General features: G+C 43.2%; 3 protein-coding genes across 4 annotated transcripts in view; 1 reads left to right on the top strand and 2 right to left on the bottom strand.

Moving 5' to 3' along the window:
* The window catches only part of LOC148542122 (dynein axonemal heavy chain 5-like), a 356,598-nt gene extending 314,886 nt beyond the window's left edge, over positions 1–41,712 (bottom strand). Inside the window, exons 1-11 of the mRNA XM_088471686.1 lie at positions 41,577–41,712; positions 37,652–37,806; positions 36,947–37,192; positions 35,668–35,819; positions 35,362–35,535; positions 34,878–35,082; positions 31,813–32,021; positions 29,907–30,109; positions 25,110–25,234; positions 24,156–24,282; positions 10,456–10,556 (exon numbers count right to left, since the gene is read on the bottom strand). Coding sequence (XP_088327812.1) covers positions 10,456–10,556; positions 24,156–24,282; positions 25,110–25,234; positions 29,907–30,109; positions 31,813–32,021; positions 34,878–35,082; positions 35,362–35,535; positions 35,668–35,819; positions 36,947–37,192; positions 37,652–37,806; positions 41,577–41,712 — 1,833 coding nt within the window. The remainder of the gene's footprint in view (positions 1–10,455; positions 10,557–24,155; positions 24,283–25,109; positions 25,235–29,906; positions 30,110–31,812; positions 32,022–34,877; positions 35,083–35,361; positions 35,536–35,667; positions 35,820–36,946; positions 37,193–37,651; positions 37,807–41,576) is intronic.
* Positions 41,713–70,153: 28,441 nt separating this feature from the next.
* On the bottom strand, positions 70,154–106,354 carry SH3BGRL2 (SH3 domain binding glutamate rich protein like 2). 2 transcript variants are annotated; one of them, XM_088471663.1, is made up of 5 exons: positions 106,305–106,354; positions 90,550–90,703; positions 87,120–87,305; positions 72,928–73,008; positions 70,154–71,103 (listed from the first exon to the last, which is right to left on the bottom strand). In XM_088471663.1, the coding sequence occupies exons 2-5, from the start codon at positions 90,592–90,594 to the stop codon at positions 71,089–71,091; spliced, it is 327 nt and encodes a 108-aa protein (XP_088327789.1). In that variant the 5' UTR covers positions 90,595–90,703; positions 106,305–106,354; the 3' UTR covers positions 70,154–71,088. The 2 variants fall into 2 exon arrangements, with proteins under 2 accessions (XP_088327789.1, XP_088327799.1); XM_088471673.1 differs by lacking the exon at positions 106,305–106,354 and adding an exon at positions 105,889–106,047.
* Positions 105,899–131,111, top strand: LCA5 (lebercilin LCA5). Its single transcript, XM_088471649.1, has 8 exons — positions 105,899–106,165; positions 112,491–112,858; positions 115,780–116,303; positions 119,115–119,252; positions 119,854–119,950; positions 120,059–120,183; positions 121,160–121,313; positions 128,103–131,111. The coding sequence occupies exons 2-8, from the start codon at positions 112,510–112,512 to the stop codon at positions 128,873–128,875; spliced, it is 2,160 nt and encodes a 719-aa protein (XP_088327775.1). The 5' UTR covers positions 105,899–106,165; positions 112,491–112,509; the 3' UTR covers positions 128,876–131,111.
* Positions 131,112–144,179: the final 13,068 nt, after the last annotated feature.

The following is a 144,179-nucleotide window of genomic DNA, read 5'->3' as shown; positions in this document are numbered from 1 at the left end:
TGCTGATAATACTCAGATCTACCTTTCCACCCCTGACCTCTCCCCCTCAATCCTTACCCATATCTCCAGCTGTCTCTCTGCTATCTCTTCATGGATGTCCCAGCTCTTTCTTAAACTTAACATGTCTAAGATTGAGCTGATCATCTTTCCACCCTCTACCATTACCTCACTTCCCACAATTTCATTATCTATTGATGGCACAACTATCTCCTCTAGTGGCAAAGTGCGCTGTCTTGGAGTTATCCTAGACTCCTCCCTCTCCTTTAAACCACAAATTCAGCACCTCATGCAGTCCTGCCGTTTCCACCTAAAAAATATTTCCAGGGTTAGACCCTTCCTCACCCAGGATGCCACTAAAACCCTCATCCACTCACTGGTCATCTCCAGATTAGACTACTGTAACCTTCTCCTACCTCTCTCCACTACAAGCGGTTCTCAATGCTGCTACTCGGCTCATTTTCTTCTCCAGACATTCTACATCTGCTACCCCTCTCCTTCAAGCCCTACACTGGCCCCCCTTCCCCTTCAGATGCCAATTCAAGGTTCTTACACTTGCCTACAAAGCCCTCACCCAATCCTCTCCCACTTACATTTCTGACCTTCTCTCCCTTCACACTCCTGCCTGTCCACTTCGCTCAACTAATGCATGCCGCCTCTCTTGCCAACTGATTACTTCCTCCCACTCCCGCCTCCAAGATTTTGCCCGCGCTGCTCCCTGCCTTTGGAATTCTCTCCCTCTCCCTACCAGACTCTCCACCTCTCTACAAATCATCAAATGGGCTCTCAAGACCCACTACTTCATCAAGGCCTTCCAGCTCTCATCCTAACCCAGTTCATGCTCTTTCCTCCCTATCTTCCCATTCTGTGTCACGCCTGTCTTTCTGCCCCTTCCCTGTAGCCTGTAAGCTCTCACAAGCAGGGACCTCTTCCCTCATGTGCTTCTCCCTACTCTTTCTTATACTCCTTGCTCCTCATAAGGGCACCTAACACGTGACTGCTAACTCCCTGCTGCTTATTGTGAGTGTTTTAATCGCTATTGCAGCTATGTATATAAATCATGTCCTTGTCCTGCACTGTAATGTACTGTAAGTTACTCGTTTCTTGTTCACTTATTATTTTATGTACTCTGTAAGGCGCTGCGGAACACTTGTGGTGCCATATAAATAAAGGATAATAATAGTAATAACAGTAGGTTTGTGGGTTAATAAAATTGCATTTTCCTTTGTGGAAAATAGGAGCTCCCTAAATAACTATAGAAAGAATATGCAGACAACAGGGAAGAAAGGAAGTGGGCTGTGATCCGCGAAACATGTTGCTTTTGGACCCCGCACAGTCTATTAATTTAATTCTTGTTTTTTTGTTTTTGTTTTTTTAGTCTAGAAAAGAGCTGAATCCACAGAATTACACCGGGATCCATACTAAATACACACAAAACCAGCAAGATCCACACTAAATTTACACAACATACCCAGATCAATACTAAATTCACACAAACACACTTAGAGCTGTATTGAGGATGTGCGACTGGTGCCAGTGTCGTGATGGCAAACTTTGCCAGCTTACAGGAAGACGGTGTTGGCCCTGGCCCCATCTGCACCCTGCAACAGCACTGGATACACCGGGATGATGGATCCATACTAAATTCATGCAAAACCACCTGAAGTTACACTAATTGTACACAAATGCACCTGGGGCCTTATGCAGAGATGGATGGAATTGCAGAGCCACACACAAGCGGCTGTGCAATTATTTCCATCTAAAATGCTAATGCAGAAGGAGGTGTCTGTAGGAAACAGACACCTCCTTGCTGCATCTGCGATCCCAGTGCAGCAACCAAGGTTGCAGCCTGGGATCACCATAGCAACCATCAAGACCATCGGCAGCTAAAGCTCACTGCAGCCTGACCGGGTCCTGCCAGCTCGCAAGGCCAGGTAATATGTGTCCACCAACGCAGAACCTGGCCTCGTCCCTCCCAGAAAATGGGGGCGACATTTGGAACAGGAGTGCTTGACGATTAAGTGGGCAGTTGAGTCGCTAAAATATTATCTGAATGCCCGTGTGAACCGCTGGTTTTTGGCTTTACAGCCATTCAAATTTGAAGTACAGCATGGACCAACGCAGGGCCTAAACTAGTGTTTTTGTCACCCGGGGCAAGACAGTAATTTGGCGCCCCTCTCCCCCTGGTAATTCCCCTGCAGCAGTGCCCCCATAGTAATGCCCCTTCAGTAGTGCACCTATGGTAATGCCTGCTGAGGTAATGCCCTGTACTAGTGGCCATATGGTAATGTTCCCATAGTAATGTCCCTGTAGTGCCCCCATAGTAATGTCCCTGTAGTGCCCCCATAGTAATGTCCCTGTAGTGCCCAAATAGTAATGCCCCTGTAGTGCCCATTTAGTAATACCCCTGTAGTGCCCATTTAGTAATACCCCTGTAGTGCCCATTTAGTAATACCCCTGTAGTGCCCATTTAGTAATGCCCCTGTAGTGCCCCCTAGTAATGCCCCTGTAGAGCCTCCTGGTAATGCCCATGTAGTAACACCCCTAGCTATGACCCTGTAGTGCCCATTTAGTAATGCACCTGTAGTGCCCATGTACAGCCCCCTGGAAATTCCCCTGTAGAGCCCCCTGGAAATTCCCGTGTAGAGCCCCCTGGTAATGCCCCCATAGAGCCCCCTGATAATGCTCCCGTAGAGCCCCCTGATAATGCTCCCGTAGAGCCCCCTGATAATGCTCCCGTAGTGCCCCCTGATAATGCTCCCGTAGTGCCCTCTGATAATGCCCACATAGTGCCCCCTGATAATGCCCCCGTAGTGCCTCCTGGTAATGCTTCTGCAGACCCCCTGGTAATGCCACAGTAGTGCCGCTTACACACACACACACACACAAAAAAGAAATACTTACCTTAAACCCCGCTCCTGTGACCGCTGCCGTTAGGTCTGCCCGGCCGCTCCTCGGAACTATGGGAGAGAAGTCATTACGTCTCTCCCCTAGTGCCTGTGGGGAGAGCCGGAAGCTGGAGTTCAGGAGAGAACTCCAGCCTCTGGCTAGGGCGGCGCTGCAGAGAAGAGCCGGGCGCCCGCTGTAATAAAATCTCAGCGGGCGCCCGCCTTAGAGTCTCCCTGCGGCGCCGGGCTGGAGGTCACTGACGTCGGGTGCAGTGGCGCACCCGGTGCACGTGCACCTCCAGCCCCCCCCTAGTTGCGGCCCAGACCAATGAAACAGCACCTCAATGCTGATACCCTTTCCAGAAGGTCTGTGGGTCCTGAACCTTTGAGCAACCGTATGGTGAAGCAAGGGGAGGAAGAGGATTGTGTTCCCGGTCAGATGACGCAAATAGAGGTGGGAGAGGCAGAGAGCTCGCCTGAAAAAGTTTTAGCTGCATCAAGGTGGTTGAAGCTAAGGGGGAAATAGTCTGACAAGGGACAGCATGCTTTCACATGAGGTTAATGAGGAGCAGCAGGTTTGTGCAGAGATGGAGCAATAAACAGCATGGTAATGAGATCTAGTCCAGGTTTTCCTGGGATCAATTGTAAGCCACAAAGCAAGGCTAATTAGCAGGACCTGTTATCGGTCTTTAAAGTTGTGTCAGTGCAAATCCACAATGATCCGGGCGGTGAATTAGTCACCCAGGTTATAGGCCCGAAGGGTGAGTAGTGTTAGGGATCCTGGACCTGAGGGTCCACTAAAAGAACTGTGTTGTGGTAGGGAAGATTGTGTACCTGCTGTAACATCTTGCCTGTGAACACTGCACTGACCTGTATATCTGCCTGTGGTGAGAAAATAAACTTCTGTTGGATTTTACTCTGGTCTATGTGATATATATGACAGGCTTTATCCATGGCAATCAACCATTTGGGGTGCCCTTGGTATGTGACCACACCATATACATAAAAAATATCATACAAACTCAGCACTCACTTACTTTTCAAAAACTGTAGTTCTTCCTTTGAATACAGGGAATGTTAGCTCCAAAGTAGATATATTTTTTATTATATATATATATATATATATATCTATATACAGTATATATATATATATATATATATATATATATATATAGGGCTGTAACTAGGGCAGGGCAGGGGGCGCTGTTTGGGCCTTTCAGTGTTTCCTGTTTAATATCATTCTCACTTGTAGCTTCCTCTTCTTTTATCCCCAGCATCTCCTGGCCTCCCCTATCTCTTCCCTGGCCCTTTTTCAGGTGCGCTAACTTATGTCCCTTTTTAAAAAATGGGGGGGGCGCCAATGCTCTCTCTGGTACAGGGCACCAAAAAGTCTAGTTATGGCTATGTATGTATGTATATATATTAGGGATGTGCAGGCTCGGTTCTACTCGGTTCCGTTCGGTTCTTTTTACCGAATCTTATTGGCTATCCAAAACTCGTGACAGCTGAAACCCAATAAGATCCGGTAAAAAGAACCGAACGGAACCGAGTAGAACCGAGCCTGCACATCCCTAATATATATATATATATATATAGTGATAGGAACACTGGTAAAGTGGTCAGTGGTGGATACATTTGTCCTAGGTTTTTGACCTATGTGTTCTAAAAACTCCCAAGAGAAAAGTTTGCAGTGAAGCAGATTTGAGTGTCGGCTTTTTGAAAAGCCGGTTTGGGTCCTGGGGGTGTGGATGTGAGGAGAGGGAGGGCTCCATCCACAGGCCACTCCAGGTTTTGGCCTTCTTGGCCTGTGAGCAGGCTCATTAGGGTCTGCACCTGGAACTGGCTGATATAGGCTGTGTGTGATTGTAAGCTAGTGTCTCATACCTGGGAGAGCAAGCAGACTGGCTGGCTCAGAGACACTTGGTGAAAACTACCTGTAAGTCTTGTGCATACGCTTGTGTTGATGGTGGAGGCAGTAGGTCCCACTATTTCTTTTTTCTCTTGTCTAGTTAGCGCCCAGGCGGGCTAGTGTTTACTTTTATGTTTTGTTTTCCTTTAATGTTGAACAATAAAGACTGGTACCGACCAGCTAGTACGAGACCCCAGACTGGTGTACTATTTTTCCGGCTGCTGTGTGTGTGAAGAGGGAGTCCATCTACCCCAGGAGAGGGACCCCTAATCCGGTCGTGTTACAATTGGTGGAGAATGCGGGCAAGCACACACTGAAAAGTGCAGCAAGGAAAATCTGTCCTTTCAAATTTAAAGGGGCAGACACATGATTATTGAATCCCTGAAGGTGGCGTCTACCAATGCTCAGAGGCAAGGTTTAGCTTCCAACCAGCACATGGAGGTAAAATGGATGACGTTGTAAAAGCCCTGCTTCAGGCTATAGCAGCTCAGCAGGAGACTAATAAAGTACAGCAGGAAGCTACCAAGGTACAACTGATGGCCTTGGAGGCAGCCCAGAGGCACCAACAAGTCACCCTCGAGGAAACCCGCCAGGATATTAAGGAGGTGGTACAGCACCTGGTCGTCCACCCTGGAGATGCTACTACTGGTCCTCCCACCATCACTCACGCCATATGAGCCAGTCACTTCCTACAAAAGATGACTTTGGGCGATGATGTGGAGGCATATCTCACCACATTTGAGAGAACAGCCGAAAGGGAGAGTTGGCCCAAGGAGCAATGGGCAAGTCTGGTGGCACCTTTCCTGTCTGGGGAGAAACAAAAGGCCTATTACGATTTATGCCTGGCTGATGCTAAGGACTATATTGCGAAATTAAAACAGGAGATCCTAATTTGCTTGGGAGTCACCACCTTTGTTCGTGCCCAATGAGTCCACCGCTGGGAGTTTCAAATGGACAGACCTCCACGCTCACAGATGCACGACCTTGTCCGTCTATCCACCAAGTGGCTACAGCCTGAGACGCTGACAGGACCACAATTCATCGAACGAGTCATGATGGACCAGTATCTGCAATCCCTACCTACATCCTTGCACAAGTGGGTGAGCCATGCCGACCCTAAGTCCGCAGACCAGTTAGTCGAACTGGTGGAGAGGTACGTGGCGGCTGAGGAGCTGATGAGTCTGCCCCACCGAGCCCTGATGGCGCACCGACGAACTCCCATCAACAATGGTAGGACTGTTCCTGGGGAGATGGGTGCTGGGCAGTGGAATGTGCCTAAGACTGAGGGTGGGGAGCCTGAAGACAGGCCTGCCAGGCGAGGAAGGTTCCTACCCTGCAAAAGACTAGACATTAATGCGACTCAATGTTTCCGATGTGGTGGCTTCGGCCATATAGCAGCTAATTGTTCACTTACCTCTGAGCCCATGCAATGTGATACTGCTTCTGACAACTGCAGGGGGTCTTTCTTTGCACAGCCAGCCTGTACTGCTGACCGGCAGGCTGAGACAGATAAACACATGTGTGTACTTACTGTGGAAGGTAACCGAGTAGAGGCTCTGATAGACTCTGGTAGCCTAGTTACACTTTTGAGAACTGAGTTGGTGAACCCTTTAAAGCATAAGGGAAAAACTGTTGGTGTGACATGCATACATGGGGATACTCTGTATTATATTACTGCCGAAGTGAACATCGAGACGCCATGTGGTTCCGCTGTAGTCTCTATGGGTTTGGCACAGGGCTTAATGTATGATGTGATATTGGGAAGAGACTTTGCTCACTTCTGGAAGTTGTGGGAAAGCCGGTTTTGCACAGTGGTAAATCACCCTGCCTCGTCTGAAAGGGTGACTGATGTAGTGGCAGAGTCAGAGGTATTCCCATTTTCTAGTATGATTGGCGAACTAGAGAATGCAGAGCGTGATGGTGGCTCCCCAAGTGTTGTAGAGCACATTGATTGTCTGCCGGATTTAGAGGTCAGAAGAGAGGTCTTTGCCATAGAGCAGTTAAATGACTCTACTCTGGTGAAAGCCAGGGAGAATGTCAAGGTGGTCAATGGTAAACCTGTACATCCTGATAGTCCCTTGACGTATCCTCACATGGTAATATGTCAGGATCTGTTTATCAGATGACTAAGAAAGGGGAGGAGATTATGAAACAATTAATAGTCCCCAAATCTTACAGGAGAATGGTGTTAGATCTGGCCCGTGGTCATATAACGGCAGGCCACCTAGGGGTAGAGAAAACCACTGAGCGAATCATGGAGAGGTTTTTTTGGCCCGGTGCCCATAAAGACGTATCTGACTTTTGCGCCTCCTGCCCTGAATGTCAGTATCATGCTCCCAGACCACATTTCAAAAGTCCTCTATTCCCACTACCAATTATAGAGGTACCATTTGAAAGAATAGCTATGGACTTGGTGGGACCCTTGTTGAAGTCTGGCTGGGGACATCAATATATTCTGGTAATTCTGGACTACGCTACCAGATACCCGGAAGCGATACCGCTACGCAATACGTCAACCAAGACCATTGCTAGAGAGCTGGTCCGTTTTTAGCAGGTTGGGAATACCTAAGGAGATACTAACTGACCAGGGTACCCCGTTCATGTCAAAAGTTATGAAGGAATTGAGCCGCCTGTTTAAGATTAACCAGTTAAGGAGCTCGGTTTATCACCCCCAAACCGATGGTTTGGTCGAGAGGTTTAACAAGACCTTAAAACATATGTTAAGGAAAGTAGCCTATAAAGATGGTAAAGATTGGGATTATTTATTGCCTTATCTGCTGTTGACCATAAGAGAGGCTCCCCACTCCTCCACCGAGTTTTCACCTTTCGACTTGTTATATGGGAGACATCCAAGAGGGGAAGGGCAGTCCAGTCCTTATAAAACAGTGATTGAACATGTTTCCCAGATGCAAGAGAGAATTGCGGCTGTAGTGCCAATAGTTAAGGAGCACTTGGAACAGGCCCAACTAGCACAGCAGAGGGTATATAACCGCAATGCACGGTTAAGAAACTTTGCTCCTGGGGACAGAGTGTTGGTGTTGGTTCCCACAGTAGAAAGTAAACTGTTGGCTAAGTGGCAAGGGCCCTTTGAGATCTTAGAAAAAGTGGAACAGGTCAACTATAAAGTTTACCAGCCGGGGAAAAGAAAACCAGAACAGATATATCATGTGAACCTTATAAGGAGAGAGCAGCACTGTCAGCAGTCCAAGCCCCTCCAGTAAACCCAGGTCCCATGGTACCCGAATTGACAGTGGCAAAAACCCTGTCAGTCAGTCAACAGCAGGCGGTCAAGGAATTTTTGATCAGAAATGTTTTCTGACCTGCCAGGAAAAACCACGGTCATCAAACATGACATAGTCACTGACCTGGGGGTTAAAGTTAACCTAAAGCCCTATAGGTTGCCCGAAGCCCAAAGAGAGTCTGTGTCAAGGGAAATAAAAAAAAAAAATTTAGAACTGGGTGTAATTGAAGAATCACATAGTGAGTGGTCAAGTCCCATTGTGCTGATTCCAAAGCCCGATGGGAGTGTGCATTTTTGTAATGACTTCCGAAAGCTGAACAGTGTTTCAAAATTCGATGCCTACCCGATGCCAAGGGTGGATGAACTACTTGAAAGGCTGGGAACAGCAAGGTATTTAACCACTCTGGGCCTAGCCAAAGGGTATTGGCAAGTGCCATTAACCGAAAACGCCAAAGTAAAAACAGCTTTTTCTGCACCAGAAGGGTTGTTTCATTACAAGATGTTACCCTTTGGGCTACATGGGGCACCTGCTACCTTTAAAAAAATGATGGATAGGATTCTAAGACCCCATAGACGATATGCTGCGGCTTATCTGGATGATGTGGTCATACATAGTCCTGATTGGCAGTCTCACTTACCCAGAGTACAAGCAGTGTTAGACTCCATCTTTAAGGCAGGTTTGACAGCTAACCCGAAAAAGTGTTGTCTAGGGATGGAGGAAGTAAAATATCTGGGATACACCATTGGCAGGGCTTTGATAAAACCACAGCTCAATAAGATTGAGGCAATACAGAACTGGCCACAACCCCTCAATAAGAAGCAGGTGAGAGCCTTCTTAGGTATCACTGGATACTATAGGAGGTTCATACCCAGTTTTTCCACTATTGCGGTCCCACTTACTGACCTTACCAAGGGCAAACAAAAAATCATGGTGGAATGTGGTCCTAAAGCGGAGAAAGCTTTCCAAGAATTAAAAATAGCCTTATGTACCCAACCTGTTCTGGTGACCCCTGACTTTGGCAAAGAGTTTGTGGTACAAACTGATGCGTCCGGTGTAGGCATCGGAGCGGTCCTGTCCGAAAGCAAAGAGGGTGAGGAACACCCTATTTTTGACCTAAGCAGGAAATTGCATATAGATGAGAGAAACTATACCACAGTGGAGAAGGAAGCTTTGGCCATAAAATGGGCATTAGAAACTCTCAGGTACTATTTGGTGGGAAGAAAGTTCAAACTGATTACTGACCATGCCCCTCTGAAATGGATGTCAGAAAACAAGGACAGTAACGCAAGAATAACGAAATGGTTCCTGGCGTCTGCATTGGCCAGGAAGCCAGCTGGCCAATGCAGACGCGTTGTCACGCGTTCATTGCTTGGGGGCTTCAGTTGTTCTGCCCCACAGGTTGAAACAAAGGGGGGGGATATGTGATAGGAACACTGGTAAAGTGGTCAGTGGTAGGTACATTTGCCCTAGGTTTTTGACCTAAGTGTTCTAAAAACCCCCAAGAGAAAAGTCTGCAGTGAAGCAGATACGAGTGTCGGCTTTTTGAAAAGCCGGTTTCTGTCTTGGGGGTGTGGATGTGAGGAGAGGGAGGGCTCCATCCACAGGCCACTCCAGGTTTTGGCCTTCTTGGCCTGTGAGCAGGCTCATTAGGGTCTGCACCTGGAACTGGCTGATATAGGCTGTGTGTGATTGTAAGATAGTGTCTCATACCTGGGAGAGCAAGCAGACTGGCTGGCTCAGAGACACTTGGTGAAAACTACCTGTAAGTCTTGTGCATACGCTTGTGTTGATGGTGGAGGCAGTAGGCCCCACTATTTCTTTAGAGAGGGAACCTCTTGTCTAGTTAGCGCCCAGACGGGCTAGTGTTTACTTTTATGTTTTGTTTTAATTTTATGTTGAACAATAAAGACTGGTACCAACCAGCTAGTAAGAGACCCCAGACTGGTGTACTGTTTTTCCGGCTGCTGTGTGTGTGAAGAGGGAGTCCATTTACCCCAGGAGAGGGACCCCTAATCCGGTCATGTTACAATATATATATATATATATATATATATATATATATACTTCCAACACCAAAACATAAGTGCAAGTGTTACGAGTAAAGCACTGCCTCACATGAAATCTATAAGTGATTCTTGTATGCGAGAGGGCATGTGAAACAAAAGTTATCCACTGGAATCAATCCAAAATTTACTTTAAGGTTCCAAAACACATAGGGGTCTATAGAAACTTAACAAAAAAGCTGGAGTCAATAACTGGTGCCATAGGTCAAAAGTACATTGTGATGCATTCAACCACAATTTAGGATTAGTGATATCAGTGCTAGAGACAATTAGTACATAAGTACAACAATTGGTCAATATTTGAAGATAATTTCCCAATCATATTTGTTTTCCCATTAATAAGAATACATTCTTACCTGAACTTCATCCTCCTCAATAAGAGTCTTCAGTTTCCCTGGTGTACTTGTGATTGGTCTCAACATTTGAGATTGGTGAGCAGAGGGATCAGTCTGAGCATCTACAGACAGAAAAAGGTATGTAAGATTTCATGACTAGATACCATTAAGACACCATCACACCAAAATAAAAACACATGATTCAGTTACATAGGCTGCAATTGCAACAGCAGTTTATTAATACAATCAACTAAACAATATAAATACCTATTCATTTTAATATTGAATTATTCTGTATAAACTCAAGCTCAAACTGTTCTTAAGACTAACCACAAAGGTTGCTTACGCAACACTATTCAATAGTCATAAAACATTAACTCCATATGGGGTACACATCACAATTTGGAAATGAGTTTGAGCCCCAGGGAACATACTAGAACATGCCACTATAAATAGACACTAAAACTTTGTGAGCAAATCTAAGAACACTAGTTATGAGTTGTGACACCAAACTCATTAGAAATGGGTCGTAGGGTGGTAAATGCTGTCCTGAAGCCTACCTGCTATGTGATTAGTAAGCTCCATTCATTCCTTGATAGTGTAATGTGATCTCATAGCCCACCCATTCAACCACTAATTATATCTTATTCTCCCCTCCTTCTCTGGTCAAAGGACCCGTCCTCCAAACCTGTGTATCCTCCAAGCCTTCAGGGGCCTGGGGCACTTAAGACAGAAGGACCTGTACCCACTCCTGAGAGAGGGGCCCCCCTTAATTCAGTTCTGCCCTTCTATATATTCACATTGATTTCAGCATGATGTGCAGCTACAGTGCCACCCTGTTATCTGTCTTAGATCTCCATGCCAAAATATGTCTTAGGCCCTAATTCAGAGATGGATGCAATGCAGATGTTTATGCAGTTGCGTGATTATCAGTGATCTGCGCATGCATCTGAGTCGCACTTTGCTTGCATCAAGTTGCATTTTTTATTTGTCGTTTGCAGTGAGAATTTATTCGCAAAGTCATTGACAGGCAGGGACCATTTTTGGGTGGCAACGGGGGTGGCGAGACAAATGCAGGCCTGTTGCAACCGTTTTTTTGGCATGTCTCAGCCTACTACTGCGATTTCGTATGCAATAAAAATGGCACTAGCTTCTCAGTTCCTGCAGCCATTCTCTGTGACCATAGGGTTACTCAGAAGTCTGATAATGGACTAATCTGCATCCTCTGCTGTGTCTTTATACACAGTTGCTTGGATTTGCTAGTCTGCCGGTGGACGTCTCAAAACAAATCCAGGTTGCTGCGACATATACATATTTTCGGAGAGCATACAGCATTTGCGTCCATCTCTAAATTAGGCCCTTAGTACTCTATAAATGAACGTTTTGTCTAGAATATGATATATGCACGCTAACCCAATTCTAAAGCTTTACTATACGATTTATCAAATGGAGCCATAAAGAAATACAATTATATATTGTGTATTTCTATAACAGTGTGTACAGAAAGGCTCTCTCTACACTCTGCTATAGGACCCTTTGCCACAAAACAATTACATAAACAATTTTGAAGCACCACCCATGTTCTTTCCAGAAAAGGCTCTTGTCAGGTGAGTGCTAACATTTCATGGCACCTCCCACCTCGATCTGCACCACTCCCCTTCCATACTGCAGATTACTGTCATTAGAGGACAGAAGAACATGATGGACAGAAGAGGGAGGTGTAGGAGGAATCACCATACTAGGAATTTGCTCCAGAATTATATTTTTGTTCCTGTGCTTTGCTTCTTTCTCTGGTAGCATCTCTGTAATGTTAATGGCATTGTATACAACTAAAGAAAGGAGTCATTATAGTAGCTTACAAAGAAGTGAACATAGTTTCTGTTTTGATGGATAATAACATTTCTGCTGGGGTCACTACATTTATTTATAATGACTAGAGAGGGCAGCCATGGTTCTCCCTCCCCCTCTCATTCTCCTTCCATCCTTCCCATCTGACAGCCACTATATAAACCTGCTCAGTGCATTTTTACAGTGCCTGAGTATCAGTTGTGTTTTTATAAATGCTCCTGCTTCAGATCTATATTTTCCATAATAGTTTGCTTCTAGTATTGTTTCAACTCCGGTGTCCGGTCTCCTCGACAGCAGCACATCCTAACCCGCATTTTCATCTGTGGTGTTTCCAGGCAGGGTCCTCATGTCAGCTAAGTACTCTGGGCCTGATTCAGACCCGGTCGCAAGCACTGAGCGCTCGCAACCGGGTCGATGGTGGCCTACAGCGAATGCGCACGACGGAGCCGGTTCCATCGTGCGCATGCGTGAGACCCGGCTAGCGACGGCCAATCCGTCGCTCCGGGTCTCGCACCAAAGGGGGACGAGCTGTCGATGTTGAGTGACAGCTCGCCCCGTTTGGTGGGCGGGTCGGGGGGGGTGGCTGCCCAAACGGAGGTGTTCCCGAGGGAACGCTTGCCGTTTGGGGGCGGCCCCACTGACATCACGAGTGATGTCAGTGTAGAGCTTCCGGCTCTGTTAGAGCCGAAAGCTCTCTGGGGCTTGCGATGAACGAGACCCTACCACAAGGGTCTCGTTGCAAGCCCGATGGTCGTGATGATCTTGACCATCATGAGCATCATCATGGCCGCTCACTATAGCTGTGGGTGGTCACCCACAGCTCTGCGAGCAGCCAGGAGGCCGCTCCTGTATCAGAGCGAGCGCTCGCTTTTTGCGAGCGCCTCTGAATCAGGCCCTCTGTTCTTTCACGGGGGATCCCACTAAATTAGGCCTTGACCTGGGTCCTCACTGAGTAAAGTCCATAACTCTTGCAGAGATCCCTGGTGAAGTCCAGTAGGGGTCTTGTGGTCTGTACACACGTAGCGATCTGCCAGCGATATGATATCCTCACCCTCACTAGTATGCTGAATGATCAATATCGATCATCCAGCACACCACCAACTTGCCGACAACTATAGTGATCCGCGATCGCGGGGCCTTATATTAACTATATCACAAAAAGAAAGAAAAAAGTGGGCGCTACCAATGTATGTCACCAATTAAGCTAAAAAAAAGTATATACCACTTCTGCTGCCCCCACAAGTGGATCTGGAAATCCACTTACCGGTAATAGCAATCAAAATCAGAAATATAGAAAAGAAATGGGAGCGCTGACAGCGGCTGCTGGTTTAAAAAATTATTAGTAATTTTATTACATATAACACTATTAAAAACATCAAATAATGGAAATACAGATGAATATAATTAATTGGGCTTTAATGCCACATAATATAAAGCATGGAGCCGGCTCCACCATATAATATTAACTTGCTCGAAATCAAGCAAGTTAGCCGGCATGCTCGGCATATGGACAATATCGCTGGTCAACGGTAAGTTGGTAGGGACCATTTAAAAGAACGATTTGAAAGATAATGGTTATGGTAATGGTGAGCGGGTTCGGATTTCTGAAATCCGAACCCCCCCGAGCCCCCCCGATCCAAGGCCGATCCGAGTCAGGCTCGACTTTTCCCGCCTGACTCGGATCTGAAATCGAGGCAAAACGTCATCATCCCGCCTTCCGGGTCTCGCGGGTTTTGGATTCTATATAAGGAACCCGCATCGGCGCCATTTTCTCACTCGGCTGTGGACAGTGAAGAGGGAGGGTGGGAGTTAGGGCTGGCTGGGCTGTGTAGTGTAGTGTAGTGTAGTGTAGTGTTGTGTTGTGTTGTGTTGTGTTGTGTTGTGTTGTGTTGTGCTGTGCTGCGCTATGCTGCTGTTGTCCATAGGGGCTGTGTCCACTCCTCCAAAGTACATAGGGGCTGGCTGGACTGTGTTGTGCAGTCAGTTGTCCATAGGGGCTGTGTCCACTCCAAAGTCCTGTGCAGTGTCCCAGTCCTAAAGGGGTGCTGTAGTGTTGTCCAGGGGGTGCTCTGTCCATCAGGGGTGCTCCCCCCAAGTGCAAAAAAATATATATATTTTCTGTGTTTGTGAATTGTGTGCGCAGTAGCCGCACGTGCATCAACAAAGTAGTGCCAAGCGTGCGCCTGTGTCATAAGTAAAGGGCCGGCTGGCTTGACCGTTAAAGGGTGCTGTAACCCCCAAAGTGCATGCCAAACAAAATTTTAAAAAAATTCTGTGTTTGTGAATTGTGTGCACTGTGGCTGCACGTGCATCAACAAAGGAGCAGCGCCAAGCGTGCGCCTGTGTCCCATAAGTAAAGAGCCGGCTGGCTCATTTCTTAAAGGGTGGTGTAACCCACAAAGTGCACTAATCTCCAGAAAAAATAAAAAAATATTTTCTGTGTTTGTGTGCGCCTTAGCCACACGTATATATCAAATCAATATAACATAAATGGAGGACCAAACTTTCTCCGATAAAAATAAAATAGGGAAAGATCAAGAACCACTTCCTCCTAGTGCTGAAGCTGCTGCCACTAGTCATGACATAGACGATAACATGCCATTAACGTCGTCTGCCAAGGCCGATGCCCAATGTCATAGTAGAGGGCACATACAATCCCAAATGACAAAGTTCAGGAAAATGACCTTAAAAAAAAACATTTAAATCATCTGAAGAGAAACGTAAACTTTCCAATATGCCATTTATGACACGGAGTGGCAAGGAACGGCTAAGGTCTTTCCCTATGTTCATGACTAGTGGTTCAGCTTCACATGACGATGGAAGCCGTCCTCCTGCTAAAAAAATCAAATGACTTAAGCTGGCAAAAGCACAGCGAAGAACTGTGCGTTCTAAGAAGATATCACAAATCCCCAAGGAGAGTCCAAGTGTGGTGGCGGTTGCGATGCCTGACCTTCCCAGCACTGGATGGGAAGAGGTGGCTCTTTCCACCATTTGCACGCCCCCTGCAAGTGCTGAAAGGAGCACCCACAGTCCACTTGCTGATATGCAAATTGAAGATGTCACTGTTGAAGTACAACAGGATGAGGATACTGGTGTAGCTGGCGCTGAGGAGGAAGTTGGCGAGGAGGATTCTGATGGTGATGTGGTTTGTTGTCCGTGGGATTAAAAAGCCCATCACGGTCATGCCTGGGCAGAAGACCAAACATCCCACCTCTTTGGTCTGGCAATATTTCTATCCAAATCCGGACAACAACTGTCTTGCCATATGTACCATATGTAAAGGTGAAATAAGATGGGGTAGGGACGTTAACCACCTAGGAACATCCTCCCTTATACGGCACCTGCAGCGCATTCATAAAAAGTTACTGTCAAGTTCAGAAACTTTGGCTAAGACCGTAAGCAGTCCAGGGACACCTAAATCCTTTTGTCCTGTTGTATCCAAGCGCCTGCAAACCACACCGTCAACTCCCTCCTCGTCAATTTCCTCCTTAGTCAGGATCGGAAGTAGTCCTGCAGGCCATGTCTCTGGCATGACTGACTCTCCTATCCGGGATTCCTCCGGAGGATCCTGCATTGCTACGCCTACTGCTGCCGCTGCTGCTGTTGCTGCTGCTGGGAGTCGTTCATCATCCCAGAGAGGAAGTAGGAACACCACTACTTTTACTAAACAATTGACCCTCCAACAGTCCTTAGCGAGGAGGATGAAGTACGACAGCAGTCACCCTGAAGCAAAACGTATAACTGAGGCCTTGACTGCTATGTTGGTGTTAGACGTGTATCCGGTATCCGCCATTAGTGCAGTGGGATTTAGACAATTGATGGAGGTAGTGTGTCCCCGGTTCCAAATCCCGTCTAGATTCCACTTCACTAGGCAGGCGATACCTAGACTGTACAGAAACGTCAGAAAAAGTGTCCTCAGTGTCCTGAAAAATGCAGTTGTACCCAATGTCCACTTAACCACGGACATGTGGACAAGTGGAACAGGGCAGACTAAGGACTATATGACTGTGACAGCCCACTGGGTAGATGTATCACCTTACGCAGCAACAACAGCAGCGTCACCAGTAGCAGCATGTCAGAAACGCCAGCTCGTTCCAAGGCAGGCTACGCTGTGTATCACTGGTTTCAGTAAGAGGCACATCGCCGACAACCTCTTAGAGAAACTGAGGGAAATCATTGCCCAGTGGCTTACCCCACTTAGACTCTCCAGGGGATTTGTGATATCTGACAATGCCACCAATATTGTGCGGGCATTACATCTGGGCAAATTCCAGCACATCCCATGTTTTGCTCACACAATAAACTTGGTGGTGCAGAATTTTCTGAAAAGCGACAGGGGCGTGCAGGAGACACTTTGGGTGGCCTGAAAAATTTCTGCCCACTTTCGCCATTCAGCGACTGCGTGCCGAAGACTGGAGCGCCAGCAAACACTCTTGAACCTGCCCCGCCATCACCTGAAGCAAGAGGTTGTGACGCGGTGGAACTCAACCCTCTATATGCTTCAGAGGATGGAGGAGCAGCAAAAGGCCATTCAAGCCTATACATCCACCTATGACATAGGCAAAGGAGGGGGTATGCACCTGACTCAAGCGCAATGGAGAATGATTTCCGTGTTGTGCAAGGTTCTCCAGCCCTTCGAACTTGCCACACGTGAAGTCAGTTCAGACTCTGCCAGCTTGAGTCAGGTCATTCCCCTCATCAGGCTTTTGCAGAAGCAGCTGGAGAAAGTGAAGGAGGAGCTAAGACGGAGCGATTCCGCTCGGCATGTGGGACTTGCGGATGAAGCCCTTCATTCGCTTTGCCAGGATTCCAGGGTGGTCAATCTGTTGAAATCAGACCACTACATTTTGGCCACCGTGCTCGATCCTAGGTTTAAAGCCTATGTGGTGTCTCTCTTTCTGGCCAACACAAGCCTGCAGAGGTGCAAAGACCTGCTGGTGAAAACACTGTCAGCTGAAGCGGAATGTGACACGTCAACAGCTCCTTCTTCATTTTCTCCCGCAACTGGGGCTGCCAGGAAAAAACGTAGGTATCCTAAGCAACCCGCTGGCGGTGATGCAGGGCAGGCAGGACCAAGTTTGGACATCTGGTCTGGACTGAAGGACCTGGCAACAATTTCTGACATGTCTACTGTCACTGCATATGATACTGTCACCATTGACAGAATGGTGGAGGATTACATTGGTGACAGCATCCAAGTAGGCATGTCAGACAGTCCGTACCTGTACTGGCAGGAAAAAGAGGCAATTTGGAGGCCCCTGTACAAACTGGCTCTATTTTACCTGAGTTGCCCCCCCTCCAGTGTGTACTCCGAAAGAGTGTTTAGTGCAGCCGGGAACCTTGTCAGCGAAAGACGTAGGAGGCTGCTTCCACAAAATGTGGAGAAGATGATGTTCATAAAAATGAATTACCAACTCTTCCAGGGAGACCAGCCTCCAGAACATACAGAGGGACCTGTGGTGGTGCATTCCAGCGGGGACGAGTTAATAGTCTGTGAGGATGAGGATGTACACAACACTGAAGAGGGTGAGGAATCGGTGGATGAGGAGGATGAGGATGACATCTTGCCTCCGTAGAACCAGTTTGTGCAGGGACAGATTAATTGCCAGCTTGTTTTGTGGGGACCCAAACGAACCAATCATTTCAGCCACAGTCATGTGGCAGACCCTGGCGCTGAAATGATTGGTTTGTTAAAGTGTGCATGTCCTGTTTATACAACATAAGGGTGGGTGGGAGGGCCCAAGGACAATTCCATCTTGCACCTCTTTTTTTTCTTTGCATTATGTACTGTTTGGGGCCTAGTTTTTCAAACTGCCATCCTGTCTGCCACTGCAGTGCCACTCCTAGATGGGCCACGTGTTTGTGCCGCCCACTCGTGTCGCTTAGCATAGCCTTTTAGACATGAAAACACTATTGTGAGGTGTGAGGTGTTCAGAATAGACTGGAAATGAGTGGAAATTAAGGTTATTGAGGTTAATAATAGCATAGGAGCAGAAAAACCAACACATTCTGTGATTTTAGCTGTTTTTATTCTTTTTTTTTTTTTAAATACAGATCCAAAATGCAAAACCCAGAACCCAAAACACGGAAGGGTGGTTTTGGCAAAACCAATCCAGATCCAAAACCAAAACACAAAACACGAAAAGTGGCCGGTGCACACCCCTAGTTATGATAACGATATCGTTATTATTCAAATCACTCTTTTAAATTGATACGTGTATCCGCACCATTAGACTCCGCACCAGTGTATTTGCTTGTGCCAATTTCACCTGTTTGCATTGATGATCTATGTGCATGTGTGTACTCTGATACACTCGCTGCCTATTTTTGAACTCCATCTACTCCGTGTATTTCATTGCACGCTATGCGCTGTTCCCACATTACCAACATATCCGTGCCTCTCACTGCACAGTGGGCTTGATTCAGACCAGCTCGCGAGTGCTATGCGCTCGCAAGCGGGTCGATGGTGGCCCAGTGCGCATGCGCATGGAGGAGCCGGCTCCGTCGTGCGCATGCGCGAGACCCGGATAGCGACGGGCAAACAGTCGCTCTGGGTCTCGTACCAAAGGGGGCATGCTGTCGATGTTGAGTGACAGCACGCCCCCTTTGGTGGGCTGGCCGGGGGAGTGGCTGCCCAAATGGCGTTCCCATGGGGCATCACGAGTGATGTCAGTGGGAGAGATTTCGGCTCTGTTTGAGCCAAAATCTCTCTGGGGCTTGCGGCAATGAGACCCTACCACAAGGGTCTTGTCGCAAGCCCGATGGTCGCGGTGGTCTTGACCAACGCGACCATCTTCCTGGCCGCTCGCTATAGCTGTGGGTGGTCACACACAGCTATGCGAGCGGCCAGGAGGCCGCTCTAAAAAACAAGAAGGTCGGCCCTGATTCAGAGTGAGCGCTCTGTCAGAGCGTCCGGCTCTGAATCAGGGCCAGTATGCACGCTATGCACTGCTCCAAACATTTCCTACACAGCCTCTCATTGCATGCTATGCTCTGTTCCCACAGTGCCAACACATTTGTGTATCTAATTGCACGCTACAGGCTGTTCCCACAATCCCAACACATCCGTGACTCTCATTGCACGCTACGCGCTGTTGAAACAGTGGAAACACCTTTGTGTATCTCATTGAATGCCACCGGCTGTTCCAACAGCTCCAACACCTTATTACACGCTGTACAAACAGTGGTAACAATCTGTGCCTCTGATTGCACACTGGGCCTGATTCAGACCCGTTCGCACGCAGCCATCAGCAGCCAAAGTATGCAAATCCCGCGAACGCTAGCAAGACATTAGCACACCCACTATGTCTTGCCGTGCGATCGCGGTATGTTTTTAGACACCCACCAGCCTGACACAAGACACCCACTTTCCCTTAGTAACATACGTCATCTCCAGGAAGTGTATTAAACAATCGGTAACATCGGACCCATACGCAGCACTTGTGGCTGACCATACCCTACCGCAAGCACTGCGAGTGCTGCAGTGTGTAATTCAGCCATGTGACGTGTACGCTGATGATGTGTCTTAATTATGCACACCCCTGAAACGATGTTCAGATGCACAGACACGCCTGCGTTCGCACCAACACCCCCCCCATTACCATCGACCACCCCCTGTCACCACCCACAAACAGCTCGTCCTGTCACTCATGCTTGCGGGGTGTCTGTGTACAGGGTGCGAACGCTTCCCAATTGCATGGACTAGTTCGCGCACGCGCACTGCATCTTGTATGCATGCGCAGATTGCAAACATTGGTAGGCTACGTGCGAATGGGTCTGAATCAGGTCCACTATGCGCTGTACAAACAGAGCCAACGCATTTGTGCACCTTTTTGCATGCTACCAAACTCCCACACTCTGGGTACTCAACTGTACCTACGGCTTTTGTGTTTCCTGTATTAATCACCTCAGGGTATGGAACAGCTAGATCCCCTTCCGTAGATTGACCATGACGTCATCAGCCAGTGTCCAACGTCATTCCCTACCATCCAAGTGGGCATAGAGGGGGAATATAACCATGTAGCGAGCCACCGTGCCCGAAGCGTGGCGAGCAAAGCCATCCTGCGAGGGGTTAACTTTCTTTTTTTGGCTGACTGTGTGGGCAGGAAACTATACTTCCGCCCTCAGTGCACGTGCCTAAAAGTGATGTTGCCTACAGGGGCGCCGAGAGGGGGGGGAGCGGGTACAGTTTACCCGGGCCTGGGCTTCCTGAGGGGTCTGGCGCCGCCCCCCCCTCACTTCCTCCCTCCCTCCCTCTGTAGCAGCCCAGCACACGCTGTAGCAGCCACAGCAATCTCCTATGCCTGAAGGGGGGAGCGATCACACTGATCGCGCCCCCCACTGGTTTTGCGCCAGGCTGAGGAGCTCACAGCGCCCGCTTCGCGGTGCTGCAAAACACTTTTTTTTGGGGGGGGCATGGCCACGCCTTCTGAAATTAGGCCATGCCCCCTCTTTACCAGGGCCCATCGTGGCTCTCTACGCCCCTGGTTGCCTATAGCAACCAATCAGATTCTAGCTATTACCTTCTAGAAGGTTCTAGTTAAATGTTAAGTAGAATCTGATTGGTTGCTAGGGGCAAAATCACCTTTAAAACTCACTTCTAACAACTCTCACTTTAGTAAATTTACCCCCTATACTGTCTTCAGTGAGTTCCTCCATTGAAACAAAATCCAAAAGCAACACAGTTACTCCTGTTTGTGGATCCAAAACATTGGGGAGGTAACTACATTGTGCAGCGCACTGCTGTGAGAGGCCTGCTTTATGTACTTCTGGTTAGTGTACAATTCTTAAAACATGTTATATAATAAATATTCCCAAAATTAGAAACCGTGGATGTGCCTCCTTTCTTTAGTTTGATGTTAGTGTATTATCCAGATGGCGTAGATCGTGTCATTTTAAAGGGAAAGCTGCAGACTACAAATTCCAAATTCCATTTTATAGAAGTGGAAGAATTGGACTATACGGAAAAAGCTACTCAATTATAATATGGACCTTGAATAATATAAGTAAAGTTTGTATATAGCCTTTTACATATCCACTAGATAAACATATGGGGAAACTTTAAAAAGTATGTTTTAAAGACAAAATAATGATACATAGTATTCTAGGCACTACTGAACAATATGTTTCCAAAGAAATGAGGCTAGCCTAGTTTTAACTGTGCAATCAACTTTGTATGTTAAACCATTAGACAGAACAAATAAATTCCCACCAAATAATGTATTTATTTATATATTGATGATTTATTTCCACAAATATGCATAGTGGTCTATATTTATATTGAAAATAATAGAGATGTTTTTATTTTTTATGAGTAGAATATAGTATTATCTCTCCAGCCCCTGGTAACTTGTCTGTAATAAATATTGCTTTTCTGTGTACAAGAAAGAAATTGCTCACTGGCAGACAGAGGAGGTTCCTGTACACATTGGGGGTCATTCAGACCTGCTCGCAAGCGGGTCGATGTTCCTCCAATGCGCATGCGCACGACGGAGGGAGCTCCGTCGTGCGAATACGCGAGACACAGACAACGTCAGCCAAGCTGTCGCTCCGGGTCTCGCACCAAAGGGGGCGTGCTGTCGATGTTAATTGACAGCACGCCCGCTTTGGTGGGCGTGCCGGGGGCGTGGCTGCCAGACGGAGGCGTTCCCATGGGAACGCCTACCGTCTGGGTCCGGCCCCACTGACATCAGTAGTGATGTCAGTGGGAGTGATTTTGGCTCTGATAGAGCCAAAATCACTCCTGGGCTTGCGGCAGCGAGACCCTACCGCAGGGTCTCCGTTGCAAGCCTGATGGTCGCGATGGTCTTGACCATCGCGACCATCTTTTTGGCCGCTCGCATATGCTGTGGGTGGTCACCCACAGCTATGCGAGCGGCCAGGAGGCCGCTCCATTTCCATGTAGGAGGGCACTGATTCAGAGCGAGCGCTCTGGTCAGAGCGTCCGCCTCTGAATCAGGCCCATTGATCGATGTGTCTGAAGGATAATGGTTGGAAATGAATAATGATCATTACAAGGCAGAATCTCAATAGAAATAACAAGAAGATGCTCTCTGATAAAAATAAAAGTATACTAACAAACATGGATTCTAAGTCAATACATAAATAAATGAACATAAATCAGGCACGTTTATTTGAGCTACCCTGAGCTATGAACAATTTTTGTGATTAAGTTACTGAGAATATATAGGCTAAATTAGTGCACAAGTGCCACATAATGATAATGAGACCCATCTATCGTTTCCGACTTATGGAATCAAGTGGGTGGAGTGTTTTCTTGTAGCCTGCATCATTGGAAGATGGGCAGACACGGGTGATTGTCCAAGATCATGGGAGACACCCAAGCATATAATGGGGTGAGGAGACTAGTGCTCTGGACAGAAACCATGCCTACTAGTTACTTGCCAAGTATACCCTCGTTACACTGAGCTCTTTATGCTGCAAGCGAAAGTGATGTGTGCTTCATTCAGTAGGGCAAGTCCTGGGACAATCTACCCTGTAACCAAAAGCAAGGGTATTTGTTCACTGTTCACCAAACCATCTTTACCTTTATTTTGGTCCTTGAACAATTTACCTTACTCACTTTGTCACAAAAGCCCGATATTAGTACAATTATTATTTTTCTCAATCTAGAATAATCCTGTTACAACAATCTATAAACATCCTGGTTCTTAGAAAAAAGACATACTTCTCTGCCAAGCTGCTGTCTTGTCTCTTTATGACCCTCCTTAAATCAAGCTGCTTGATCTTAACACTATAACATACTTAGGGGTCTATTTATCAAGCAGTGAAAAGTGTGGAGAAGTGGACCAGTGGAGAAGTTGCCCATAGCAACCAATCAGCTCCTACCTATTTTTTTATAGACTGTACTTGATAAATGTTACTTCAAAGCTGATTGGTTGCTATGGGCAACTTATCCACTGGTCCACTTCTCCACACTTTTCACTGCTTGATAAATAGACCCCTCACTCTCTTCCTACTTGTCCTGGCTTCCACACGCTACACTCCACAGAGACAGTTGCACTTGCAAAAAAGTCACACTGACTTTATGATTGCCACATATTACGGCTATTTCTCATTACTCTTTCTCGTGCTTGTGACATGTTGGACCAGACTACTGTTACAGACCATCCATTATCTTGGCCTCCATATTGGATATTTCTGACATATTATATTGTCTTACTAATTTCCTGCCTAACATGTCTTTCTCTGGAACTTTCTTCTCCTCATTCCCTTTTATTGGGGTGTGGAGGTCTTGCCACTATCCTTCAAATATTTTCTAAAGATCTAGAGAGGCCTGTCATCTTCTCCATGATCCCTTTTCAAGGTTATCTTACATCCCCATATAGGGTTAATTTTGTAACAGATCCTACACAGTGTGTCCTACGTAACATAGCCTCCAACTAAATACATTAGCCAGTTTGTAAATGTAAGTTACTTTGCATATGTATGACAATAAGAGGGCAATTAAATTAGGAATGTGTAGTGTGGACAATTCCCGTACATACCGTAGGCATAATTGGTGCATTTTATATTAAATCCCATGGATCTGTGATCTAAAATACATGATGTAGAGGTGATATATGGGCAATTTAGGGGCGATATAGCGTGCCACTGCCAGTTTTCCAATACCATCACAAATGCACATCGATGGCATCATCCATGCATTGCTCCTAATTGACTTGACCCATATCTGTTATCACCCTAACTTCATAATGCTACATAACATGTAAGTAAACTTAGAAAGGGATAGTAACAATAAGCAGATCTGTATAGAAATATATAGGCAAATATCATCTGTGCTGAAACAGCAGACTGCAGTGTAAAGGATCACAAAGTAAAAGAGTTTCGCAGTACATTCTCTGTATCCAAACCTGTTAGCTTGGATTCTTCAGGCAAAGCGACATCACATAAACTTCCTGGCTCACTATCATCATCTTCAATGAGGTCCTCCTGGGCAGGTTTTCTCAGCCCTTCAGTCAGCTTGGATAATATTTTGTACTATGAAAATGAAGCACAATTATCCATTGGCCATTATTGACAAACCCTTCATTTAAATAGTTGACCACTTTAGGATAACATGCGTTCCTTTCCTTCTTGGCTATGTAGCAGTTTTGGTGGGACCCAGTCCGAGATCTTTACCGTTATTTATACTTAATGATTTCTTGTAATCTGTAATATTTCTGGTGTAAGATGTATAAGATGTACAACAGGTACTTGGTGAATGTGGCACCTAAGTTAACTAATGATATGGATGATATGAGTTGTCCTAAGATAGATAACCCTATTAAGGCGTTCAGTAAAATAATTATCACAATACAATAAGACTATGAAATGTCATAACAAAAAATAGTGATCTTAAAAACTTAAAATATCTGATACAATTTCATCTGATTCCATGTCAACATCACTTGTAACGTCTCACTATAGAGCTAAATTGCTGGGTTTCCTGCATAAGGGAAAACAGAACCACAGTGTTATAGCCATAAGCACCATCAACAAACAGGCAACTACCCTTAAAACAAGCTGCCCACTTTGCTGTTTAATAAAAAGAACATTAAACATTGTGTATAACTTTCTGCGCACATATTTGGCAATGTCCCGGTTCACACTTGGAGAAAAGGACAACAAGCTTATGATCAGTAGAAAGTGATATGTCACTTTTCACACATAAAGGGCACCAAAACATCATAAGTTATTGATATTATTTTGATAACTTAAGAACAACATGTAAGGAAAAACTGATCATATAAAGTCTCACTATCACAACATCCATCATCATAACCAGCAACCACTTTTGGTAAAAAATAAATTATTTGACTCTTTACCTCTTGCAGCTTATCCATTATGTCCAATGTTTGCTTCAGCTTGACCCTCAGTGCTTCCAAGTGATACATAATTGTGTCATCATCTGTTATAGCCACACTGTTGCTTTGGTAATCATGCTGTTGATCTAAGGTATTATTTGGCAAAGCATTAAAACATTAAATAGTATGGAGCTTGAACACTGTAATGCATCAAATGCCATAAAAAGTAATAAAAAATAGATTGGTCTTGGTGGTCAATGATTGGCTTTAATGTAATTTAGCACTGTGAATGTTTTTTTTCATTTGTGTATTGTTTAGAATGAATGACAAACCTATCATCCCAGCTGTTTTGCAAATGTTAAAGTGTTAAGTGCCATTTAAGGTACTTTTTTGTTTTAAACGCTACGTAATGAGACTCATATTTGTTTGGTGAAGCCAGACAGTGGCAGGAGGATTAAAGATAATGAAGTTCTGCTCTCAGGACTTAATTCAGCTGTGGGCACGATAAAGCAGCTGCAGGAAATATCTATAGGAAGCAAATGTCTCCTGACAGCAAATGCGACCGAGTGCAGTGTTCATAGATGCTGCATCGGATCACTTGCGCGACCTTCGGTTGCCATGGCGGCAGCACCAGCCAGTCTGAGTAAGCTTCAGTTTACTCAGGCTGGCAGCTTGCGAGACCAGAACATCTGCATCCACCATTGCAGACCCTGGCCTCTGCACTCCCGGAAAACAGGGCGTCAAGCCCTCATTTCGGGAACACAGACCATGTACACCCCTTACCCCCCCAAACACTGCAGCATGCCAATAATTCTGCAGCTTGGGGATCTGCGAGTGAGAGTGCAGGACTTGTTCTACACACAAGCAGAAAGTGTGCTGCGCATGTGCGGATCCCAAACAATTGGATTGGTATGTAAACCATTGGGTTTTACATACTAAACTGAATCAGGCCCTTAATGCACTAAAGGACAGCATGCAAGGAATTGAGTTGTGCTCATCTCATGAAAAAACACATACACCTGGTCACACACAGTTTAAATGTGAGGTACAAATACATCACTGACCTGAAAACAAATACAAAAGGTACTGACACCCTAGTGAAATATGCCCATGCTCAGAAAAGTATTATATGGGTACTTCTGTAATATCCCCAATATTTGAGGTAATTCGGCTGCCGCACAGCATTGCATTTTTCTGTTCATGCCAAGCAGAGAAACTGGATGATGCACCAGCAGAGTGGGGAGCCAGTCATCAGTCAGCTGGAGACAGTTGATAGAAGAGAAGTGGCAGTAGGTGAGTGGCAGATGGTCTAAGGAAAGTGTGAGGATTAGAACTGCTGTGGCAGCCATCTTGTGAGGTGGAGACTGTCACGACCAGGGGTTCTCGGCATGCCGGCCGGCAGGTATTACCTGTGAGGAAGCTATGGCGAGGGGCGTCTGGTGGTGGCACTGGTTTCTGATGGGGTGCTTTGGCTGCGCATAGTCCTGTGTGGGCACTGTCACTCTGGTCTGGTTAGGCCTGGTGGTGCTTCCATTCCACTCTGGCATGGGCGCCGCCATCTTGCCTCCTGTCATGTGACCTAGTCGCCCTATCCTGGTGTGTCACATGCTCTCTCTGGCCAGTCACAGTCTGGCACTAGGGATTTAAGGGAGTGCAGAGCTTCTTTTCATTGCCAGTGCAACGCGTTTCTCAGTGAGAGAGTTCCTGTGTTTTCACCTGTCTGTTGGGATCATTGCCTAGCCTGCTTCTCCCTGCCTGTTCCAGCCCCCTGGATTCTCCTGCCTCCTCCATTGCCTCTCCCTTGCCTGAGTACCTGCATCAGCTGTTACCCTGCACCCTGCCTCCACTTGCCTTCTCCCTGCAAATTCAATTCAGCTTGCAAATTCACTTCAGCCTGCAAATCATTTCTGCCTCACAAAACCTGGATTACTGGACTACTTTCTGTTATCACTACCTGGACTTTTTCCCATTGCTTCACTACAGTTCCCCAAGTGCACTTTAGTGCTATACCCAGACTTTTTGTTTTGCCGCTCTTTAAAAACTCCACGTTTATTTTTAAATCAGCTTCAGTGTCTGCTCCTTTTACCACCCCGGGCCCACAACAAACTAGAACCTCACAGAGACATCAGGGCAGAGTAAAGACAATTTAAGATTAGTGTGACAGAGACTTTCAGAAAAGCCACTGGGGTGTCAGTGGGAAGCAGAGCTGAGATAATAGAAATAAACATGGTTCAGAGATCAGGACTTCCACTCATCATCACTGCTGTACCTGAATTTGGAGGTAGAGTCTGACCCTGAGAAAACAGATCATTTGGGTGAGAACGTTCCAGCTGTTAAATACAGTGGGGCAGATGTCTGAAGCTCTGGGAAGTGATAAAGTGGAGAGTGATAAAATGACCAACCAATCAGCTCCCAACTGTCATTTTCAAACACAGCCTGTAACATGACAGTTGAGAGCTGAGGGGTTGGTCATTTATCACTCTGCACTTTATCACTTTCCAGAGCTTCATACATCTGCCCCAGTGTCTGCTAATCACACACAAAGCGTTATATACTCCTGCAAGATATGTTGTCAGACTTGCACCAAGTTCTATTGCTGTGACTGACTAGTAAGACTCAAAAATCATAGGAAACAATTAGCTACTGAAAGAAACCCTTTTGTGATGAAGGAGGACTGTATCTCTATGCTAGCCAATGTACAAAGGCCTCATCATGCACTGACCAGCTGCAAAGTCTTTATAAAATAACTGAGCTATAACCCCGTTACCTGTAAGCTCCCTGTTTATTGTTATTCATGTTTTGAGTATGTGTGACCTATCTACTTTCCTGTCAGAGTTAGTGTGCGCTGTGAGTCTCACTGTTAATAATAAGTGATATTATTTGCTATTAGTGCTATAGTTTATTGGAGACTGATAGATATTGCATTTATTTTTAATACATTAGGACGCATCTGTTATTTGTATCTTAGGAGTATTTATCTCTATTGAACTAAAGTGTGTTTATGCATATTATTACAAGTTTTATTACATATGTACTGTATATAGTATCATTATCCGTGAATAGTTGAGCTGCGCTGATTTTACAGACATCCTGGTTGCAGAATAAATACCACAGTTCTTTCACATACCACCGGAATCTCCTTTGTGTCTGTCCGCTATGTAGTCAGGAAGCCGGTAGTCGAAATGCCAACCGCCGACTTCTCGACTGTGAAATCCCGGCATGGGACTAATGATAGGCATCTAAATCACGACGCCTATCATCAGCCCCATGCCGAAATCCTGACGCCCGGCACACCGTACATAGATAAGCGGGGCTTCGGGACCTGTTAGCCTCGGGGGGGGTGTGTGTTAGGTTTAGGGACTTAGGGTTAGGCACCCCCCCCCTCCCTGGAGGGTTAGGATTAGGCATGGGGAAGGGGGGGTTAGAGTCAACACCCCCTGGCGAGGTTCGGGTTAGGCACCCCCCCCGGGAGGGTTAGGTTTAGGGAGCAGGTAGGGGGTGTTAGGTTTATGCACCCATGAGGGGAGGTTAGGGTTAGGCACTAGGGGGGGAGGTTGGGGTAAGGCGCCCCTAAGGGAGGGTTAGGGAGGGGAGAGGGGAGGGTTAGGATACCTACTAGGTGCCGTCGGGATCTTCATCTGTCGGACTTCCGTCGTCAGTATTTCATCCACAGGGCTTAGGTCCGCCGGTATGTCATACCGATTCCGTCTGTCCTGGGTACTGTCCTTACCTCTCTGCCAGGGTGTGGTGCAGCAAGAGAGTGTCTCAGGTGAGAAGCTAACCAAGAACCAGGTACTTCCAAATTGTATTCAATACACCCATTATACCCCCTCCACTCCAGAGTACCACACCTCCATGATGGAAAGCTGTTCCCTAATATAGATTATATTTATATGATGTCAAGAAGGAGGTGTGTAATAGCATGAGACTGTAGGCCATCTGACTTCAAAGGTCTGTATAATGTATGGTAGCTGGTGTATAATTCCTTATAGTACATTAATTTTCTAAAGAACACTGAAGTGACAGATAAATACATTTACATATTAGCAAATTAGTAACATGGCTTTACATTATTAGTAGTATTATTATTACTATTATTATTATTATTATTATTATTATTATTATTATTATAGTGTGAATCTCAATTCCTGAACTATTCTGCAACTGCTGATATTAAATGTAGTTTAATGAACTGAAGAGTCACAAGATTAACAAATATTTATAAGCTATTGAAGAGGATTTTATTGTATACGCTGGGATGTATAAAGAGAAAAAAGCCCTGTCTATACGTGGAACATAAACAATCTTGCAAGGATGCACATACAGCTGACATGCTGTACATTACATCTAGGCTAACTGCCAGAACAAGGTCCCATTACTTAGGCGTTTCTCCCAGTACAACAATGACATCATTGCGATCAAGCTCTGAATTTAACTTGGCATGTTTTATTCACACACACTAACTTGACCATTTTCCCTGTCACATTCTAGTCTTGCAATTAGTGTGATTTCCTTTGTCTCTTTATTCGCTGTCTGTCATTATTATAATACACCAGCTCTATGTAAATGTAGAGTCATAATTAGATGTTCAGATTCACACACTCACAAGGCAGAAAGATAACTGGAGGTTCACAGAGGAACACATCAAAGAGCACTCTTATGTTACATTACAAGGTAAGGCATGGTCAACATTAAAAAAAAAAAATTGACAGAAAGAAATAGAAGAGATATCTTAGCAGCATTTCCAGCACTAAAAACAATTGCATTTTGTAAATGGAAATGTCACTACAATACCGAGAAATGAGAAAGAATAAATACCGGAGCTGGATGTTATGGATGATGGCATCTTCAGATTAGCCTTATTAGTTTTCATAGTTTGAACAGATGACAATTTCCCACCGGCAGTAGAAATGGAACTTAGAGATGGATATCTTTGAAGTCCATGTGTTCCTAATAACCATTCACGTAAATGACGTAACTCCTCCTGAAAACAGGTGTGTACTGCCAGGCACGCTTGTATTCTGCATTGATGGGAAATACAGTATTGAGAATATAGTGGCTACAACATGGGCTACAACTTTTGACCATCTAGTACCTGCAGAACCACGGTCTGCCTCAAAACTACAGGTTTTAGAGCTATGGCCTAGCATAATATTACTCTAGAAAGTCATGAAACAATGTAAGGTTTTGCACTATACATACATAATGTGTTCAGTCACTAAAGGATGCATAAGATACTATACAGTTACATAGCTTGATATTCATAGTCTTTCCCTCTCAGTTCCACAGATAAACACAACAAAGAAATTATGTGAAACGTGCTTACTACAGTATATTATGCATAGCCCAACAGTGTGCAAACAGTAATTATAGCAGCACTGGGCTTATTGTGCATTCAAGAACACATGATTTACAATTTTCCAGTAACCAAATTGTATTTACATTGCTACAAAATGTAAGGTCAAGGACAGATCTGTACCTATATCCATTCATGTGACTGCTATGGGACCCATAAACATAGGAGGTCCCAACCCAGAGAAAAGCATGCACTAAGGATTCCGTCCTGCATATTATTTTGCACGCAACAGTCTTTGGTATAGTGTATAACAGGAATGTGTGTCACATTTTGAAAAAAACCCTGCAAGAGGGGAGAAACATGTCAAGGTGTTCTCTGGACTGCTTTTCCAACTCTTGACCATACTACACTGTTGTATTCCATCTGCGGAACCATTGTTTGGTGATTTGCATTACCTGCATATTAATTACCCACCAGTGTTTCTGAGACACACTGACGGACATTGATGAGCCTGTTTGTGCGGACAATCATTTCTGCTATCTGTTGCCTCCGCTGGACAGGGGGATTCCACACAGAGGCAGACTGTCCAGCCTTCACCCCTTGCGTCCTGATCAGGAGTCGCTGAGGAGCGAATGGCTCACTATCCTCCACGACTTCCCTGCTTGTCAGTCATTGGAGCTACACACAGTCCCACAGTTAGCCGCCGGAGTGGCGCTGGTCACAGGGACCAACATCACACCTACTTGTTTCTATTTGTCTGGGAGTCCTTGGAGCTTTGAGTCCACTGGTACAGGTGAGATACTGGACTGCGGGTTTTGGTCTGGAGACCCCCCGCTATTATATTCACCAGACCAAGACTTTTGTTAAATCCACGGCTCCTTAATTTAGGAAGTCACTATACCCTATGTCAGGTTTCAACAGAGTGACTACACCTACTTTAAAGATTGATATCATTCTGGTTGCCAATAGCAACATATGCTGATTACCATCAAGGCTCTACATAGAGTTTAAAACATCTATCTTTTTTCCTATGATATATTGGAAACAGTATGTGTTTAGATTATTAATGTAACATTTAATTTATTTTTTCATTCAATGTGTAATGTTTATATGTTTTCAATAAAATAATAATATATTTATAATTTCACAGCCTATGTTTTATATATAGTGATTAGCGCAGACACCTTATTTGTATTTTTTTGTTCCTTTTTGAGGGTGATTTGCAGGTATCCCTCTGGTGTCAGCAGCAAGACTCTATATTAGACAACACCTGAGTGATTAGCGCACCAGTTTTTCTTTCTCACATTTACTAATGACTTAGTATAGCGCAGATCCCAATACTAGGTGTGACTTTAGCCAAGGATATGTGTGAGTCATTTAAGTTCTTGTGTTTTTACATTGGATGGTAGTTTCTCCTACACTACTTACCGTTCATAAAAAGTACTGTTGCTCTTTGACATCTTTGTTTTGTATTTCTCTTTTTTAGGGATCTTTTCTTCCCCTGCACCAAGAATATGTTCTTCTTTATCTGTTATAAGGTGTTGTCTTATTATGTCCCAGAGCCTGTCTTCTGATCCTGCTGCTCTGATGCTGTCTTTCAGGAAAGTTCTGCAGTTCTGAGCCAATTGGTTTGATACCTGGTACAAACAAAATTGCAATAAAGTCTGCTCCACATTGGTTTTATATTATTTTGGCATAACTTTTCTCCAAACCTTTTTGCCATGAAGATGTTACTCTTCTCTAAAGGGGATGGAATATGCTTTATAGTATAGAGCCAAAGAACACTGTAATGTGAGAGAATGCCACTATGTGCAGCCACAGAGCACTAGAAAAGGGACAAGCTGGCAAACAGAGGCATTTGTGGTTTTGGGTTTGGGTACAGGATGCCGCGGCTCAGGATCCCGGCAGTCAGAATCCTGATGCTGGCAACCCGACAGAGTTAGGATACCAACACCTGTCGGTAAGTACCCTAACCCTAATGCTAAACCCAACCCTCCCTCCCTGCAGCCTAAACCTAGCCCCCCCACAGCCTAAACCTAACCCCTCTCCGCAGCCTAACCCTATCCTCCCCCTAGTGTCTAACCCTCCCCCTAGTGCCTAACACCTAACCCCAATATTTAGCGTCAGGATGCTGTCGCCGAGATTCTCACACCCGGAATAAAAATTACATCCCTAGCTTTGCACATGCTCCCAAATATTGTATGTCGCTCCTGACCTCTCCGGAAGATTGGGCAAGTCTCCTTGAGCCGTCCACCACCACGGCTATTGCCATCCACTTCCCGAGTGAAGTGGGTGGTACAGATGGATGATGATGCAATTCGCGTTGAATCGCATTATCATGGCCCCGTCCCCACTTTACAGTGCCAGTAATCGCAGGATTGTCTAGTGGGGTGCGGGCCACAATGACGCAATTGCATCACTACGCCCACAGCAGGAGGAGGCAGCCTAAAGGTAGGCAAGTATGGTGCAGGGCAGTGAGGCAGACGCAGAGAAGCAGAGCTGAAGAGTGGTGTGAGGTGCTGCAGGTCTGTGAGTCAAAACTGGGCAAGTAACGACGCTGAGATGGTGCCAAGTGCCAGGGTCACTGAATTCCTGCAAATAAAGTGCTGGGAACCACATCAAAAGTGCTGGCAGTGTGTATGAGAGATATGGAGAGGCAGTGTGTCAGTGCTGGGAACCGCAGCAAAGCTCTTTGGAGTCTGTGTGAGCTAAATTGATAAAGGGAGATGTCCCTACTAAAAGTGTATTGCAATATTGAGTAACTATAATACCAGCAAGAGATATCTCTCTCTCTCTCTCTCTCTCTCTCTCTCTCTCACTCTCGTAATTGGAAAACATTTTTTTATATAGTTATAGCTAGAGAGGTGCGACAGAAGTTAGAAGAAAGAAGCTTATTTAACTATTAAAGAGGATTATTGACTATTTTATACCTCATTGCTAACTACTGTTTTGTATCTGTCATAATTAATTTGTGTTGAATTGACTATCATTTGTATGGTGAGCATTAATTTCTCCTTTGTGACCTCCCCTGGACTCACATCTTCTTACAACCCCTTTAATAAATCTACTAGATCAGAGGTTTCCAAACTCCGCCATTACAGTCCACGTTTTAAGGATATCCATGCTTGAACACAGGTAACTTAAGTAGTACTGGAGTCAATTTAATGTAACCATCTGGACTAGATTATTATATTGATCAAGGCTGTCATGCTATGTCATTGTACTGTGTGTATGGGGCTAGCCTCTCTGCTGCAGCTTGAGGTGGATATGCTCATGGAGTTGTTGCTACAGAAGAAGGAAGATCCACTGGAGCTGCCGTATCAACTATAAGGTACAATCTAAACCTAACTTATCTGTGCCCACACCAACACCCGGGATGCCACACATGTGCAAAGGCTTATAAACACAGAACAGGTTTTAAGCTGTTTTTGTGAAGTGTTAACCAAGAGGATGACAGGTGTAGCATTGGAGTTATACAGAAACAATTTCCTATCATTGAATGTTGGAAACTGTGTGATAATAAACAGCTTAATATTTGGAATAAAGTAAAGCAGAAGATAAGGGTAATTTAACATCACTAAACAGAGGTTGAAGAGTGAATGGTAATGTGGTTGGATATTAGGGAAAGGTCTAATTTTCAATATGAAGATGGTGAGAAAGTAACTAATTTAAAGGAAGACTGACTTTGACATAACTGGATGAATTAGAGGCCATTTGTACATCACTCTGCAGCTAGTATCATGATCAATAAGAGCTGACCAGGATGAAGCGAAGGAAGATCCATGACAGTTTATAAAATGTGTACAGTCAGTAATGACAAGTCTAATGCTACAATTTGCATGGACATATTTATATGTGCAATAGTATCACTGTAGCCCACTTTGACCTGATTAAGATGTGTTACAGAACCCCCTTACACACTTCACCTTCCTAATTACATTTTAATATAATGCATTTTCCATGTAATTTTACTAAGCGTTAGAAAATGAAGTTAGAGTGTGAATAACGTGACAGACCTGACACTCTCTGCTCTCTCTTCTATTGGTTTCATTTGTTCACTGATAACCTCCTGTAGAGGCCATTACTGAAACTCTATTATGTTTTACTAACTGGTCAGTAAAGACTTTAAAGATCTAAAGCTGCTTGTGGCTAGCACTTTTGGAATGTACGCAACACATTGGTCACATAAACTGAAAAAAAACCTATGCTTGTGACCATGGGCGTAACTACCATAGGTACAAGGGGTGCAGCTGCTACGGGGCCCAGACCTGAGGGGGGCCCATCTTCCTTGTCAAAGTTACATGCGTTATATACATTTTTCACCATTGGGTGGTACATGGGGGGTTTATAATACCTAGTTACGCCCCTGCTTGTGGCAAAGCTGAGATAATCAGTAAGTTGAAGCTACATAAATAATTACAATGTGGTTTTACTTTGGGGGTGAAAGCTCTACTTTAAAGCACAAACCCAGATTGTGATAGAGCTGCTCTTACCTTAGTGAGCAGAAGTCCCAGATACCCAGTCTTCCAGAAGAAACGTGACATGCTCTCCATTTGTTGGATACCACTGAAGAAGCCTGGTAGAATAGTGGTAATTAGGTTCGATGGGTCATTATCTTTGGCCAAAGCATCCAGATGACGGTACAGTGCTTCCAAGTACCTAACACGATCCTTGGTAGCATTTGTTGCCTCTGTAATACTAAGCAGTATACAATAATATAAAACAGTTAAATACTGATCTTAATTATGGTAATTATTTGAACTTCATAGGCACAAATCTCTCTTGGTTGAAGTCTCGTTTCTCACTGCTACTTGCCATTACTGTTGAAAAATACACGGAAACTGTCTCTGTATTGCATATGTAGTCTTTCTTTTAGCTATCTCATGGAACTTTATGTGGCCCATTATAAACAAAAATCCCTTACCTCAGAGGACTGTGTGGGTGCCATGAGGACAGAGTTTGGGACCACTGCCTTACCTGATATCCACAGCTTTCCATCTCTTCAGCAGTCGGGATTTGGCATAAATCAGGATACCAATGACAGACTTGCACTCTTTTCCTCTTAATTGCTCAGTAATCAATCCCAAGATTCTTTGTCTTCGGTGCCAACGTTCAAGCTCAGTCAGGGGAGTAGTTGTAATATCTAAAACTCTAAAAACAATGAGATTCAGGTTATTTGGGTAAAATATATAATGGACCATAATGACTTGTAACATTTAACTGTATTCTTAGATAGCTACAGAGAATTAATGCTGCCCCTTGTCTAATATAAAGAGAACTTACCTTTCATCCACAGCTTCCTTCAAAACTTGATCAATGGTTTTTATCCAGGAAGAAACCAAGTCTTCATTTTCACTGACAATCTCTGAATCCAGAATGGCAGATCTCTGTTGTAGAAAGTCAGGACTAATGATTTTCTGTGGTCTCTTCAAAATCTGTACCAAATAAGAAAACTGTAAACACCATGCAAGTATAAGGGCGGTAAAAGAAAAATAAACTTATATGGGCTTCATTTATCAACGAGTTTTATCACTCAAAACAAGTGATAAAACTCGCTGTGTATGATATATGGTGCTCCACCCAATCAGCTCCCAACTGTCATTTTTCAAACAGATGACAGTTGGGAGCTGATTGGGTGGAGCACCATTATCATACACAGTGAGTTTTATCACTATATATATATATATATATATATATATATATATTAATTAGTGTAATAGCATGTATGCATGTGTTTTGGTTTCGCTGCACCAAGTACATAGGTCGCAGCCCCCAATACTTAGGTGTGAATTGAGTGCTGCGAGTCATTCTCGCAGCGAATTCACTCTGTGAATTTCGGTTGCAATTAAATTGCAAACTCGCAAGAAGAATTTCGTGTTTTTTTGTGTGCAGCCAACTGAGCAGGTGAAAATGTAGGAAAATCTTTATCTTAAGGAAAAAATGTCGGGACACAGTGCAGAACCTCTGGTACACCCCTCCCAATGAATAATCATGCACTTGGAGGGGCTTAAATAGCATTATTTGGCCAATAAAGACATATCAGTTTTCAAGTGAATTTCTCTAAAAAGCTCAATAATACAGTATGTTATATGATGTGAGACAGGTATGTAGAGGTGCATTGTAAAGGGATCCGTCCCAAGCTGACTGCACATCGGAGTTATTCCGGTTGCCACATGCATGACTTGATGGCTGCATATGTGTAGTTGTGGGCCGGGTCCTATATTGCTCTGGAAACACATCTTACATTGTTGAGATATCATTAATAAGGAATGCTATTTTTCAGGGCTACACTGCAAAGTATGGTAAATAGACCCCTGAGAAATGATTCAGCAATTACAAGCAAAGAACTGGTACTGTGAAGGTGGTCCATGATACAGTAACAGAGACATTGCCAGTATAGAAACTCACATAGACAGATCTTTATGTCATGCTCTGTTTAAACACAATGTGTAGTTGTGTATACTGCACATCTGAAAGATCCTGTCACTTTTAATTTTCAGTAAATACAACAAAAGACTATAAAATGAAGTAAACATAACTTTATGCTGCTATTTGTACTTACGGTTGTGTGCTGCTTTTCTATATTGGCTAAGGTAGCTGCTTCTTCAATAGCTACAACATATTTTTCCAGACCTGAGAGAAAATGAGCAACACTCTCCTGACTGCAGGATCCCCAGTCTTTCTGAGCACGGAGAATTGGGATACACAGTTCATTTAGTAAACATTTAAGACTCTCCACTGGGTTTTCCTTTATCTCGCCACAGAATATTTCTCTCTCCATTAGAGCAGCGTCAACATCATGCTTTGTCTGAATAAAAAATACATTGTTAGCAATAGTCACATAACTATATGGCCTAGAATACATAGATTAAGAATAGTGTCTGTATTCATATCCTATAAATCATACTGCGTATTCTCCTGGAATATCCAGGAGACTCCAAAATTTCCAGGGGAGTAGACAAACCTCATGCATCCCATCCACTCCTGTAGTGATGTTGGTTGGGCAGGGCCGTGATTGCACGATTCACAGTGCCACGCCTCCAACAGTTGCCCCTACGACCTTCCCCTCTAGGATTTCCCAAACTAGAGCACTACAAAGTCGCTAAGTATGCTATATATGCTCTTAACTTAGCTAACATTATCAGAAATACTACTTATAAAATAACAGATTTTTATATATGGTTTTTCATTGTATTTTGGATTTAACGGACACATAATTCAGTCTACTTTTTAGATGACAGAAGTGACAACAATTGCTAATGCCTACCTCTGAGCGTAGAAAGTAAAGCACTGTGGGGAAAGGTGTTTTCCAGGTTACATTTTCCAAACTTTGGAGATCTGATTTGACATGAAATTGCCAAGATGTGGGATTTGCTTTGTCATTATCTTCAATTAAAAAAAAGAGGAGTTGATGTCCGTCAGCTGAATGGAATAAAAATAAACATTTGTATTACAGAAATATCTAAAATATTTTTTTTGTTGTTTAAACACTACTGAACTTTAGTGCTGTTTACATTGTCCTGTGATGTGGTTTTCTGCCTTTATTTCAATACAAAGACCACTGATACATTTTTTTTTATGAATGAGAGGCTGTGCCGACTGGCTGCTGGCTGCTGGCTTTCTGGTAACAGGTTTATAACTAATTTAATAATAGGAAACCTTAGTTTTGGCCCCTCCCTAAAGGACGAGTCACAAAGGCATTCAGTATGAAATCCCGGCTGCCGCATGGCCGGCAGTTCGATTCCCAGCAGCGGCAGCCCGACAAAAGAGCAGAGCCCGGCAGCGGAAGCCCGACAGCTCTGGAAATCCTGATCGTCCCTAAGGTAAGTAAAAACTAACCTAACCAACCCCCCTAACCCCAACCCTCCATAGGGGTGCCTAACCCTAACCTTCCCCCAAGTGCCTAACCCTAACCTCCCCCCTCTAAGTGTCTAACTCTAACCCCCCCTTCCCCGCTGCCTAAACCTAAGTCCCCCCCAGGGGTGCCTAAGCCTCCCTCCCCCTAGCCTAACCCTAACCCTCCCGAGGGGGTGCCTAACCCTAAGTCCCCCCGGGTGCCCTAAACCTAACCCTCCCCCCCGCGGCTGTCTGCTCGTGGTGCCCGGCATCCCTTCGATCGGGATGCCGGGCGCCTGTCTCCCGGCATCGAGAAAATGACAGGCGTCTAGATTTTAGACGTCTGTCATTTAACCCTAGCCGGGATTGAGGATTTGGGAAGCTGGCGGGCAGTATTGCGGCCGCCGGCTTCCTAAACGTATCCCGTCACAAAGTAAAGTAGTACGGCCGTTTCCGAAGGTTAGGCTTTTTATTTTAAGACAGTGATTTTGAATCTGGCAGTTTTACTTGTGGTTTTGGTTTTAGTTAATATGGCGGATTGAAGCCCACACATAGAACTAGAAAACACATTGTAGTAATCCCCCTCCCTCCTCATGTTCTAGGATTCCTTTGCATGGCAGTAGTTATAGAACCACTCTGAACTGTATCAAGTCATGAAGTTTATTTATGAAAAAAGCTAATTTTCTAATTTGTTTATTTTCTGCAATTTTTACTGGCTTTTTTAAAACAGGCATTTAAATAAAGGCAATACCCATTGGGTTTTGCATTAACAAAATTTGTATGTTAAAAATCTCCAATAAAATCTCCGCAAATTACTGATTTTGAAAAACCACTATTTTATAATTAAATTCCCATATTTATTTTATGTTAGTTACCTACTGTTACATTGCATACAAAGTGCTGAGAATAATGTACAGTTACTGGAGTACTTTCTGCAAGATCTCCTTGATAAAACCATTTGACATCTTTCTGGTAAAATAAAATTGTGACACAGAACAGATTTCTCATATTTGTAAAATTAGTTGTGGTTATTAAGCTGCTACCAATGCAGTGACCATACCTGAGATAAATGATAATGTCACATACTATATGGCAGTCAGTTCATGCGGATACTTTTCTGAGATTGAGCAGGGCCGCAACTAAGGGGTCAACCCAAGTGCCGGATTTGAGGAGCCGCTGTGCCGACACCTGGGCTGGATTAAGGGGGGCACAGGGGGCAAGCACCCAAGGCCCCCCTGTCTTAGAGGGCCCACCACCACCTGACACAGACCGGATCTGATCCACAGTGCAGGTGCAGCCAGCAGCCACTTTCACAGCATTCACAGCCACCACCAGTGCCACAGAGCAGTGCTGGGCTGCTGGGTTAGACCAATGGAATGCAAAGTTCCATTGAGAGAGAAATGTGCAGTGGAGCCAGTGCAGTGTCACATACATCAGAGTCTGTCTGTCTGTCTGTCTGAGTATCAGAGAAAAAAGTATGACAGACTGTATTGAATTTTTTTTTTTTTACTGTGTGGCATAATGTGTAAGGGGCAGTACTGTGTGGCATAATGTGTAAGGGGAATTACTGTGTGGCATAATGTAATAAAGGGCATTACTGTGTCACGAAACCACACACCCTTTTCGGAAGCGCGCACAGAAGAACGCCCTCTTCGTTTTTTGTTTTATTTTGGAGGTGGGTGCCAAATTACTGCCTTGCTCTGGATGACAAAAATCCTAGTTTCTGGACTGAGTGAATTTATGCTAAATAAACCGGCTTATTCTAATTCTGCATCAGTCCTTGAGTGATTACCAGTTTTTTCACCACTATGGAAACAGTGGAAAAATCTGTGATAATTTGCTAATATGAATGAATAAAATCATCACTTTTCATCTCTGTGAAGTTGAAAAATAACCTGTGTATGTTTCAATACACTAAGATGCACTGATTTGCATTGAACTATACAATTAGAAATGTATTTCACTATGACATGGCTTCAAAGTAATGTTACACCAGTTGGCTAGGATACAATGTATCTACAAATGACAGAAGAATTAGGTAATAATCTCACCCACTGCTGTCAAGCCCTCTATGTCCCTAAACTTCATTTACAATCTACATTTTAATAAAGTGAGTCAAGACCAGAGGGAGATGACATAGACAGATGGAGTAATGCTGGAACCTTGAGTCTGCCAAGTACACATAAGAAAACATATGTGCATACTGGCTACCTGGTTACCGGGCCAGGTTAAGGTTTTAGGGGGCCCCAGGGCAACTAACTTGTAGGAGCCCTACCAATTAAATTGTCAATATGATCTGCTTTATTAGAAAGTATATGTAAATACTCCCAGCACCCCAAATGTAGTGGTGCAGTGCCCTCAGTTCACTTTATGCCACACGGAAATCCCAGTTCACATAGCTACATCACCAACATGGGGGGCATAAGTGGGGGCTCCCCTATATTTGGCGGGCCAGGGCAAGCTCCCCAACTGCCCTGTTGTTATCCAGCACTGTTGGCAGCTGGTCATCATCATACTGTCATGATGATGGGCTTATTTTTATGTGGAGGCCCGGAGCTGTAATCCCATCCACCCCATTGTTAATCAGGCACTGTTGGTTGCATCTAAGGAATACTGGTTATACAGTGCCCTGTGAGGCTATATGGACTGGTGGCATAATAGGCTACATGGAGCTTGGACATGGAATACACCTCTTAGCTGCTTATTTGATCATATTGATATAGCTTGGTGCTAGTAAGGAACTGCTATGATATAATGACAAGCTAATTCTGGTGATGCAATAGTATCATAACACAGTACCATACAATAGCGAATGCATTTCACACTGTGTGGTGCACTCTTTGTATCATTTGTCTCTGTAATGTCTATCTTTTAAGCACTACATTAACTTTGCAGAAAGCGGTGCTATAGTAGACATTTGTCAGCGTGATTTGAACGCCACGCTATGTAATGTAGGGAGATACTAAGTGATTCCTGGTTATTCTTGGCTAAAGTTACTTTCAACCATCTCAAAATAAAAACTGTTCAAGTTGGCAGATCTGTATTACATTGTTCTTCTTGCTTTTTGCAAAAACTCATCAGGAGTATATTTAAAATGGGTACATTTTCAGAGACAAATCAACAATCAGTAAAGTGAATATTTTTAACCAGTTATAGCATAAATAGGTCTGCTCCATAGTACACATATCTCAGCTTAGCTACAATGTGGTTCTTCTCTGCAGGTATAATACAACCAAACAGTCACATAATAGCATATGATGTCATGTAGTATATTCTCTATACCCTTTACCTGCAGTGACATGAATATCACCATATCACCATCTCTACAAATCATTCCCGCTGTAAGATGTACTAACCTTGGAGAAACCTGTTGATTAGCTGAAGATTGTCAGTTTGTGTAACAAAAGTTTCTAACGCTGACGAGCTGTCCACTTCTCCATTGTGCAGCGTCTGTTGCACTTTGCCTGCGATCCACCAGTGTCTCTCGTCCATTTCTACCTTTTTATTCAACACAACATTAAAAAAGTTGCCTCATGCAAAAAAGTAAAGTATTAGAAGAAAGCAGGACCTATACCAGAGTTTAGTACGGTTGCATCTGTTGTCAAGGCCAACAGTAAACAGTCTCGAACAATGAATATCTCTCTAACCAGTAACCCTTTCATTAACTCCAGGGACAATAACAATAGGGGCTGTGTTTGTAACACCTGACACAAGTACTGTAGTTTGTTGTGGGCTGTGTACACGTAAAACAACTTGTGGCAGTGTAATAAAACAGCAGGACACTCACCATGCTAAATCACATGCACAAAAGCGAAATCACTAATGAGCTGGGCAGCACTTGGGTATACTAACAACATAAGATGCTTGTTAAATGTTATTATTGGAAAGGGGTACAATACGACAAATGTAATCATTATGAGACAAGCTTCTGAAAACAGGAGGGTGGTAAGTGTAAGTCAAACACGTACATGTTTGTGTCACCTTATTTGTTATACAGTCAGAAAGTCCTCATTTCTCATCAGTATACTGTATTTCTGTAAGGACTGAACTGATACAGCATAAAGTAAAAAAAAAAATAATTAATAGCACATTATTTAAATAGAATTTCATCATTTAAAAATAAAAAATAATTTTTACAAAAGTAAAAAATAAAGACGAATCACAGATGGCTACATTTCTTTATCCATGATTGGCCTTGCTCATGGTGGGTTCATATGTGACTTGTGTTGCAGAATCACCTTGTACTGTGGTGTTCACAGCAGATAATGACATGTTTTTCTTTTTCATATGCATTATGTTTCCCAGCTGTGCAATATTTTTTTTAGATGGCATATGTTCCTAATATCCAGGCATTGAATTTCCAGATATAAACCTGGGAATGACTGTATTAAGCTAGTTAACCACTGACATTAAAATGCTGTGTCTAGCTGGCTATACACTAAGGTGACGTCAACTGTTCCCCAACAGGTTCACCATGTTTTTCTTGCTTTCCGGAGTTCGCATCTAAGAATGCTAGTTTTTGTCGGAAAGTCTTACGTTCAGGCTTTTTTGAGCGTACCCTCACCTAGGGTTGGCTTTTGTACGTCCCCATGGTCCAGTGTCCCCCAGATCGGATGAAGGGGAAATTCGGATTTTTGTACACTAGGTGGTTTGCCCTTGGTTTAGGGCTACTTTTGAAGTTGTACTGAAGACCACGGGTTGCAGTGGGGAGGAGTTCAGAGGGGAGGAGCTGCTCCCTTAAAGTTCAACTAGTCTAAATTAAGTGCCAGCTCCCTTCCGTCCCCATAAACCAACTTTCATCCAACCATCCAACTTGTCTGTCCAACTAAAATGGTGCTCCATAATCCTAACCAATTTATTAATCAGACCAGCCAACTCTCTCCAACTTGTGATGTCACAGAAGTAGGTGGACACTGCCTGCTTGTTTCTGCATATTTAAAGCTGTTTAGGCTCGCCGACAGTTCAGGTTTTCGAGATATCCATGGTTGAGCGCAGGTGACTTAATTAGTGCCTTAGTCAATTTGATTTAACCACCTGTGCTCAACCATGGATATCTCTAAAACCTGAACTGTTGGGGAGCCAGTTTTTTGCATATATATATATATATATATATATATATAATATATATATATATATATAAACTTTCTAATGTAAATTTATTTATTTTTTTCAATAAAACAGTAGCAGTGTGTTGGCAGCCAGACAATGCTGGGATCCAGTGGCATCACTAGTGTGGTGTGGGACATGCGCGCCACTCGGTGACACACAATAGCACCCCCTGCACTCCACTATTGATGCCACTTGATGCCAGCTTGGTCTGTCTGCCAAGGCAATATGGCACTGGGGGAACTGCAAATACAAGGTTGCCTTGGCACCAGGGCCAGCTGAGACCTTTAATTTTGCTTATCTCATATTGGAAGTAAGCAGCATACTAAAGGGGTTTTCAATGGAAACCCCTTTAGCATGCTGCTTACTTCCAATATGAGATTGGACACCTTGGATGTATCATGTGACCAGGAAGTGTACTGCAGTGTTTAGAGATCGGAGCTCAGCCAGCAGCAGCAAGAGAAGACACAGTGATGCATATAGGAGAATCAATGGACACTGAAGCTTAGTGTAGTGAGGAGGGGAGAGTTACAGTGAGTAGGGGGTGAGACAGGCTCCCAGCACTCAGACACCATGTGTGCCTCCCCAGCCATTGACCTCAACGCACGTCACTGGTATCCATCAGTGCTCAAGGCGCACCCCCCATACTCAGAGGTATGCCTCTATTAGCTCTCTTTCTGTGCAGCATACTGAATGTGGTGTGGCCCAGCCCCAGCTCTGCAAGTGGTGTCTGACTATACAGAAGGGAGGCTGAGCTGTTGCTGCCTCACCTCTCGTCTTCTTGCAGTCCCAGGGTGCTCCACAAAGCTAGTGAGTGTTAATTATAAAAATGATTACAATAAGCAAAGAAGATGTTTATAAGTTATAAATATCTTCTTTGTATTATTCTAATCATTTTTATATTAAATCTCAGGAGTATCCTGAGATTTGATATGCCTGAGATTTGATATGCCTACCCTGACTACATGTCCCTGTTGATTTGTCCTGCTAGTTGAAACAACGATTTTCGTATGTTTTCCAGTGTGTGGGAGCAAACAGACGATTATTGTTTGGTTCCCACACAGGAGCAGATTATAGTTGGCTAATTATATTGATAATAATTTAGTGTATTGCCAGCTTTACGTAAAGCTGGGTACACACCTGTACAATTGCCCTTTTGATGCAACTTTACTTTCAATTTCACTTACGTATGGAAGTGTCTATCCACAGTGCCGGTAAGTCCATATGCACCTATACAATCTAACTTGTGATCTTTGACCCCCATCTATCTAAAATATCCACTGAAAAGACTCAGCGGCAGTGCTGCTGCTAGAGGAGTATGGGCAGAAGGAGCGGGGTTGGAGGAACACCCAGCATACGAAGATGGTGAATGCTCCCGCGCTCATGTTCCGAAAATATTGTATTTTTGGAGCTTGATGAATTCTGTCCTCATACTAGTGTATGGGGACAGCGGGACATTCCGCCAGAGGAAGGTAAGTAGGAGATATCTGTGATACTAGTGTATGGGGACAGCGGGACATTCCGCAAGAGGAAGGTAAGTAGGAGATATCTGTGATACTAGTGTATGGGGACAGCGGGACATTCCGCAAGAGGAAGGTAAGTAGGAGATATCTGTGATACTAGTGTATGGGGACAGCGGGCCATTCCGCCAGAGGAAGGTAAGTAGGAGATATCTATGATACTAGTGTATGGGGACAGCGGGACATTCCGCAAAAGGAACGTAAGTAGGAGATATCTGTGATACTAGTGTATGGGGACAGCAGGCCATTCCGCCAGAGGAAGGTAAGCAGGAGATATCTGTGATACTAGTGTATGGGGACAGCAGGCCATTCCGCCAGAGGAAGGTAAGTAGGAGATATCTGTGATAATAGTGTATGGGGACAGCGGGCCATTCCGCAAGAGGAAGGTAAGCAGGAGATATCTGTGATACTAGTGTAGGGGGGCAGCGGGCCATTCCGCAAGAGGAAGGTAAGCAGGAGATATATGTGATACTAGTGTATGGGGACAGCGGGCCATTCCGCCAGAGGAAGGTAAGCAGGAGATATATGTGATACTACTAGTGTATGGAGACAGCAGGTCATTCCGCCAGATGAAGGTAAGCAGGAGATATATGTGATATCTCCTGCTTTACCTTCTTAATGAATGGCCCGAACACTTGACCTCTACAATTGCAGGTGAAATAGTTCATTTTCACCTGCTTTTGTAGAATTAAGTGATGATGAAAAGGCCCCATTATATCTAAAACCATCTGCACCCAGACTTTCTACTGTGTAAATGAAATTGCTCTGCAGCACATTTTTTCTTCCATTATAGGGCCGTATTCAATTAGTTACGAAAAGCCGTTTTCGGCGATAAAGTTTTGAGAGTGACGTCATTTCGCCATGCGAAAAGTTTCCTCCGTATTCAATGCCGGAGACTTTTCGCCAGCGCGGAAACTCAATGCAATGGAACCGGCGAAATAGTTTCGCCTATGAAAAAAGTGCAGAATTGAGGTGCAAACTTTGGAATAAACCCCTGCAACCTTGGAACAGTACCCCAAAGTTAAACTGTGTCAAAAAAGAGTTTAAAAAAATTTAGATCACCCAAAAAGAGTACCTTCATTTTGGGGGCGAAAAAGTCCAAGTTGGGGGAAAAATGTAAAAACTAGCGAAATAGACTCCAGGGGGGTCCCCAAGTATGCCCCAGGTGTTTTTAAGTTTGCAGGTGGTTGCGGCAGGTGGATTTTTTATGTTTTTTAAAACTTCACTTTAGCAACTTTAAAATATGCTAGCACCTATTTTCATGTACCCCAAATTTGCTGGTCTACTTATTTTCTGCAAAATAAACCTGCTAAATGCTATTCTTCACCACTTCTGCAAAGACACTAATTAGCAGCTACTGAGAGCATTTAGGTACCCCAAATACCTTCAGCAGGCCTATTCGGGGGTATCTACAGTGATCCTCAATGTCAGTGCATCTTTTGGGGGATGTCAGGCTTATTTCCCCAAATCTGACAGCACTTTTCACCAGGTCCAAATTCGGCGGGTCCTGTTTTCGCCAATTTCTAATTGAATACGGGGATAAGCGGGGACGAGCGCAATACTTTTTCGCATGGAAAACCAGCGATGTCGGCGAAAAATCCGGCATGCGAAAAGTACGGGACTTTTCGCGTATAATTGAATGTGCCCCTTAGTGTGTTCAAAGAATAACATGCACTTGTAAAAGACCATAGAGCTGTACAGGAGCACATTGTGTACAGTACATATCCACCTGGGGGTAACACGTGCTGTTTAATTAATCTTGTCAATGGTACATTCCCATGAGGTTCTGAGCTACATGAAACAAACTGATTAAATTGGCTATAAGATTCCCCCTCACAACCAACCAATCCCAAGCAGTCATGTGGGAAACCGCTTGTGATCAATTATTGACACTCCTCGTCAATCATTCTTTCATTCTGTAGCAAACTCTGAGCTGAGCTACCAATCATGTCTGTGTTTTATTTACATTTTATAATCTTGTTGTATAATGGAATGATGATCTATGGATCACTGGATACCACTAAGGTTTGAATGGTGTCATTGCGCAGGTCACAATATTCTTTATTACCCAGGAGTGGAGCAGTTTAGCTCTTGGCCCTATAGTAATATCTGGGTAGAGGCCATGCAATGAGACTTCATCCTGAGCATAGGACTCGTCTAAGCATGTATGTCCTTACATATGGTCACAAGATGCCTCTGCCCTGCTCTTCAGGGGAGAGGCTACTCTTTTCAGAGTAGGACTTGTTTGTTGTATTTGGTAAGTCTCTACCTCCTCACTGACCACATTGGGGCTCCACTGTAACTTAGGTATCTCTACGAATGAATAGAGGGAACCAGCCATCCTGTTTGACTGAGACTGTTCATTGTCCCTCTGCATTAGAAGGAACCAGCTCAGGCTATCAGAGCACATATGCTTAGTTTGAAGCATGGGGGTCTGTTTGGCTTAAAGGTTGCCTTTTTGGTTTTGTATGGGGTGTGTTTAGGGTTAAAGTTATTTAGTCTGGTGTGTGGGGGGATTAATGTGATGTCGGGAATATTGTGTCTGTGTATTTGTGAGGATATGTTATGTGGGTACTGGTCATGAATATTAATATTATTAGGGGACTCATGGGGATATATTAATATGAAGTGGGTCTATTAATTAATCTCATAATTAAATAATTTCACCCGAAACTTAATCTGTTATAATGAAATTCAAAGCATCAACCCTGTGAGCAAGTTCCCTACTAGCCCCAGGGTTTCATGCACTGTTGATGCAGTTATTCAGAAGATTTGAAGCGTGACTAAGTGGCCATTTATACAAGGACAATAGGGTTTTTCTGCTTAGCCTATACAGTGTATAATGGCGATAATTTTGCTGGGTTTATGCATAATTACTTACTGTTCCAGAGCATCCAGGTGACTCACGGATTTTCAGGGAGTTCCATGGACTCCCGAAAGAGAAGATGACTTTCCTGCATCCCTCCAACTTCCGCGGAACAGGTAGCATAATGGCACGGATCATTGCTCCATAAGGAGGGGCCTGGGCCAATATGACATTTTTTATGATAATTGCTTAATTTTAGCCCACCCCTTTTCATAAACCCACGATTTGCATCATTACGCCATGAAAGGAAAGGGCCTAATGAAGAAAATCACCCACCCCCGTTAGCAATTACCTGCATCACCTCTCCCAGCACTCTCCTGGAGGGGATTTAAATAAATGTAGACAAGTATGGCTTTATATATTGATGGCTCTCGCTCTACATGAGGGAGTCTCTTTAGCAAGTATTACAGCTGTACATGTACCTGTTCTGGTAATGCCAGAAAGTAAACCATAGGGAAAAAAATATCATGTACTTTTGCCAGAATAAGATCACTGAAAAAATAATTTGATTAAATAAATGTTTTTTAGGGCAGGTCTATTTAAAATAAGTGGGGAATTTTGCAAATTGGAAGCTGATATACTTTCTGTTTGTTGTAATTTCTTTCTAAGAGCATTAAAAGATATTTTTAATATCTCACTGCTAAATCCATTTATATGTAACAAGGTCAGGGAGAATTGAGTGGAATGGTTTAGAACATGATAAAAACACAAAGCAAAATGTCATTTTGTGCTTATTATAATGGCAATTTAATTGGAAAATTGTTTTGAACCAGGTTTCCAGTTCAATCACGTACCAGGCTTGACTCACTATTGCATCTTGCCATGGTGATAAATGAATGTTAAATCCACGTAATAACTCAGTTTTATCATTTCTTTTTGGGAGGGGGGAAGGGACTCAGGCAGCATAACATGTGCATGCTCTGGGCACCCCTCTGTCTGTAATACATATAAAAGAATAATTATTATTACCATTACCAGTTATTTATATAGCACACACATATTCCGCAGCGCTTTACAGAGATTTACATTCCAGCGCTTTACAGAAAATGTTACATTCCTATACAAAATAACTTTATATTGTTACAAACTGTGACCCCTATGTACTAATCCTATGAGAGACATAAAGTGGATAGAGATAAAGTACCAACCAATCAGCTCCTGTCAATTTACAAGCTGTCAACTTTATCTTTCTCCAAGGCTTGGTACATAGGGCCTGATTTGGAGCCGGACGCTATTTGCGCTCGCTTGTTCAGAAAAAAGGGGTGGCTATTCAAATGAACCGTTCGCTCTTTGCGGTCTGTTCACGCCTCTAGGTCTGAACGAGCGAACCAAACATGCGGTTGTTTTTTGGAAAACTACGCCCCCTGGCCGCTCGCATCCTACGTCATGTACGCTATTTATTAGATTAATCAAGTACATCGACCAGCGTATGAACTGCTCGCTATTCTTGTGGTTGGTTTTTCCTACCGCAATCATGTGAGCAGTTCTGACTATAAAATAACCCAGTGACGTGGTCAATGACGCTGCTGTATTAATTATGCACACCCATAAAACGCCCGTTTTGACCTTTAAGCACGCCTGCGTTCGGATCTCCACTCTCCGTTTTCAAGCACCTTCCCCTGTTACCACCCACATACGCCTCCTCCTGTCACTCAAAATAGCAGGCATTCACTATTTAGCGAACAAATGATTTTCGGACGCACTGACTGGTTCGCGCATGCGTATTACGATCTGTACGCATGCGCAGTTGTGCAAACATCGCTCGGAACGAACGAGCGGCCGCTTACGAGCGGCTCTGAATCAGGCCCTTAGACCACTGAATCTCTATCAATGCATAAGACAAATCATAGGATTTCTCTCTTTTCTTTAAACTGCAGGTTAAGTAGCTTTTAAGCATGCATCTGATCCTGCAGATCACTATTCAGTTTTCTATACTACTCTATATAGCAAACTAGTATGGCTTCCACAGGGTCACAGCTCACAGCGTGTCATGTGACGGCAGGGACACTGCATAGAATGGGAAATCATTAATAGCAGGCAGCATAAAAAACCAAAGGAAAAATGATAAATATTAAGATTCTACTTCTAGCCTGTCAGTGATTTAAGTTAAGAAACACCCAAATGTTTAATGAGATTACTATTTTACCCTGTTTTATTTATTAAAATAAAAAAGTGATGATTGTCTTTTAAACAGTCACACACTATATTTACATATGGGGCAGGAATGTTAAAAATGTGCTGATCTAGGTTATGAAGTGATAAGGAGCTTTAGAAGCTGACTCATTACAATTCGAAAATGACTAATTCACTATAACTGCAGTATACATTTTCTTGTCTTGCTTTAGAGCTTTTTATGCTGTTTCAATTTATATGCATCTGGGAAAAGTAAGGTAGGATAGCAGTCTAATGTACTGTATATGGTTAAACGTTGTAACAATATAACTTAATGCTGCAATGTAAGTTGAATAGCTCACTTAAGGGGCCTATTTATCAAGCTTTTTTTTTACAAAAAATACAATTATGTAGAAACTGCAGTTTCTGCATAATTTTATTGTTTGTAGATATGAACTAATAGCCTAATGCATGAGAATTCACAGAAATCTCCTGCAGAATGCTACTTAGTGCTGCAGATCACAGTCCCCATTATTATTATTAATGGGGACTACGATCTGACCCCTATGTACCAAACTTCGATGGTGTAAACCGCTTTAAGCCTATGTAGGCTTACAAGCAGGAGAAAGATCTTACGGCCTCCGGCCAGCAGAGGAAACTGACTCTGTGTAACATGCACAAAGTAATCTGCAACTTCACTGTCAATGTGGAAATGTGAACTCTTTTAAGTCAGACAGCAAAAGGTAAGTGAAGTTGAAGATTACTGTATGATAGTAAGATACCTTTTCATCTATTATACTGATTTACCCCTGAAGAAGTCTTATCACAAGACGAAACAAATAGGGTGAAGCTGCAGAAATACCCATTGGGGTGGCAGCCACTGTCAAGGGTATGCAGTCGCGATGCCAATGGTCTAAGGGCCTGATTCAGAGCTGAACGCTCTGACCAGAGCGCTCGCTCTGAATCAGGGCCCTCCTACCTTTTTTTGGAGCGTCCTCATGTACGCTCACATAGCTGTGGGTTACCACCTACAGCTATAGCGAGCGTCCATGATGATGGTCGCGATGGTCTTGACCATCGCGACGATCGTGTTTGCGATGGAGACCCCGTGGTAGGGTCTTGCTGCCGCAAGGCCTGGAGTGATTTTGGCTCTATCAGAGCCAAAATCATTCCCACTGACATCAGTAGTGATGTCAGTGGGGCCGGCTTGAGACGGTAGGCGTTCCCATGGGAACGCCTCCGTCTGGCAGGCACGCCCCCGGTACGCCCACTAAAGGGGGCGTGCTGTCAATCAACATCGACAGAACGCCCCCTTTGGTGCGAGACCCGGAGCGATGGAGAGCCCGTCGCTCGCCGTGTCTCGCGCATGGCACGACGGAGCTCCCTCCGTCATGCGCATGCGCAGTGGGGGAACATCGACCCGCTCGCGAGCATACTGCCGCTCACGAGCGGGTCTGAATTACCCCCTAAATGCCGACCGTCGGCATTCTGACTCCCTAATCCTGGCAAGGGTCTAATGACAAAATCCCGACGCCTGTCATTTTACCTACGCTGGGAGCCCGACGCCCGGCATCCCGCTCGAAGGTAAGCCGGGCGCCAGGCGCGGACAGCTGCGGGGAGGGGCAAGGTTAGGTTAGGGGCTCCTGGGGGGGACTTAGGGTTAGGCACCTCCCCTGGAAGGGTTAGGCTTAGGCTAGGGGAAGGGGGGGTTAGGCACCCCCATGGGAAACAGGGGGGGTTAAGTTTAGGCACTTATGGGGGTGGGGGATTAGGGTTAGGCACTTGGGGGGGAGGTTAGGGTAGGCACCCCTAAGGTAGGGTTAGGGGGGGTTAGGTTAGTTAGTGCTTACCTTATTACCTTAGCTGCTGTCGGGATCTTCACTGGTGCCGGTCTTCCGATCCCCTGTCGAGAGCTCACACCCTTCTAAGGGTGAGACAAAGGCTTATTACATCACACCACCTTTGGGGCTACACTGCTTATGTGATTTTATGGTTTGATTCCAGGATCCAAATAAAGGGATATACTTTCAGTGAACCACTAAATTGGAATAATTCTCCAAAGAGGATCAAAAGTATTTCAAGAACTCTAGAGAGAGAGAGAGAGAGAGAGGCAGAGTCCGGCACTCAGTGGTCGCAGTAAACTTGTTTACCCGATGCCGTCCATATTACCAGCATGAAGCTGGAACGAACAAATGTGAGAAGTGAGAAGGATGGCGGCACTCCAAATTATTAAATTAAAAAAACTCACAGCAGCATATATAAATGTTTCATCGCTTTATTGTGCCTTTGTCAGGAACAGCATTACATGTTCCACTCAGTTCCACTTTGGCTATGCTGCTGTTACCTCTGGTCCCATTCCAGTTCAAGTTTGTGGTTCCACTCCGGCTACGCTGCTGTTCCCATTCAGTTTCAAGCCTCCAGTTCCACTCAGGCCCAGCTGCTGTTTTTCCGGTCCCATTCCGGTTCAAACCTGTGGTTCACTCCGGCTAAGCTGCTGTTCTCTCTGGTCCCATTCCGGTTCCATTGTGTTGCCTCCGGTTCCAGTCCAGTTCAAGTCTCCGGATAAAAGTTTTTTTACCTACAGTGATCCTAACCATAAGCAACTCTCTTGAGTACAACTCTCTTGCTTACTGTGGGTCAAGTGGACTATACTTTACTGTACTTTACATTACCTTTTCTGCTCTGAAATTATATTGCTTTTACTCAGCATCGCAACCCCTGACCTACTTTAGGACTCTCATTATAACATCGGTACCAATGTGGTGGTTGTAGCCCTGGGGGTCCTCTCTTAGAGTGTTGGGGTTCATGCTGAGTCTCTGTTTCAGTGTTTACTCTGGTTGCTGGGGACTGGATCTGGATTCTTCTTTTAGGGTTAATGCTCTAGTTACCAAACTCTGGCAATCGGTTTTCAGCATCTATCAGCAGATTCTAGGTGGGCTACCGATTACCTGTTCTACTCAGTGCTCTGTTCCCTGAGTTCTCAAACATTGGTTCTGGACCCTTATCACAAAATTCAAAGTGAGCGGTTGAGTTCCACTCAATTGGTTCCAGGGACAGACTGGGAGCCTTCCAGGTGTCACTGACCTCTTTGAAGGAACTAGGCATTTACCACATTGTTCTCACCCATGAGTAGACCTCTCATTCAGCCACCACTATTCCGCTACGACTCGTCAGCTCAGTCCACGGGTCCTGCCTGCGATCCAAAAACCCTAAACTTGACATTTGTTGCTCAATCACAGCAAAAACTTTCAATCGATTGACTTGACAATTTGCATAAGAATAGTTACAGGCTGGGTTAGAACATATACTATGTGGTTTCCCATACCTCCCACTCACATTCAAGTTTTTTAGGTACTAGCATACCAACTTCAAAACTCATGTGTGGCAAGGAACCCGCCATGCAGAGCACATAATAGAGATCTGTAGTGCTGCCAGTCGCGCAAGCATTCACTTCCGACCCAGAATAGCTCACTTGAAATATAATGCACATTTAATTCTACACATATAATTAAAGACAAATACATACCAAATGTTACATTCCAATGACTACTGCCATCCAAAAAAAACAACATTTTGCTCAATCAAATTGAAAGTGGCTCGACATTACAACTCCTAAAGAGATGTTAGGATCTGTTTTATAATAAACTGTTGTTACTGTCCTGGTACTTTGAGCTCCTTGGCACTGCCATCTAGCAGATTACTTGCAGCTGCAGGCAAACAGTATTTTTCCATCCAGGCTTGCTGTTCACATTCACTTTTGGAGGTACTGGTATACCAATTCCAATTAGTATGCATGGCTCAGACCCCTTTGCGCAGAGCACATTCTAATGAACGTTTGGTCACAGACTTGCCCCCGGGCAATGCCAGGTACCAGAGCATATATATATATATATATATATATAAATATATATATATATATATATATATAAATATATATAGGTATAGAGTGGCACTCCAAACAACAAAACTTGGCTTCAGCCGGTGCCCTCACAAAAGGTAATTGTAGCAGATAGATGGTGCGGCACTCATGGCATAAAAGATCACAAAAAGCGGTGATATATGTCAACGTTTCAGTTTCATTAGAAAAACTTTTTTCAAGACAATCTTGAAAAAAGTTTTTCTAATGAAACTGAAACGTTGACATATATCACCACTTTTTGTGATCTTTATGCCATGAGTGCCGTACCATCTATCTGCTACTATATATATATATATATATATATATATATATATATATATGCAATAGTTCAATTCCGGCACTCGCTAGACATAGCATGTTAAATCGTGTGGGTGCCATCCATGGACCACCGGGTCCGATATGAGCAACGAATAATGGCGGCACTCCACGACTGGTACTCAAATAGTAACAAACGCGTTTAATTCAAAGATCCAATGTTTCGGGCATCAGCCCTTCGTCTTGTATCCCAGACGAAGGGCTGATGCCCGAAACATTGGATTTTTGAATTAAACACGTTTGTTACTATTTGAGTACCAGTCGTTGAGTGCCGCCATTATTCGTTGCTTATATATATGTATATATATATATATATATATACAGTCGAGTCACATTATAATGCCCACCTCCTACATTTGACGCTGGCAGCGCGTAGCCCATGAAGTACGTCACATGCCATGAGCTGGCTTGGTGGGTATATAAGGTATGCGATAGGCCGTCTGCAGACAATTCACTCGTTGCTGTCATTGTTACAAGAGGCGATTTATCCGAGTTGCAAAAAGGAATGATTATTGGCTTTCGGGCCAAGGGTGGCAGTATTTCTGAAACAGCGCAGTTTGTGAACTGTTCGCATACTGCTGCTTTGGTGAAGGTGTATCGTGACTGGACAAATGGCACCATTGCGAATAACTGACGCGGAAACTGCGGAGCACCACATGCCATTGATGTGAGAGGTGAACGTTGACTACGAAGGTGCATGAGGGCCGACCGACATGCTACAGTGGAGCAGCACACCGTCAAAATGAACCTGGGAGCCACCAGACGTGTGTCTAAAATGACAGCTCAGTGAACCCTGCTGCGTATGGTGCTCCAAAGCAAACGGATGGTCACCGCACTTACGCTAACGAAGGTGCATCGGCGGAAAAGGCTTAAATTTTCACACCTGTATCTGAATTGGACCTCCGATGATTGGCAAAGGGTTGCTTTCTACAATGAGTCACGTTTTCTGCTTCATCGAACGGATGGACAATGGCGTGTCAGGCGATAAACATTGGAGAACAAACACCCTGCAACCATTGCCATTGGAAGAACACAAGCTGGTGGTGGTGGCAGCATTATGGTCTGGGGAATGTTTTTATGGCATTCTCTGGGCCCACTCATCCATGTGGAAGGCACCCTCAACCAAATTGGTTATGAATCCATCCTTGCAGAGCACATACACCCATACATGCTGATTGTCTTCCCTGAGGTGGCCAGGATAGGATGTAGTTAATATACCTACACCTGGTGCCCTGGCTGACGAAATCCCGCTTCCGGAATGCCACCACCCAGCCAGAAGACTGGCGCCGGAATACCGACAGTAGGTGCCCAGCCGACATCGGAATTCAGAGAACTGAATGCCAAACAGGGGGGTTAGGGTTAGGCTAGGGGAGGTTATGGTTAGGTACCCCCAGGGGTGGGTTAGACACCACTGGGGGGAGTTTGGTTTAGGCACCAAGGGGGAAGGGTTGGGTTTAGGCACTAGGGGGGAAGGTTAGATTTAGGCACTAATGGGGAGGGTTAGTGTTATGATGTAGGAACAGAGGGTTAGGGTTGGGGGAAGAAGGGGGAGGTATATTGACAGCAGGCATCCCGACTGCAGGAATTTCGAACCCATTCCAATGGGATCTTCCAGTAAGACATGCGACATGTAACATTGCTAGAAATGTCCAGATACCTGTGCCAACCTACCAGCACCTTACTGAGTCACTCTCAACCCGTCTAGCTGCCGTCTACTCTGGCTGTTAGCTGGTGGTCATAATAATGTGACTTGACTATGTGTGTTTGTGTGTATATATATATATATATATATATATATATATATATATATGAGGAGAGAGAGAGAGAGTAATGTGCACTCCTGCGGAATATGTAAGTAAAGGAGTGGTCTGGAGACTTTAAATTGTTTCCTCATCTCAGTTGTTACACTTCAAAAGTATAACAACTAAAATGTTGAAACAATTTAAAGTCTCCAGACCACTTCTTTACTTACATATTCTGTGGGAGTGCCACCATTATACGATATGTGACTTTTCTATTGTGGAGAACACCCCAAAGTTGTGGGCCTACCGAAACGGAGTGCCGAGTTCATAGACGATATATATACATAGTTGCCATAATTAAACTTCCCCTATTTAGAGCCATCTGCAGCTTGATCTAACAACCAAAATATCACCAAATTTGCTAGGGCGGCTAATTAGGACATGGCACACAGAATTCCCCAGAGAAAAAACTTTTAGTGCAAGAAGTTGCTAATAGGGGGAATATGGCGCTGTATAATGTGAGAACACAGTAAAATTGGCAGAGGATTACCTTTATTCTGTTATACTAATGATAATGTAGCAATAAAACATTTGTTTATTTTAGCACTGTTTTCACATTGTAATTTTTTGCACTCATTTTTTTCCACTGAATACTGCTTCCCATACCCTAATTATTCCATACTGAAGTCTAAAACCCGGGAGTTAGCGCGTGTATGCGCATCAACTCAGGTCTGGCATTATGTCTGAAAGAGTTGATAGTGCCGGGTCCGCGACCCTGCTCGCTAGCCGGGTTTTTCCCGGTACTTGCAACCCGGGTCAGCGACCCAGCTCAAGTGTGAAAGGTGCAACCCAGGTCTTGATGACACGGATCACGCTTAAAACAAATTGATTGGCCAGGACAGTGGTGCTAGGAAATGAGATCATCTCCAATCGCCCACTGAATGTCAGAAGACCCGGATCACTGCAAGACCAGGGACTGGTGTGGAGGATGATGACCCAGGAATAACCCAGGTCATCACCCTAAGTGTGAAAGTGGTAGCCCAGATTGGTTTCCCGGGTTCAAGCAGGGAATTTGATGACATTCTGATTGTTAGATCAAGCTACAGATGGCTCTGAATAGGATAGGGGAAGTTTAATTATGGTCACCTTGTATGTATAAAATGTGGTTTGTTCTAAAGATGACCCTAATGTATTCCCTACCAGGTGTTGCAGGGAGGCTGATAACGTTTTGTGATTCACAATATGAAATATAGCACATTGGTTTTACTGCCAAATTAAAATTAATTCCAGCATTTTCATAGGTGTCATATGGCAACGTTTCCAGCAGAATTTTGTTTGCACACATTTTGCTTAGTTAGAACTGTTGTATGTAAATGGTACACAGAGTTTAACTAGTGCAGGGGCTTCACTAGTGTTCTTTTTAAAATAATTGTTATCTTGAATTTGACTGAAAACACAGGTAATATCACTCAAATAGGTAGACTTGTCACATACTGCTTCAAGTAATAATATAGAGCTTCCTTTTTTAAGCTGTATACCATAAATTACCACTGAGGTCCATCCAGTAGCATGTGTATACAGGGCCTCATTCAGTGATGTACGCAAAGCCGGGTAATGCTGCTGTAAGGGTCACTTTTCATACACTGGATGTCAAAAATAAAAAAAACCTTGTATTTACTAAAACATGTTTCCATATGACTTTTATCTGTATGTTGCCTTGGTAATTCTGCATGTAAAAGCTAAACAAAAAATAAAAATAAATCCCAGAACCACTTAAACATATGCAAAACCTGACAAACATATTTTTGTACTTAATTTGCAATGCTAAACAATGCCAAATGTATACGTTTTTTTTTAAATCTGTGTTGTTGCAGTTCTAAATTGGAAGACTGGCTACTTTTAACGCTAGATTCAGAAGATAAATATAAAAGTTACAAAGGGAATTTTGTTATTATAAATAATATTCTACCATTTCTGTGCTTGTTTACTGGTTCCATTTTTGTTAATAAATATTTTAGTGACTCAAACATAAAGGATTCTATTTCCTGATGTATCACTGATTCATGTTTAACTTTAAGGGGTAAATTTACTAAAGCTCTAAATCAGAGAAGTGATGGTGTTACCTATAGTAACTAGAGATGAACGCCATTTCACTCCGGCTGTGGAGACTGAACAGGGAGGGTGGGTAGTGTAGGGCTGGGAGAGGTGCTGGTGCTTTCTGCTGTGTCCTGGGCTGGTGCTGATCCATTCTGGGCTGGTGCTGCTGCTGTCACTGTGCTGTCTGCTGTGTCCATCTGGGCTGTTGCTGATCCATCTGGGCTGTCTGCTGTGTCCTGGGCTGGTGCTGCTGATCCATTCTGGGCTGGTGCTTTGCTGTCTGCAGATACATCTGGGCCCAAGTTCTGGACTAAAAATATATATATATATATATATATATATATATATATGTATATATATAGTCCAAAAAAAAAATCAAAGTGTCTTTTATATTTTTCTGTGTGTGTGCATTTTAGGCTTAGATCCAGCCAGCAACGCAAGTTGCAACCTAGTACTGCCCGACTCCAATCGTGCTAAAAAAAAAAAAATCAATAAAAGTGTCATTTATAATTTTCTGTGTGTGTGTGCGTGCGTGTTAGGCTTAACCGTAGTACCACACAAGATCCAGCCAGCAACGCAAGTTGCAACCTAGTGCTGCTCGACTCCAGACGTGCTAAAAAAAAAATCAATAAAAGTGTCTTTTATATTTTTCTCTATGTGTGTGCGTGTTTTAGGCTTAACCACAGTACTGCACAAGATCCAGCCAGCAATGCAAGTTGCAACCTAGTGCTACCCGACTCCAGTCGTGATTAATATGTGCTCTGGGCCCAAGTTCTAGATCTGAATTTTTTTTTAAATATATTGTCTTTTTTTTGTCAATTATTTTTTGTGTGCATGTCGGCCACACCTGGCTGTCACTGTCATTGGCGTAGGTGCGCAGGGGTGCTGTGCTGCTGTCTGTCAAGGGGCTGCTGCCCAAAATAATAAATAAACTATTTTTATTGTGTGCGTGTCAGCCACACCTGGCTGTCACTGTCATCAGCGTAGGTGCGCAGGGGTGCTGTGCTGCTGTCTGTCAAGGGGCTACATGAATATTGCAATGACAATTTTTTTTTTTAAGTTATTGGGTTACAAAAAGTTGTTTTTTCTTAATCTTAAACATAGCAGAAATGTTATCCTGACAGCTTATAAAGTTATATGCTCTAAAAACTAAAGCCTATATTTATTTACAAACCTATATAGAGTAGACATCCTAAATTCTAAAACTGTTCTATTCAAAAATGTAAACAAAAGTCAGGAGAGGCCTCAGAGAACATGAAAAAAGATGCTGTAGGCGCCTAACTTCAAGGGATTTCTCCATCATGTTCTGTAGTGTGGAAAGGTTTCATTCACATGTTTTCCATAAAGCAGTTCAAAGTTACAGCCTTAAAAGTGTCTGGCTATAACACCTACCTTGCCAGGAATTACCAAACATTATTACAAGCAAAGGATTCATCTGTCCGGAATCTGTCTGGGAATTCATGGATCGTATTTGGTCTGAATGCACTAAGACATTTCTGTCACTGTGTTCTGTAGCCAACTTTATTCCTACCTGAATCGCAAACTGAAATATGGAATAGTAAGCACAGACAACATGGAGGCCTTTGTTATTCCGCTGCCTGCATGCCAACCAATACCTCCCAGACTACACCCACTGGGGGGACAAGGTCTTGATATTGACCATCCCCATCTGTTGCTAGGCCTTCTTCTTCCAAACCATCCATCCTGGACTTCCTGTCCAAAAAGGGTGAGCAGAGTACAGAAAGAGGAGCTCGATGTCCCCGATTAAATTTTTTCATCTATAATAGATGATGTGGAGAGATAAGAGCTTCAGATATTGGAACGGGGCTCCCACCTATATGGCTTCCCTCCAGAGAACAGAGCTCTGCTCCTCAGGAAGTGTCTGTGCCTGAGCTGATAGGTAGGTAGTCTCTGTTGGTAAACACCCTTCAGGAAATGGCAACCCAAAATAACAACAACTATAATGTGTCCACTGATAACCAGCCTGATCCCTTAACAGCAACATACCCCATATGGCCAACTCATAACATGACACCCAGTTTGCAGCCTCCTCTTCCTTATGACACTAATCCAGTCGCCATGGTTGATCAATCAGCCATGTGTGGTCCACCCAATGTTTGACCTTCTACATTCTAACATATTCACATATCTAATAAGTGGACAGTGGGAACAATGGCAATTTGAAGGCCACTAACTAACTCTGTTTTTTTTAACGTCCCTGTACAGATTGGGAAATTCCGTTACAGAACAGAAGGTTTGCAAAGGATTATTTAAGTCAATTGTTTATTTATTTTTGGAAAGCACACATCCTGGTCCCCTTCAAATCCACTCCCAGCAAGCAGGCATGGCGCTCAAGAAAGAATTCCCAAGAAAGACACAACGTAAGACTTAAACCTTAAATCTGAAATATTGCATTTGCTGCTCTGTTCCGCTTGTTCACATATCTCATATGGTTAAGTGGACAGTGGGAACAATGGCAGTTTGAAGTCCACTAACTAACTATGGCCCTCATTCAGACCCACTCGCGAGCGGCTATTCGCTCGCAAGTGGGTCGATGGTCCCCACTGCGCATGCGCACAACGGAGGGAGCTCCGTCGTGCGCATGCACGAGACCCGACGAGTGAAGGACTTTCCTTCGCTCGGAGTGTCTCATCAAAGGGAGCGTGCTGTCGATGGTGACTGACAGCACGCCCCCTTTGGTGGGCATGCCGGGGGCGTGCCTGCCAGACGGAGGCGTTCCCAAGGGAACGCCTACCGTCTGAAGCCGGCCCCACTGACATCACTAGTGATGTCAGTGGGAGTGATTTTGGCTCTGATAGAGCCAAAATCACTCCTGGCCTTGCGGTTGAAAAACCCAACCGCAGGCTTTTGCTCGCAGTTCCGATGGTCGCGATGGTCAAGACCATCGCGACCATCATTCTGCACGCTCGTATATGCTGTGGGTTGTGACCCACAGCTATATGAGCATCCAGGAGGATGCTCCATATTAATGGAGGTGGGCCCTGATTCAGAGCGAGCGCTCTGGTCAGAGCGTCCGGCTCTGAATCAGGACCAATGTTTTTTTTTATGTCCCTGTACAGGTTGGGAAATGCCTTTATAGAAGATTTGCAAAGCATTATTTAAGGGATGGGGGGGCCTGACATAGGCATTTGGAGCAGGGGAATAAAGCATAGGGTCAGTAATATAGGTAGAGTTGTGCAAATTACTATTGAGGGATCGATTGAGAAGCTCATAGACGAGCCTATGAAAATTTTTGGAAGTTGCCACATCCATTTTTCTCATCTGACTATTAATGTGAGCAGTAAAGCTGTCAATATCATCAGGGGCTTTTTGAAGGAACAACAACTCCTGTTCTGTGTGCTTTTGCTTTTTTGTATGTTTTTGGAAAACAAATCCGCATCAACCCACCTGCCAACACCAGATCATATTACTACAACTACAAAGGCTTTTTCAGCATCGTTCTCATGGCAGTGGTGAATGCCAACTATGAATTTTTGTTTGTGGATGTCGGCAAGAATGACCGTGCTTCAGACGGTGGGTCCTTCAAACAGAATGCTTTCTACCAGAGACTCCCCAACAAAACCCTACACTTGCCATCACTGGATGAGACAAAGCACGGCCTAAATTATGTTTTCGTCGCAGACAAGGCTTTTGCATTATATGAACATGTGATGAAGCCATATGCACGGAGGGGCCTGACCAGAGAGAAGAGGATCTACAACTACCGTCTATCCTGGGCACGGCGCATTGTGGAAAATGCGTTTGGAATACTCAGCAACCTGTTCCACATTTTCCACCCCACCATAAACCTACGTGTGGAGAAGATAGATTGGCTCGTGATGGCATGTTGTGTGCTGCATAACTTTCTGCGAAGGAAAACTACCCAACGAGGACCAGTCCCAGCTAGGCCAGAAGATGTAGGAGCTCTGGAGGACATTGCCCAGTTTACATCAATGTCTGCACCAACAAATGCAACAACATCAACAGCACGTGCCAAAGAAGTGAGAGAGGAGTATATGGCCTATTTCAACTATTGATTCCTATAAGTCGCTATTTAGTGCTGCAAGTCACTTAAGAAATAATTGCTTCACCAGTCGAATCGTCTGGTTCCAAAGCACAAAAAGCTATTTATGTAAAAAGGGGTAACACGATTAGTAAAAAGGTCTACACAATTAGAGTAAAAAGAAATGAAAATGGTACAGCACGATACATACGAGTGCGCACTGGTCCCAGTATACAGTCCAGTCCCAGTATATCAATCCAGAAGTCTGCGGTCTCAAGAAGATACCTGTACACTGAGGTCAGCACACAGCTTATATACCTTACAGGCTTCAAAGTTAACAAAGGGACAAATTGACAGGTTCTCACTGGTTCTTGCTTCTGGTCAATCTGGTCATTGGTCAGTTCATACAGTGTCATCAGGGGTATGGCTCAATCCTCCAACGGTCACATTGTGTATTTTCCTGCCAAACAACTGGTTAAAACTGGCTACAACACTGCATACAAGTTATAACATTTTATTCAATAACTCCCTATCATGCATAACTAGCGGACGCATGATGCGACTTCTTTGCTGATAGAAACGGATGTCTGCAAATAAACAGGGATTTAGTATGATAATAAACATGACATGTCCACTATATTCTGAACTTTAGATCTCATTTAAGTACATCTTACACCATAATTATTAGCTAACAAATACCTTTAATAACTCTGATTATTTAACTATAATGTGTAAGAACCATTTTATATGTATGCGTTCACATATGTGCGTCTGTGTATTGAAATAGTAAATGTGCGTCTATGTGTATGTACGTGAATATATACAGATGATCGTCCATGTGTAAGTATGTGAATACGCATATGAGAGTCTGTGTGTATATATGTGTGCACTATGTGCATCAGCGTATGTGTGTTGTGAATACACATTTTAGCGCATTGGATTGCACCGACGCAAAGTAGCGTCCTAGTAACACGTCATCAGACCATAGACAACTATATTGTCAGATAATAAATGTACAGCGATCATATCCAATTATTTGACTTTGACACAGCGGACCAGGGATCTCATTCAGACCCGCTCGCAAGCGCCTGAGCGCTCGCAAGCAGGTCGATGTTTGGCTGTGAGCACGCGCAGCGGCCGCACTGCGCGTGCAAAAGCCCCACAGAGAGTGAGATATTCTCTCGCTCCGGGGCTCACTACAAAAGGGGCGGCTGTCGATGTTGATCGACAGCTCGCCCCGTTTTGTAGGTTTCACAAACCTACAGCTTTGTGGTTTCACGCCCCGTTTGTGTGCGGCCCCACTGACATCACCAGTGATGTTAGTGGGAGAGCTTCCGGCTCTATTAAAGCCAAAAGCTCTCTGGGGCTTGCGGCAGCCGAGACACTACCGCAAGGGTCTTGTTGCAAGCCCCGATGGTCGCGATGGTCTTGACCTGCGTGAGTATGCACGAGACCCGGCCAGCGACGGGCGCTCCGTCGCTACGGGTCTCGCACCAATGCGGGGCAGCTGTCGATTGTGATTGACAGCTTGCTCCGTTTTGGAGGCGGGCAGGGGGGGTGGCTGGCCAAACGGAGGCGTTCCCGAAGGAACGCCTGCCGTTTAGGAGCGGCCCCACTGACATCACGAGTGATGTCAGTGGGTGAGCTTCCGGCTCTATTAGAGCCGAAAGCTCACTGGGGCTTGCGGGAACGAGACCCTACCACAAGGGTCTTGTCGCAAGCCCCGACAGTCGTGATGGTCGTTACCTTCGCGACCATCAGCTGGCCGCTCGCTAAAGCTGTGGCCAGGAGGCCGTCTTTAAAAAAAAAACAGGGATGCCCTGATAAAGAGCATCCGGCTCTGAATCAGGCCCTGTGTCTCTACTTACCAAAAAATCCTCAGACGGTGCAATCACTTCTGCCGCCTCCTGTTCTCCCTCTCGCTCAGCCATCAGGACCACTCACTGGCGTTGTGGCTCTTGTTCACTTATGAAACTTATAAGGTCATAGTACCAGAGTGTTGGCTGGTACACGTCGTCACTGCCTGCCCCGGAAGTTTTGGAGTCATCCACTTTTCGCTTTTCTTTTATATACACGGTACGCAGGTTCTGTATTTTGTGCCGTACTGCTTTAAGGTCAGCATCCGCAATGAACCTTTTTGTGTACTCCAGCAAGACCCCCAAAGCTGCCAATTTTGCCGACTTGTGGTGGTACTATCGACAGGATATCCGCCATAGACACTCCTTTTCCTCGAGGATTTCTAGGAATCTGGTTACAAACTCCCGTTCACTATCCACAGACATTCTTAGGAGGAAAAAATTAGGACATTTTAATAATCTATAAATGTGAATTGTTTTGTGCAGTTTTAATGTATATTTTGACATTTTCCAAGTTTTTTGTATATTTTGTTTTTTTGTCACATGACATTCCGGCGGGCGGTGGCTGGGTCATGCATTTAGAAGTGCCTGGCACACATTGGTGGACAGTGGGGTTGCATTAAATAGTACAGTACCAATACTCACCAAACTGATGTAATCCACACTTCACTATGCAGGCTCTGTCGTGCTTCTTTCTTGTAGCCATGATGCTGCAGTCAAATTCCCCAAGTATGATGTAACGTGAGATACATCGTGAGTAAAAAATCTCACGATTTGAATCAAATTGTGTCCCAGATTGGCAAATCTGGCCTACAGCACGCCAGATATCAAGATGCGAGGTGCGACGAGCGGGGACGCGCATCGGCATCATGATCAGGAGTAGAACTTCACGATTTGGCCTCACAATTCGTCGAAATTGTCCGAATCGGGTAAAAAATCGCCATGTGTGTGGCCAGCTTAAGACTGCTGTCCAAAATATACAGTGTTCAAAAAAAAGTAAAATGTAATTTACAATAAAAAATGGAACCACTCTTCATAGTGAAATATATATAATTGGCTATTTACTAATATCTTAGGAAAAGCGGGTTTGGAATTGCATAGTTTATATACCGTATATACTCGAATATAAGTCAACCCGAATATAAGCCAAGGTACCTAATTTTACCCCAAAAAACTGGGAAACTTATTGACTCGAGTGTAAGCCTAGGGTGGGAAATGCAGCAGCTGGTAGTGCCCACAGTAGTAATCCCCCCTGGTAGTGCCCCCAGAAGTAATCCCCCCCCTGGTAGTGCCCCCAGTTGTCCTAATAAAAATAAAAAAAACCACTTACCTGAAACCCCGCTCCTGGTCCTGCCGCTGCTATCAGCTCCTCCGGCCGCTTTGCATTATGGGAGAGACGTCGTCATGACGTCTCTCTCATTACCCATTGCGGGACTCTCATCGGCTGCTGATTACAACAAACACACAGCTGCCGGCTGTGTGTTTGGCAGTGTGTAGTGCTGACCGAACTCCGTCCGGTCAGCGCTACACACGCGGTGCAGCTGTGTCACAGAGACACAGTCTGCACCGCGGCCCGCATGGTACGCTACTCAGCTGCGTACCATGCGGGAGAACCGGCATCACTCGAGTATAAGCCGAGGGGGTGCTTTTTCAGCACAAAAAATGTGCTGAAAAACTCGGCTTATACTCGAGAATATACGGTAATCCTAATCTATTCTATTGGTGAAATCTTCCATTTTCTATTCCCAATTAATGTGCCTTTGTTCTCTATATGGTTCTTGGTTCTAAATGTTAATTTAGTAAATAATTGCTCTTTGGCTATATTTATATGTATGAAATAGGACATCACTAAGATATCTTTTTTACCACTACAGAGAGACCCAGGGGTATATTTACTAACCAGTGGATTGTCAAAGCCACCATATTTTAGCGGCTTTGACCGATGAATTTAAAATGGAATAAATAATTCATACTTGTTTAGCATATAATTGTTTAAGCATTTTAAATGCATCGGACAAAGCCACTGATGATTGGCAGCCTTCCCGACCCGCTGGTTAGTATACATACCCCCTAGTATTCCAGCTCTTACAACTCACTGCCTTGTAATATATTTCTTCCAACTTAATATTAATCTTAGTCTTGAATATTTTCAGTATATCATAAAGCTCTTCTAGCATCATTACTTGTAGGTTACAGATTTTGTTTGGAAAACTCCCATGGTCATAATGTAGACATTCATCATGTAGACAAATGTGTGATAAAACGTCAGAATGTCGACATATCGTCCCTGGGCCCAGTGAGGTCTTATCTTCTCCCGATGGCTGCAGCGGCATCATGTGACTGTGACTTCCGGGTCAGAGATGTGATTTTCCAGCGTACCGTATTTCTCCCCTATCCCTAATGCCCCCACCCACAGCGCAGCCTAACCCAAATGGCGATATTCTGACAATGTCGACATTTCACCTATCGACATTCTGAGAATGTTGACACAGAACATGTCAACATTTTAACAATGTCAACATCATAACCATTGATATAATTTCAGCATTGTCAACCTTTTCATTACATGTCTTAATTTCTACCCCCCCTCCCCCTCCTTATTTCTCTGGACTGTTCCCTATCTAGACTATCTTGCATACGTCTAAGCTCATCCCAACACTCCAGTGTGTAGTGCAGTGGTCAGGGAACAGGGGTAAAAATGAATTCCTGGGGGTAATGGACGGACAGCCGGGCATGCATATGAATCATTCTATAATATAGAATGATTCATATGCATGGCCGGCTATGCGGCAAGGAGGTTCTAAGCCTTCCCTGCAGTGCCGCGTCAGCCGGAGGCTGGAGTTCTTTTCTGAACTCCAGCTTCCGCCTCTCTCCATGCGCACTATGGGAGAGTCGTCATGACGTCTCTCCCATAGTTCCGAGGAGCAGCCAGGTGGAGAGGGCGGCAGCAGATGCAGGAGTGGGAATTAAGGTAAGTGGGGTTTTTTGTACAAGGGGCACTACTATATGATTTCCTTCCTTTCAAATCAAGGGGGTAACGTCAGCGTATCTAAATATGTTTGGGGGCAAAAGGTTAAAAAGTTCCCTGATTTAGTGTAAAATGTCATCTGGCCTTCTAACACTTTTTCTCGTCAGTGGCATCACTGGGTTTACTGGTGCAAAATCTGAGCAAGAGACTCATTATAAAACTAAGGAAACAGCACACAAATTCATAGTAATCACTATTCATAGATATCCCATTTTGCACAAAGACCCTAACATTTACATTGCACCGTACTGCCATACATCTAGCCTCATTGCGTGTAAAACAGCCCTTCTAGCTGCGCTATGCCGTGTCTCAGTGGCGCAGTGTCTTTTTGCACAACTTTTTATCCTTATAATGCATCTTATTCGCAAAGTGATGTGAATAGGGCGCACAAGCAGCTTCTACTGAATAAAATGATATGCAGCATGCCTATATTGCAGGATCGGAAAAAAACAAAAAAACAGGTTTAAAAAAAAAAATATATATAAAAAGGGTTTTTTGTGTAAACCTTTTTTTTTTGTTTAAACCAGTTATTTTGCATTAAAGTTTAAATTAAACTGTAATCCTGCTTGTTATATAAATACTGTAAATCATTTGCTATGTATTAGAAACCTTGATCAATCACGTTTTAATGCTTTCTAACATTAACAATCCAAAGTTGTTACGGTTTGATATGATTTATTGGACATCTTTCCATAAAACCAATTTTAGACTAAACATAATTAACACCTGCAAAAGCATTTTTTGCAGACATACACAAACACAAAAAAGGAGTTAAGCATTAGAATTGGAAATGTCACTGGCATTAAACATTTTGAATAAAAACACTAGTTGGGAACTGAAAAAGCCTCCAAGTCTGTTTCGAAGCTTCGAATGAACTAAACCGAAATAAAAAATTCTTTCTACACTAGCTGAAGATACTTGAGCAGTCAGAAGTTCTTCAATAATGGGAAATACATTGGGGTTAACTTTTTTCAATTGAGCTTTTTTTTTGCTTGTCCACCATTCATAAGATGACACTTGTGACACCACAGAGACTAAGGGGTATATTTACAAAAGTGAGAGTTTTTAGAAGTGGAGATGTAGCCCATAGCAACCAATTACATTCTACTTAACATTTAACTAGTACATTCTAGAAGATAATAGTTAGAATCTGATTGGTTGCTATAGGCAACATATCCACTTCTAAAAAACTCTCACTTCAGTAAATATACCCCTAAGTCTTCCTTTCTACCACTCATCTCAATAGGACTGAAGGTTTTGAATTGAAATACAAAAGGTAAACATGGAGATTAAACCATGAGGTGTTTCTCTTACTGCCTGTTTTATGTTATATTTACTCTTTAAGATTGAGAATGTTAGCTGTGTTTTGTTTTTTTTTCCTGCCCTATGGGATTGATGGGGGAGAAGTCTTATGCCGGCCATACACGGTACGATATTGAAACGTCACGATGTGCTGTACGATTTCCCTTGAAATTCTCCATACGATGTGTTCAAATGGTGTACGATTGATAGTTACAACCATACAATATGGATGCTAATGTGTATCACATTGTACACAATAGGTCGCAAACTTACGGTTTTGCAATAAGATCTACAATCCAGCTATACGATGGCGGGGACGCGCATCGGCATCGTAAACATAATCAACGCAAGATGTGCATGATTGATCTAAATCGTCCACATCGTGCAAAAAATAAAAAAATCGCACCATGTATGGGCCACTTTAGCTTGATGCAAGGCAGATTTAGCACTTCTCTTATCTGGTTCCTCCCTATATCTTTATAGTGTGTGTGATTTACTGCATTGGTTCAGCTTACTCAGATAAAGACCACAAGCAACAATAATGTGGAATACTACCAGTCATGGCATTGTGCCTGTAGTCACAGCATAATAAAAAAACCAGAGTGATTTTCTTAAAAAAAAAAAAAAAAAAAACATTTAGTTTAAATCCAGTCGCACACAGAACATAGACATGCCACATATTTTAATCAGCAGAAGCTGCTTGAGTGCCTTATTCGAAAAGCACATTTTCAGAGAAAACGGCACACGAAGAGATGCTCAGCGCTACTAAGTCACACAAGACTATTAGCGCACGGAGGATATATTTATGTGGACACATCTGTACCGCTGTTTGCTGGGCAGAGCTATCCCATCCCCCTACCATCATTTACTTTTTCTCCAGTGGGGTCCACTGTGACCAGGTACAGATATGAGAGCCTCTCTGTGAACACACTCATAGCACTCGGGGAGTCTCATATATCAGACAATCATAATTCTGGTTGGATGTTGAGACTGCCCAGTCTTTAGGTTACATGGAAACTCAGAGGTGTACTGCTGAGGAGAGAGGGCCGTACCAGATTAGGGTAAAAATGCAGTTAGCTTGCTGCACCGTTGTTAATAACTATACTGTGCATATGGCATTCCGTTGTAAAGCAAAAAACAAAAACAGATCACATTTTCAAAAGCACATAACAAACCGTTTTTATTTCAATGTCCCTAAAACAGGCTTCGTATAAAAAACCTTGTTGATGATAACTTGTTTTAAAATGTTATTAATGTAGATGTAGAAAACACAGTTTACCACAAACCGTTTCATATGCATAGTTCCACACAACGCCATAGCAGGGTGCATCTGCATCCTAGAACGGCACCCCTCACCCCCGTGCACATGTTATATTATGATGTCATAACAAATGTCAGGGGAGCTTTGGGAGTAGGAAGATGGGTGCCGGGCATGTCCTAAAGACACACCCTATACTTTTCTATGTAGAGTGGCACTTCTCCAAGCACCCTGCAAGGTGGTAAAGAGTGGGAGGCTGCCACTCCAGGATACGGTTGGGGAAATGACCATGCCACGCAACCTGGCACCGGCTGCACATCCCACGTTACGGCCTTACTTGCAAGTATTTTACTACATCCAAGAGGGAGACTTAGAACAAAGAATATTTTTTTTCACTAAACACGCTTAGTCTACTTCATTCAATTCCCAGTCCTCCTTTCCTCCAAGCATTCTACAGATCCCTATCTTCATCCCAGACATCTCTCTCTTCTCATATATTCCATTGCAAAATAGCGGATAGCAGCAGCACCCACATGTGCACTCACTCACACCATAAGGTGAGAACTATTTGAAAGAAACACTCACCCATCTTGGTAAAGAAGAAAAGGCTAAAAAGGTAGCCCTAGCAAACTGTAATAATTAGAATTGCATGCCATGCAATTGAGTCTTCCTATAAGCAGTTGCAGTAGGATTTCCGGTTGACAGCTACACACACACTAACATATAGCTGGATAGCAAGGAGAAACGGCTTTAAAGTCAACTTTTAGTTACATTTCAAAAGTAAATAATATAAAATAAATAAGGGCATATCATATCCACACCATCTTTATTTGTGTAACGCGAGAAAAGGTTTATTTGAAAAAATTATTTACAGTCATATTGCATTTGCAGGGTCTCATCCAAATAAGGTAATGCAGAGATGGTACTCAGCACAACTAAAATATCCACTTTCATCCATCACTGGAAAGGTGGGTTACATGAAATAAAAAACATTATATACAATAAATAATATGACTTTGGGGATTATCTACTAAGAACGTGCAAATATGTTGAGAGCGATGACCAATAGACATTTACTATCACTGTCTGACTAGACTATTGATTTATTGCTATGGCTTAAAGCTTAGTTGTACTTGATTAGTAAATACACATTTTACACTACAAGAAAGTTCTCCATGTGGTCCCTGTTTTACAAACAAGCATTTATTAAAAAAAAGAAAAAAAACATCTTTTGTGCCAACATGGCTCAAACGAATATAAAAAAATATATATATGATCTGGGTTCAATTCCTAAAACATTGCACAATCTAAAAATGAACAGATGAAAGCGCAAATGATTTTAAACACTATTATATGGTTGTATTTTATTAGTAGCCACAGTTACATAGTATACAAAGTTGCAGTATGGCAAATTCATGTCACATACACATCAGGTGATAGGTGTACATTAGGGTATCCCACGTCCAGTAAAAATCCTTTAGGCAAAGCGTCAACAAAGTTGGCAGGAAGTGGAATTGAACTGGATGTCGCTGACATTATAGAAGGAAGACAAGCTTGAATAAAGTGTGGCCCGTTAGCTGCAGACATCTACTGCAGCAAAACATGTAATCTACAAATGTATCCGTTAGTAATGCACTACTTGTATGTAGAATTATGATGACTGGCTCCAAATTGCACTATGCATGACAGAATGATGGAGGACTGAACAGTTGTTGTGTGCTTATTATCTCTGGAACAAATACTTCTAGATTTCTGCAACCTGTGGAGGAAGAACAGAATCAATAGCACCAAATATAAAACTGATCCATATGAAGACATTCATTTTACTGTACAAATTAATTGAAATAAAATAAGAGAGTAAATAAATTTTCTTGAAGTAGACGTACATACCAACTAGTATAAAAATACAAAACAAAGGGATGTCATTATTTATTAACATTTATTTATGTAGTGCTAGCATATTCCATTGTGCTGTACAATTGGGAACAAAATGAGACTGGGTAATAACAGAGAAAGAGGAGAGAGGGCCCAGCTCGCAAGCCAACAATCTATAGGGAAATAGGAATTTGATGCATGAGGACAAGTGCTGAATATAGAAAATAGTTTCAGACAGTTTGTGAAGGTATACAATGCTTGGTGGGCTGTATGATCCAGCCACACAGCAGTATAAAAGGCCCCCATACATCTATGACGGATTGGGGCAATTCCCTGTTCTACAGACGGCGGGGTCGGAGAAATCGGGAATATTCAAAATAGTCAGAATCTGCAAATCATGGATTGTTTTCAATATTACATTTTTATTGATTTCACAACAATAAGAACAAAGGGATACAAAAGAAAAAAGGGGCAGGGGGAACAAAAACAAGTTATGACCCGTAAGTCAGGGTACATCAAAATCTGTAGAATTTCCCCGATTCTCAGAAGAACAGCTGATCATCAATGAACAGATTGTGGGAAATGAGTCTCAGATGTATGGGCCCCTTTAGCCTGGGCTCAGTGGGTTGTGTGAGTGTGAGAGGGAGGGTAATTGGGTAGAATAGTTTATGGAGATTAGGAGGCCGATTCTGACACGGACAGTTCTATGTGCACGAACGCAAATGGCTTGTTTTTGCAAACAGCGCATGTGCGAATTTACGCATTTCTGCATATCTCCGCACAGAGTTGTACAGAGCTCAGGCGGATTAGTCTTGCCATGAAATCGGGCATTTAGTCTTGCCATGAAATCGGGCATTACGAGACAGCAATGTTGTGAGTGCACAGAACCGCACTGACCTGTGGTAGCCTCATGGGTGTGTGTAAAGCTCTGTGGGGTTTTGAGTCCTGCATACTACTTTCTCTTTTAGATCAAGTGACATTCTACAGAATACATATTTGAAAAACAAACATTCCTACTGGCCACATTGCACTGCTATAAACTTATCCAAACATATTTCAGATTCAGTGCCTTACTTTAATTATGTCAGTTTTATGGCTTTAAGAATTCCTACCCTTTCTGATATTTTGGTCACTCGGATCAAGCCCTTTGGAAGGGATGTAGTTATATTCCGATAGTAAATACTGGGATTATGGGAAGGGTTAGACACTAAGGGGGGAGAGTTAGGGGACTGACCGACAGGTGTCGGTATCCTAACCCTGTCGGCATGGCGGCGTTGGGATTCTGACCGCTGGGATCCCATACTCAACCCCTTTGGAAGAATCCTCAATTAACTGTGGAAAAAGTTTTAACACTAGACTCTCACCAGGATCACATTTGCTATGCACCAGACCTAAAGATCTATACAGAGCATTCCACCCGCTCTTTCCTGTATTTTCCCCATGTGTATGTTGTGTCTGTGTGACTGGACAGCAGAGAATTGATGCTTGTCAGTAGAAGGATTAATAACATAATTAAAAAATAAAGATACCTTGATCAATATGACTACATGACTCCACCAGGTTTTAGACATTCTGTTTTCTCTGTTTTGTATGATGGCCAGCTCATATACTGTACAGCATGTTGCATCCTATGTCTAGCCTACTGTACTTTTGAAAATGTAAGTGAAAAATAAATAAAAAAAAATTAAATAGAAGTATGAAAATGTACCTTTGTGGTTGGCTTCTGTTTTATCCGTAGGAACGAAAACACTGAATTACTTTCCTTGGCTTCAAAAAAATCATTATAATCCTGTTGAAACACACAACACAGGTAAAATTAGCAAATATAAAGCATACTAGCAATATAGCATGGAATATCATGTCAATTGGATATGATCCAGCTGTACAAGCCCTCTGGCAGATTGGGGTTGTTCACTTCTTGCATGACTAGGGCCTGTAAAGTAAATTATATCCACTTTGTATGAAACATAATTTCTTCTAAAAGCTGGTCACACATGACTGCAATATAACTGCCAATAACAGGATATTGGTCCATAACTTTGGGGTCCACAATCAACTGGTACAATAACTATTGGGAATGGCATAACATTTAATTTGAATAAATTGCAAGCATTATTAATACAGTATTTACTTTGAATCATATCATAAAGCGAAGGTAAATTAACGTCACAGATCGCCATTAACGTACGGCAAATGCTAAATTACAATACAGATCTAAGATATCTCGGCACGCAATCTGTTACAGTTAGACAGAATATGTAATTCATTTTATTTAGATCACTACATATTCTAAGAGGTCCATTCATTATGTTAATTAGGTATTCAACTTGCTGCAAGCAGTAGCGGTAGATACATAGCCACTGGTGCAATTCAACATTGTTCCAGTGTGTAGATAGCTGATCCGAAAATCAGCTGTCTCCGCTATGTACTTAACTGCTGCTTCCCGCACTGCAGAGTCTACTGCGACCTCCAGCAGAAGGAGCCAGATGGGGGCAGAGGGATACAAATGGATAGGAAGAAGCTGCGGTTCAAGAACAAACGCCATCTGAAGATGGCGTAAGTTCCCACAGTCAAACTCCAAAAATATATTATTTTAGTGTTTGGTGAATTTAGGTCCCCATATTAGTGTATGGGGATGGTGGGCCACAACTAGAGATGTCCAGGCACAGATCGGGTCGGATTTTCCTCCAAAGTTCGGATTTGTCACACCAAATTTCGGGTAGCAGAAAGAGGCAAAACGTCATCTTTCATGGACTTTTGTCCATGAAAGATGAGGCATGTCAATGAAAGATGACATTTTGCCACTTTCGGAGAACCGAAAATTTGGCGGGAAAATCAGAGCCTGCACATCTCTAGCCACAACGGGGCTAAAAAGTAAGCAGGAGACATCTATGCGTTACCTTCATAATGAATAGCCCTGATAATTTCTTGTACAAAAGCAGGAGAAAATTAAGTGATGATGAATAAAACCACTTTAATTGAAGCTTTTAGGATGTCCTCACCTATTCTCCTCTACAGATTGTTTTTACTTCTCTGTATGTGGCTTGTGCATCCCTGTGTGTCTTTTTTCTTTCTTCTATATAATACTTGTGAATAATGTGATGTTGTTATTGGTTGATTTTCAAGGAGGTATGTGAATAATCATGAGGTATTTGATAAGTAAGGCATAGTACAGAAGGGTTTGGAGCCTGTAGATGTGTATTGTGTTGGAACTTTCAGGAAGCAAGATCACCGACACAGATGGAAGGGGTCTGAGGGCCTGATTAAGCAAGGATCGCTATTCTGCTAATATGCAAGCAACGCAGTTGCTAATATCAGCGGTGATATGCAAATGTTTGCATTAGCATTGCTATCTCAGCCTAACATAAGGACGCCCACTTCCCCTTAATCACATCCGTATACTTTGGCAACATAGCAAAATAATCAGTAACATCGAGTAACATCGGACCCATACGAACAGTTAAGGCAGGTCAGACCTCACTCAGAAATAGCTAACTACAGCGCACGCTATGAGGCCTCAGGCTGCATATGGTATTGCAGTAGATAATCTATGCAATGGAGTTCAAGAGTTCAAACGCACAGGCACGCCTGCGTTCGGCCAACCCCCCCCCTAACTCGTCACCACCCACAAACTGCGTAGCCGCTGCGATCACAGTCCCATTCGCAGTGGCCGGTTCGCACATTGTGATGCATACACATGTGATGTATTAAAGAGTCGCCTGATTGCGTGCGTCTTAGCAACTGCGATCCTTGCTGAATCAGGCTCTGACTTCATACCAACTGCCTTTATAGGTCATTGTGATGACAACTTTTTTTATCACCAGCTTGATATATATCTATTACACTGCACTTATCTGTGCCCTTCTTCTGTGATTGTGCCTTGATATAATCAGTATGACTAAGCATGCTTATTACCTGAATTGGCAATTGATGTGCAAGTTATTAATTTGAATCTGGTACGCATACGTGGCTGTGTTTTTAAACACAGTGGTGTTACAGTGCTATGCTATAGTTTTTGTTTTTCATTATGTGTATCTGGACATATTTAGCAGAACCATCTAAAGCTGGGTACACACTGACAGATATATTGGTCAATGTATCTGCTGCCCGTCGGGCAGTGTGTACCCGCGATATGTCGGTGAACATCAGCGTTCACCGACATATCGCATTGGCTGTGCTGCACAGCCGATGGACAGATATGACCGCCCATACACACAGAGCGGCAGCCGCGAGGAGTGGGACGGGACACGCCCCCTGGTCGCCGGGACCTGCGGGCAGGCACAGATGATAGTTGTTAAGTGTGTACGAACAGTGTTTACGAACAACCATCATCTGCAGATATATTTGTCTAGTGTGTACCCACCTTTACAATCAAGTCACATTTTTCAGATAAGCTCATATTAGTTGGGTATGGGATCCCGGCGGTCGAAATGCTGCTGGTCAGAATACAGCCAGCAGCATCCCGAAAGTCAGAATCCCGACACCCTTAGGTAAGTAAGGTAAGACTAACCCTTACACCTACCCCTCCCTGGTGCCAAGCCTCCCCCTCGCCGATGCCTAACCCTAACTCTGCCTGCTTAGTGACTAACCCTAACCTCCCCTGCCTGATGCCTAGGCCTAACCCTCCCCCTAACCCCCGATACTTACTTTCAGGATGCCGGCGGTCGTGAATCTTGTGCCAGGATCTCCTGACAGCCTAAACTAATATATTGTATCTCAGTAACAGAACTACAACCACAAGGCATTAAATAGTAATTTATTTGGCTAAGTATCCCAAGGGCACCCTCTACCAATTAAAGTTCATGTAATCACCTAAATATGACGTCAGTACAAGTCCTGTCACCTCATCCTACATAAGCTTGCTTCGCAGGATAGGAGACGGAAACGTTACAAACAACTGGATGATCTTGCGAATACTTACTGATCCTATGCCCTCTACCAACATGATAGGGAATGGATTCCAGTCAGTCAATCTATCCTGGTAAGCACACGGGGATCACTGAACCACAAGTTTCTCTCAATGTTAATGCAGGAGAAAAATGCGGACACAGTAATCCCCAACAGAAAACACCAACACCAAGATTATCCAAAAGAAGAACAACCTCAAAAGTTACGGGCTGCTACCAGTCAAATTTCTACAATGATGGAATTATTATATGCTCCCCCTGGGAGACTCCAAGTGATGCAATTGGTTTGCAATTTGAGATTGGCTGACAGATTGAAATTACATAATGGGTTTGGTATGGTATATTAGGTTGACATTCATCATGTTGACATGTTCATCATGTCAAGATATGCGGTTAGGTGAGGCAGGTTTGCAAAGCCTTTCCTGTCATACTTAAGAGTAAAAAGTCTATGGCAGGTGAGGCACTGCCTCCCCGATAATATTTTCCACACTTCCCTGATCAAATCTCAACAAATTTCCAGCACTATATACTGCTGCACCTTTGTATAATGCCCACATGAACCCTCAGGTTCATATAGGTATGTGTAAATCTGCTCTGATACTAGCCAGTGCCTCCTCAGCAATTTACCTCACCGCACATCACTGGTCAACATTGACCATATCGACACTGAGAAATATTGTCATTTTACTATGTTGACATCTAGGTGTTGACATTGCCACCAGCGACAATCTGATTGCATACCTTACATAATACTTGTTTTTCTCTCTATGCCCACACCACCATCCTAACAAAATGGGTTTGGTCTCTTAGATGAAGCAAACGTTCATCATGGTTTTCCCCACAAAGCTGGGTCTAGCACTAAAAAAAAATGCTAAAAATTCAGATATAATGCTTCCTTCACAAAGGCTACACAGCCTCACTTTCATGTCATCCAGCTACTTCAAATACCCATAAGCGAAAGAAAAAAATCCATAAACATTTCAGCTAAGTGGTACATGTGGCTCTGGAATCAGGAAGTCAGACTGATCTGCTAGAAATAAATAATGAGCACTATTAGCCTTGCTTTCAGGTTGATGAGAATGGATGAGTCAGCCATCTGTCTGTAGTGCATGTAAATTACTTGTGCAAGGCATAGCCAAATAATACCATAGCATTTATTTAATACCAGTTATTTTATATAGCGCACACATATTCCGCAGTGATTTATAGAGAATATTTGGTCATGAACATCAGTCCCTGCCCCAGTGGAGCTTACAATCTATATTTCCTACCACTTACACACACACACACACACACACACGTTGGGGACCCACTAGGTTGGCACTCTAAACAAATTCTTATAAAGTGCAGCTAGTGCCATAAAAACTACTTTGTTATGTACAAATTCTTCAAAACAAATGCTGAAGAGCACTTCAATTATGGATACACTCCAGTAAGCATGGTCCCTATTAAAGTGGAAGCCCATTTTTAAATCAAGTAATTGTATACCCAGAGTATTTAACATGTGGCCCTCCAGCTGCTGTGGAACAATACATCCCAGCATGCACTGCCACAGTTTTGCCATTAGGGCATGCTGGGTTGTGTAGTTCCACAGCAGCTGTAGTTGAATAATCCTGCTGAATACTGTACAGCAAAGCCTGGACAAGACTTGGATGGACAAGTAAGGGGACAAGGGGGAAGTTTGCGTTCACATAACATTATGATATTGGCCTCAATTACAATTGCATGCTAGACTAAAATAGGGCTGTGTGTTTATATAATGAAAAATAAACATTCACGTCTTATGCAAATGAAGTGTGTGTTAATCCCTAGAGGACAAAGTTGTCAACATCTGAATTCAGAATACAGTAATAAAACAAAAAGTTATTAAAGAAACAATTCTTACTGTAGAATCAGTAATTGTACCTTAGGAAGAGTTAAGTGCACATAGTAAAAGCTGTGCAAAGTACTAGTTTTTTGGACTCTATTATCAGAACAATAGTGTAACCACACACAAGGACATTTCTACACCTGACAGTTGTTTGCAGGGCGGGTCTCAGAGAACTCTTTCGCATCTAATAATTAAGAGAAGCCACAATGAGAACCACACCTTATTGTTGAAAAAGCTGGACCTGTCCAACTTATACTACACAATGTTTGCCAGGAACAAACTATTCTTCAATCATTTCATGTAGAGGACAGAAGATGCAGTCATATTGTTTGCTGTAATAATAAGCCATCAAATCTAGACCTGTACAGAACACGAACATAAACCTGCACTGGTGAAAAACGTTAGTACAGTACACCAACAATGGACAAAAAAAAAAAAGTTACCCTTTTTGGGAAAATAATTAGAAGATCAGGATTTATAGAACTATTTAAATTACAACTACATTTTGTCACAAATATACAACTGTATTCACAAAACTTGCTACCATGGCAAGTTTCAGCAGCTATGTGGCAAATTTACATTTCTAATATTGACAGGAACATATCTGAGAAAATAGGTGTGCCATTACAGTGCAAGTTTCTAATAAAGGACTTAAGCTGGGTACACAACATACGATGGTGTGACCCAGCAATAAACTGACCAATGTAACAATACATTGAGCACGCCATACACACTGCACAATCAGCTGTACGATGTATCGTTACATGCTGCATGTAACTATACTGCGTCACTCATTGCATCATCCCATCTGCTGTGCAGGACAGCAGATGGGACGATACACTAAACAACGGCTGGGAACAACGGATCGGGCGTACACACTATACGATGTGTACGATATAGCAGAACGATCTGCGTTGAAGCAATATATCGTATGATACATTGTATAGCGTGTATCCAGCTTTAGAAGTGAAGATTACATGTCATCACGTTAATATATTGGCTCAATGATTTCCCTGAAGACTAAAGTAACATGCCCTGCAGGGGAAAATGCTGAATTTCTACAGGGGGGATAACACTGGCCAATATGTTATTCGTACTTTCAGCCGACAAACAACATATCATCCCGGCCATCTCTCAGTGTGTACAACCAATATATATATATGTGAACAACAATGTTCACAGATATATCGTGACGGCCGTACAGCAAGGCAGATGCAATATATCTTTCACATATATCATGCATATCTGCCTGTGTGCACGTATGAATGACCAACCCATATGCCAGCCGCAGGAACAGCCAACAATGATGTCACTACAGTCAGGGGTGTAGAGAGGTCGGCCCCGAGTACTTGGCCTAATCTTGTAGATATGGCCACGTACCCTACCAATAAAAAAAATAATGAAAAAAAAAAAATAGTATGTTCGTCGCCTGTACACCATGCAGGTGCAGGCAGAGGAGACTGCTGTTGTGCTCAGTGGCCGCTGAGGAGAGAGGCTGTAAGAAGGGGTGTGGGAGCACAGTGGACCTGGGCCCATCCAATAAGCCCGGGCAATAAGTACCTGCTCCACCACCACTGACTGTGCCCCTGACCACCAATTCCTATACAGACATACCGTTCAAGAAATGTGAATACACACAAAATCTGTCTTTCGGCTGTCCAAGTGTGTACCCAGCTAAAGGGGAAATTGCCTCAATAAGCCTAAAGGCCCCTACACACTATTATTATTATCATCCTTTATTTATATGGCACCACAAGTGTTCCGCAGCACCTTACATAGAACATAGAACTAATAGGTAAACAAGTAACTTACAGTACATTACAGTGCAGGACATATATATATACATTGCTGCAGTAGCGATTAAAAACTCACAATAAGCAGCAGGGAGTTGACAGTCACGTGTTAGGTGCCCTAATGGGGAAGTAAAAGAGTAGAAGAAAATGTAAAGAGAAGCACATGAGGGAAGAGGTCCCTGCTCGTGAGAGCTTACATTCTAAAGGGGAGGGGCAGACAGACAGGCGTGACACAGAAGGGGAAGATAGGGAGTAAAGAGCATGAGGTAGGTTAGGATGAGAGCTGGACTAGTCAATATCTTGAGCAATTTGGGCGATTCCGACGGATCGGAACGACAAATCGTTCATATTGTCCAGAGTGTACTCACGATGCCGATGCGCGCTCCCACGAGTCGTCCATCGCATCCTCAGATCTTTTGTACATGCAGAAAGATCTGAGGATGTACTTAGCGATGTCATGCTGCCAAATGCAGCATGGTGCCCCGACCATCCCTGCTGCCGGCATCAATGTATAGGTCCCGTCGCTGACGAGATCGTGCTGGGTACACATTGTCTAATGTGTACCCAGCTTTACACAGACACTCTAAGTATTTACTTATGAAACAATTTATCTCCCAATATGTTGCTAATTCACAGTCTTTATCTAGGGAGATTAGTAGTATATTTAAAAAAAAAAAAAAAAAGGGTATTTTTTTCCCCCACTATAAAATAACATCTAACCTGTAGTGAAGTTAGCTGCATTAACCACATAGGGTAGGTTTCAGGTACATTCAGAACTGCTGTAGATATGCAGTAAGATGTGTGTATTTACCATGTGGTCGATGCCACTGACTGTGCTGCAACGAAAATGACCTGAAAATGATGAAATAGAGAAACTCCACACACAATTGTTTTGTTTTTTTGCTGCCTCCTGTACTAGGTGTTAGGGGTGGCCATGGACCATTGATGGTTAGCAACCATTGATGGTCTAATGGCAAGTGTCCCCCGATCGATGGGATGCCATCGATGGTAAAACATCAGTGGCTGATCCCTGATGGTGAACGTTGACCAGCTATGCACATGCGCCATCTGTGCATGTGCATAGTCTAACCATGGATGATTAATTACCCTGGTGGAAAACCATTGACCATCTATGGCAGAGCCATCAATGGTCTTCACTATCCTGAACTAGTTCCTCATCTCCCCTCACAGCCTCCTCCTGCACTGTTGCAGAGTCCAACGCTCCTGCATTACAGTGAAGTTATACAATTATTTTCAGCAACCAGAGTGGATTCTGCACCCCCTATCATCCCCCCTAAGGATTCCCCTGCCCTGGGGAAGAGAATGCCGTTAAGGATTACAGTGAATGATTAGGAATGTGTTCTGATCGGATGGAAAGTTGGGTGACTTCCATGGAAGAGGGTGCCATTGCAAAGAACAGTGAGTTCTCATTTGGCTTTTGAACAAATTAGCAGCTTTACTAAAGCTTGCTGACCAATTTCATAAATTTTACAAACCTGACTTGGTTTAACATAAAAATATTTTATGAACACAAATTAAGAGTTAGCACTGTGATTAGACCTCCTGTAACACAATGCTGTTTCAAGCTCAACCCAGGATAAAATCATGTGCCCCATTCTGGGTTCCGCCATCAAAAAGGTTTGTTTTTTTCCCCCACAACATGTGGCACTTTATGCTAAACATAATCAATGTACCCTATTATTACAGTTTATTTATAATGTTCTGACATATTGCATACAGGGCCTCAGATAGTCTAGGCCAGATAGTTGTTAGGGGGCTGGCCTTGTTGTCTAAGTACATATGGTGTACATATTGCTTGGCTGGTGTGGTCACAGCATTGTAGGAGTGTGTGGTTACGCCTCCCCACCCCAGGTGCCATACAACTGGAATGACGAGAGACAGCGGCAGTTGGAGATATGAAGATGGATTAGTCGGTGTAGAAACTTAAGTTAGACAGAGGCTGGCAACTCAACTGCACTACATTTACATTAACCCAATTTACTTCCTATTCTGGTTCTAGCAAAGGCTTTCACACTGCTATACTTCTGCAGTCATCACCAATTCGAACGGTGGTGCACGGCACTGTTCCTTGACATTATGCTGGCTGTTTGACACCAAATTAGGACGCTTGTTCCCCATGTTCTTAGCAGTTGTTACAGCAGCTACTGTCTGTCACCAAGAAGGCTACAGAATCAAAAGGAGGAACAGAGATGGCATCAGCAATGGCAGTTAAACGCACTGGGTTCAACAGCTAAACTGAGATGGGGCTGTTTCCAGATCTACTGGAATACCCTACTTGGTGTAATGCCAGTCTCCTGCATTATTCTGCACCTTCCCACTGCATTCGCAAGTCTTGAAATGTTTTACATTTGTGAGTAGATAATTATGTGAGATAGTGCACAGAGCGTATCTAGAGCAGTCAGTCATTTTCCCTCTATACTAGTGCTCAGTAAAAAACTGGGAGCATAAACCACAGGGATTAGTTTGGGAATCGGTAGGATATACCGGTGGACGGGATGCCAGCAGTTAGGTTTAGGCAACCTCCCCTGGTTGGTGACTAACCCTAACCCCCCCCCCCCCCCCCCCTTAGCCCTAGACAGATAGCAGCATCCCGATGGTGAAGATCCTGACAGGGGCAGGCAAGCAACCTAACCTCTTCTGCTACACCCCCCTAACCCTCCCTCGTTGGTGCCTAACACTAACCTCCCCCGGGTGGTGCCTAAACCTAAGCCCCCCTTCCCACACACTAAACCTAGCCCTCCCCTGGTCGGTGCCTAACCCTACCATACGGGAGATCCCTAAACCTAACGCCTCCCCATCCCCGGTCTAACCCTAAGCCACATCGGGATGCCGGCGGGTGGGATGCAGACGTCAGCATCTGGATCCCTTCGAGATGCCGGCGTCAGCATTGTAACGTTCGGCATCCCGTCCGGCATCATGACCGTACCCCTTAGATTGCATTGGCAGGACACCTCGTGATGCGGGAAGAAGTGGATAGGGGAGAGCAAATTCTAGATGTACAGCTCAGTAAAAAAAAAAAAAAGTGTGGAGAAACCTTTTAATGAAAATAAACACGTAAATAAAGAATTGGTGGTGTAAAATACTAGCAAGTTTTGAACCTGCTGTAAATAGCTGGGCTGTGCAGTTCCAGCAAGTGATCTTGATATTAATATTCACACATAAAAGTATCTTACCAAAATTGAATTCACAGATGCCTTGATAATGCACTATTGGAATTATTTTAAGAGGTGTAGGTAGGATACCCTGCACACAATTCAGTTCTTATGCTTGGTCAGTGGGGTAAAACATTAAATAATGCTTGTGTCCTGCTACAGATGCCGTTTGTGTTTTTATATAGCTGACTGCATGCATGGAGACTGCTGCTTGCGATTGGTTCTCCCTTACACACCCTTGATTTGCCAGTTCTGTATTATATGCAGCCATTCTTCCAAGGGCTCGGACTAGGGGAGAGGGAGATCCACTACAATCTTTCATTAGGTAGCAGCACAGTTTTAATTGGATCTTCTACAGGATTTTTAATTTTATGCTATTCCTCTGTTAGGTCAACAAGTAAACTGGCAAGGGTTAATGCTGCATGAAACAGAATACTTATTGGATTTAACCCTAGCTACAATACATACATAGGATTTTGGCTGCATAATAGGATTCCTAGCAGCAACTGGAAGCCAAGTGAGATATTTAACAATGTACTATCACTCTAGCTGTATGAATGTGTGAAGTGATTTTGTCCTGTGGGTATTCTTGAGGTAGATTATCCTAAAAGCGCTATATAGTGCTTTTAACCAAGTTACCAACTAACTGGTTCCCGAATGCCTTGCTGGGAGGGGTTACTCCATAATGGTGCCACTGTAATTTTGCCATCTCATTAATGTAAGATCTAAATAGATCAATCAACACTATTATCTATGGGTCTGCTTCAGCATGGATCGCAACTGCAACAGCGTGTACTGGGGGCATTGTAATATGGTATAATATGAACTGTGGGGACTACAGTGTGGCATAAAGTGCTGGGGAACTGTGTGATATACACTTATTAGCCATAACTTTAAAACCACCTGGCTGATATTGTGTAAGTCACTCTCGGGTCTCAAACAGCTCTGATCCATTGATGCATGGACTCCAGAAGACCTCCTAAGGTGTCCTGTGATATCTGATGTTAGCAGAAGAACCTTAAAGTCCTGTAAGTTTCTAGGTGGGGCCTCCATGTCTCAGACTTGTTTTCCAGCACATCCCACAGATGCTCGATTGGATTGAAAACTAGGAATTTGGAGGCTAAGTCAACACCTTGAACTCTTTGTTATGTTCATTAAACCATTCCTGAACAATTATTGCAGCGTGGCAGGGCACATTATTCTGCCGAAAGTGGCCATTGCTATCAGGGAATAACATTGCCATGATGGTTGTCTGCAACAATCTTTAGGTAGGAGGTAGGTGTCAAAGTAACATCCACATGAATGTCAGGACCCACGGTTTCCTAGAGCATCACACTGCCTCCTTCGGCTTGCCATCTACCCATAGTGCAGCTTTGTGCCATCTCTTCCCCAGGTAAATGACGCACATGCAACCTGCCGTCCACATGATGTAACAGAAAACTTGAATCATCAGACCAGGCCCATTGTGGGCGCTTTTGGCAGCCGACAGGGGTCAGCATTGGCACTCTGACCGGTCTGCAGGTTTTGCAGCCCCATACATAGCAAGCTGCAATGCTGAGTTTTCCGACACCTTTCTATCATAGCCAGCATTAACTTTTTTCAGCAATAGTAGCTTTTCTGTGGGGTAGGACCAGACAGGCTAGCCTTTGCTCCCCACGCTCATCAATGAGCCTTGAACGGCTCATTGAACGCCCATGAACCGGTCGCCTGTTCACCAGTTGTCCTTCCTTTTGGCAATATAACCACTGTGTTCCGGGAACAGGACCTCCCGTTTTGAAGATTCTTTGACCCAGTCGTCTACCACCCATCACTATTTGGCTCTTGTCAAAGTTGCTCAGATCCTTACATTTGCTCATTTTTCTGCTCCCGACAGATCAACTTCAAGAACGGAGTGTTTACTTAATATATCCTATCCCTTGACAGGTGCCACTGTAATGAGATAATCAATGTTTCACTTCACCTGTCAGTAGTTTAATGTCATGGCTGATCAGTGGAGATGTATCAAGCCTTGGAGTGAGATACATTACCAATCAGCTTCTAACTGTCATTTTACAGACTTTGCTAGAAAATTACATTCAAAATCTGACTGGTTGGTACTTTACTGTATCCATCTTTAAGGCTTGATACATTTCCCCATAATGTGAACTAGGGCACTACAATGGGTATGGAATGAACGAAGTCACAACTATGGCACTACTATGGGGCATAATAGAGAACTAAGGAACAACTAACTATAGGGCATCACATTACTAGGGGCATATAAACAACAACTGGTGTGGAGAATGGTGTCTCTCTAGAAGTATTAGGGCAGGGGGCCCCATCAAACTTTTGCTATGGGGCCCACACAGTTCTGGAAAAGCTCTTGACCACACCACCTCATGATATAACATTCCATCCCCAATGGCTGACCCACCCTTTTCCCCACATCCCAAACTGTTATGATGCAGGTATTTTCTAAAAGTGGAGGTAGCAGAAAGCAAAGGGAAATAGACATTTAGATTACAGTGTTAAACTTAGCAGTATATGTTAGCGAATATGGAGGTTATTTATTATTTTAGGACTGATTCTGAGTTGGAAATAAAGCAAAAATAAATTAGGAGTAAAATATGCAGAGATTTACATTTGGGTGGGACGTGCCTATCTTAAATTTAAAGAGCAGTGTAGAAATAAAGCTGTCCAGCATGTGTGAGCTTACATGTAAAAGCAGCCAGCATTTACCCTGCATAAATAAATGTATTAACCCCTTGCATTTCAATATTTTTTTGCAGGTTCAAAGTTACCTCTTTTTTTGTTACATTATTCCCAACTTTGTCTCCTGTTTTGCAAAATCCCTCCTATATAATCTGAGGATTACATCACATCCATAAATGGACAGGAGGAGTTTAGGGAGAAAGCGTGATTATGGAGCACAAAGAAAGAGGTCTGTATGCAAGCTAAACTCTGCAGACAGATGTATTAAAATATTATGAAAAAAAATACCTTGCAATATAAATATTATAAAACACTATCCTCTTAATATTTATATTGAACAAAACCAGCTAAAAAAAAAAAAAAAAAAAAAAAAGGTAGTGTGTGCTGTGAAAGGTTTTATACTACATATAACTAAACTGCACAGGAGCAAAGAATAGGTCAGTATAAGTATAGGATGTTTACATGCGCTAGGTCACAAAAGCATGATAGTGTGGCTTTAATGCTATTTTCGGATAGCACAAAATATGCAGTCATTTTTTTCTTAAAGGAATGTAAAGTCGTGGGAGAGCTCACACCAATTAGGATTAGTAAAACACTTCCCTTATCTGTGATGTACACATTGTACAGGAAACTTATCCAATGTTTGCATTTTTAGCTTCTCAGGGAAGATAAACATATATTATTATTATTACAACTGTTAATATATACTTTTTACAATATTTAAATAAATCTGCAAATGAACTCTTCGGTGCAATAACCCATCATTAAAAAAACTTATAAACTACAGTTGTCTTTCCAGACACTTTCATTCATACATGGAAATACCAGTCCTAGTATCTGCCTTGGGAAGCATGATTTGTCTGGGACGGTATGCTGTGACAGGTCTCTCTCAAGGAGGTGAGTAACAATTTCTGAACAGTCTATAACAAAAATAATCTTCAACCAGCTCTAATACGGTCATAAATACCTGGTGGAAATCTACTGTACGGTAGATCACCATATTAGTAAAGTAGTTTATATTGCCTATGAACTTCTCAAACTCATACTGCCATAGCTGAATTTGCCACAACACTGCCCTTGCCGTATATATGGCTCACATTACCCAAGGCTGACAACTTCATGATGTGCCACCTGACCTCACAATGCAGGAACTCTATCCAATGGATGGGTACAGAGGCAGACTTTTTAGAGCCGCATATATTATTTGTTTCCCAAGTTATTGTGCATTAGTCAAGCAGTTAAACTGTACATACAGACTTCTATTTTAAAAATAGCTTTTTGAACTATGCTTGCACACTTTCTATGTTTCCTATTATCATTACTTTTAGCTATTTCATGGACAATAAGTCACGTTACATTTTGTCCTAGGTGTTATAAAATAGTAATCTGCAATTGCTTAAATAACCTTGGTGGTATTTTGTAGTTTGGATGGTTTACATGAGATAAGAGATTACAAATACTCTCACCCCACAGTAGGTATCATCATTAAATATCTGAGGTGGTAGAGGATTGCCATGTTCAGGCCACTTGTCTTTGGGAATGTTCCTGTACATCCACTGCCTCTGCTCCTCTGACATGGTGATATCCACTATTTCACAATCAATATTGTGGGATTCCAGATACTGCGTCACATCCTGCTGCTGCTTTTTCATCTGCGAGAGCAAAACAGAGCAATGGTTAAGTCTCTCAACTTAGATAAAATATTACATTTGGTTACGTCCACAGTGCCGAGAAGCCCAGGCATGTCATTGTATAATTTTGTACATTAGACTGCAATATTAATATACAATGTAATATTTGAAATAATTCTAATGATCCTAGTGGTCAATGTACTAAGGGGAGAGAACACCTTTTTTTGTATTTATGCTAGAAAAAGGGGTTATTCCCAATTTTCAATATGTAAGAAAAGGCATTCATTGTAGAAATCAGATTTCTCCAGCGGTGCCTAACTGTACAAGAATGCCTTCATATAGGGATGTAGTGATATTGCCAGTGGACGGGATGCCGGCATAATGCCCACACAGATATCCCGAATGAGATCTGGATACCGGCGTCGGCATCCCGAACAATGAATCCAGAATGTCCACGGCCGGGTAAGTATTGCCATATCCCCGGAGAAGGGGGGGGGGTAAGGTTAATGTTAGGCACCACAAAAGGGAGGGTTAGGGTTGGGGGGAGAGGGCAGAGTTAGAGTACTTACGTACTTACCTTCCATCGTCGGGATCTACTCCTGTCGGGCTTCCGCAGTCTGGATTTTAACCAAGCAGTGCCGGTAACTTAAGAGTGAAAAAGGCTCTGGTTTTTGTTGTTGCTAAAACATTACGCCATCTGCACCTCACACATGTGCAGTAGGTTCGCACTGTGAAAACTACATATCGCATCGGCATACGCTGCTGCAGTACAAAGGTCGCTGAAGAGGTCAGTTACTGCAAAACCTCTCCGGCGACTAAACTGTTCATTGCACTGCTACCACATCCTGTATCATTGCAAGAAGTTGCGATACAGTATGTGTCTTAGTGCTGAGGTACTCAGCTAATGATACATTTACCCCTCCTTTTACGAATATTATATCATGTAAATTATAAGAGTTTAAAAGTTATTTTGTCCCATTTTCCCACTTCTATGGGTACAAATGGAGTTTGTATAGATTTGCTTCTTGGGACAGACCACCCAAAGAAAACCCACGCAAACACGGGTAGAACATTCCGTATTGCCTCCTATAACAGTGATACAGAATGTGATTGCACCATTTATCAAAGTTGAACTGCAGCAGGAGATGGTGTGAAAAACCAACTATACTGCAATGCAATTTTACCTTCCATCCTACAGCCATACTACCTTTATTTTCCTCTGTAAGGTGCATGTGCCAGCAGTAAAGGCCAACTAAACCAGTGCAGATTTCTGTTGGAGAATTTCTAAGAGAACACTGCTTTACCTTACATGTGTACAGTACATGCGCAAACAGAAAAGGTTGCACCTGTACAGCATCTGGCCATATGTTTTGGAAACAAGCAGTGGGGAGTGGGCATCTTGTTAAAATTGAAGGACAGTTGGATGGTGTAACATACATGAACAATATGTAGACAAAAGTGATTGGACACTGACAGCAAATAGATCAACGAGATATTATTGATGTCAGTACTTAGTAGGTCCACCATGTGCAGTGATTACTGCAGACACCTTTCTTTGCAAACTGTCCACAAGTTCCTGGACAATAGCAGGCGGTATATTTTGCCATTCCGCCTTAAGTACAGAGACCAATTGTGACACTGAGGAAGGTTGAGTGGCCTAGAAAGCACCTGTTGCTCCAATTCATCCCAGAGGTTCTCAATGGGCTTAAGATCTGGACTCTGAGCTGTCCAGTCCATCCGGGTTACCAAATTTTATGTATACCAGTCCAGCGTTGCCCTGGAAACATGACATGTGGCATTGTCGTCCTGTTAAAACATTTGCCGTTTCCGTAGAACTGCAAGCTATGAAGAGTGCTTGTCGAAACTGCAACATTAGTGGAACTTGTGTGCAATGTTTAATTTTTTTCTCTCTACAAATGAAAGCAAACATATTTCATAATACTGCTAAACTATTTAAGGGATTGTAGTAATTTCTGAAAAACTACCGGGCATATTTATAAAAAATTGTGGGGTATAGAGAGTGGACCCAATGCATCCTGAGAGCTGAAAGCTTTAACTGGTTGTGCACGGATTGGTTCCCATCACCTACATCCCCAAGGTCTCCCTGCAGAGCCTATGGATCCTGAAGAAGAAATAAGGATTTTTTATTTTGTAGAACTCAATTTTCAGATGGCATTATATAAGGTAAGCCTTAAACGATTTATTTGATGTTTTCCTGCTACCTGAATAGCAGAAAACGTTAAGCGCTGTAGAAAGCAAGGACTTGCTCTTTACAGTTAGATGTTGTAGGAGTCGGCCATTAACGGAGAAGATAATTGCGTTATCCTCTTCGTTAACCCATTCCTGCATAGCTGGCATACTTAAATCCAGGGCTGGACTAGCCATCTGGCACTTCTGCCAAATGCCAGAATGGTCAATGAACTGGTGAGCCGGTCCGGTCCGAAAGCCTGGCCGAGCAACTCCGCCTCTCGGCGCTCGGCCGGAATACTGAGAGACGGGGGGCGTGCCACGAGGCCAGGCCCGTTACTCACAGTAACCACATGAGAACAGAATGCCAGAGGTTATCTAAAGCCCCAGTACTTCCCTGCTTAATTCATGCTGAAACTGTCTCCGCATGATTAAGTAAAATTTTGCTAGCTGAACAGACCCCATAGTACTACATATGCTACACTATATGTACTGCTATACCCAATTCAACAATACATTACAAACTGTAATCATTTCACTTTTGCCTCACCATAAATTGCACTATAATATTTGCAACCAGAAGTAGAAGTGACAGTTATATATAGACTAGCAAGAAATCAGCCATATCTAGAATACACTACAGTAGAACCAGTAACCAATAAATTACATTTTAGATATGTGCGCTTACATGAAATGTACTATAAATCTGGAAATAAAACAAATGAATCTGAAGTAAGCATACCCCATATATTGTACATACTAATACACTACTTCCCAGTCTTGAACCATCACTTCTTATTCAATTACTATACCTCACCTCATTACTGCTTCATCCCTAACAAGTTATCTCATGCGTATGGGAAGTTGCTAAAAAGCGAATATGGACAGAATTGAGATTAACTATAAAAATGTCCATTAAGAAAACCCAGCAATGACTGTATGACTGTCCTGAATAATAATAAAGTAAAAATAAAATTATATATTATCCACGGATACTCTTTTTGCAAGAATAAAGGAAGTCGTTCGGATGTGTAACAAAACTATACAAGAAGGGGGAAAAGATATGTACAATACTTACCGTCGTGGAGCCGGAGGAAGATGCTGTGTACACCCTATTGACCATCCTCACTGTGAAGACGTGAAGACTATCAGTCAGACAAGCTCAGCAGCAGATCATTAACCTTCCAGCATGTGTGACAGCAGCAGCAAGTCCCTAGAGTTCTGGATGCCGCCTACGTGAAATAAATAACCCAGATTACACACAGCAGTACCAGGATCAGCAGGAGGCAGGGGTGTGTGCACGTCACCAGCACACTGTAGCCTCAGTAGTACTAGCAACCTCCTGCACACACCGACCGAGGTGTTATTATCAGTCACCTCCCTCCGCACCGCCCAGACTGGGAAGGAGGCGCCCCAGTCACCCAACCCCGAACATGAGTGATTAACTCTGTAACAGCCGGAGATCGCTGTATTGTACATACATCATTTTACAATGGGGCTGCAGCACAGTAGAAGCTGTAAAGCACTGCTTCCACCTTCTGTGTATACGCGGTATTACACCGGGTTACTTCATTCAATAGTCTGCGTTTACTTTTTTTGCAGATACATATTCTCAAATATTTTTGCACATGGATTTTTATAGTAAACAATTAGTATACATAACTCATGTGCAATCTGCTGTACTGTAAATTAAATTCTAGTTTTTCAGGTCAGTTTGAGGAGGGAACACTGATATATCTAAATCCAAATATAGAATTGTTCCACCCCCCCTAGAAAAAAATGAACATCTCAGGACAATGCTTTCAATGGTATACCTCTTCCACCAAAATAGCACTCCTTAAATGTGAAAGCGCATATCTATGTATGCAAGTAACAAACAATAAGCCTGATTCAGCAGTGGATGGAGGCAGAGGCCTAATTAGGCATAGACAAATTAGGCAAATGCCTAGGGCAGGGGTGGCAAACCAGTCAGAATCAAAGAGCCCAAAAATATTTGTAGGTATGTCAAAGAGCCGAGATTATGCGTTTTGTTGGAGCATGTAAAAGCGCATGCACACAATCACCGTACAGGTAACTATTACAGGGAAAGAAAAAGTCAGAACAATATAAAAAGCATATCCACATAAAATACACTGAAACAAGCCAGATCCACATAAAATACACTGAAAAAGTCACATCCACAAATGATAAAATAAAAAAAGATTTACATAATACATGCAGCCCCTCCATGTGTCACGTGTCACAACAGTAGCCTCTCGTGTCACTCCAGCAGTCAATGTCAGTCAGGGGAGCCGTATCAGGACAATGGAAGAGCCACATGTGGCTCAAGAGTCACAGGTTGGCCACCACTGGCCTAGGGCATTTGAAATGCCTAGGGGCATGCATTCCAAGCCTAGGGCCAACTCAGCTTGACAGCGAGCAATGATGGGATCGGGACAGACGGACGCACCTCTGCTCTTGCTGTACTTATGCAATCGGAGCTCTCAGCTCAGCTCTGATCGGCCTGCAGCTCATACAGCTGGCAGCGGCGAGTCTGGGGAGCAGAGACAGTGGGGGGCAGCGGGCCCTAGGGGCATATTTATAATAGGTGCAAGGTGTGCAGTGCACACGGGCCCCTGGGTCCAGGGGGGGCCCACACCGCACACCCATACTTTTTTATTCATACTTACCTCTCTGATGTCCCATGGATACGGTTATTTTCCCGGTGTTTGCGCATGTGTAGTAGGAAATCACGGGCAAAATGGCTGCCGCGCCATTTTCTCTGTGAACTGTGCATGCGCAGTAGACTCCAGGCACACTCTAGTGTCCGGAGTCTGCTACTGTTGTCAGTTCGCTGGCAGCAGCCAGGGAGAGGGGAGTGGGACCCCGGACGGTGAGTGAACACGGGCTCTTTCCGCTCTTAATGCACCCCTGGCGGGCACTAACAAAAGTCGCCACTGGAGGAGGGCTGCAGGGCATGCCAAACCACAGCAGCTCCTCCTCCCATGGACCTTTGGAGTCCAGTAGCCTGGGCTTGTCTGCAGGGAGACAAACAGGGGGGTGGAAGCGCCAATGCTCTTGCTGGCACAGGGCACTAAAATGTTTAGTTACAGCTCTGTGGTAGAGGATTGCAATGGGTGAGGGGTGATGGATGTTGCTGGCTGCTGCTGTGATCTGTACTGCTAGTTGATTGGTGCTGTGCTTGGAGAGGGGTGCTGGGTCAGAGGCGGAACTAGCAATAGTGCAAGGGGGCACAACCCAAAATCTTGCCTAGGGCATCAAACTGATTAGGGCTGGCTCTGCGTCACCGGGTCTTGTAACACCAGTGATGTGCGGTGAGGTGAATGGCTGGGGAGGCACACATGGGGGTGGGTCTGTAGGAATGTAATTAACATGGCAGCAGTCAAAATCCAGGCACCGGAATCCCGACATCACTTGAAATGCCGATGCCGGCATCCCAACAGCCGCCATCCCGAACGTATGTATAACGGGCAGGATAGGTTTACACTGCGGGGGCGGGGGTTGTTAGGTTTAGGCACCACTATGGCTAGGGTTAGGCACTAAGGGGGGAGGGTTAGGATTAGGCTGCAGGAAGGGAGGGTTAGGCGGTGAAGTGGGGAGAGGGGGAGAGTTAGTATCCTTACGGAGCCCCTGTCCTGATTCTGAGCATTGTGTAGCCGCTGTCGGTCTTTCTACTGAAACTAGAAACTGATTACAATAAACAAAGATGTTTATAAGTTATTATTATCTTCTTTGTATTATTTTAATCATTTTTATATAAAAACTCTGGAGCATGACAGGGAGTATGATAGGGGAGGGAGTATGACAGGGGTCCCTGGATGACACCCGATGCACACTTCATATCCCCATCGCGCGGTGGAGTCGAGCGCATCCAAAAAGGGGTGTGACTTCATTGGAAATCCCATTCGCATCACTCAGGGGGAGTGCCCAGCATCCCCAGAGATGCTGGGCTGCCCCGGACATGCCTGCATTGTCGGATCATCCTCTGTGACATGAGCTGAGTGCTGCTGGAGAATGTGACACTGCAGCACCTGGCTCCTGTCACTGAGGAGGAGTCGGCATTTTGGCATCACCCCCATAGTGACTGGACAGAGGTACTATCTAAGCTGTTTACATGGTAGCAGCTGCAATTGCTCTAATATGGTCAATCACTGACAGTCTGCTGCTGAACTGTGAGCAACATCGCAGACCTGTACTTCACATGTGTAACATGGGAATCTGTGTAAAAGATTTATCTGTGTCCTGAATCAGGCCCAATATCATTAAAACATTAAGATGCATTCGACAATAAAGGAGGCGCTAACTAAAGCCACTGAGAGGAAGGGGGTACCAATTACCCAGGCCCAGGCTGTTTGGAGGAGCTCTGGTCCAACGTCGCCCCCGCCACCCTCTCTTACCCGTCAGCAGCAGCCTCTCTCCTGTGTGGGGGAGATATCACATTAATCACCCCCCTGGATTTGCCCCTGGCTAAAGGTCTCACAGCGCATTTGCATGCCTCCTGACTGTCCTGCTTTTGGCAGGACAGACCCGCTATTCAGGGACTGTCCTGCTGTCCTACCCATGGGCTGCAGTGTTCTGTGGTGGGGGGAAGTTGGGGGGGGAGATCACTCAGACCGCTGCTCTGCATAGCATAGGAGAGCAGCGGGTGAATAGATCCCGTGCGCATGTGCACGGCATTGCTTCCTTGTGAGGGGAGAGCCTGGGGGCAGTCCAACATCTCTATGCTGTAAGGCCACACCCCCTTTTCAGGGGGTGTGCACCTCCAGCAGAATGTGGAAGTCCCAAATCTGAAATTACAAATGTTGGGAGGTATGCATTGACGGTGCTGTAAATATTTATTCAAATAAGGGGACGTGGCCATGACTCCCGCAGTTAGATTATGCTCCTGAAAAAGTACCTGGGCCCAGCCAAGCTTTCTATGGCCCTAGTTCCAACAAGCAGTGTTATCTGAGAAAATTGGTAAAATAAAAGAAATGGCCATCAGTGTCTGTTATGTCTCTGCCACCCCTCTGCATCTCTAGAGCGCCATCCCATGTGTCCTCTATAATACCATCCCCGTTGTATGTCTTCAGCACCAGCCCCCTGCATGTCTTCAGCATCATCCTCCTGCATCTCTGCAGCACCATCCTCCTGCGTTTCTCCAATACTCTTCAGCTCAGCCCTCTGCGTCTCTTCAGCCCACCCCCACTGCGTCTCATGCCCTGTGCAACTCTCCAGCAACATCCCCCATGCTTTTATCCAGTGCCATACTCCTGCATCTCTCAGGCTCAGCCCCCTGCATCTCTCCAACTCACACCCCAGCTCATAACCCTGTCTCTCCAGTTCACATCCCTGCATCTATCAAGCTCTGCCCCCTCTGTGTTTCCAGCTCACATGCCTGCATCTCTCCAGCTCAGCCTGCTGTGTCACTCTTGTTCACCCCCTTCATCTCTCCAGTTCATGCTCCCTGCGTCTCTCGGGCCATTCCCATGCTTTTATCCAGCGCTATCCTCCTTCGTCTCTTTAGCACATTCCTAATGCACCTGTCCAGCTCAGCTCCCTGAGTCTCTTCAGCTCCAGCTTCCCTTCTGTCTCTCTAGCTCAGCCCCCTGCATCTCTCCATCTCACACGCCTGTGTCTCTCCAGCTCTAACCCTTGTGTCTCTCCAACTCATCCTCTGCATATCTCCAGCTCACACCCCTGCATCTCTCAACTACACACCCTTGTGTCTCTCCTGTTCACACCTGTGTCTCTCCAGCTCACATCCCTGCCTTTCTCCAGCTCAACCCCTGCATCTTTCCAGCTCACACCTGTGTCTCTCCAGCTCAGCCCCTTGTATCTCTTCAGCTCGCATCCATGTCTGTCCAGCTCAAACCCATCTCTCCAGATCAGCCTCCTGCATCTCCAGGTCATAACCCCTGCACCTCTCCAACTTAGCCCCTGTGTCTCTTCAGCACCATCCCCATGCTTTTATCAAATGCCATCCTACTGCTTCTCTTTAGCACAAGCTTCCTACATCTCTCCAGCTTAGCCCTCTGCATCTCTTCAGCTCCAGCTCCCCTTCTGTCTTGCTAGGTCAGCCCCCTGCATCTCTCCAGCTCCCCTTCTGTCTCTCCAGCTCACACCTCTGCATCTTTCCAGAACAGTCCACTGCATCTCTCCATCACCTTCCCCCATGCTTTTATCCTGTGTCTCTCCAGCTCAGCCAGTAATCACTCTTGTTTTTTCCCTGCATCTCTCCATCTCATGCCCCTTGCATCTCTCCAGCTTATCCCCTGCATCTCTCCAGCACCATCCTCCATGCTTTTTTCTTATAATTCTTTATTTTAAATGGTCAGCCAAAATGGAAGTTAATAAAGAAAAAAAGGGGTAACAAGAGCCCAGTACAGACAAAATTTTTAAGAATTGTAATAAACAGAGAAAAGAACAATCAAATGTTTGATAGAAGGGAGAGGGATAAACAGGGTATGGTGAGGGGATGGGGGGAGGAGAATACAACACTTCATTATAAGGGTTGATACACACGAAGCATCTAGAAATAAGAACACACAGCAACATAAGAGGTAAAATAAAACAAAAATTAGAGCAAAGACATCAGTCGCCACCCATGGGTCCACACATGAGGTTAGTGGAAAGGGGAGGGAGACTATGGGCCTGATTCAGACCCGCTCGATGGTGCCCTAGTGTGCATGCCGGAGGGAGCTCCATCGTGCGCATGCGCGAGACCCGGATAGCGACAGCCAAGCTGTCGCTCCGGGTCTCGCACCAAAGGGGGAGTGCTGTCGATGGTGAGTGACAGCACGCCCCCTTTGGTGGGCGTGCCGGGGGCGTGGCTGCCAGACGGAGGCGTTCCCATGGGAACGCCTACCGTCTGGGTCTGGCCCCACTGACATCACTAGTGATGTCAGTGGGAGTGATTTTGGCTCTGATAGAGCCAAAATCACTCCAGGGCTTGCAGTCACCGAGACCCTACCGCAGGGTCTCGTCGCAAGCACGATGGTCGCGATGGTAACCCACAGCTATGCGAGCGTCCAGGAGGACGCACCAAAAAAAAAAAAACACCCTGATTCAGAGTGGGCGCTCGTTCAGAGCGTCTGGTTCTGAATCAGGCCCTATGCTCAGCAATCAATCAGGGAGCCCAAACTTGGGTAAAAACATGTCTTCGGTCATGGAGGTAATAAATTATCTCCTCCATGGCTGCAAAATGCCAGATCTGACTCGACTCTTAAGTACAGAGAAAAGTGGTGGGGAGGAGTTTTTCCAGTTTAGAGCAATAAGGGATTTCGCTGCCGCCAGGAGGTGTGCAGCCAGTTTCTTGGAAAATTTGCCAATATCCGGGGGTGAGTAGCACAATAAAAATGTCCAGGGATCTATTGGAATCAGAGCCTCAAGGAGGGAATTCACAGGGCCATGAACTGAGCCCCAGAAGGGAACAATAATCGGACTGGTCCACCAAATATGGATCATAGTAAACCTGCAGCCACAACCTTGCCAACAATCGGATGAAGAAGACAAGAACATTATATTAAGTCTCTCAGGAGGATAATACCAATGATAATAAATTTTGTATGCAGTCTCTTTTATTTTGGTTGCAATAGATCAGGGGTTCTCAAACTTTTTTGCTCTGGGACCCCGTCTAACAATAAAAATTATTACAGGACCCCAGCAAGTTACTGCAGAATAACTGCCACACATGCGTGGTCAGCAGACCGCTCATGCACAGTAGTACTATGGAGACGCAGTAGACTATGGAAACTGAAGTGAGGTATCTGCTAATGCAGGTTCAGAACTATGGGAGACAATGGAGGCGCCTCCTCTATTGCCTACAATATAGTTACCCCACTTAAGGCTATTCTATAGTAGTGTTCTTGTGCATAAGTGATAGATAGATAGATAGATAGATAGATAGATAGATAGATAGATAGATAGATAGATATGCACCACATTTATTTTCCCTTTTGTTTTAGGGGGGCACAAAAATAATAACTTGCCTCCTGGCATCTGGTATGAACTTACGCCACTGCGCTAATGTGATCATTTCATTTAGACATTGCAGAGACGAGCTCCTTTCGAAGCCCCAGTCCCTGCAAGGTGAGGCAGAGAGTGACTGGGGAGACAGTGGGTGACTGGGGAGGCAAAGGGTGACGTAGGAGGCAGTGGATAACAGGAAGCAGGAAGAAGCTGTGGGTGACAGGGAGAAACAGTGGGTGATGGTGGCAGAGGGTGGCATGAAAAGGCAGAGGGTGACTGGGGAGGCAATAGGTGACATAGGAGGCAGTGGGTAATGGGGAGAAGCAGTGGGTGACAGGGGGTAGGCAGAGGGTGTCGGGTGACGGAGAGGCAGTGGGTGGCAGGGAGAATCAAAGGATGGCAGTGGGTGAGGGGGAGGCAGTGGGTGGCAGCAAGAAGCAAGGGGTGACAGAGGGGGGGGGAAGTGGGTGAAAGAGAGAAGCAGTGGGTGGCAAGGAGCAGCATAGGGTGTCAGGAAAGACAGTGGGTGACTGGGGAGGCAAAGGGTGACATAGGAGGCAGTGGGTAACAGGGAGAACGAGTGGCTCACATGGGGAGGCAGAGGGTGACAGGGAAAGACAGAGGGTGGCAAGGGGTGACTGGATGACAGGTAGAGACAGGGTGTTAGGGGGGAGGCAGATCATGGCATGGAAAGGCAGAGAGTGACTGGGGAGGCAATAGGTGACATAGGATGCAGTGAGTAATAAGGAGAAGCAGTGGGTAACAGGGAGAACCAGTGGGTGACAGGGGGAGGTAGTAGATGAGAAAGACAGAGGGTGCAGTGCGTTTTAAGGGGGAGGCAGTGGATGACGGGGGAGGCAATGGGTTTTTAATAAATGGGTTTTTAATAAATGTGTTTTTTTTCCCCCTCCAGTTCCCACACTGTGTGCTCCCCTATTCCCCCATAGGGTCTGTGCTCAACACTCCCCTCAGTCCTCCTCCTGCTTAAGTTTCTTCTCCCTAAACAGCAATCAACACACATTCTGTGTCCTCCCACCCTGGGAGTAGCGGTCACCCAGGCTGCACTTACTTAACAACATCTGCACAGACGGCAGAGAGAGTATGGCAGCTGGCTCCTCTGAGTCTGCTGCTGAGGCTTGCTGCCTGTGTGTAAGTTTTTGCTGCTGGGCAAGAGGACAAGAGAAGCTGAGCACTGGGGTGGGACAGGGCTGGCTGATGACTCCTCGGATCTCTCAGCCAGTGATCCGAAGAGTCTGAAATAACAGACAGTTCAACTGGTTTCACTCTCCTCAGAGGGGTCATCAACCTCACCCCATGTGAGTCGCGACCCCAAGCTGAGATGGCCGCGACCCACTTTGGGGTCACAACCCACAGTTTGAGAACTGCTGCAATAGAGCTTTTGGGTATCCCCAGTCTCATTTTGCCCCAGGCCTCATCATCTGGAGGACGTCCAAGATCTTGTTTCCAAGCAATTTCATGGGGTCTAAGAGAGGGAAGGGTAGTGTCTAAAAGGAGAGCATAAAGTTGGGAAATCAAACCTTTAGATAAGAGATGATGCTTACAAAGACTCTCAAAAGGGGTAAGGGCTTGGAGAACAGAGAGTGGAGGTACAGATTGTAAAAAATTGCAGATTTGAAAGAATTAAAAAGGGTTAAGTGTCTGGGATGGGTTTTTCTCTTGTAGTGCTGACAGAGATAATCATTGGTTGCAAAAGGACTATAAATAAATATAGAAGGAAGGGAGCTGTAATAAGTTGCTGCCCCAAGCAGCTGCTCAATAGAGATAGTTGGTCTCTAGGGAGAAAGTGCAGAAAATGACAAAAGCAACGCTTGAGAATCGTATATAAAGGATTTAATTAGCCTAAGTGCAAATAATCAAAACAACATTAAAATACATAAGAACAAGTAGTCCAATGTTCAACCAACATATAATGAATATTGGAAAGGCATAGATGTAAATAAATAAAACCTGATGCACCAATTGTGTTGAAGATTGAGTCCAAGCACTAGTGTTGAGTTCTCAAATAATAAATGTCCCACAAGGGGATGACAATAGAATTACCGGCTGATGTATAGTCTCAAGGTTGTCCTTAATTAGCGATGGTCCTACCATGAGGTATAATCCAATGCAAACATGGAAGCAATCCTTATGGTGAGAAGTTAGCCGTCGTTGAAGATGCATGCAATGTCCCAAATCCGGATTATAGTCCAAAGAGCTCACAAGGTGATTGATTATAAGGTGACAGGTGCCAATACAAACAGTGTAGGTCCACCAATGCGTTTCACTGCCTGTTGGCAGCTTTTTCAAGGATATAACCATTGGCCCTGGTCAGAAAAATTAGAGGGGAATCTAAGCCTACATTAGTCCAATAAAGGAACCTCACAGTAGAGCAGTGATTCCCAACCTCGGTCCTCAAGGCACACTAACAGTCCTGGTTTTAGTGATATCAATGATTGAGCACAGATGGTTAAATAAAAATAACTGAGGTTCTAATTAAGTCAGCTGTGCTCAAGTATGGTTATCTTTAAAACCTAGACTGTTAGTGTGCCTTGAAGACTGTGGTTGGGAACCCCTGCAGTAGAGGATACAGGAGGGAACAGGGAATTATGCCAGATAAGAGTTAAAGCAGATGCTGGGGAAGTAAGATTCATTTTGTTTGAATAGAGATCCCAGAGTATGGAAATAAATTTCATAGTGGGGAGCAGTTTAAGAGCGGGTGGCCGGTGTGTGGTGATAGGCTCCATAAGAAAGTTAATTCTGGAAGAGCAAGTTAGGCCGATTCAATGTCTAGCATGAAGTAAAGCCCGATGGAGAGTAGGAAGCATCCTCCATTTTTTAATACAGCTCCATCCTCCTGCATCACTCCAGCTCAGATTCATGAGTTTTTCCAGCTCAGTCTTCTCTTCTGTCTTTCCAGCTCAGCCTCCTGCATCTCTCCAGTTCACAGCCCTGCATCTCTCCAGTTCACAGCCCTGCATCTCTCCAGCTTACACCCCTGCATCTCTCCAGCTCACACCCCTGCGTCTCTCCAGCTCATTCTGTATTTACAGAACATATATAATTTCCACTTATGATGTCGGTATATATATGTTTGCATATGTGTTATGTATGGAATGTCTGTGGCTTGCTGTCATCTTTGGGCAGCATATTTTCACAGTGGTTAGCATTTCAGCTTATTTGTGTGGAGTTTATACATCCCCCTATGTTTGTGTTGGCTGGCTCCAATATCCTCCCACACTCAAAAACAGTCATACTTGTATTTGAATTCCTTTCCTCATACCTCATATTTATATCAGTTTTGTAACTGCTGGTATGGGCCAGTGAGACCAAGTAAACACCCAAACAACCACACACTTACATATATATATATTTACATAGGATGGTTGAGATTCCTCATGTTAGAGAGCAGTGTGCTCCGACACGGTCTCCTCTCTCTACTATACATGGTGGGTACTAGGACCAGAGTCAGAGGGAGGCATAACCTTCAACCTGATGATGTCACTACTGGGCTACGGCTCATGTATAGCTGGCACCATCTTTATTGTGTAGTTTCACAGTACTGTGTGGATGCACAGTACTCAGCTCTTGAGGTGAGACACCTAAATACCGCTGATAACCCCTGCAAGTCAAGAAAGACACATAGCCAGTGTCAATCATCTGTTTAAGTTGAAGACTTAGGACCTGCACATCACCTGTTAAGTTTTTAAGAATATTCCAAAACTTGACTAAAAGAACTGTTACAGTTGATAAACAAGGATATTTTGATTCAGTACTTCACTTAGTATGCAAAGTTAGATGTAAAGCCAATATTCCCATTTGTAAAAGCACAACATTAACATAAGCATAACACAACATTAACGGAGCCGGCTCCATTGTGCGCATGCGCGAGACCTGGATAGCGACGGGCAATCCGTCGCTCCGGGTCTCGTACCAAAGGGGGCATGCTGTCGATGTTGAGTGACAGCATGTCCCCTTTGGTGGGCGGGTCGGGGGCGTGGCTGCCCAGACGGAGGCATTCTCATGGGAACGCCTACCGTCTGGGGCTGGCCCCACTGACATCACAAGTGATGTCAGTGGGAGTGCTTTCAGCTCTGTTAGAGCCGAAAGCACTCTGGGGCTTGCGGCAACGAAACCCTACCACAAGGGTCTCGTTGCAAGCCCGATGATCGCGATGGTCTTGACCATCGCAACCATCTTCCTGGCCGCTTGCTATAGCTGTGGGTGGTCACCCACAGCTATGCGAGCGGCCAGGATGCCGCTCTGAAAAACAAGAAGGCCGGCCCTGATTCAGAGCGAGCGCTCTGTCAGAGCGTCTGGCTCTGAATCAGGGCATTAATGTATTAACCTAGTAATTGAGTGCAGCTGCCAATTAAGAAGATAGTGACAATTCTTCAAAATGATATATCAAAGAAAGAATTAACTGCATGCTCAAAAACACGTAGTCCCACAGAAATTAAATTTAATATTTTATTTTAAAAAATCGGACAGTAATTAATTATGCTATACATTCAACTCATCAATGATCATCTATCAAAAATTATGCAATATGAAATAATACAGTATCTAGATGGATAAACAATACTGTATCCTAATACACTCTAATGAAAACAGATTTACACTAAAATGCAATCTGGAGGACTGCAACAAGTATATGCAAAATCTTCACTATAGAAAAAAAACATTTAGTATACTGGGGTGGTCGTGAAAAAGTACCTGTAATTTGCACAGATGGCTATTTTGTCAGGCTTTTTGTATAAAGTCTCGGTATAAATAGTAGAAAATAAAAGTCGCCTTATATATAGGCTACTTATGACCTCAGTCTCTCTCTGCTCTCAGAGAGCCCCCGGGGGTATGTGATGTAAATCTGTTTGTGGATCAGTAATGCCGCGTGGAGAGGCAATCTCAGATCTTAGTGACAGTCAACTTCCCATGATAGTAGTGATGCGCTCTCGGCCTCACAGAAGCAGTCTATGGTAGAGGCAACAATCGGCGCTGTAGAGGAGGTATATTCGCCCTGTGTCTCCATTTTGCTGCGTGTGGTAATCCCCTCGGGTCTGTGTTTGGGGTTTGTTCTAATATGCAGTTGGAGAGTGGAGACTGCTCGTGAGTGTCTCTGGATATAGTGGCACCAGATACTTGGTGCGTGAGGGAGGCCGGTAAAGATCTATGTTAGCTATAATGCCAAATAGATGCACTCGTCCTCCACAATGTGCACTGATAGCATTGATGCTCAACGCGTTTCCGTGCCTATAGACAGCTTCGTCAAGAGCGTGTACTTTTTCACGACCACCCCAGTATACTAAATGTTTTTTTCTATAGTGAAGATTTTGCATATACTTGTTGCAGTCCTCCAGATTGCATTTTAGTGTAAATCTGTTTTTATTAGAGTGTATTAGAATACAGTATTGTTTATCCATCTTGTCGAAGTCGAATAATTGCATGCGACCACAATTCAACTGTTACCAGACGATTTGGTCGTCCGCTGTACGATATATGTTGGTACAATCCAGGACGCACCATTGCGTGCGCACGCACCCAGTGTGCGCACGTATCCACACATTCGCACACTAAATAGCGAATAATATACAACACTCTCGCACTGACAAACACAATATTCATGCAGGGTTTAGTTAGTAATGAGAAACAGCTTCTGTATACATGTCTAAGAAAAGTAATTGAAAAAAAATACACCAGGATACTGTGAGTGTTTTACATATAAATTGAGAATCCCCGCATACAGACAAGTATGGCTGTGGCAATTGAAATATAACCCAGACACTGATATGCACAATTGAATTTGTCTGAATGAAGAGTTAGAAACAATTGTTAGAGGTTTGCTTAAGAAGTACTGACAAGTGTATTCTAAATAGGCAGGGGAAAACCTTTGAATTAGCTATCAGACGAAGTGGCAACGGCAGTCAGCTGGGGGTCTCCACCCTGCTTGAAAAGAACCTCGCTGCTTGTAACACCTTGCACTGTAGTTTTAAAATATGTTAGAAAGGGATAAAATATATAGTAAGTAACCCATCATAAATACACTGAATTGCATAACACACACACATAGACTTACATGCATAAACACAGCACATTACACACAGTTGCGCTGTTTATCATAGGCACTCTACCAAAAACGCACCACGCATATTAGCAACTTTACGCAATATTGTCTTACACTTACACAAATTTCCTAAAAGGTTCCTTAGTATAAAGGCTAATATTAGAGGGTTTATTCGTTATTGTATAATGTTATAAAACGCATATATTTCATATCTAAGGTTTAGTATGTAGTAGCCACATCGTGTTTGGTGCTATTCTAAACCACATTTTATTTGCAGATCTCTGTTTCCTTTGGCAAGGAGATCGCAACATGCGTCTGCAAGTTATGGATTATAGAGAATTATGTGTTAGAATGTACTTTGTATGTAGTGTCTATTGATTAGTTAAAACACACACAAAACAACCATTGGAGGGCTGAACTACCATTGTACCAACTGACCTATGATAGAAGAACCAAGAAGAATAACCAATAGGATTATGCCAACTCGTTTCTATTGTATTGCCTAATCTCTGCAAGGATTTATATGCAAGCACCCTGGATCTGTTAGTTAGTCATCATATTCTTTCTGTTGAAGGAAGCTTCACCTTTGATGCCGGAAATCTGGATCCAGAGCGCCAGCGTAATGTATTGACTGTACCTTGTTTATGTATAATCTTTTGCGCCAATTGTATTTTAGATCAAGGCGTGTAACCATCTGCTTTTTGGTGAATAATATCTTTATGTGCTTTGGAACCACAATCAAAGTCTGGAAAGCAATTATTTCTTGTACGACTTATAACGCTAAATAGTGACATTTAGGGTGTATAGATAAGTTTCAATTTCTGCTGTTGTTTCAGTTGCTTACTCATTTTTATAAGATACCTCACAGTAACCTCGTTATTACCCTTTAAATCATCCTGTGGACTTACAATCAAATGAGGTTGCTTACCGAACAGTATCTCAAAGGGGGACAGTAATAAAGAGTTTAGGAGGGGAGAGGAGGAGACTCTAGATGGAGGGAAGACAATGAGTTCAGTTTTGGCCATGTTGAATTTGAGACAGTGCATGGACATCCAGGAGGAGATGGTGGAAAGGCAACTGGACACCCGTGAGAGGATGGAAGGGGAGAGATAAGAAGAGGAGAGGTAGAGTTGAGTGTCTTCGGCATATTGCTGATACCGGAGACCGAAGGAGCTGAAGAGTTCACCCAGGGAGGAGTTGTACACAGAAAAGAGCAGGGGGCCTAGGACAAACCCTGTGGGTCACCCACTGGAAGGAATGGAAACAGAGCAGTTAGCAATGTAGGAGGTGAATCAAGAATAGATGGTGCCAGAGAGGCCGATGGTCTGAAGGGTATGTAGAAGTAGAGGGTGATCTACAGTGTCAAAGGCCACAGAGAAGTTCAGGAGGATGAGTAGGGAGAGGTGGCCCCTGGATTTGCACGAAAAAAGATCGTTGGTGACTTTGGCCAGGGCAGTTTCAGTGGAGTGGAAGCCAGATTGAAGGGGTTGTAAGGGAGAGCAATCACATTGATCGCACCCCCCTCCTAGATTTGCCCCTGGCTGAATGGCACGCGGCGCCCCCATGTGGAGTGCTCTGTGCAATACTAGTTTTTCCATATTTGTTTTGTAAGTTGGCGAGGCCACATCTACTTATATTAGGCTATGCCCCCCCAAAGTACTAGGGCCCGGCACAGTTCTCTATGGTCCTGGTCATACAGCTTTGCTTTTTTCTTCTTCATATAAACAAACCTGTGACCTAACAGTTCCTAAAGAGAGTTCCTAATTTGAGTGGTTCTCTTGCATGTTCTGTTTTTTGCATCTAAATGTATAGTATTTACTAAGCATAATAGTAAATGCAAAAGCAGGATTGTTTTGCATTAAATATTATTGCCCTCTTAAATCTGGTAGGCAAAATCTGCAAAAATCGAGGGATCTGAAAATCCACTGCTTAGTAAATTTATAAATATATTTTAATATATATCACTGTTTATTGTGTATCTAAATTTCACAAATGTCCAGACTTGTCTGTGTTAACACACTACAGTGTCGAGGGAGATGATCAGCATGGATGGGGCCAAAATGTTAAGACTATTCCTGACTTTGTAAAAATATATATACTGCAGGTATGTACATTTTTGGGTGTAATTGGTATCTGACAGATCCATATATATGTAACTATTTCTTATGTTACATTTACTAGTATATAAAAATACAAAGCACTGGTAGGTGATAGATCAATACAGGCTCTTTAATTTAAAAAGAGTAAATAAAAACCTATTATGTTTGGAGACTCCGGGTGACTGCCTCTGAGATTGCTAATTAACTAATAACAGCATACAGCAGGTAACCGAGCAACCAGCACGCCACATAGAGCACTCCAGTGAAATTCACTGTACATGGATGATGAGCTAATCACACAGGGCCTTACTTTCCTCCAATGAGGCCGGCCCTTGCTTGGATTGTTGCCTGGTGCAGGTCATGTGCCTGTGCTCAGTGCGCTGTGGGCTGGATGGAGCGCAGCGATGTGGGTTAGATGAATAAAGAAACCTCCTCTCCGTTACCGTGGAGCTGTGTGTACATACATAGCTGACAGCGGGCTGGGACACAGACATTAGCGCTTAGCGACGCACAGTCCGACTCCAGTCTCTGTACAGGGAGCGGCCGGAGATACCCATCACTCGCCTGCTGACACGCTTAGTAGCGGGGTAAGACTGGCCTGCGGCCCACATGTCTATGTTCATATGTTGTGACCGATATTATCACCTGGTGGAGGCTCTGTAATAGACATACAGATCCATTCCTCTGTGTGACCCGGAAAAGTGACCATAGGCAGCGTACAATTACCTTTAGAGACAGAACAAGTAGAAAGATGGTCTATTAGCAGTGCACCCTGGACCCGGCTTTAGCATCTAATTAAAACATAATGGGCTACATTTAAGAACGAGGACAACCCATTTGGCACTTCTTAAAGGCGCCAACACACTTGGCGATGTGCTCACGACATTGTGTCCGACTTCCCCTTGAACTCTCCCCAGCAGCTCCCTGGCAGTCGTGGGCACGATTTGGTGTTAAAAACTGTCCAATGTGAGAAACGATCTATTGTGCCTCCTAACTATTCCAGTGCATCATGACTGAGATTGTCATCTGCCCTACAGCACGGCAGATCTGAAGATGCGATGTACCCCCTCCGGGTACGCGCATTGGCATCGTGATCGTGAGTGGAAACTCATGATTTGGGCATATTTTACACGATTTGTCGTCACGATGCGTCGGAATCTAGCAAATTGTGTAAAATATTGCTAATAGTGTAGGCACCTTAAAGGGGTAATGTCCTCCATTCTGTATTTAACAACCAGCAGTAATATTAGCTTACCGCTGTTTGTCACTGTACCACTAACATCATCTAGAGCACAGGTTCTCCAACTCTGTTCTCAGGACCCCAAACAGTGCATGTTTTCCAGTTCTCCTCACAAGTGAAATAATTGGCTCCATCTGTGGATCTTTTAAAATGTGTTGGTGAGTAATGAATACACCTGTGCACTTGCTGGGTGACCGGGAAAATGTGACCTGTGTGGGGTCCTGAGCAGAGCCGTAACTAGACTTTTTGGTGCCCTGTGCCAGAAAGAGCATTGGCGCCCCCCCCCACCTACTTTTCAAATAGGAAGATAAGATGAAACACCAAAAAAAGAGCCATGGCCTCATCGGGAAGAGATAGGGGAGGCCAGGAGATGCTGGGGATAAAAGAAGAGGAAGCTACAAGTGAGAATGACAATAAACAGAAAATTGACAGTCCCAAACACCACCCTGTGCCATGGCACTGGTCGCACTACCTTAATTACAGCCCTGGTCCTGCGGCAGTAGCGGCTCCAGGCACGGGCAAGCCGGTCCCTCGCCCGGAGTGCTACTGTTTGCGGAGGGCGCAGGAAACGCCCACCTCCCTCCTAGCGCTATAGGAGATATTTAAGCTCAGGAGGAGGGAAGGGGCGGCAACAGAGGACGGCGCTGGGCGCAGCACAGCCTAGCGCCGGCCCTGTCCTGAGGACAGAGTTTGAGAACCACTGATCCAGAGTTGGTGTTAGCTGCATGGTCTAGATCAGTGTTTCACGACCTCAGACCTCAAGGCACACCAACAGTCCAGGTTTCAGTGATATTCATGCTTGAGCACAGATGGTTAAATCAAAATAACTGAGGTACTCATTAAGATACCTGTGCTCAAGTATGGCTTTCCTTGAAACCTGGCCTGTAAAGCAGGCCATACACCAGACCAAATTTCCTACAACCACCCAGCTAGTTGGTTGGACTTGGAATGGAGATCTGGTAATGTATGGGAGCAAATGACAATCAGCAATTTTCTCCCAAACACCAGAAAACACGAAAAAGGTAATTCAGGCAAGTTGGTTAAATCTGTTTGATTTAAACAACTTGTCTGAACATCAGCTTTCATCCGTTTTCCGGTGTTTAGGAGGAAATGGATGATTGTCATTTGCTCCCATACATTACCGGAGCTTGTTAAATCTGAAATCTGTGGGTGCTGCTTTTGAGATTGGAAATGGAGGCTTGCTGCAGATATTAGAGATATCTGCTGCAATCCCTCCTTGGTACAACCAGGGAATTGAGTGAAGATAAGCACCCATTTGTTGTAACAACTTTGTTGCTCTTTCTGTCTCTAAAGCTGGCCACAGACATAGCGATCTGCACACAATGAGCCGATGTGTACGACTTCCCTTGAAACTATCCCTGGCAGCTCTGCACACGATCTCCACGTGATCTGGTGCCCGATCTTCAAACGATCTCTCCTGCATCCAGACTTTAACAGTGCATGGTGTCCTAGATTGTCAGATCTGCCCTACTGCACGGCAGATCTGACGATGCGATGTGCGAACACCGGGGATGCGCATCGTGAGAGGGGAGTCACGATTTACTGAGGATTTGGCCATATTTTACACGATCTGTCGTTCCAATGTGTCGGAATCGGCCAGATCGGGTAAAATATCGGTGTGTGTGTGGCCAGCATAAGTTTGTTTCAAGATCACCAGTAGCACCCTCCAGCTATATACACTGATTTGTCTACATATAATAGTGTAATGAGACAGGGGCCCTTATGTATTTAATATTGGTCGAGTTTGGTGCAGAACGTTTTGAGTTAAGCTGGCCACACACATGGCGATATTTTACCCGATCTGGCCGATTCTGACACATTTTAACGACAGATTGTGTAAAATTATGGCCAAATTGAGAGTAAATCGTGAGTCCCCACTCACGATGCGATGCGCGTCCACGCTGGTCGCACATCGCATCGTCAGATCTGTCGTGCAGTAGGGCAGTTCTGACAATCTAGGACCCGAAGCACTGTGAAAGTCTGGATGCAGGAGAGATCGTATGAAGATTGGACACCCAATTGTGTGCAGATCGTTTGCTGAGCTGCCGGGGAGAGTTTCAAGGGAAATCGTACACATCGGCACATCGCTATGTGTGTGGGCACCTTTACCATCTGTGCCTATTTATTAGGTTTTAAAAATTTGTCCGAGGGAAATGGTTTTTTTTCTATACGTACACCTGTCAAAACAATTTTGCTTATGCATAAATTAGGGTTATCACCTGTTCTCCTAGTTTGTAAATTATTTACAATTCAAGATGATAACTTTCTTCAATGTATTTGTAATTATGAAGACTGCAGTGAAGCAAGGTCCACTTGGATTGCACTGGAAATGATATGCTAATGTTTGCATCTATGGCAAATTCTCACAATCAGTTGTTACCGTGCATTTCATAAATTGACATCTATATTGAAGTTCCATGTACTGAAAAGTCATAAAAATGCTTATGAACGGTTTTCATATTTTTAGAATGATCACTCCACTGTTTTGTTTCAATTATCTTGCATAGTCACCTTTTTGAAGTGTATTGCTTAATAACGGTAATAATAATGAAACTATTACAGCACATGAAATCTAAGAATAACAAGGATGGGTATATAATATGTTCTTTGGTTGGTTGATGAATGCAGTCACTAGCTACTCTGAGAAATACACAGATCAGCGGTTACTGAAAAGATTAGGTGATTGCTTTTCCAAGCCAGGGCACAGACCCTCCCTCATATTCTACCCTCATTAATAACAAAGGGGGGCGATTCAATTTTTATGCAGGAATTATTTGATTAATTCCCGCGACTAGCCCCGAAGCTACATCTATTGCGGATTTCTGTTTGCTCCCTCAAGTAGGGCTTCGGTGCTGGACGTGAGTGCCGGGCATGCCATATCTGCATCGTGCCCAGCACTTAGAATGGGACAAGATGCTTAGCGCAAATAATCCTGTGCATTCTCGTGCAAAATATTGGCCATCGCAGGAATTCATTAAATAATAAGAGAATGTCATTTATATAGCACTTTTTTTCCCAATAGTGCTCAAAAGTGCTTTACATGTGCGTTTAAAAAACACAATATACAAAATAAGTTTCATTTGAAAAGAGAGCTAAGCATTTGGGTTGTATTGTTTTTTAGAAACTAAAGGGACATTAGTGAAATGCATTAGTTAAACAGGTGAGTGTAGAGTCTGGTTTTTAAAGGATTTAATTGTTTTATTTTGTGGCGATAATTAATGGGCACACGACGGAGCAATTCAATTGTTATGGGTGCCCATTAATTATGGTTCCCAAAAGCATCGGGTTTAGCTACGTAATTCCACTAAACCGACCAAAGTCCTGATTAGGGCACCCAAACTACCACATTTCTGCTCGCCACCTCAGAAGGCTGCAAGCAGAAACGTCATTGCCAGCAGATCTCGTACCCAAATGGAGCAACAATTGAATTGCTCTGTTGGGCACGCATTAGTTAAAGCGTCCAAAAATACGATTGAATTCCCCCCCTAGAGTCTGAACTCTTCGAGGAAGCGAGTTCCATAGAGTCAGAGCTGTAAAGCTAAAAGCTGTACCCACAAATTAATTTAAAGGAGATTCTAGGTACCGCTAATGGTCCTTTATCTACAGATCACAGTAAGCGAGCAGGGCAGTAAGGAATAAGAAGCTGCTTTAACTACCTTGAACCTGGTTATGTAGGGCTTTGAAAGTCAGTAAGCCACTCTTGAAAATAGATTCGCCATCTTACAGGTAGCCAGTGAAGGGAGTAGAGAATGGGTGTTATGTGGCTGAAATGGGGCTGACAGTCCGGGAACTAAATTCCTGTGTAAGAATTGAATCGATTGGTCTATAATATAGCATGGAACACATCCCATCCATTCTGCATAGCTCTCCAGGTAGCTTCAGAAAGACCTGGTTATAAGAATTGTTGTTTGTATTTTATGGTATATGTGCAGGGGCTTAACTACCATAGGTGCAAGGGGTGCAGCTGCTATGGGGCCCAGAGCTGAGGGTGTTCCATCTTTCTTGTCAAAGTTACATGTGTTTATATACATTTTTCACCATTGGGTGGTATAGGGGCCCTTATAAACATACCTTCAAATACCTAGTTACGCCCCTGTATATGTGTATCTATTATCGTGTGCAATAAATAGTTGTACTTTATTACTCCATATATTGATCTCTAGAAGTGAATCAATGTGCTCCTTTTGGTGGAAAATATATAATTTAACAATTCTCTGGTGAAAATGTATAACTTATATGTATATCATTGCCTCATTATATTAGTGCAACCTTCTGGGCTATACAGATTACCCTGATCTAGGAAATGCGCACTATCTGGTATACATAATACATTTGTGTTAAGATCTTTGCACATGAACTTTTATTATTGTAACATCAAAATGTTTATTAAACAGAAGTAATGTTTTGGGCAGTCCTATGCCTTTTATGAAGCTAACCCAGTGGTTCCCAAACTGTGCGCCGTGGCACCCCACTTGCAGGGGTGCCTCAGGTTGGTGGTCCAGCAGCAAATCAAATTATTTATGGTCCATGTAATGTAAATATGTGGACAAACAGAAGCTCAAACCTGTCCAACACCACCACATAACCTAAGAATGACAGGTAAGCACAATTTACTTCACTTTACTACTTTGCTACATTTTTTTCTTAATTTCTCAATAACAAAGTTAAATTTAGGGGTGCCGTGAAAACAGTGCTGATACTCTAGGGCACCGTGATTCAAAAAAGTTTGGGAACCAGTGAGCTAACCAAGATAATAATAATAAGGGGCAGGTTTGCCTGAAGCATTGCTTTTGCCCAATAATACCCCTTTTACACTGACATAAAAATCCGGGGTTGATGCACGCATCACCCTGGGATTTTTGTCAGTGTAAATGGATCCACCTGGGTGCAGGGCCCCGGGGATCCAACTTGGGTAGTTTGCGGGGATGGCCACGGGTCGTCCCGTGTCACCCTGCAGTGTAAACAGGCGCCCAATTGGCCGGCTTCAGTGGCGCTTGGAGATTACATAATCTCTAACCGTTCACTGCAACCAGGACTGAGCCGACCAGCACGGAGCAGTGCACCCCACCCTCCCTGCTACTGGACCACTACGGAGTGAGGTAAGAGGGTCAGGGAGGGAGGGGAAGAAGCCCTGCTCACCTGCGCCGGAAGAGCCGGATCAATGCTGACTGGCATAGTCTGGGTCGGCGCCGCGGTGTAAAAGTGGTCTGTCCCGGGTCTGATCCAGGTTGGAAACGTGTTCCAAATTCCAGGTCAGACCCAGGACTTTGGTGTAAAAGAGGTACATCCATCTATCTCTCTGTACACAATTCATTATTAAAAATGTTTGTTATTTTCTATCAAGTAGGGACATCCAGTAAGTACATTTAAAAAGGAACACTAAAACTTCTTTAAATTCTTACTATAGATCAGTTATCTTGCAATTCTTTAGCATACAGTTTTGTTTTTCTGCATATCTTGCAACGCTAGACTTAATTTGGACCGCACTAATGCATCAACTAACATTCCATGTTCTGTTGTTTGCCATGTTCAGTTTTCTAAGTTTGAAATCCTATTGCCATAGTTCCACAATGCAGTATACTCACAATATATATTTATCTTTTGATAATTTTTAGTAAAAGTGATTACATGTACATTTGTTTTATTTACAGAAATGTATAGCTCACTGACATGAGTAGCAGGAGCCCATACTCCCAATATGATGAGACTGACGGACCTACAGGAATGGTGGCTTCTTGCCAGGACTCTACCAGCAAACAGACTTATAACACAAAGAAAAATATAAGCAGCAACATGAAGAGTGATCAGGAAATGGCTATAGCTGACAGGGGAAGAACAAGGAACACGCGGGATAATAGTCCAGATATTGACAAGATGAGTGACTCCTATTATTCTGATGATGAGGACAACACAACATATGGGTCTGACCGATCCCCAACACCCAGCTCCAAATCCATGTGGCCTCGTGAAAAAAAGGCAGACTACAAAGTTAGTTCTATTACGCCAGTTCATAACCAATGTAAGTGTTCTATCAATGTTTTTCTTACTTTATAAATGTATGGTACATACTATTACTTACTTTAATGACTATCTACAGTGCTTATATTCTTTATTATGTTTGTTGTAAGTTACTTCAGATTTTTCATGTAAACTTTTACCAAATTATTAACAGAGAGCCTATTAAAGAGAGATTCCTTGGAATTCTCCACTACTGATCACATTCACCTACAAAGTCCTCAACCATTCCTCTCCCCCGTACATCTCCCTCCACACTCCTGTCCACCCACTTCGCTCTGTCAATGACTTCTGTCTCTACTACCAACTGATTGCCTCCTCCAAGACATCGCCTGTGCTGCTTCCCACCACTGGAACACTCTCCTCTCCTTATCAGACTCTATACCTCTCTCAAAAGCTTCAAACTGGCTCTCAAAACTCACTTCTTTAAGAAAGCCCTCTGGCTCTCATCCAAAACTACTGCTCTATGTCTCTCGCTCACTGTCCATCCCTTCTGTTACTCGTCTATCTGCCGCACTCCTATAGAATGTAAGCTCTCTTGAGCAGAACCCTGTAAGCTGTTTTTATTCCCTGACCTAAACCATCATCTCCTCCCCTTTATCAACAGCAGCACCAAACACTTGGGCTCAGCCAGTGCTGCTTTTTTGGGGGGGTATTTTGACTGGATATCCTGCAATGTTTATATAGTTTGTATTAGAGATGAGCAGTTTAGTTTTGACTACGTTCTTTTCGCCAAATTAGCGCAAATTTGGATTTATTTTATTGGCTATCCAAAACACTTGAGAGTCGGATAACCAATATGATGCCGTTTTTGAGATCCGAACATAACCGAGTAAAAAAAAAACCTGTTCATCTCTAGTTTGTATGCAATGTTTTGTACTGTAAGTCTTTTGCACTATTTTCTTGTTATTATTGCACTGTTTTCTTTTTATGTACTTTGTAAGGCGCTGCAAACCCCTCGTGGTACCATATAAATAAAAGAAGATAATAATTGCTAAATTGAGTTTTGTAGTTTTAGCTAATCTGGCATAATAGAAATTCGATATTGTTTTAATATATACATTTTCCTGCATGCACTCAAATTCACAGCTGCCATCGCTAGCTTCTGTTCATCTTTGTGGGCTTAAAATAAATTGTGGCTTATTTTATAGCTAGGTGGAAACACTAAGTGTGTGCTCTAGCTTTAACTTGATCTTTGTATGAAATATGCAGTATGCCTTGTTATATTTGTTTGCAGGTAATGGGTTTATGTATATGCCACTTATTGACACACAGTTAAAGTTCCACACATCTGGCTGTGCTCCATAGCTGCCGAATGGCAGAATATATTTCTAATTTTGCAACACATCTGTGTACACATGATGTAAACTGAATAAAGGGAATTTGTGATAATTTGGCACAGAACACATTAGGTCTGATTCAGAGTTATACGCTATGCTGATGTTTTCACAGTTGAGCGATGTTCCGCAATCTGCGCATGTGTCTAAGTCGCACGGTGCATGTGTCAAGGTTCATTACTGTATATTGACTCCCAGTGTCATAAACAGTCAGGGAGAGTTTGTAGGACATAACAAGGAGTGACTGCAAAGAACGCAGGCTTATTGCAACCATTTCTGGGGCGTGTCGCACCCTGTGTCTGTGATCCCGTACGCAAGAAATATGGCTACGGCATCTCGATTCCCATTCTCGACCATAGACTCACTCAGGACTGCCATAATCGAATGATGAGCAACAGATGGTGCTCCGTCTTTGTACGCAGTTGCTGCAGTATTATAAGCAGATGCTTGGATTTGCAGAGCCGCAGGTAGGCGTCTCAATAAATCTACTTGCGTCTGTGGCATTTGGATATTTTCACATCTCAGCTGCATACACAGCGGCGGCATAAGCGTACAACTGTGAATCGGGCCAATTGTTCTTTATACAAATGAGATGTAGTTATTATCCCGGCTGTCGGGATGCCGGTGCCGGAATCCCAACAGCAGTCAAAATCCAGTGGACTGTGTGACTGCTTCAAATCTTAGGTCAGTGATGTAAAATTACAACATTGGCTGTCAGAATAACACAAAATGCAGTAATGTATATAAACAATTTATAATATTTGAATAAATTAGATCATTTGAAATAAAATAGAGGTTTTCAATAGGTATTCAAATAGCAACATAATTTTTTCAGAAGTTACTAAAAGATGTGTAAGTAAAAAGCAAATTATTTCCCCACTAATATAATGTTAATATATTTAGATAAGAGAAATTCTTTAGACAAGTTACACATTCACTGATATCAAAAAAATGTCACATTCTAATATTGATGTAAGTGGCTAAATTGATCATCATCCCCCAAAATTATCTATTAAAGACCAATCCTTTTTGTCTGTGTTCATAATTCTGGTCAACAAGTCTATGACCGGTATCCAATTAGCCCAGATATTATGTCGGAGGCGAAAAACGGGGATATTTCGCCTATAATCCCCGTTTTTCGACAATGTGTTGTTTTTTTTTCCCCATATCCTATCATTTTGGTCAAAAATTGGATATATCTGGCGAAAACACATATGATTCTTGATAAGATCACGGACCTATGTGTTCTCGCAATTGCACTTTGTGGATTATTTTTCGGAACACATCAAGTCCCGAAAAAACCTCAAAAGTGTTGGTCCATTAGCAGTGCTGCTAATTGGATACAACCCTATATCTGTTTCTGCTGTCATGTGCCTTTTAGATTAATAGGTTACTCTGTGATATGGCTTCTTGACCCCAGGTGCTAAATAGTTACATCTCATCCAATATTGTGTGGCATCACATGTATGGCAAAATTGGAAAATAATCCTTTTGCTTGACATGTGGTTGGATTAATTACCATAAAGTGTTCTCTTTTTTGCATCTTTATTTTTTTTTTAGATTACCTTTAATAATTATGTCTTATTAGCTATAAAGAAGGTGAGGTCTAAGAATCCGTCAAATAAGAGGGGACCACGATTTAGTTCCCAGAGCGTAAATAAAGAGTCATCTGTGAAGGACATTGATGGTGTTACCAAGAGAGTCCTATCTGCTCAACACTTAAAAATAAATGAACTAAGGAACAAGGTAGCTGAACTTCAACTGAAACTAGAAGAGTTTCAAAAAGAAAACAAGACCCTAAAGTCGTTACAGTTCAGGCAAGAAAAGGCCTTGTACAAGTTTGAAGATACAGGAAATGAGATGTCACAATTTATAACTCGGTATAATTATGAGATCCGGACACTGAAGGAACTCTTGCGAAAATCCCAGGAACGAGAGAGAAATGCAGAGAAGAGATTGAAGGAAACAGAGGATGAACTGTACAAGGCAAATGGTGCTTTAAAGAAGTTAAAACAGCTTTCTGAAAATCGGCACCTGGCTGAACGGGAGGAGCTAACTAAGAAACTGGACCTTACAGAAAGTAGACTTGATGAACGAGAAAGAAGAGTCAAGGTATACCTTTTTCCCTAATGGGGCAGTGTTTCGTTTCCAGTGGGTGAGATATTGGCTCCAGAGATATCTATAGTCAAATGTTCCTTCTCATGTTAGAGCGGCTCATTCACAGTATAGTTTAATTTGCTTATATCACTGTATACATATCTCCATAATAAAGGATAGGTGATGTATAATACTGAAACAAATACACACAACCATTTAGTTAATCACGTGCCATATCAGTTTCCCATTTACCATATCTGTAGATTGCTGCAAAGACAATTATATTTATATCAAGAAAGACATTATGCATTATGTAGCTTAATTTAAGAAATTGTGTTTTGTTGTCATGACCATCTTCAATAACACTTATTATCGCTGTTGACTCAATATTTGTATATTAAACACCACATTGTTCATACCAATATATTACTCCAGTTGTCATCACACAGTGTGTATTAATATCTGCTAAACCGTTGCCTTTTTATACTCCTAGTAATTTAAACTCCTAAAACCAATATGTTTCTATGAGTGCAAAATATTCTATATAAATGGAGAAGATGATCTGCGCCAGTTGAAAAGGGTTCATCCTAAGGTTAGGAGTGTGAACTAAGAACTAAGAACTTGGCAACTTCAACCAGTAAAGTCCTGTACTTGGTACAGATATAGGAATCTGTAGCTTGTGCGCTTCTCCATCCTTAAAATCTGTATGTGCAAGGTAGGTACCAAAAAAAGAAAATGTAAATATTGTGTCCACTGAAGTATTTAATCATGCCTTGGGTAATCTTGCACTGTTACCCACTGGTCTCAATATGTGATGTCTCTCCAAAACATGATTGTGTAGTGGTCATATGGTTTATTATTATCATTTATTTATATAGTGCCACAAGTGCTCCGCAGCGCCTTACAAAGTACATAAACAAATAGGTGAGCAGTGACTTACAGTACAATACAATACAATGCAGGACAAGGACATGGATAATATACATTGCTACATTAGCGACCATAACACCCATATAAGCAGCAGAGCATAAGCAACCAAGTGTTAGGTTCCCTAGTGCGGAGTAAGAAGTAGATGAAAGTGAAGTAGGGAACAGTACAAGAGGGTAGAGGGCCCTGCTCGTAAGAGCTTACATTCTAAAAGGGAGGGGCAGACAAATAGGTGTGACACAGATGGGTAGGAAGGAACATGGAGCAGCAAGTTAGGATGAGAGCTGGAAGGCTTTAATGGTTCATATCAGGTAATGGGAGAAGGACCACCACAATGAAACCTTGTTGGTTCGTACTCACCCTTCATTGATTGTCATTCACTTTGGACATTCATTTGAGAAGCTTGATCTCTGCATGTGTTAGAACATATGTTGTAGATTATTGCCCCACTAGTATGATAGGGGGTCATCTGCTATGGATGAAGACAGAACAACAAGGTTTCACTGAGGTGGGTCCTCCCTTGTCAACAGTATACATGATGTCCTTCTCCCATTACCTGATATAAACCATATGACCATTAAACAATCAAGTTTTGGGAGAGACAACATCGCATATTGTGACCACCGGTCCCAAGCTTACCCAAGGCGTGTTTAAATATTTAAAATGGTGAGCATACTATACATTTAATATCTTATACATGTTAAAACACAGTGTACACAATATATATATTTTTATTTTTTCCGGTACCTACCTATCACATACAGAGTTTAAAGTTGGAGATCCACAGAAGCTACCCATTCCTATATCTATATTCTATATAAAGCCAACAAGCTACCATGTTTCACAGCAGGCCGTCCATGCGAGTTCAGTATATACAGGCCATGTGTGTAAATGTAAAGGTGGGTACACACTGCAAAGATATATCTGTAGATCGAATGATCTGCAGATATATCTATAGATGATTGTCATTCATATACACTGAAAGACAATCATCTTCCAGGCAGCCGTGGGTCCTGCTGGCTGGGGGTCACGCAGCGACCCCCCCCTCCCCTCCCCGCGGCTGCAGCTGCATGCCGATGGTTAGATATATCTGTCCATCAGCTGTGCAGCACAGCCGATGCGATATGTCTGTGAACGACGTCGTTCAGACATATCGCTGGTACACACTGGCCGACGAGCACCTGAGATATATATGCCGATCAATTGATTGGCCAATATATGTCAGTGTGTACAGAAGCTTAACACAATATGGACTTGTCACAGTTATGAATAGAATCCTTTAACCATATGTTCATTGTTAAAATCCATCTGGTTTGGGAAAGGAAAGAGAGGGAGAGGAGAGATGTCTTGTTCCTTCTTAGTCCATGGTGTAGATATGAGGAGACTCGATGAGCTAGCCTCTTTTCTTAATAAATGTCTGTGGGAGGCACCTTGTGTTGGATGTTGTCATTGATCTGTGTAAGTGTATTAGATTTGGTTCCCTATGTCTAGGTGAGAGGTTTGATATATTGTGTATGGGAATTCAGTTTAGAGTGACATGCTAGTTTCTGTGTATGGAAGTATGATATTGATGCTACTGAAGGTGTGACTCAAACCAGTTAGTCCTGTGTTTGGAACTCAAAGCCTAAATGGCTGAATGTTTCCATGTGGTTATTTTGAACAATGTAAAATGGTTATAGGTTGTTTTGTGAGAGAACCACTTGAAACTGTGAATGGGAGAGTTCTTTGTAACACAAAACAATAGTTTAAAACAAAGAACTGAATTGTGGAAGGGTGTGGACTTTGTACTGGTCCAGCTACAGCCTGTGTGGAAATAGAGTATCATAATCCTTTACACATAACACACTGGATTTCCTTTGTAAATGTTTGCCTTGGCGTTATCCGTTTTGTTTCTCACAGGAGCTGGAGAAGAACCGTGAACTGTCAGAAAGCAGTTTCATGAGGCAGCTTATGTCTGAGAGAAAGAAAGCCCATGATACACTGGAGGAGAACAAATTGCTGAAAGAGGAGATCCAGCGCTTGACTCAAAAATTAAAAGTATGTTTCATTTCTATAATATTTAATTTTCACAATTGTCTCAAATTGCTTCATGTAATTTAACAAATAAACAGCTATTCATATGGAATGATAAATATATGCATGTATCCAGGCCACATCGGGCTGTAAACTCTTGATAGGGACATGATCACCAAAAGTCTGTGTAATTTAAACCGCCATTCAAGCATGACTTTTATCAGTGTAGACATCACCATTAGCCATTTTTAACCCCAAATTCTCACTTTAAGTTTATTATTTATTTTTTTCTCGAGCAATGATATTTATATATAATTTGGTTTTCTCAATGGCCTGTGACTTTTTTTTACTATGCTGCAATTTTGTAATAGATATTACTAATCACTAATAAAGCGGCCTTGTAGGTAGGGTAGCCTAGGTTTGACCTGATGACAATGAAATGAAAGAAAGTATGAGGCCTAGTTAATCCTTGAGAAATACAGTGGATTTCAAAGCAGTTCAAAAATTCATCAGGCTTTTTAATTATACCGAATAACCAGTGCACCAACTTCCCCTGACTAGCTGAAGTCTTCCCAGTTCTGCATCTGCTGTTCTAACTATCTGTATTACTATATTTTTCAAACAGGAAAAAGAAAGGGAACTGGATATCAAAAATATATTTGCTTACCGTTTCTCAAAACCTTCATCTAAGAGAGACACTGAAATTACTCCTAGGAAAAAAGGTAAACGGGATATTTCTTAAATGCACAGGTCATACAAGTACCTTGTTATAGGTTTGAGTATCCTATGCAAATGTCTGTATTGTAGATAGAAATCTGTTGTTGTTACAGGGACAAACCTTGGCGTCAGCATTGGTGTTCAAACTAACGATTATGCATGGCTGGAATTTTCTTCACCGCCACCACCCCCACCTCCAGATGACGAAATGGAGAGTCGGCAGAAAGTTCTGAGAATTGTAATAAAATGAACCTTTCATTATACAACCTATATTAATGGCTAGTTTGCTATACAGTGATTTTGCTTGAATTTTAGTGATTTCACCTTTTTTAGATGATGCATGGGATTTCAGACCCTCATAAATGCACTTTAACACACACTATTGTGTAACATGGTGGAAGACTAAGTGTTTAGCATCTAGTTATACACATATGCTCATGCACACAGTTGTTTTTGTGTGTAAAATAGTAAATGGATCATTGGGTGTTAAACAATTAGCATCGCACTTTGTTAATCAATAATGTGTTAAAGTGCATTCATAAACTATATCCTTAAAATCTTCAAACTGTTGAGTAAACAAAGTAAAAGCCCCATATTTGCATACAGTAAAACAATTACCAACACTTTTGTTCGGATCAAATCAAACCGGGTGGTGCAGTACAGTAACAGTAAGGGACTGATTCAGAGTAGGGAGCAAAGCAACAAACAAAAAGGAGAAATGTTGCACTGCAGGTGGGGCAGAGAGTTTTAGTTTTCAGGGATGTATCCAAACTCAAATATGAATAACAGTGTAAATATAAAGCTGTCCAGCATTTGTAGGCTACATACAAAAGCAGCCAGTATTTACACTATAAATGCAATTGGTTTGCCCGGGTGCAAAGTTACTACTCCGCCTTTTTTTTTTTTTTTCTTTTTACTTTGCTTTTAGTGAATGAATGAGCTCCTAAAACAAATTGAGTAGTACCTGTATTTTATTTGTATTGATCCAATTGTGGAGTAATGCACATTCAGTGTTTACATTCTGCACCAAGTTTGTATTCAATCGGATATGTTTCTAAGACAAAAATTGCTATATCATATGAATGCCTTTTACTCCAGTTATCAAACATACTAATATTCTATTGTGTTTTTACTCACTTTGACTATTGTGTATATATAAATACATATTTTAATTAAGAGAGAACTTTATCACACATGTTGCGTGTTTTTGAAAGGAGCAAGACAATCTTGAGAGGCAGCTCAAACAGGAAGCCGAGAAGCTTAGAAAAGAAAAAGAGCAGGCGGAACGAAAACGAGATCAAGAAGAGAAGCAAAGCAGAGATAGAAAGCAGAAGATTTTGGAGGACCAAGCAGAAAAACTGCGTGACGGTATGAAAAGATCAAGCTTGCTATTTTTAAGTTATGATATGTGACAAAGGGGCAGATACAGAGTTTAACGCAAGCCAATTTTGTGCATGTATCTTAACCACTTTACACTGTGCAATCTCTGAAGTGTAAACAACTACTGAGTCACATGCAAATTGCATTTACACTTGGAATAAATTCTAAAAAGGTGCGCTGACAGGACAGAGATATATTCCTGAAGTAACGAGCAGCTCACACAGCAGGTACAACAAGAACAAAAGGATTGTAGTGGCGCGCTTGTTAAATCAGATGACCACACAATTAAATGTAAAAAAGTTTTAATATAATTTATATACCAGATGGAGATAAATGCATAGACCACATAAGTAATATAAACCAATGAACATCAATTCAATAAAAATAATGGACCATAAATCAGGTCTCTCTCATATAATAATTCATCAGTGTCTTATCATAAATATTCACTTCTGAATGGCAGTATATCCTATATAATGCTGTAATGTATGTGATAATTACACACTGTAGCACCCACAGTAGGGAGATGGTTATTCACCTGTAAACTGTAATTCAGATTTATCACTGTATGACAGAAGAGAGTCCAGTACCTTGTGGAACACCAGGATCCATTCCCCACGGGTACCTGGCATTATACACTTGCCAGGCTGACTTCCACAGTGTATTGGAGGCCGCACTGAAGATGGTAGCGGCTTTGGATCTTTACCGTCAGGTGCACAGCTTGTGTACTCTCCGTATGGGGCTGCCTCCTCTCCGATGGAGGGAGAACCGCAGTGCTGTGGCAGGCTGAGGCGGCCGTGGTATGGTGAGTGGCAAAGTAGCTTAATGCTTTCGAAGCACCGGGCTCCATTCCCGACAGAGGCCCAGCGTGATATACTAGCTGGGCTGGGTTCCACAATGTATCGCGCCACGGTGGTGGTAAGTTGCGACTGTGGGTTATTGCTGTCTAAGAAACAGCTGCTGATATCTCCGTGTGGAGCTGCGCCCTCCCTGACAGTGGGGAAGCCGGGGTGCTGTAAGAGGCAGATGATAGCCGCAATGAAATGAGCGGCAGAGTGACTACCGTACTGCAGTGTACAGGAGCGGTGAAGGTAAGTGGTCTGTAGCATAAAAATGTCTTAGCAGAAGACTCCTTGACATGTTTCTACGGGCTGACAATGTTCCCAGTTTCTTCAGAAGGTAAGTAATCTCCATGATGCTGTGTAGGGTTTATATACTCCCTTAATTAACTCAATTGATCAAATTTGGTTCAATCTGGTAATGAAAGGTTTTCTTAATAGAAGGAACAGCGCTTACACATAATTAACACATAACATGCCTGTTAGTGCAAAAGCAATGTGGATTGGGTATGATAAATAAATATATAATACTAACATGTTGGAGTGGTGATCAGTTATATAGATTAATATAAAAATAACTATAATAATGACTATCACATATCCAACATGACTAATAATCTAAAAAAAATGGGCGCATTCAAGGAGGAGTACATATGGAATGGTTCATTCGGCGCGAATCTAGTCCTGTACACGAGGTATATAGATGATTTATGTTTTATTTGGAAGGGGGATATTACTTCTATTACTCAATTTGTTTATCACTTGAATCACAATCACTTTCATTTGTCATTCACTGACACATACCATCCTTGCACTATCACGTTTCTAGATGTTAAAATAGATATTGTTGATAATGACATTAAGACATCCACTTTTCAAAAGGAAGTTGACTGCAATAACCTTCTAAATTTTGATAGTAACCACCAAAAAAATTGGTTAAATAACATCCTCAAGGGACAACTATGTCGACTAAGAAGGAACTGGATACTTTTAAAGTAAAAAACTACCCCATAGAATTATTTTGTCTATTTTCAATATGTTCCATGTAGTGCATTTACTGTGGTTGCATTTAAAACACCCTGTAGGTCTAGATAAGCAAGGGAGTATATTGGTCTTCTTTTGTTCTGTCGTAGACCTAAAGTGACTCGATGCCAGTTTACGTCTTAAATTATCTGCTTTTTTGAAAACTATTATGGGTGTTTCGGGAAGTTCACTATTAAGGACAGGGTCAAATTTCAAAATGGAAAAATTTCTAATAATATTCCTAACTTTGTGACCAACTATTTTGTTTGGAAACACATATATTTGATCCGTTAAATCTATTGGGATCATCCTATTTATCTTTCTTGTTGTCCCGTAATAGGGATGTTCTATCTAAATCTATGGTTTCTTTCATGGCATTATCTAACAATTCTATGGGGTAGTTTTTTCTTTAAAAGTATGATAGTCATTATTATAGTTATTTTTATATTAATCTATAAAACTGATCACCACTCCAACATGTTAGTATTGTATACTTATTTCATACCCAATCTACATTGCCATAGAAATGTATTGCTTTTGCACTAACAGGCATGTTGTGTTAATTATGTGTAAGCGCTGTTCCTTCTATTAAGAAAACCTTTCATTACCATATTGAACCAAATTTGATCAATTGAGTTCATTAAGGGAGTATATAAACCCTACACAGCATCATGGAGATTGCTTGCCTTCTGAGAGAAATTACTTACCTTCCGGAGAAACATGTCAAGGAGCCTGCCACAGCACCGCAGTTCTCCCTCCATCGGAGAGGAGGCAGCCCCATATGGAGAGTACACAAGCTGTGCACCTGACGGTAAATATCCAAAGCCGCTACCATCTTCAGTGCGGCCCCCGATCCACTGCGGAAGTCAGCCCGGCAAGTGTATAACGCCAGGCACCCGTGGGGAACGGATCCTGGTGTTCCACAAGGTACTGGACTCTCTTCTGTCATACAGTGATAAATCTGAATTACAGCTTACAGGTAAATAACCATCTTCCTACTGTGGGTGCTACAGTGTGTACTTATCACATACATAACAGCATTATATAGGATATACTGCCATTCAGAAGTGAATATTCATAAGACACTGATGAATTATTATATGTGAGAGACCTGATTTATGGTCCATTATTTTTATTGAATTGATGTTCATTGGTTTATATTACTTATGTGGTCTATGTATTTATCTCCATCTGGTATATACATTTTATTAAACTTTTTTACATTTAATTGTGTGGTTCTGATTTAACAGGCGCTCCACTACCATCCTTTTGCATTTACACTTGGTGCTGACTGGTTGGAAACTGGACGTGCAAACCATAGGCTATGTTTAGAGTGGGAAGATGATGACTGCGATGAAAACAAGCATACGCATCGGGGTGAACTGACCACATAAATACATACAACTCAGTATTACTTTTATCATTAACCTTTATTTATAAGGTGCCACAAATTTCCGCAGCGCCATACATAGCAAAGATACAAAACTGGATAAACCAAATACCACATAAATGTAATTACCGATGTGGGCATATACCAGTTGGCCGAGGTAGGAAACACTAGGACGGAGGGTCACAAGAATTTACATTGTGAAGGAGTGGGGGTAATGGGGCAAACAAGGGTAAAGATGTGAGAGGGAAGACTGGATTAGGCAGAGATTGGGAAGGCAATGGTGAATAAGTAGGTTTTGAGGAAACGTTTGAAGCAATGGATGTTGAAGAAGTGTATTAAAATGAGGGAGAACATTCCAAAGATTATGGAGAACTCTTGGAGTCGTGAGTGAGAGGAGGTAATCAGTGGAAAGGAAAGGCGGCGGTTGGAGATTTAGGAGGGAGTGGAGAGTGAAAGTACTTTGAAGGTTAGGGTGAGAAGTTTAAACTGGATCCTGTAGCCAGTGATAGTAGTGGCAGCAGTGATCACGCCAAACAAAAAAATGTGAAAAATTGGGGTCCTACACCACTGTTTCTGGGTCCCATCACATTCTATAGGGGGGTGAGGGCAGTGCTGGAGGCAGGTAACAGTTGAGGTTAAGGGCAAGCAGCAGTTGGGGTGGAGCTGGAGTTATAGGCATGGAGAAGTTGGTTGTAGCAGGGAATAAGGGCAAGCAGTGTTGGGGGTAAGTGCAGACAATAGTTGCGACAGTGCTGTGTGGCAAGAAGGGGGCTAGGAGCAAGCAGTGGTGGGAGTAGGGAGGGGGCAAGGGTAGATAGCAGTATGTGTGCAGTGTGCATGTATCCAGTATGTATGTATGCTATTTACCAGGGCCACAGCCTTTCGGTCAGACCACAGCCTTGTCTCAATATGGAGCTGAACACTCAGAGATCCATGGGAGAAAGAGCCCGGCAGCGTCTTCTGACCCGGAGGTGGAGGTCTCAGGCGGCGACTGGATGAAGAGACGCTGCCGCCAGTGGTGAATGGTTGGGGCCTTGGGGAGACACTGAGTATGTTATTGGGCCAGCATCTGTAAGAGTCCCTCACGCTATAACACGTATTTTGCAATCACTACCCAGTAATTTGCTGATCAAAAGACTGGTATTTTTTCTGTCTGAAAGGGTCAACCCAGGTCGAAATTGCTTTGACCCTTTTTACCACGGTTAAAGACCCTTTCAGATGGAAAAAATACCAGTGTCGATCAGCAAATTACCTGGTAAAAACACTTGACCCGGTAATTTGAGAGAATAAGTTTGAAGTGCGGAAAGTCAGTGAGAGAGTGAAACTTTCTCCAGACATTTGGCAATACGGGAGCATTTTTGGAAGAATTTGGTCAGTTTGGAGTGTTAAGGGGGGTATCCACTTAGCGATTTAACCAAGCGATTGCACGATAATGACACCGTTATCATGCAATCGCTTGCAAATCTCGCATGCATTGGGCATGTTTTGGTCGGAAGCGACCAGCGATGCGTGTGCCCGCTGGTCGCTTCCGACATCTCCCGTACATGCTGGTCAACCTGACGATCTTGTCAGGTTCAGCATGTGCGGGCATGAGGGATGTACCTGGACTGAACGAGTGAACGTTCAGTCTAGGCACATCGCTAGATATACAAACGAGAACACGATTGCAATGTCGTAATCGTGCTCTCGTTTGTATATCTATAAGTGGAAACCTGCCTTTAGGGTTGGGATTTGGACAATCGGAGACTGACGGAAGTCGCTGGAGCTGATGAGTTGTGAGCGGAAGCAAGAGATAGGTTGTTAAGGGTATGAGCCTAATGAGTGATAGGAGCGAGGATTAGAGCGATCAGGAGAATGAGGCAGGGTCAAGATTGTTGAAATTGCGCTTAGTGCCCATCAATTTAAAAGCAGATGGTGAAGATAGGGAGAAGGAGAAAAGGTGGTGGTCAGAATGTGGGAAACAAGAATTTGAGAAGATAGAAATGTTGGAGAAAACAATGTTGAGGAAGTGACCAAAGCTGTGGGTGGGGAAGGATAACCATTGCTACAGTCAACAGGAGGGTGTGAGGGAGAGACGTTGGAGGCAGCAGAGGTAAAGGGGTTATCAATCGGGATATTGATGGAGGGAGGGTCAAAGAAAAGGAAAAGGGAGATCCAGGCTGCAAATTTGTGGAGCCACCTGTGGGGCAATAGATGTTTTATTATTTAATTGTTTTTTTTTTCTGTTTCAATACTTGTATATTTTTTATATGAGTGAGTTCTTATATCACATTAACTCTCTACCTATGAATTATTTTTATCAATATATTGTATTCGAAGCTACTTGATAGTTCTTAGCGTGCCCCCTATGTTTTATTGTTTTGTTTTTATAGATGTGATATTAACAATGTATAACAGAGGGTCACCATTTATTTTATCTAAAACAAACACATCTAAAGGAATATGATTGTACTGTTTGATAAGCACCAGGAACACTTAATTATTTTGCTCTAAAGGGCAAAAGTGGAAAAAAGGTGTGGCTTGTGTGCAGGGAATCAGGAACAGTAGGTGGTGAGTGCAAATTAACGAAGATGGTGGGGGTAGCAGACTGGGAAACTGACAATCACACAAATAATAAACGGAAGTCTTTTGTTTGTGGGGGCGGTTGGGGGAATGAATGTGGCTAATAACTGACAGTGAGCAAAGGTCAACAGGATTTGATGAAGATGCTCTGTGGAGGGGTCGGGAACAGAGTTCAAGGGAGCGCAGCATGTGACAGCGCCTTGTTGTGCACTTACTGAGTCCGCATGCTGCCTCTGGGAAAAGGCACACAGGACTGAAAGGGTCAGTTAGCATTGTTCCGCCTCCAGGAGGCAGAGAAGACCATTCTAGCCTTGGCAATACAAACTGTCCACACTGGCACCAGGAATGCGCCACATTTGCTACTACCCTCGCTGATGCTTATGTTGATGATGCTGTGGAGCATCCTTCCGGGACCAGCATAGGCATTGGATAGGCACTGATTTTCAGCTGGGTGAGCCCACCAGGAAGGATAATGTTGTTCCTCATTACTCCCCCCAGGGTAAGTGGTGCCTAAATTGCATTAGGGTTAACCATTGAAGGTACAGCAATTGATAGTCAGTGGTTTCTAACGATCAACAAAATAAACATTTACGGGTTAGCGTACGTCTCCGAATCAGGCCTCATGGATGCACACATGTACACCTCCACCACCTATGTTTACCATCAGTCCTTCCTATCAATGGTAAAACTGCTGACCATTGCTATTAAGCCATCTATGAATGCTAACCATTAATAGTCAAAGACCAAATCTAACCTGCCTAAAACACAAAGGGTAAAAGTCTCAGAAGTAAACCAGACGTTTTTAAGCTTTACAGCATAAAAATTTAAAAAATATGAATCTTGAGCACATCTACTTAACATACATTAAATGTATTGCCACATTCCTGTGGGTTTTTTGGTCTTTACTATCACTGGGTTTCTCTTATTTGAGATCAGATTTTAACATTTTTATGATCCTTTCAGAGTGGGAAAAGGAAGAATTAGAAAAAAAGAGGAAAGAGGACTCATTATATCAAGATAATCTTGTAAAAGAAGAAAACCTAAACAGAACTGAAGAAGAGAGACTTAGAAAGAAGCTCTTGCTTGCAAAGATGTTTGAAATTGATAAAGAGAACCAAGACTCCTTTTTTTCAGATTCATCTAAACCCCTTTCTCCAACACATCGTGCTGATATGCCATTTAATGTAGACACAACAAATAGAAAGCAAAAAACATACACGTTCTCAGAGCAAACTGAGAAATTGTTCAATGGGCTACCAGTCCAGTCAGAAAGAGATTTAACCAGTCATAGAGGTGTAGAAACCTCTGGGGATTTTAAATTTGGAAGCTATACTCCATCATTTGGAAGTGGAAGATCAGCTGCTTATAGTCAAAAGAAAGATGTATCTGATGAACCTATAATAACCAATTTCAAGCTGGACATACAGAAAGAAAAAAAATCCAGTTTAATGGAGGAGCTTTTTGGCAACAGTTCCAACACTACACTACCTTCCATTCCTAAAGTCAATGACCAAAGTAGTTTAGATTTAAGCAACAACAAAGTTACAAATCACAACTCCAGCAATAGTCTTCTTTGGGAACAAAACATCAGTGGAACAGGGAAAGTTCCTGCCCAGTTTTCTGGTGATAACAAAAATGCAGGCTCCAGCAGACTCCGCTTGCAGCATGCACCAGGAAGGGCAGTAGTAAAAGCTGTTGATTCTGTAGAAGATGAAATTGAAGAGGTAGCATTGTAGAAACGTTACTCAATATTAGTATATTGTTAAATATTAATACATTTTTCTCCATCATCCACTAGGGGACACTGGAGCATAGACAATGGAGTGTAGACGGTGGTAGAGTAGAGCCTGGCGCTTTAAATAATTTAAAAGTGTGATTGGCTCCTCCGCCTCTATGCCCCATCAGCCCCAGTTTAGAAAATGTGCCCGAGAGAGCCGGTGCACATTAGGTTGTCTCCCGCCTTTTGTTAATCATTTTTAACTTTATTTTTACAAGTGAGGACAGTCCTACTGCTTACTGCGGCAGCCTGTCTGCTACGTGGGAGCCGCCAGGAAGGGCACTGCCACGGCTGCTGCAGCCTGTTCCGGTGACCCTGAGGGGGGCTCCCACATATGGAGTCGTCGGACTCCTCAATGACCCACCACAGCTGACACCGGCTCATATCCGGGGTTCCTCGCTTGCCCCCTAGTCCAGCATCCCGCCCGCAGCAGTCTCGTGAGTATGACCACTGCTCCTGAGTATCTGGGCTTAGTGACAGTGCGGTGCTTCTGCGGCTGTCACTTTTAGGATAGCATACACCGGTTGTGGCTCTAACCACTAACCTTCAGTGTTTGAATGCGGGGGTTCCACGTTTGCTCCCCATGCTGAAATAGTCTAAGCCCGCGTCCCGCTCAGACAGGGCACTGTAGATTTAGTGCCAGAGTAGCGCAGTGCTGACCCAGCATGGTCCTGCTATTTTAACCAGCGGTCCGTAGGCTTCTATTCCCAAGCAGGCTTTAGTCCAGCTAGCGCGATAGACTTGCTGATTAACGGGGCCTGGGGGTCGGGTTTAGAGGCAACTCCCGTAACCCCACTCGGGGATCGGCCGGGGAGGTCTCACATGGAGCTCCCATAGTACCAGTCAACCCTTTGGTCAATCTAGATTAGCAGCTCCCATAGCACACATGCCTCTCAGCAGGCTTGTCAACTAGAGACTACTATACATCCCTCCTTCAGAGTGCCCACCTGCTGAGGCGCTCAGCGGCAGGAAAGCCTGAATGTAAGTATTATGGAACTCTGCAGAACAGTGGGCAGTAGTGAGCAATGAGGTACAGTATGTTTCATCTGTCTGTCACTTACCAGGAGAGTCCTACGGGCTCTCTTTCAGACTCCCATAACATTCAATGCTAAATAGCCATCTTGGCTAACCTTGGAAGGTATGCTTTGTGTGCAGAGATATGTGGTATATGCGTGTGTGTGTGTGTGTGTGTTTATATATATATATATATATATATATATATACACAAAGTCTTTACAATATGTATATGTGTGTGTATAGCAGTTATATATTGTGTGTTCGCTTCTGCAGCACGCATACTACACGCCCTGCTTCGGAAATTACATGATACGGTGTGTTATGTGACTGCGCATCTGTGTGTGTGTTCCAGGGACAATAGATGTCCATGTACAGCTCAGGCTATTGTAATAGGGAGCAATACCGTCTCGCAACACTTAGTCTTGACCAAAGATCAGAGTAGCATCCGTTCTTATTTAAATTCTGATACATTCCCTTTCAAGGGGTCATATTTTAAACGGAATTGCAAGACTGGAATGGAGTAGCTCAGTACACTGAGATATGCAGTTCTGTGGCTTGACCCTCAAAACCACAAGTATGCACCACCAGCATCTCAATGGTCTAGGTTCAAGACCCAACTTAGACGTATACAAGGAGACTCTGGTTCTAATCCACCCTTAGACCACTATAACTTCATAACACATCCCAATATATAGCAGTATTATAAGTACCTTTAGGTCATACAACACTGCATTTGGGAGTTTGGGCGGGAGTTTGATTGTAATAATACTTCACTTAGCATTATCTCTCTCTAAGGAAGAGTGAGACATTCTCATACGTTTACACACCTCTAGTCGATAGATTTTCAATATAAATATATTTTCTTCCCGCTTTTGAGTGAATTTTGTAACTAGAGCTCTAGGGGACAGTCCTTTTTAGTATTATGGTCTGTCGGTCTCCCTTTAGCTCTCCTTAGGTGATGTGATATGACTAAATAGTTATTGGTTACTTCCCTCCCTCGGTTGGGATCACTAATACCTAGGTTTTCACATACCCCTATTAGAGAGTCTGGGCCTGATTCAGAGCCGCTCGTAAGCGGCCGCTCGTTCGCTCCGAGCGATGTTCGCACATCTGCGCATGCGTATGGGTCGTAATGCGCATGCGCCAACCAGTCAGTGCGGTCGGAAACCTCAACAGGATGAGGCGTTTGTGGGTGGTAACAGGGGAAGGTACTTGAAAACGGGGAGTGGAGATCCGAACGCAGGCGTGCCAAACGGTCAAAACGGGCGTTTTAAGGGTGTGCATAAGTAACAAAGCAGCTTCATCGGCCACGTCACTTGGTTGTCTCTTCTGTTCGCATGATTGCGGTAGGAAAATCCAACCACAAGCACTGCGAGCAGTTCAGACGCCTTTTGATGTACTCGATTAATCTAATAAATAGCGGAGATGACGTAGGATGCGAGCGGCCAGGGGGCGTCTTTACAAAATAGCGAGCGCATGTTTTGCTCGCTCAGACATAGAGGCGTCAACAGACCGCAAAGAGCGAGCGCTCAATTTAAATAGCCGGCCCCTTTTTCTGAACGAGCGAGCGCAAATAGCATCCGACTCTGAATCAGGCCCTCTGTTTGCAGGGCAGCACGGATGGTGTGGTGGTTGGCGTTGCTATCTCAAATCGCTGAGGTCATGGGTTCGGCCCACCATAGCCCTGGCTGTGGGGAGTTTGTATGTTCTCCCTGTGGTTGTGTTGGTTTACTGCCGACATACTTCATAGAATTGTCATGTTGCCGAGACTGTATACATCTGCTACTCATACAGGCCTGGGGCCACTCTCCAGGAAGTTAGGCAGGGTCAGGCAGGATATGTATTATATTGGCGGGCATTTTGTACAGACTTGGGATGTAGTTCTCTACCGCTTCCTTATAGTATTTGTTCTTTAGTTTCATGGCAGCGCAGACTGTGTTATGGTTAGCATTGCTGCCTCATGGTGCGAAGACCGTGGGTTTGGTTCTCACTACTGCCCTAGCTGTGTGGAGTTTGTATATGACCAGTCGTTACAGGCTCGAGATCCAGGGACAAATAGGTCATATCTCTATGTATAACTTGAGTCGTACAGAGTCTTAGTTATATCTTACCTTCTGTTCTGTATGTCTGCCTCTCTTAGTTAATAAGCGCTTGTCAATGCTATGTATAGACAGCTTTCGGTTGTCTGGTAAAAATTTCACCTATTTATCTCTCTCAGCACATATATTTCTTAAGGAAGACCACTTTGTTATGTATATGCATTTCGGTACAGAACTCTCAGGTCACTGGGCTGTTAATTATGTCTCTCACCTGACCAAGGGCCTGATTCAGAGCCGTTCGCTATTTGCGGTAGTTCGTTCAAAAACAAGGGGTGGCTATTCAAATGATCAGTTCGCAAATTGCAGTCTGTTCACACCTCTAAGTCTGAATGAGCGAGCAAAACATACGCTCGTTTATTTGTTAAAAACGCCCCCTGGCTGCACGCACCATACGTCATGTCCGCTATTTATTAGATTAATCGAGTACATCGACCAGCGTATGAACTGCTCGCTATTCTTGTGGTTGGTTTTTGCTACCACAATCTTGCGAGCAGTTCTGGCTATAAAATAACCCAGTGACGTGGTCAATGACGCTGCTGTATTAAATATGCACACCCATAAAACGCCCGTTTTGACCTTTAAGCACGCCTGCGTTCGGATCTCCACTCCCCATTTTCAAGCACCTTCCCCTGTTACCACCCACATACGCCTCATTCTGTCACTCAAAATAGCAGGCATTCGCTATATTGCGAGCACATGAATTTCGGCCGCACTGACTGGTTCGCGCATGCGTATAACGATCCGTACGCATGCGCAGATGTGCGAACATCGCTCGGAACGAGCGTACTGCCGCTAGCGAGTGGCTCTGAATGAGGGCCCAAGTCTCCTTAGTAAGGGTGTTTCAGTGAATTGCGCTATTGTAATTCTTTAAATTATAGAGTGCGGTCCCTTGTTTAACCATACCTGTCTCCACTAACAATTCTGCTAGTTTTCTACGCAGGGGGCATCTTCTGCTACAGCAGTTCAAGATGTACAGCATTGGGTCTCAGACCAACTACGGAACTTATTGATACTCTTCATATCTGCAGGTGGTAATAGCTGCGATGTTGAACAAGTCAGTAAAGCTTTACAAAGACATCAGAAGGCACACACCTGACATGACACCCCACCGACTGTTCTGGCAATCATCTGCCCCTATTGGGTACCCTTCTCGTCAGTCGGCTCTACACCTTTAGAGTTTTTTTAGCTTCAGGGTCCATAGTTCCATTAAAGCCAGCATTGCCAGTGAGGATGTCACTGTTCGGTGTGAGGGTGGTTGGCAGAGGCTTAGTCAGCCAGGTTGGAATTGCTGTTTTTCTATTCCAGTCCTCCTTTTTGTCAGGTTTTTCTTATAGGCAGCTATTTCTCTACCTTGGAAGGATAGTTTTTTCGGATAATAAAAGTCTACTTCTCTGCCAGGGTGAGAAAAGTGGTAGCGCTATCTTCGGACACGAGGTAAGCTCGCAGTGCTGTTTCAGTTTGGCTGATGTTCGTTCGGAGGTTTTTCCTGTTGCGCACATTCGGCTGGAATAGAAGGAAGCGACTATATGTATTAAGATTTGTTGGGGTTCTGCGAAAGTCTGGACTGCCATGCAGGTCGTCTTGCTTAGTTTTACTGTTCTGTATCTGTCAATACTATTCATAACTCCGTGACATGTCTTCTTCTACATAATTTTGTCTCTCAGTCCACTCTTTGGTTCCCACTTGGGAAGGTTCTGTTATCCCCATCTTGTCTCCAGTGATCCAGGTTGGTGTATGCCAGTCGTCATGGTTTTCTACAAGCAGTCTCCACTTTACATAGTGTACAGCCTTGGCCAAAAGTTTTGAGAATGACACAAGTATTGGTTTTCACAACGTTTGCTGCTTCAGTGCTTTCAGTGCTGTCAGATGTTACTATGGTATACTGAAGTAATATTACAAGCGTTTCATAAGTGTCAAAGGCTTTTATTGACAATTACATAAGTTTATGCAGAATCAATATTTGCAGTGTTGACCCTTCTTGTTCAAGACCTCTGCAATTTGCCCTGGCATGCTGTCAATCAACTTCTGGGCCACATACTGACTGATGGCCGCCCATTCTTGCCTAATCAGTGCCTGGAGTTTGTCAGAATTTGTGGGTTTTTGTTTGTCCACCAACTTCTTGAGGATTGGCCACAAGTTCTCAATGGGATTAAGGTCTGGCGAGTTTCCTGGCTAAGGACTCAAAATATTGATGTTTTGTTCCCCGAGCCACTTAGTTCTCACTTTTGCTTTATGGCAAGGTGCGCCATCATGCTGGAAAAGGCATTGTCACCAAACTGCTCTTGGCTGGTTGGGAGAAGTTGCTCTTGGAGAATGTTTTGGTACAATTCTTTATTCATGGCTATGTTATAAGGCAAAATTGTAAGTGATCCCACTCCCTTGGCTGAGAAGCAACCCCACACATGAATGGTCTCAGGATGCTTTACTGTTGGCATGACACAGGACAAAGACTTTCGGAGGATGGCCTGGTGTCAAGAAGGGCAGCAAAGAAGCCACTTCTCTCCAGGAAAAACATCAGGGACAGACTGATATTCTGCAAAAGGTAAAGGGATTGGACTGCTGAGGACTGGGGTAAAGTTATTTTCTCTGAATCCCCTTTCAGATTGTTTCGGGCATCTGGAAAAACGCTTGTCCGGAGAAGGAAAGGTGAACGCTATCAGTCCTGTCATGCCAACAGTAAAGCATCCTGAGACCATTCATATGTGGGATTGCTACTCAGCCAAGGGAGTGGGCTGCTGCTGTATCTTTCCTGTCTTAGGTTAGGGTTCGGGTTTTCTTGAGCTTATTTTTGGTTTTCTGCCCCTCTTCGGATTCTTGTTCGTGCTCTCTGCTACCAAAGGTCAGGGCTGGTCTGTTATCGGTTGCTATTATACTGTTTGGACGGGTACTCGTCCGCCTTGGTTGTCTAGGGTCGACTTTTCTCTTGTCCCATTCAGGTCACGCTGGATGTTAGTGACATTTTTTGTGAAATTTTCTTCGGTTGCCAGGAAAGGAGTTCTGCTTTACACCGCGTCATCTCTTGTTTTAGGTTTTGTCCTGCCGTCAGTTGGATGGTAGTCCCGGTTTCGGTTGGCATGTTTTTCAGCACTTCCCTCCCGGGAAGTTAGCTTTGGGATGTCACCATTGTCTATTCTCTAGTGTCCCCTAGTGGATGAAGCAGAAAATATGATTTATTAATATATTACTTACCGATAAATTCCTTTTTCCAATCCACAGGGGACACTGGACGCCCACCCAGCGCTGCTTACCTACATTCTTGTTGGTAGTTATATTCTAGTTCTTTTGCAGTTAGTCTATATTGTGTTGAGGTGTGACTGCATGCGTTCCCTGCAGTGGATTCTCTGTTCTCCTTCAGTCTGTGTTGTTCTATTCTATGGACTTCTCTTCCTGTCTGTCGTCTTTCGGGCTCAGTTTTTTAAACTGGGGCTGATGGGGCATAGAGGGGGAGGAGCCAGTCACGCTTCTAAATTATTTAAAGTGCAGCTCTACTCTACCACCGTCTATACTCCATTGTCTATGCTCCAGTGTCCCCTCTGGAATTGGAAAAAGGAATTTATCGGTAAGTACCAAAATCCTATTATTTAACTTCTTATTCTTAAACACCTTCCAAATTTCCGTTGTTGCGTTTGTATACTGTTTTATTTATTAATTTTTCTTTTATACAATATAGTTTTAAGAAATGATTTTCAGGTATCAAGGCATACACTAACTCCGGTATTTATGGGTAATCAGTGATTCTATAATTGGAATATGAACACTATGTAATAAGTAGAATCGGCAATATATCAGGCACTTTTACTTAAACTTAATTTAAGTAGGTTTCATCCTATTTACATTGTGCACTTTTATTATATTCTTAATAAGCACCCACTATACAGTTATAGCAAGTGGGAGCTCTTCCTGTGATAAAAGTTGCATATGCTCTATCTTGTGGCCTAACGTGGAGCTGGGCTGTGATATCTTATGTTTCCAAATACATGGTCAGAAAGTAGCCAATTAATTTGATACCTAGCAGTCATAATGATTGCAGGACATCCACATTCAGGTGCAGCCTGGACGAAATTCCCATGGCAGGATTGAGAGTTTATTGGTCTGATAGGACCCAAATTCATTCTAATTTGTTAAAAAAAAAGCACATGTGCTTTTTTTTTTAACAAATTAGAATGAATTTGGGTCCTATCAGACCAATAAACTCTCAATCCTGCCATGGGTACTGATGTACCTGTAGCTGATATAATACATTACTCAATGAAGATCTACTTAATAAAAAAAAAAACTTAAACATGGAAAACAAATGGAATTGCACATATTGCATGAATAGAAACATAAGTTAAATGTACCATCAAAATATTTTTGTACCTAATATTTAAATAAAAGGATACATATTTTAAAACTCTAGCAAAAGAAAGACCAAATCTATAATGGATAAAAAGCATAGAGGTTTATTTTGTACAGTTGAGTACAGTACCAGAATTGTGATTAGGCAAAAACAGGCATAAGAATCTTTATTTTTTTAAATATTTAATATTTTACAAAACATTTAGTCCTTTGTCATATCATTGTCAAGTTCTATTTTTTTTAATAAAAAGTTGCTTTTCATGTAAAAAAAAAAAAAAAAAAATCCTCATATTGTCATTGTCAATTTAACCTTAATTTTACTTTAGGTTAGCAAATTAGTTATGCCGTATAGTAGAGTACTTTGCTTTTGTCTTATTTAGTGTTTTGTTTTTTTTTGTCCCCAGCCCCCATGGAACGTGTAATAAAAAAATATGACCACAATTTTAAGCATGATTTCGCTCAGAACCTGATATAGAGATGGTTGGTAATGCAACTGCGTTCACAGCCGTTTTTGCCATTTTCCTTTTATGTTGGACAGTGTATTAGCGTTGAGATCAGGGCCGGCAACAAAAATCTTGGGGTCCGGAACACTGATGTCTCTGGGGCCCCCCTCAACCCCACTCCAGAGGGTGGCAAAAAAAATATATACACATATATATATATATATATATATATATATATATATATATATATATATATATACACATACTTCCCAACTGTTCCGATTTCAGCGGGACAGTACCGTTTTACAGGCATTGTCTTGCTGTCCGCAGTGTCCCGCTGACGGGGGGGAAGTTTGGGAGGACACTAACACCGTTGCTCTGCATAGCTGAGCAGCGGTGAATGGATGACTCATGCATGTGTGCATCATCCATATACACAGTGCTGGCTCTTGAAGAGGCTGGGGGGCTGTCCAGCAGTTCCCGAAGGGCTGGGCAAGCCCCCAGCATGACGAAAACAGGACATGGCTCACATTTCTAGCGAGGCCACGCCCTTTGCCAGCAGGCCACACACCCTACTTTCGGATGCACAGATGTCCCTCCACCTGATTTTTAGAAGTTGGGGGGTGTGTATGTGTTATATTATTTATATATAAAATATATCACACACTCACATATATTTGCTTATAGAGATTAACAACCTCTCTGCTATATATACATACACACACTCTTCCAATGCAAAATTAAGTAAAAATATACTTACTTGCAACACCACTGTCTGTTCAGTCACTCTGGCTTCTGGGTGGAATTGCCATCCAACTAGGGTGTCTGTAGAAGGAGAAGTGGTGCTGCAGGCCTGCAGCTTGATGCTTGTATTTTATGTGTTATAATTGTTTGCACCCGGGGGGCAGCGGTTACTTCCTGCTCCCTGGCTGCAGAGCTCATCTGTGAGCAGAGAAGAGCCGACGTCTGGGGCAGCGTCACGTGTGATGATGTCGCGCGTCACCACGTCATTCATATTCCCAGTACTAGGACCAGACCAAGTGACACCAGTAACTGGGAGGTGTTGGGGCTTTATAATACTTCTATTTTTTTTGCCTGTTTGCGGGATGCACTGGACGGAGACCATTCCGTTTGTAGATAACTTATGGGCGCCAGGGCCCCATTTTGGGAACCCTGAACTTCGGGGACCCTCTGAATACTGAGGCTTGGGACAGGTCTACCCTTTGTACCCCCCTGTCGCCGGGCCTGGTTGATATGCTCAATTTCAGGCTCGGTGGTCTGTGCATTTGCAATGGAGATTGTAAACACTCCAACCTCGAGACAACATCGGTCACACCATGGACATTTGCTGTAGTCTAGGGACTACTCTAGCTACTCTCCTCAAATCCAACTCAACATGGCTTCTGAAGTTTCGGATTTGCGGTTGGGAGTGCAGCACTGTTCCCAGACTCGCCCATAATACTCCTCTAACATGCCCATAAAACTGCCCCTTTTTGCAATCACTTTTTAGTTCACCTACCAGTATCCATTCTGAAATTTCCAGGGATTGTAACACCTTTCTCAAATGTTAGCAATGCTGTACGTAATTGCAGTCGCCATCAGACACTTGGGTTCGCACGTGCGCAGTAAGGATTCTCTGACTTTTCACATATGCGCAGTAGCAAAGACTCGCTCAACTGCAGGAACATCGAAACTGCATCTATCTCAGAATCAGACCCTCAGTTGTTTGCTGTGATCCAAAGCCTAATGAATAAATCCACTGAAAAAGTTTATTCTCAGTTTATCTATAAAATAGCACAAAGAGATTTAAAAAAATAAAAGACAAATTGTTATCCAGGAATGTTTCAGATTATCTTATAAAAGATGTTTATAATGTAAAATATGGCCTAATTATAGGATATTTTTTTTCTAAATCTGTTCAACTTGCATAATTATATAGCAAAATTGTTTTTCTAAATAATAATGAATGTTTATTGTAAAACATTAAAAAAAATACACTCCAAAACACCAGCTCTTCCCGCGAATATTTAAGCATTTCTTTAATATTGCTTTTGCCTTTACCATAACAACGTGAAGAACAGAGAAAAATAGTGGAGAAGTGGACAGTGGAGAAGTTGCCACAAGCAACCAATCAGCTTTGTGGTAGCATTCCTCAAGTACATTCTATAAAATGATAGGTACAAGCTGATTGGTTGCTATGGGCAATTTCTCCAGTCTTTCCACTGCTTGATACACTAACCACATCCTCTGATACCTTCCACATCCACTACGACTAGTTCTGCAGTTCAGGGTGATATAGTCAGGTGATCACCGATCCATAACTATTAAGGGCAACATCATATGAAACAGAGAACATACCTGCACTGCAGAAATTGTCTTGATAATCTAAGAATAACTCCTCAGGCGTCATCATTTGAAGAAGGAGCACCCTTGTTTTAAAAGAGAGCGATCCTATGTCTTTGGGAGCCAGGAAGTGGAAGATAAAGCATTTTAAATGCTCTCTAAATTTTCTGGGTTTTAAAAAAATATTTCTGCATTATTTTGCCTGGAATTGGTGAGGCTTAATAATTCAATCGTGTCCTGGTACAATGATGTCCTCAAGCCCCACTCCTCCCAGGTCTGACTAACCGCAACAACAAAGGGAATAATTTTAGGCATTTGAAACCCTGCATTGCTGTTTGATGAGATTGATACAAGTCACAGTGCAAGTTCTAATATTTGTCATAATTTACAGCAGGTAATGCAATATGCCATGTAATTCACAAGTTCTAATGAGCCCTGACATGATGGCATTAGGACTTGGTTTATGCACATTTTTATTAACAAAAGTTTTATACATATATCAGCATCACTTGTACATTAAATAACCATACATTTCTTCCATAATGTTAGTATATTAATGATGATTAGTTTCAGATGATTTGGAATCTGTTGACTTTTATTTATAATCTGTGCATGGCAGTAGTACCAGCAGTACCCTAGACCAATTTAAGAATGAAAAACAAAAAAGCTAATTTACAGTTCTGATATTTGCATACCCAATGACTATATAAAAAATAATAGTGAATACATAAATATGGTTAATGTTAACATTTGTTGACTTATTACATTTTTCTCCTTTGTGTTGATGTTTACTATTTTTGATATTTCTTTTATACCTTGTACTGTAATGAGAATATGGCTGTATTCAACTAGTACATGCTACCGAACTGTTTTTTAGTTTGATGTTTATGTACATCCTGTATAGTTTATTATTTAGCACTGCATGTGAATAGTGCCACCTAAAAATGTAGTTTGGAGTGGAGTTGAACTAAAAAAAAAAAAATTCTTAACTTGCAGGCACCATTCACTGGGTGCACCAGGGTGCCTGAATGCTATAACTCGCATGCTGCATGAATGTGAGAATAGGAAGTTCATGACTGTGATGCATCAACACCCTCTTAGTGGAATTAGAAGTGTAAAATGGAGTGTGATTGTGGGACTGTTATAACAATGGCCAGTTTTAGTTTCTTCTTCAACTCCACTCAAAGTAACAGAATCTAATGGGTAGAATGCTAAATTGTTGTAGTTGTATGTTATAGGCCATGTCCAAACCATTAAGTTGGCAGGGACATGTTACCTTGCCTTGTCTTTGATCTTAAAATTTTATAACAAGCATAAAAATATCAGATATATCTGTAATTTAATAGGAAGGTAGAACAGTGGATAGATGGCAATGCTACTCAACATTGTGACAGTCATGTCTGTGTGTACGCATACCTCCCAACATATTGGATATGTGAATAAAGACTGGGCATTGCTGCATCATGACGGGCATATGGATATGCCCCCAATGGCGTGCTGGAATTCGTCATGGATGGCTAATACAAAGTAGGTGCAGATTAAGAAACAGTTTCAAATCAATGCTTGGGTATACTACATGAATGTGTAGTAAACAGGAGTATGTTCATATTCGGATTTATTTCACCAGCTTAAGTCCTTTATATAAACATACATGTTATAACCTGTATTAAAGGGGATCTGGATGAAAGGTAGACACCAAATAGTCAACATACAATAGGTCGACAGGTACAAAATGTCGACTGACAAAAGATGTTTTAAGTGTGTCAACATGAATGGTGCATCGAAGGCCTTAAAAGATTGGTCTCAAAGGATAAAGGAAAGTGAGGAGACAGCCACTGCTGACCATTTAAAAGGAGGTGCGGTCTGGCCTGGACGAAGAAGCATTGATCCTGAACTGTTGAACAATGGCAGAAAGTCATTAGTTACTTCTGCATTAAGGCTAATCAAGAAAGCCAATATGTATGACTATTTCCACACAATTTCATCCCAAGTGTTTTAGCGTGACACTGCAGCATGTGGGAAGTCATGGTCTCTGGATGCATGTCAGCTGCTAGTGTTAATGTCTTCAAATTGTGGAAGGAATGATGAACACAGCAAAATATATCCCAAAACTCAAGGCAAGAATGATTCCCTCAGTGACAGAAAAGTTTCCGGACAAAGATTTTTTTTCATTCAAGATGACAATGCACCATGCCATATAGAAAAAGTCGTGAAGAACTGGTGCACGTTGCATCCAATTAGGTTGATGAATTGGCCTGGACAGTCCTCCTAATCTTAATCCAATTGAATATTTTTGTGGCACAAGATTTGGTGTGAGATCTCTAAGATGAAGCCCAATACAAAATGAGCTAACAGGAGCTCTTATCACAGTGTGGAATGGAATCATCTCTCCAACTCTTCTAGAGAACCTTGTTTTTCATCAATGCCAACCAAAAACTACTCACCCTTCTAATATATATACTGCAAAAATAAATTCTGTACTGACCAAAACAGGTATTTCTGAGAATAAATATGCGTTCATTAAAAACTATTCATAGCTTTTTGTATTCTCACTTTTGGGTAAAAATCAAGATGCCTATCAATTATATAAAAATAAGAAAATCGCCCCAAAATGGCCAGATAAACAACAGTACATACTGTATGTGCACGTAATTCATTGCAAACTGTTTCCAATAGCTGCCTAAAGTGCAGAAAAAAAAATGTCACACTAAAGGTTCACATCCACTAGACGATAATGAAAAGACTGAACGATACCGTTCCGTCGTTGATTGTACTGTGCAGTGCCTACTCGTGCAGTGTAGGCACCCTCCCTCTTCCCCGAACATGGCCAATCTATCGTAATTAGCAGATTCACCGGCATGTTCGGACGATGATTGATGTCGGAAACAACCAGTGGGAGCGCGCATCGCTGGTCATTTCTGACAGTTTGGTGCCCGTTTCATGCACGATTAATGGACGACTGAACGATAACTATGTCGTTATCGTTCAGTCGTCCATTAATATCTGCTAATGAATGTGCGCCTTAATAAAGACTTTTGGTTACCACTATATGACCTAATAGTATCTGAATATATCCTAGAAACTTGTTAGCATAATATACTGAACATACTGGGCCTGATTCAGTGGTGGATGCAGTGTCAATTATGGTTGCAAGTTGCTGTTTGCAGTGTGCTCATGCGTCCGAGTCACAATGCACATGATCCTGATGGTTACTGCCATGGGACACAGTGAAAGATAATTTCAATGGCCATTGCTAGGGTGGTAACATGGGAGGCTAACCTGAGGTGGGTGTGTTGCAGCCAGCGACTGCATCTATTTTTGCTGTTGTACTGGCACTTATGGCCATGTTCCAACTGACATTCTGAGCAATCATAAGGCTACTCTAGTGTCCGATGGTACAACTTATTATGCAAAGTGTCAGATTTGAGTTGCCGGTGGGCACCTCTGTAATGTGGACGTCCTAATGTTGTGCTGCGACGGCATAGCGATCGCAGTGGATTAGCATATCATTGCAGTGAGACTGCGTGCATTATCGCAGCAGTCATCACAGTTGCGATCCTTACTGAATCAGGTCCATAGATAGAAAAAAATTGCCATTAATGTTCATATGAAATTCACAGTATATGTAATCAAGACTACATTGAACTCCTCACAATGTATATTGTTCACTTTATTAATGGGCTATCAATTTTGCAGATAAGTATACCCAAATCATAGTCTTTTATTCTAGTATCTCTGCCACTACTCAGCATCTTATAGCCACTTAGAGCCCTCACCCTTAATTATAGACTGACACTACTCTATATGTATATACATTATATTTTATTAGGTAATAACTACCACAGCTGTACTGATATAAGATTCTGAATGCAGAAGGTCCTCAGGGACTACCGTTCTGGAGCAATAAGAACAGGCAAATAAGACCAATTTATTGACAGGCAATAATATGTACAATATTTTACAGGAAACAGGACAACAAAAATGTTACAAAATATTTACATAATATTCAAAAACAAAGACTGACCGTTCTCCCATTCTCCTCTGCCATCCACCCCCATCATATGTGTGTGGAAATGAATACTGCATCTTGCAAATACTTTAATATTTCACTAATGTGCACAACATGGTTTCATTACCTCTTGCCACACAAATTCTGCATTTATTAGAGTGGCACTAAAATTTGCAATTTATGAAGTCCAAACAGAACATGGCTGGCTGATGGTGTGAGGAAGATAGGCATTCTAGTGAGTTACTTGATTTCAAAATGAATCAATTTCTATGGTGGGTCTCTTTGGGTTCTTCTATGCGGAGGAATATGATTGGATATTCTTTGAAGTTTGGCTTGTAGTAAAATATATTTTCTAGGAACCCTTCACTCTATTTGAACACCTAGCCCTGTGCTTTTGGATCCTAACAAAACACAGGATGTTAACCTATTTAGCATGCAAATATTCCTTGAGGAGCAAAAGGTAGGTTGCAAAACACAGTGCAAATGGTACAGTGGGAAGCAGGATAATACAATTACCTGGATACACAGTTGGGTCTATTCACTCGACATATTAGTCTGTGTGTCCTGTGGTTTTGTCTATGGGCATTTGTCGACACAGTACAAACTGTGAGGCTCATTCTAAACTTTAAAGGAATTTAAACTTTCAGGCTCATATTTTCACAGCATATTACATTACCGCTTTACACCTCCCCACTTAAAGAATTGGCAAGGGGGAAATTACCCATTTAATCATTAACCTAGCTCATTCACTTCCCTTCTTTTGCTGGATTTTTAAATCCTTTTGGTGCAATACTAGGTTCCACCTGCATTATTTCCCATTGCCATCTGCTATACTATGTAACCAGCTAAGGAGATAATCTATCACCATTGTAAATTAGGTGTTTTATAGAGATATGGCTGTAGCTTATATAGAGCCCATACAATGCTCACAGTGGCATAGGCTTCATCTCTGGGTAGACACTTTCTGCTCAAATATATAACTGGGTGTTCTTCCACTATTTTATTTACCTGGCT

The sequence above is a fragment of the Taudactylus pleione genome, unplaced genomic scaffold, assembly GCF_031769625.1.
Source record: "Taudactylus pleione unplaced genomic scaffold, aTauple2 ptg000015l, whole genome shotgun sequence".
Taxonomy (NCBI): Eukaryota; Metazoa; Chordata; class Amphibia; order Anura; family Myobatrachidae; genus Taudactylus; species Taudactylus pleione.
Note: the sequence above shows the minus strand (reverse complement) of the source record. Positions and strands in the feature narration are given on the sequence as shown.

Excerpts from the sequence above, each read along its gene's own strand:
- SH3BGRL2 (XM_088471663.1), bottom strand. The coding sequence starts at position 90,594 with ATGGTCAATAGGGTGTACACAGCATCTTCCTCCGGCTCCACGACG. Across the intron at positions 87,306-90,549 it reads CTTCCTCCGGCTCCACGACG|ATGAAAAAGCAGCAGCAGGA; the intron begins GTAAGTATTGTA and ends TTGCTCTCGCAG. Across the intron at positions 73,009-87,119 it reads ATGATGATACCTACTGTGGG|GATTATAATGATTTTTTTGA; the intron begins GTGAGAGTATTT and ends GTGTTTCAACAG.
- LCA5 (XM_088471649.1), top strand. The coding sequence starts at position 112,510 with ATGAGTAGCAGGAGCCCATACTCCCAATATGATGAGACTGACGGACCT. Across the intron at positions 119,253-119,853 it reads GCTTGACTCAAAAATTAAAA|GAAAAAGAAAGGGAACTGGA; the intron begins GTATGTTTCATT and ends TTTTTCAAACAG. Across the intron at positions 120,184-121,159 it reads GGCAGAAAGTTCTGAGAATT|GAGCAAGACAATCTTGAGAG; the intron begins GTAATAAAATGA and ends TGTTTTTGAAAG.